The 140245-nt window shown below is 48.7% G+C and overlaps 7 protein-coding genes across 9 annotated transcripts; 3 read left to right on the top strand and 4 right to left on the bottom strand.

Annotated features, from left to right (window-relative positions):
* Positions 1 to 38884: 38884 nt before the first annotated feature.
* On the bottom strand, positions 38885 to 41549 carry LOC136057115 (guanylate-binding protein 1-like). The gene is made up of 4 exons (XM_065749684.1): positions 41481 to 41549; positions 39750 to 39962; positions 39573 to 39675; positions 38885 to 39129 (listed from the first exon to the last, which is right to left on the bottom strand). Exons 1-4 carry the CDS (start codon positions 41547 to 41549, stop codon positions 38885 to 38887), a joined length of 630 nt encoding a protein of 209 aa, XP_065605756.1.
* A 191-nt stretch (positions 41550 to 41740) lies between these two features.
* Positions 41741 to 46620, bottom strand: LOC136057144 (guanylate-binding protein 1-like). Its single transcript, XM_065749710.1, has 9 exons — positions 46308 to 46620; positions 46097 to 46224; positions 45901 to 46010; positions 44943 to 45160; positions 44625 to 44867; positions 43276 to 43550; positions 42753 to 42965; positions 42576 to 42678; positions 41741 to 42132 (listed from the first exon to the last, which is right to left on the bottom strand). The coding sequence occupies exons 1-9, from the start codon at positions 46498 to 46500 to the stop codon at positions 41741 to 41743; spliced, it is 1875 nt and encodes a 624-aa protein (XP_065605782.1). The 5' UTR covers positions 46501 to 46620.
* A 7419-nt stretch (positions 46621 to 54039) lies between these two features.
* On the top strand, positions 54040 to 56616 carry LOC136057114 (PHD finger protein 7-like). Its single transcript, XM_065749683.1, has 9 exons — positions 54040 to 54082; positions 54249 to 54340; positions 54430 to 54525; positions 54785 to 54909; positions 55142 to 55304; positions 55396 to 55502; positions 55725 to 55838; positions 55973 to 56170; positions 56220 to 56616. The coding sequence occupies exons 1-9, from the start codon at positions 54040 to 54042 to the stop codon at positions 56614 to 56616; spliced, it is 1335 nt and encodes a 444-aa protein (XP_065605755.1).
* Positions 56617 to 60765: 4149 nt separating this feature from the next.
* LOC136057198 (guanylate-binding protein 1-like) lies at positions 60766 to 65625 on the top strand. The gene is made up of 9 exons (XM_065749839.1): positions 60766 to 61044; positions 61128 to 61255; positions 61342 to 61451; positions 62192 to 62409; positions 62485 to 62727; positions 63808 to 64082; positions 64393 to 64605; positions 64680 to 64782; positions 65225 to 65625. Exons 1-9 carry the CDS (start codon positions 60852 to 60854, stop codon positions 65614 to 65616), a joined length of 1875 nt encoding a protein of 624 aa, XP_065605911.1. The 5' UTR covers positions 60766 to 60851; the 3' UTR covers positions 65617 to 65625.
* Positions 65626 to 77195: 11570 nt separating this feature from the next.
* DCAF1 (DDB1 and CUL4 associated factor 1) lies at positions 77196 to 127152 on the top strand. 3 transcript variants are annotated; one of them, XM_065749725.1, is made up of 25 exons: positions 77196 to 77301; positions 81318 to 81435; positions 86628 to 86704; positions 87038 to 87111; positions 87953 to 88066; positions 90469 to 90606; positions 91041 to 91544; positions 92792 to 92893; positions 94724 to 94882; positions 97276 to 97455; positions 98281 to 98490; positions 99347 to 99516; positions 101182 to 101306; positions 102366 to 103626; positions 104120 to 104318; positions 105015 to 105097; positions 106303 to 106387; positions 107216 to 107449; positions 107978 to 108071; positions 108572 to 108676; positions 109462 to 109535; positions 110637 to 110741; positions 123103 to 123358; positions 125992 to 126047; positions 126860 to 127152. In XM_065749725.1, exons 2-24 carry the CDS (start codon positions 81326 to 81328, stop codon positions 126009 to 126011), a joined length of 4479 nt encoding a protein of 1492 aa, XP_065605797.1. In that variant the 5' UTR covers positions 77196 to 77301; positions 81318 to 81325; the 3' UTR covers positions 126012 to 126047; positions 126860 to 127152. The 3 variants fall into 3 exon arrangements, with proteins under 3 accessions (XP_065605797.1, XP_065605796.1, XP_065605798.1); XM_065749724.1 differs by lacking the exon at positions 125992 to 126047; XM_065749726.1 differs by lacking the exons at positions 91041 to 91544; positions 125992 to 126047.
* A 5697-nt stretch (positions 127153 to 132849) lies between these two features.
* RBM15B (RNA binding motif protein 15B) lies at positions 132850 to 135923 on the bottom strand. Its single transcript, XM_065749323.1, has one exon. The coding sequence runs from the start codon at positions 135868 to 135870 to the stop codon at positions 133108 to 133110; it is 2763 nt and encodes a 920-aa protein (XP_065605395.1). The 5' UTR covers positions 135871 to 135923; the 3' UTR covers positions 132850 to 133107.
* Positions 135924 to 136185: 262 nt separating this feature from the next.
* On the bottom strand, positions 136186 to 139856 carry MANF (mesencephalic astrocyte derived neurotrophic factor). Its single transcript, XM_065749356.1, is given in 5 exon segments — positions 136186 to 136445; positions 137041 to 137182; positions 137905 to 138032; positions 139545 to 139739; positions 139742 to 139856. Coding segments are annotated over 5 exon segments (765 nt in total). The 3' UTR covers positions 136186 to 136260.
* Positions 139857 to 140245: the final 389 nt, after the last annotated feature.

Below are 140245 nucleotides of genomic sequence, written 5' to 3'. Positions count from 1 at the left end.
CCTCCAGCCAACGAGACACAAACCAGGACTGACAGTGACAACATAAAGATCCACCTCTACACTCTTGGGTTTTCTTGCCCCTACAGCTACAGCAGCCTGGGGAGAGGAAAGCAGGATGTAATAGAGCTGGCTGGACTCCCATAGGGGCAGGTTCTTAGACCAGAGACACACTGCTCTCTTCCCAATACATGTATTTGCAAGGCCCATAGACAGAACAGCCCCTCCACCCCCTGCCCCTTTCAGGGAGGCATGTTTTCCCATAGAAGAGGGGGATTTAGGCAGGGAAAAGTTTTGGAGTCTGCCACAGCCCCAGCAGCCTGTGAGACACAGAAAGCCAAAACATCAGAAGTCTTTGTGAAACAAAACCTCTCACACTGCAGAAACATTAGATGCATCCAAACAGCACTAGGACCTTATATTTATATGACCAGAGAAGGAAGTTAGGTCAAATTCATCCAGGTGCCTCACAGAGCAGCAGCTCCCACTTAAGTACATCTCTGCTCACAGCTGGACTGCAGGCTTTCCTGTTCCACACCACACCTCTGACTGCAGAATTACTTTCAAATTACAAGTGCAAGCAATAAAATTAACTACACGAACTCCAAGCATTACATTCCTCTTGCAATTTCAATTATCGATTAAGTACAATGGCAGAAGCATAAAGCCTTGAAAACGTTAACAGTGATTATTACTTTGCTAGTGTAGGGCAGGTTTTTCTTTTTTGTGCAAAACAAATAACATTTATTTTAATTTAGGGAGCAAACCTTACACTGCCTACCCTGGGAGCTGTAATTCAGAGGCCATCCCATTGATGTGGGTGCCTAGAAGTTAGAAACCTCATTTCAGTCAAGGCAAGTTGAGAGTTCTGACAGTGAATGCAGTTCCCCAACCAGTGGAAAAGCATCATGTTTTACTGGGCTGGCTGAAAGAGCTTTGTAACAAGCTGCACTGCACTGTTTTCAGCATACTCACTGATCTGCCAGTATTTACTGCAAGGAGCCACCCATCACATACCCCAGAAGTTTGGGTGAAATGAGGTGTTGAGGGTTTATTCACAGAGAACAAGGCACTCTTCATAAACAGCCTGCTGGGCCAAAATGGATTTTGTGGTCTTGGTTTTTTTTTTTTCCTAAAAGGGTAGCCCCATTTTGTTGTTTTTATTTTAAACCCCAACAAGCAGATCAGTATCATTTGTGATCCCTGGCAAACACCCACGTTATTTCATAAGCTACACTGACAGAGTGAAAGCAACAGTAAAGGGTTCTCCATAGAAATGAGGCAGCCCAGTTGGGCACACTCCTCCCTTCAGAGCAGCAGTGGGGCCGCTTGCACTCACCTCCTGATACGGCTGTCCCAAACGCCCAACAACTTTCAGCCTGGATGCCTCCATCTCCATAATTAATGCAGAGGACACAAACGTGGGGGGAGCATGGCCGTGCTTTAGCCACATCTCCATTTATCTTCCTGGAGCAGGTTTGGAGCTACCTCAGGCAGTAAAGCTGTGCTTACCCAGGGGTGCATGCCTGCTGACAGCTCTGCAAGAGGATGGATGTGGTCAGCAGAGGGTTCTGCACTTGTTTATCTGCAGCAAGCGACTTAAAGTTGGAGCCAGGAGGATTTTCAGTCCTGCTCCACTGCATGTAAGTTGTGTAAAGCTCTGCTTGGCAGTTGCTTCTCTGGCAAAGCTGGTCTCTGAAGGTCGGCCTCCAGTACTCAGCAATTTCAGTTCCTCCAAACTACTCTAAGCTGATAAGCTGTTCTGAACACCACTTCTCAAATCACTCAAAAATATCACACTGGGTTAAGATAGGGTTCCAAAGTTGTCCCAGTGACTTCGTTTTCCATTTTCCTCACATCATTTCATTATAAATCACTTGCACAGAAATCCAGAACCTGCTCCTTCACATGCTTACACAGTGCAAATCTGACACAAACATCAGACTCTCTGCAAAGGCTGTTCCATGAGCACAGCAGCAGGGAACACAGGGCTGTGGCACATCCCCATGGACACAAGAAGCTGTACCCCAGTATAAGCCAGTGCCTCCCCTTCAAGTTCAGCACCACAGTCTGTAAGCATACCCCAAACACACCCCAGGGCCAGGAAGCTTCACAGCATCCTTGAAAGGATACCATATCCTGGGAGCAGGTGACCTGGAGGTAGGGCACTGAGCAACAGCATCTTGGTAGCAGGAGGGGCAGCACTGGCTGTGCCAACCTGGGGCACAAGGCAGGATCCGTGCTGCTGCTGCTCCAGGAGGGAGGAAAGCAGCCTGTGCCAGGACCCCACTTCCTGTGCTTTCTCTCAGGGTGGATGGCTTGGCTGTGGTTCAAAAAACCTCAGCTGTTACTTAGTGATAAACCCGTCTCAGAAAACCAGTGCTTACTTCAGGAATCAGCAACGTCAAATCTCAGGGGTAAGCTCCACCGGGCAGTAGAGCACATCACACACAGCCAGGCATACAGTAAGCGAGACAAGCAGCAAGCATTCATTCCAAAGCTGGGCACTGGATCACAGGTTGATCTGAACATGCATGCATCCCCCTCTCACCTCTCTGGATTCCACATTTTCCTATTCCACAACCTGGTTGTTGCCATTTCTGCACCTTCCCAGGGCAGTTTTGACCTTCTAGAGAGAGACAAGTAGCTTGTGGATTTAGGGTACACACAAAGACATAGCATTCAAGCCAAATCAAGTGAGGCTGATGTTCTCACGCAAATTACAGCTGCCCTGCACAGCTTGCACCTGAGTGATGGGAGGAAGGCCAAAAGCATAGGCGGGTTTCAAGAGGATGTCAGCAATTCACAGCTGTATCTCAAGGTGAAGGAAGCTCAGCCAGGACAGAGAGGCAGGAGCAGGGGGAAGGCCACAGACAGGGACCAACACCCAGTGCACACACTGACCCCATCCCCCTGGGCATCTTTTTGCATCATCAGGTTAGGACACCAGGACTGATAGTCTGACCCAGTCTGGTGAGGCACCCCTTCTAGTAAGCTGAGACCATTTCCTAATTCATCCTTAACTCAGAATGCTTTAGGTCTCTGAAGTGAAGACAGAAACACGACATGTGAACCTTTTCCTGGTGGATAAGTGAGCTACAAGACTGGCCAAAATCAAATTTAAATCATCCCAAAGAACAAAAAAGCTACTCTGTAAGTCCACCCTATAGCAGGAGATGTCAATTTGATTAGTTCCTGAGACATTAACACATTAATTAGCTCTGCTTCTTTGGGGGAAAGTCATCCCATAATTTACATATTTTGGCCATATAACAGGGAGGGGAAAAATTACGAAAACATGTGAAGCATTTGGATGTGCTCAACTACCAAAGATTTCATAATGAACACAGTCGTGACATTAGATTAGTGTTTCCCAATGCAAAGAGGATTTTGTTTAAACTAGAAGCGTAACAAGGAATTATAGCAGCTGTGCCCATCATTATTCTGCTTAGCCTGTTAATGGAATTGGTTTGCTAGAACCAAATTGGTTCAAAAGAGATTAATTAAAAACAGGTGGTCTAGCTCAGCAGCTCCTACACACCATTGAGAGAACTTTCTGTGGCCAAACTGGCTCTGCATTTCCTAACGACTTGCAGAAGTTCTGAGAATGAAACACTAAGGAAATGAAATATGGAATGCTCCTGTGCAGCAGCGCATTGCACAGCCCACCTTTGGAGAAAGAGTGGGCAACAGGCCCACGAGATGCCCTGGTGAGCTTTTCTCTGCACATCAAGAGGAATCGTGTTGGCATGAAACGTTCCCAGGGGGCTTACCAATAAGACGACAGTCAACAAGGGCTGAAACTCATGAATTAGCTGGAAAACAAGAGTTGGTTGGACGTGGAGTCTTCACATTCTGAATTTGGAATTTTGTTACCCTCTGTGTTGACCACAGAGAGACTCTGACACAAGAGCCCAACCCATGTCAGCACCATGCTGGCTACGAGCATGGTCCTTCCGTCAGCAAGGAGTTTCAATACTGCTATGCAGCAAAACATAGCAAAGTCAATTAATTCAGGGTGGGGAGGAAAAGAATCTTGGATCTAAGAATGGATTGGAAGTCTGAGAACCATGCTGAAAACCTAAGGTAAAAGTCCCCAAGGCTTACTTACAAGCAAATCCAAACATTCAGGTAAGAGTTTTTGTTGCTGTTTGCCTTTTAATCTATCCCACAGTACAGTCTCAAGCCAAATATTGTCTCGAATTGGAAGAAAAAAAAACCAAAACAACACTGAGTATTTGTGAAGGCACAAAGCTCCTTACCTGCCTCTTCCAAATCATCCTCATGGTAGACAGGAATCTTGTGCCTAAAGCAAAAGACAGCTTTGAGAACCAATGCCACGTTTTATGACGAAGTACCAGGAATATTTTGGCCTGCATGGCACTTGATATTTGGCTGAAGGCAACCCCTCAGGCAATGAAAAAAATTAGCGACGATGTGGGTCTCAGTACTCTTTGCAGACTTTTTAGTAACTCTGCCTTTGGACAGGATTGTTCAGTGACTTCTCTTACCAAGAGAAACAACACTGATGCACCTCAGGGATCAGCACAGAAAATAGGCTCCCAAAGACCACTGTCCCACAAGCAGCACCATCCCGCTGCTCTCAGTGAGGCAGAGCTGGAAGCACTTCTCACTTGGTAAACCAAGGTAGCCAAAGCTTACTCTGCAAAGCATATCGAAACCACATAGGCAAGATGGAAATCATAAAAACAGCATTTGCAAAAAAGCAGAGACACATAAGACGGGGAGGACTCGAAACAAATCTCTTTGGAGAGAGCATCAAAAACCCTTCACCGTTGTCTTCCAAACACCACTTGCTCCCAAGCACTCAGGATTACTGTAGAGCCAGACTCACCAGGCTCAAGCTCTGCCCTGTATTATATTATCTCACTTTAACACCCCGAGGAGCAGAGGGGAGAGGGGAAAAATGCACTGAACAATAGCTTTAATTGTTTCTACTTTACAGTGCTTTTCCCAAGCACTTATTAGGTCACCTCACAGCTAACTACCATGCCAATACAAAACACAAAGCAACAGCAGCATTCAGAGGGGATGAAGAAGATGGATATACATTCCTCAACCAGTTGCTGGAACCAGGTACTGTCAGGTGCCTAGGAAGTCACCCACAAAGCCACAGCTGAAATACACAACTCAGCAGTTTTCTCCATGGGTCAGCAGGGTGCTTGCTGTGGGGACAGTGGCATCACCCTGCTGCTTTTCTGTTACTGGCCAGAAACCCTAATGAGCTGCTCTCACCTGCTGTTGCCCGATTCTGAGACAAGACTCGGGATGAGAGACCGAAGTGACTTTGTGATCAAAGACAAAGCACCACCAATATCCCATGCTGTTTTTAAGGGGTGCAAACACAAAAATCCAGGGAGAAAAGTCTTCAATCGTGAGAAAAGATTCCAGTGAGCATTTTAAATACCCAAATGTTTCACACTGCCACTCTGCAGGCTCTCTCCTTGCTGCCACACCAGCAGCCCCACCACTCTCTCCTTGTTTATGCATCTTTGAGCTGCTTCTACCATTTAATCACTCTTGAATTAGCCCATAGGTGCTACATACATGTAACATGTGTGCCCATATGTGCATAGGCACTACACATGGTACGTGCTCATCTCATGCCTCACAGCTTCCCTTTTCATTATAAGACTGGATAGCAAGACAGCTGTACAACACTCCCGGCACAAGACAGGCTGAGAAATGTTCCAACCCCTTCCTTCTCTCCTTCGTTAGCTTCTCTGCAAGTATTTCTTTCAACAACAAAAAAATAATCAAAAGTCACTTTCCAATTTTTTCCCCTCCACTCATTAAAAAAAGTCTCAACTCATTTTTACAGAACAGCATGTTGAACGAGTCTGAACAGATGAACGAAACAAATGTTCTGAACTAATGTTTTAAGACAGATTTTCCCTTTGGAAGCTATTTTTAGTTGCAAGTGCTTTGATGTGCTCTGCTTAGCACCTAGATGAATGTTTACACTGACCTTTCTATATTTTCCTTGATATTCCATTGGAAAAAAAAACAAAACAGTGTTGTGTTTGTTTGTTTTCTTGCCCAGTGTCTTCCAGCAGCCTCCTTGTGCTGGGTGATTCAGAGGTTCACCTCTTCCTTGCTTGGCTTTCCTCAACTGTCCTGCAAGGTGACAACTTCACCACTGCCATCCAGCCTGGCCTGTTCCCAAAGTTCTCTTGAAATATGGCTGCTGAAAGGTCCCCTATCTCCTTTGGCACTCTAAGATTTAGGACTGAATCAGCCTTCAGATACTTGGATTTCATAATCAGCTGTTCTTAAACGAACAACAACACACCTTGATTTCCACCAGTAACTCCATCCTTTAAGAGCTATTTCTAGCATCTCTCTTACTGCACTCTATGTAAAGTCATGCTAAGTTGTTAATCTTCCCCCTCCCTTTCTGTCCACAAATCCCTCCAGCTGATGTTCTTTGAACTCCAACTCCCACCTCACCTCCAAGCAGAGGAGCTCACATGGGGCAGACACAGAGGCACCTTAGTGTGCTTTCCCTGTAGATGCTCTCATTACTGACTTATCAGCTCCCTGACCCTCTGAGCACAGCAACCCCAGTGCTCTCACAGACACAGCTGCCTCTAGGCACAGTAGGACACAGTATGGGAAGGGCTCTGCTCCACCAGACGATCCAATCCATTTCCATGCTGTTGCAGAAGACACCTGTCAACCACATCTGCTCCTCCTGAGCCAACAAGGAAGCAAGAAACGCTTCTGCTCCTGGACTGCAGAGCCTGAGACCTCCAGTGTTCTCCCAGAGAAATCTGGGGATGCCCCAAGTTAGGAAAGGAGGTGGAAGAAAGGGAGAAGAAAGCCCAAACACCCTTAGCAAGGAGAGCCTTGGCACTGCTGGAGCCCAGGGAGAAGAGCCCCGCAACTAAACACCTGGCAGCAGAGGCTTTAACATTACTCTTTGGAGATGCTGAGAAGGTACAGACTCAAGCACTAGCCCTGCTGAAACCCCATGGGTTTCTCCCTTTGTTTACAACGCTGTCACTTAGTGTTACGTCCACAGATGGCACCTTCACTCACGGAGGGAGTGCTCAACAGAAGCCAGTGGATCTTGTTACAAGAGATGCAAGCAGAGCATGAAACTCGGAGGCTATTAATGTTTTCTTAACGTGTGAATCGAGTTGAAAAGGGAGCAGGAGAAAAAATTAAAAGCTCGCATGGATAGAGATGGTGCCTCCCCTGCCCCTTCCCATGGGACTCAAACTTCTGGGGTGGTTGGTAGCTGGGGGTGAGAGGGGACACCCTCCTCAGCTTTCCCTTTGCTGTTATCGCTGCAGAAAGTTCAAGTAACACCAGGGAAAAAAAAAAAGAGAGTGATGCTACAAAACCACTCTGGCTGCTCTCCCATCTGGCCTTCTTCTATCACTCAGAAGCAGAAAGTCACACAAACACAGGATCTTTGCCCCCCACGATAGTGAGGCTAGAGATCAAAGGCAGCCCTTAGGGTACAGGATCTATCTGTTGTAGGAAAGATTACAGCGTTACAGACCTCTGGCTTCAGTTTGAGAAAGATCAGAGTATGAAATAACTTGTTCTTACAGGGTCAGTTAAACACTCGGAGTATTGCTGTCTTGTTGCTTGTTTCAGTGAACCTGCAGAAACTCACATCTGAGCATCCTTCATAAGGTACCAAGACAAGAAAAGCCCCCAGACCAGACCCTCAAGCGCGACGCTTTAGGCTTCGCAGGGTGACTCAGGATGCCAAAGGAAATCAAAGAACCAACTCACCTTTTCACATTCCCCTATTTTTAAGCAGGTTACTTTTCATCTGGAGAAATAAGTGACCCAACACTACTCCCCATAGGGCCACTGGAGCATAACCATACAAACCACGGCTACGGAGGGGAAGGCTGGCAGGGGGGCAGAGCTGCTGGGGTGGGAACATTTGTAGATCCAAATCACAGCCCAGCAGTGCAAAGCTCTGCTCTGGGACGATGATCAGAGGCAGAGGTGGTGAATTGTGAACAAGCTGCTTTTAGGGGCTAATGGGAACACGAGATGGGATTTCCTGAACACCCTCAGGGCTTGTCTTTATATAAAAGCTGCATGCGTTTAATTACAATCAGTTACATTAGCTACATCAGTCGATTTAATTAAATTGCAAGGACACTCATAAGTTGATTTAACTCTGTCTCAAATGGATTTAGCAAAAGTTGGCAAGAAACTAAATCAACATAAACAGAGATTAAATCAACTGAAGAGCATCCACACAGGATTTTGCAGCAATTTAACAAAACGGATTTGAAGACTCGTTTTAAATGAAACAGGCACAAAGAAAGATGAACTTTTAGGAAGAAAAAGTGCTCAGCATCTCAATAGCCCAAAGAGGGGAGTGAAGAAGTCCCATCCTTTTTCTCTACTTCTGCACTTGACATTTGATTTTATTTTTAATATATATTTTTGGCCACATATAGTTTATTCATCATCCTTGGAAGCATCTGCAGGGCAAACACCTTATTTTGTGCTAAGAATGGAGTGATAGGAAGAAACAGTGCCAGTTTCACATGTGGAAAAGCATTAATTGGTGGAAGATCCAGCTGATCCAAGTGGCCATGGGAGCACTCTGCTCCATGCCTGGGAGAATCCAACCCAGCCTCCAACCCAGAGATGCTCAGGAACAGCAGAGCCTAGTAAGGATTTGCATGCTCATTCTCTTTGATTCAGTTGCTCAATTCAGTTCTGGATTTGCTGGTTCTGACCTCACCGTCACCAAAACCACTCTCCAACTGCACAAGTCATTTATTTTTTCACAGCTGCACTTGAGCACAAGAGAAGGTGCACTTCCACTCGCAAACCAAGTACATCTTCCATGAGATAGGAGAAGTCCTAACATCTGCAGCAAACCAGTGATTTATGACCACTTCAGTGCCACTTTCTGTGCTGCTATAAACAAAACCTGCAGCTTCATGACATTACAAGAGTGAAACGGCCACAGTTTCCTTAGTGCTACAATGACCACTCTAGTAGTACTGCAAGCAATGACACAGATGTCAAAGTTTAAAGACTGCCCTTTTTCTCCCCACCCCTTCAGCAGAAGCCTTTTGTAAGCTCTGCCCCCATTTCAGGGGAAAAAGATGCAGAGATCTCTGCTGTACACACAGGGCATGCACAGTGGTCTACTAATGCATCAGTAGTATTGCTTGCTTCGCAGCAGTCTCCTCACAGTCCTGATATCAAGGCTCTTCTGGAAAGAAGAAATTCTCTTTCGGTACAGTAGAGAAGTAGGGAAAGCCAAAGGCTCAGCAGCTGCATCTGCCAGTGGGTATTACCAGGGATCTGTGAAATGCAGTCCCAGCCATGAATGGGCTAATGGATGGAACAGTTGTGAACCTCCGCCACATCAGGTTTGACTTGATATGGCATGTCTATCAGCTGAAGCCATTTCGTTGATTTTCATGGGAGATTTACAAGGCTCTGAAGGATGAAAGCTTTTTATGGCTTTCATGAAGCTGACAGATTTCTCTTCTGTTTGGAGCAAAAGAGATCAGCCTTCCTTTTAAAGTTACATACAACAGGCAAAGAGGAAAACAAGATACTGTGCACAGAAATATGCTGCTGCCATGTGTAGCAATGCTGTTTCTCAGCATCCCTGTTGCTGCAAACGCCTCCTTCCTCAAAAATAGCAAGGGGTATTGCTGAGAACCCAAACAGGCTGGGTAGCAGCTCAGTGCAGTGTCACAAACCAGATCAAAGGAACTAAAACAGGAACAAGAGAGCAAGCATCGAGCTTCAGACATGGGACTGAGCATCCTACAGAACTGCATTTGAGAGAATCACTCCAAGTTTTCAGATATGATATAGACAATATGCAAAGCTGCAGGAGGACACATCAGCCCTGCTTCCAGGTCACCATTAACAGAAGACACGCCAACAGGTGGTGCAGAAACATGTCCTCATGTTAGACCCACTGCCGTTAGGAAATTCACACTGTGTGCTCCATATCCTGTGCTGAATTGCAGGGTGAATTTTGACTACTTCTGTAACAGCCTACCCCTCCTTGAATCTTAACAAGTGAAACAAGTGAAATAAATTCTTGCCCTTCACGTCATTTCAGAGGATAGTAAACTACACAGCTTCACCACATGAAGCTTTTTCCTTTACTAGCCTCTAACATCCCCTTTGTTGTTCCTCTATTGCCAAAACAGAAACACGTCCCCATTTGACCTTCTCTGGGCTGGTTATTATGGTATGCATTTTACCAACATCCTTTCTTATAAAAGTACTATCCAGGGTAGACTATCTTCATTTTCTTGCTTCCTAAGAAAGTTTTTCCACATCTTTAATTGTTCTTCCGTCCTTTGAATATTTCCTAATTCTACAGTGTTTTCCTCAGTGCAGTGACCATCAGCACCACCCAAACAAGACGTCCAACACAATGACATAACGTTAGCCATCTCAGCTATCACTCACCATGGGAGGTAATGCTTTGTAACCCAGAAATCTCTCATGAAATCCTGGGAACTCAGGACCAGAGGAGCAGACTGCTGCAATTAATAGCTATTTCACTCCTACAGCATCACCCAGGGGTTTTTGCTCACTGTCACAGCAAAACTGCCTGACAGGGAGATGTGCAGGCAGTCAGACCACAATCCTGGCAGATTCAATGCCCTTTCTGGCATTGGCTTTGCTCCTGGTGCCTTCCTGGGGGACTTCAATTCTCTCTCCTGCCCTCCTTGTGCAGGGAAGTGTTAGTTATCACAGCGGTACTTTTTACATCTTTCCTGAGGGGATTTTTTCATTAAGTAACCTTCTAGGATGAAAGGCAAGGAACTGTCAGCAGCACAGCCAATATAGTCATCATCCACAAGCTGGTAGCTTTGCTCTACAGAGTCCTTGGTAAGTTATTAACTCATCTTAGACAAGATGTGCAAGTGGTGAAGGACTGAGACTCACATAAAAACACTCAAAAATCCCAAGAAAAGGGAACTGAATGATTTAGAGCTACAAAACCCACAGGAGGGAGGAGGTAAAAACAGGCATGCTGTAATCTCATGTAGTTCACAAGTGGCAATATAAAAAATTCTTCAGCGTGCTGTGACCAGCTGAGTCTGAAGGCACCAATGCTGGTGATCTCTGTGATGCTGCTGCCCCTGCAGCAAGCTGTTACTGGAAAACCCATCCAGGGACAGCTTGCTTACACTATCCCTCCTCCCCCCGAGCAGTTAATCTTGCCACTAAATCAAATGCTTTGGGGTTCTCTTCCAGTCTTGCTTCCTCTATCCCCAAAGAGGCTTTTGGAGTTGTTGAAATTTTTTTCTTCTTGCTTTGAGCCAAGCTCAAAAAACATCCTTTCCCTCCTATCACCTCCACTGACCTTTAATGCTTCCAGGAAAGCTTCAGGAACACAGGGCTGGAGTGCAAGCAAAGGATAAAAACCTGATTGTCAACATATCTGTATCAGGCACAGAACACAACTGTCTGCTGAACCAGGACTCTGGGCATCACATCACAACACCAACCCCTGCTCAGGGCCATAGATACCAAGATGCTTCCCTGAACATGTCCACCACGGAGCCACAGGCTTAGAAATACCATAGCCCAGCCCAACCACAAGCCTCTTCTATAGGAGTCAGGAGCAGCACTGAGTTGGGCAACTTATCTTGTCCTACAGGGCTCAGACTGGGACAGTGGTATCTCTCTATAGGGAGACTTGGTTAAAGCTGGCAAAGAAGCCAACACAGCTCTGCTAGGCTCCTACTGACCATGCAGTGTAGCACACACTAATGCTGAGATCAGTCCATTTTGGGAGAGACTTCCATGGAAGAACACATAAGAACAAATCTCCTACCCTTACATAGTCTCATATGCTTGCAAGAGAAAAGTCTCCCTCTGCCTCCCAGCTTATCCCAAGCAATGAACTCCTCAACTCTCTCTCACCTCTTTAACACGCACAGTTCCCTAAGGCATAGAGGCAACCAACATACTGACTTCCCATTTCAAGGTGGATTAAAGCTATGGGTTATAAGCTATTAAAAAAAGGAGAAAACATCCAGCTCGCTTTCAGTGCTACAACATGCATTTGTTAACAGGGAAAGAGGTCATGCTATCTATCTGACCAAGAAGGCTCTGCATCAGGGATCTATGCTATGGGTGACAAGCCTGGGGATACCCAGATCAGCTCCAGCGAGGCACAAAGAAAATGAGTACGTGACATAGCTATTTACCAGGCATCACTTCTGCCTTCCTGCTGGCAAGACGAGCTATACAGAAAGGTTCAGTCCTTAGGAAGAACACAGAGGTATCCCCCAGCTCATGGACATGTTCTCCTTTAGTGAGGTCCTCTCTGCACATGCCCTCCTCACTTGACAGAGCCCAAGCACACACACCACTCTGGAGGAAGCCCAGCAAAGCACCTGGAATTCCTTAAGAGCTATAGGAAAGAACAGCAAGCGTTGGAGCAACCACCAGACAAACTACTGTCCCTCTCCTGCCCACCACATACCATTATGGGTTTAGATGAATTCATTTCAGGAGGATGGTTGGACTAGATGATCTTATAGGTCCTTTCCAACCTTATGAACTTATGAACTTATGAACTTATTTGCTGTCACAAACCAGCTGACTAAACACAACACTGGCATGAACTACAGCAAAGCTCCTAGCACAGCAGCACCCTGCCTGCACCCTCAGGGGTGAATTACACCCGAGAGATGTGATACATATCTACATGCCATAGAACCATCAGGGCTGAGACCACTAAAGTCAGCCAGTCCAACCATCAAGCCATGCCTGCGACTGCTCCAGAGCAGTGTTTAACAGGAACAGCAGCCATCCTACTGACAGCTGCATGCACATTACTTGCCGTTACTGCCAAACCTGACGGATCCACTAGAGACCACACTAATCAATTTTTATTTCTAATTAAATTGATGCCTGCAGTACGTTGGAGAAAATACAGGCAGAAGGGACTACCTACATTAAGATGTTCTGGTGGTAGGCAGCATAGGAGGATTTACATCACATGGATGGTGTTTGGGGTAAGCCAAAGGTGAGAGGCCATCTGCTAGTCAGCCAAGAGAAGCTGCAGCTTGGGGTGCCACATCTTCCTCTCATTCATTTCCTCCTGCTCTTAGGTACCTTCACAGGGCTCCCACTTCGAAAGTTAAGCCTCTGAGACTTGGTAAGTAAGGCTCAGATTTAACTGACTGACACGTCTGTATTACTCACCAATGCTCACTAAGGGTCAACTCAAATTTCACTTTTACTGAATCTGCAGCTCGATTTTCCCCTGCCTGGAGATCAGCAAAGGGCTGTCCCTGACTAGGGACACCCACCCTCTCCATCTGCCTTAGCACAAGAGCCCAGGGCTCTGCAGAGGGCCCACTCCATTATACCCATCACTCTCACCGCCCATCTGCAGAACTGGGCTCTGCCATGCTGTCTCTATCAAGGAGACACGCTTCACCAGGCTGCACTGAGCACCCTGCTGGGGTGGGAGGAGGCATCTGGAGCCACCAATTTCCTTGCTAATCCAAGCAGGAATTACTTAGTTGACAACACCTCCAGTATAATGATGAATAAGGCAAAGTTAAGCAAACCAACCCCATCTCACAGCATTTCCATTTGGAGCTTGCCAACTGAGAGATTCTCCAACTGTCTGCTTAAAATGAAGTGTTAGGGAAAAATAAAGGAAGCTGAGAAGTAAATATTGCTGACAGCGAACAAGACCTGCCAGTGCTGGAGCAAACATGCAACTGATGAGCTGAAAGCAAGCCATGTGCAAGGTCTCAAAACTGACAAAAAAAAAACAAACAAAGGGGAAGCATTACTGGAGGGGTGGGAGAACACTGAGGTCCAGGCTGGCTGTACACTTGGAGACCAATTAAGATAAAACAAGGGTTCAGCAGAGGAGAAGCCATAAATGAAAGAAGAAAACTCCCCACAAGAGAGGTCCATAAAGATCTTGAAAGAGGTGAGCCACCAGCACTCACTCAAATCCTAGCAGGGGATTTAAGCAGTTGGCTGCAAACTCCCAGTACAGAAAGACTGCGCAGGTTTTTGGTGCTAAATTCATTTTGTTCCCTACTCCAACAATCCAAAGAAATGCCACATGCAAGCAAAAAATCATGACAACTAAAGCTGTTGCTGAGCTGCTTGCAAGGATTTATTCCAAGCTTTGCAGGACAGCTAATTTCAGTGCTCAGGTGTGAGCTCCTCTTTTGCTTGTTGGCAATGCAAGAATTTGTGCTGCTAGAAGCTGCATCCACTGCAGAGGTGGCACTCAGGAGTAGTTTGGAGCTGCTTTACTATTCTTTCTTCTTGGGTTTTTGGTGGGATCTCTGTTTTGCTTGGGACGGTGTATGCATATAGACCTCTGCTGCCCACAGAAGTGCTTTAACCTGAGCAAACACCAGGGTTTACACCCCACTATCACTTACTGAAAGAGAAGAGCAGCAGCCTCAAAGACAACTCGAGAGACTGAGAACGCAGAACAGACACTTTCTATATGTAATCTGCAGGACTGCAACTCAAATAATGCAGTTTGTTAGATCTAAAACACGCCAAGATGACTACAGAGAAAGTCCCTCTTGTGCTGTGTTGTAGAGATTGGTATTCCAGTGGGTTTAAAGTGGGAACTCAGTGGTGTCAACAGGCTTCTAGGTGAGATGAAACAGAGGAGCCCTTCGGGAACATTGCTTCCCATTGCATTTCAGCTCCACACCTAACCACAAGCTCTCAAAATACTTGAGAGCAAATACCACTAAGGCCATGGAAATCAGCTAGAGAAAGCAGGCTGCTAATACTAACAGGAAGAGCTCATCTATCACTGCTGGAGTAACCCCATGCAACAGGGACTTTGCAGTGAGCCAAGGGAGAAGTTGGGAAGGTATTTGCAGAAATGCCCAGGAAGTTTTAAATACCAAGGCAGTACTGAATTATAGCCCAAACATTACAATCCCAATCAAGTATCTCAAACCCTGACTTGCTCAGGTTGCCAGGATGGGAAAAGCTGAAGGCCAGACACAGAGCTCCTACACCTCTGAGATATGCAACACAGCAGCTTTGCATGGAGCTGGTGAGCAGCAACAGACACTGGCTGCCAAAATTGTAAAGAACTAGTGGCCAAATACCCCAGCACTCTCTTCTCTCCCTCTCATGTCCACAGAGACAGCAGCACAGCAGAGACAGAAGGACCTAGTATTGCCTTGCACATTGCCATTGCCCTCCATTTAATTACAGAGCAGCCAATAAATTTGCTACTGATGGCAGTAAGATTGCCTATACATCAGGCACAGCAGACAAGGAGACAGTCCTTCATCCAAGTGACAGCCATCTCCTGCAAATGCAGCTGTCCGCAGGCAAGGGTTGTAACAGACACATTCATATGCAGCAAGAGAAACCCCACTACTGATTCTTACTTCCAGGTGTGCAATACTGAGACAGCTTCAGGAAACCTGTCCTTGTGGAGCTCAGCTGCTGTTGGGGTGGGAATTTCTTCAATAAGTCCAACCACATTCAATAGCTACTGCATCTTCCTGGGAAGAAATAAAGCTGATTTTTCCCCCCTCCCCCCCCCCCCCCAAGGGATGTTGGCTGAGAAATATTCCCTTTCAAAAAAAAATTTTTCATAATATAACATATATTTTGCAATTAAAGAAAAATAGATAGTGAAGGCCAAGTTACTCCCATATAAATGGATTTTAAATGTGCATTTTTGTGTGTGTACTGTTCTGCTGTGTGTTGATACAAGTACAGCTAGCAGCGTTTAGGATTAAATGTTCTCCTAGCAAAATAGTTGGTGGTGCAGGGAAGGGAACTGGTCCTTTATACCATCACAAGGAAAATAAAGGAAATACTAAGATTTTCTGTAACGATTTGTTTCACTATAAGAAAAACATTATTAGGAAAAAAAAAAACAGCCATGCCAAGAACAAAGTGCTACATTAGTCCCACTTCTTGATTTGGGGCAGCAGATATCATGTTTCTAAAATAAGAAGCATTGAGCGTTTGACTGACAGGCTAACTCCCAGGTCTGAATGACTCCTTGGGGCCCTCAGAACTGGAATCATGAGGATGGGAATCCCAGGAGGGGAGGACAGAAGCACAGACAGCTCAGTTTTTACATTTAAAACTTTAAAGGGTCAGATAAACACAGCTTCAAGATTTTGCTCCACTGGACTGATGCATAACTGAAAAACAAGCACTCTCACCTTTCAGCAACCCCACTCACCTTTACTTTTTTCTGCCTTTGAAGTATCAAAGAAAATCGAGGCAAAAAGACCTGGAAACCTTGATTCACGCTTGTGGATAGAATTTGGCCCATGTATCTTAAAGTCTTCTGCCCATTGCTCTTCCCATGAAGTCATATGAATCAGCACATTTTCCTGAAGGCATCTCTAGATATGTTGAAGCACATACCATACTATGGATGTCATAGCAGACGACACCCCGGTGTCACTTGGAAACACATGCATATTCTCCTTCCCTTCATTGCATCATCAGTGAAAGCATTGACGTGTATCAGACCCATGACAGATGTGAACCTCAACCTGTCTGGTTTTCCACTGACAACAAGCCAGCAATAAACTGGAAAGCTGTTCAGCTTTCCAGCCACCACATAACAGAGAATCATAAAGGTTGGAAATGACTGCTAAGAGCATCACCTGACACCAAAACTGCCCACTCTGTCCCTCAGTGCTACATCTGCTCTTTCCTTAATCACACCCACAGATGCTGACTCCACCACTCCCCGGGCAGCCTGTGTCAGGGCTTTACCATGTTTTCTGAGAAGAAATCCATCCTAATATCCAACCTGAACATCCCCTGGTGTGACTTGAGGCCGTTCCCTTCGCTCAACCCACATTTATACAGCTTGCCTTGCCTAACTTCTCAAAGGAGATGAAAAATTAATACGAAAGTGAGCTCGTGCTGAGGGAGAGCGTTCCTGGTAATTTATGAGCTCAGTTTTACTCTTAGAGAATTGGCCGATATTTAATATATAACCTTATCTTAGCACCTCCACAGCAGAGCTTCATAAAAACACTGAAAGATAACATTCGTAAAATTTTGAATACATAAATTACAGGCCCATAATGGGATGTTATAGTCTCCAGTTCACATGAAAAAGAAGAGTAGCAATAAATTAGAAAAAAAATACAAGCTCCATAAGAATACCTCTGTGCTAGATCTTACTTGATATACCTAGAATAAATTTCCATTTTAGACAGAAGCAGATCTGTTTACTTATTTGCCTGAAAAACGGATTCAACAATAGATTGATCTACAGCCTGATATATTGTTTCTCTATGTGCCTTGCCATATGGCAAGGGGAACATAGTCAATTTTAACTCCAAGGCCAACATACACAGCACCAACACACTGGAAGATGCACCATGGGTGCTTTGCTAAGAGCAGGGATAGCCACTTCACACAAGGATCCTTGAGATCATTCAGCTCTGTTAGGAACCCCATTTCTCATCTCTGCTCTCAAAGGCCACGGGCTCCAAAGCCATGACTCCACAGCTCACAGAGAAATTAGTCATCTTGAAATGCAAATAGTTTTAAAGCAACTAAGTAGTTCAAACTATTGTAGAAATAGCATGTAGAAAGGAAAAGTCATTATTCTATAGTGATCAGAGGTGTCGAGGTGCTTCAGAGAGCAGGCAGAAAGGCACAATCCCTCTAGACCTTGCAATCCAATTAACTTAATTAACCATGTTATTTCCCTAGTTCCTGGTAACTCCTTAAATCAATGAGCTAAGACTTAATGGTGAAGTACATAAATAGGAGCTTTATTGATCATACCTGCACACAACAACACTGACTGAATTCCCAAAGTCACAGCTTGGCATAAAACCTATAAAAGATGTTTTGGTTGCTGGCTTCCCCCTTGATTATCTCTAAGTCCCGTGCAGGCATCAAAGACAGGAAAGAAGAGGTACAGAGTGTGGCACAGGGGCAGAACAGAAGGGCACAGGCTTGGCACAGCCACAAACAATTCACCTATGGTCAGTTGAAGGAACGCAGATCTCAAGCTGGACACAACTGCTTGGAGAGATAGCAGAAAGTAAACAGTACTGAACATAAACAAGCTGCAGAGTAACACAGAGACCCACAGGGAAAGGCCAAACATGTGAAAGTGCACTAGCAAATAAAAGTGACCCTGAGCACATCCTGAAGCGGGGAAAAGAAATCTGTACAAACATCTCATCCCTCCAAACAAGACCACACACACATAACTATTTTAACCACATTATTATTCTTTTTTGGTAACAATTCTATCTGGTCTAATCACAATCAGACTTACAGCCTGAATTACGTTGTCTATGTATTTTTGGCTTTAACCTGTGTGTCCTTCCTCTTCGCCCATAGACAAGTGCCTGCGCACACCAGCAGCCACACACTGCAGAACACAGCAGGCACGAGGCTCCCCCTTAATTCCCTTTCACCAGCTCTAGACCAGGATGATCCATTATTGACTCCTGATGACACTGGGAGGAGGTTGCTCATTTTCGAATAGGTCAGTGACTCATCATTTTAATTCACTTCCCTCCACTAAAAATCAATGATCTCCTGAAATAGGATTATCTGGGATGATTGGGGTTTTTGTATCTCTCTCACAGAGAAGGCAGACCCCAGAGGTCCCTGTCAGTGCTGGGTCATGTCCTTCAGCCAAGAAGAAGGGCTCAGTTAGTAGGAAGCAGCCACCAACCGGGAAGAAGACATCTTTCCACAAAGGGATTCTGCAACATTGGGAACATCAGGCACATCTTTGTGTCTGTTTCCTCTTCCAGACAGATGGCAATATCACACCAGGCAAGCTGCACTGTGCCTGACCACAGTGAGCCACCTCTACTCATTTGGCTGAGTAAATGAGTTCTCCTCCTCCCCCTGCCCATCCTTAAATCATTATCTATTGTTTCAGCAAGTACAGCAACACCCCCACTATAGCAGGGAACAGCTCTTGCCCAGTTATAAGTGATCTGGTACCTATATAGGGGCTATGGAAAGCAGCACTGCCCCTGGACTCACTTCACTCTGGATTTAGATGCACATCAAAATGACTGCACACATTCATACACATGGGAAATCTGTCTGTTTTAGAAGGCTATCAGCACCTGCCCCTAACACAAAGGCTGCTTTGTCAGCAGTTTTCCCCTACACCCTGCTGCAAACATCCCTGTTTCCACATGCGGGGCTGAGAAACCTGAGCACAAGGGAACTCCCAGCTGCACACCACACAGGAGGATGAGCTCCTGCAGCCAGCTGCATGCAGCTGGATTTCTGCAAGCAGCTCACAGCCAGGATGAAGCCAACAGATGAAAGAAGCACCTCACTCCACTGTTGCACTTCACACCACGAGGGCACTCAGCTCACAGTCAGACATCACAGCATGGTTTTGCAGGAGGGAAGAGGTAGGTAAAGAAGAACAGCACCTTGAGAACTTAGTGCTCACCAGAGAATTCAGGGGCAAGGCAAGGAATCACAGCCAGGAATCTGCATCCCCTGCTGGGCAGCCCCTGGAGGCAGCAAGGGAGGAAGCAGATGGGTGACAGAAGATGGCATTATGTGGCCCAAAGCCATCTGCTCTCCATTATTTAGAGGCAGAAACCGGATCACAGTGTTGCCTGTCATTGAACTGCTCCTGAACAGCACAGGATCCTTGGCAAGAGGCAGCTGGCTGGCAGGGCAGCCAGAGCAGCACAGGGCTCACAGAGTGTGCCACAGGCATGTGGGGATGCTGCTTGGCCCTGCTACAAATGAGGGACACTACTGCCAGCAAGCCTTACCTTACTGCAAGCCCCAGAGAGCAAGTCTCAGCCCAGCTTGCAAATTCTTGTTTCCAATCCCCAGCCCACTTATTAAAAAACTCCCCCACCTTATGAGCTCAGTAACAGCACGGACAAGAAACAGTAAAACAGAACATGCTAGAAAAAAGAAAAACCAACAATCACAACAGCTAGTCCAAATAAAATAACCCAGGAGCTACCTCCACAAGCAACCAAACACCCTTCACAGATGGTAGAGGAGGAAAAGCAGAATAAACACAATTTAAAAAGCAAGAGCAACAGATGAGCTCTGTGCTATGTTTGAAGGGGCCCTCCAGAGGCTGGAGAAGCAGCAGGACTGATGAGGGACAATTGCGACATTCCTCAAACACTGCAGATCTATTGCAGAGCAGAAATGTACCCTACATCATTTTTGTCCTTTTCCAAGGTTGTAGCACAGCTGCCATAATTCCAGATGTAAAGGTACTGAGCAGAGAAAGATGGCCATGAAGCTACATTCAGTAACTGCACTTTCGTAACTGCTTTGAACAGAGCATCACAACCTCCACTGTAGTCAGTACTCATCTCTTCCAATTGTGAAGACTGGGACATGCTGAGGTCAGCAGTCCTGTTAATTTCAACTGACAGACAAAGCCCCACTGCTCCAAGAAATCAAGTAATAACTTGGTTCAAAGCAACCCACAGGGCCAAAGAGCCCAGCAGCTCCACCTCCAGCCAAACCCATGGAGGAACACAGCAGCTATTTAATGCAACAGGGAGTTCAGCTGGGATACAAAGGGCACAGCCCATGGAACACACTGAAAGTAGCAAAGCACCACCAGTAAGCAGGAGCACAGCATCAGCACCTCAAAGCTCAGCTAGAGCCCTGCAGCCAGCCTGAGCCTACTTCTGTGTGAAGCCATCCAGAAGCCAGCCTGCAGACCCACATGGGGACCCAGGTGGGTTATTCACAGGCACCTCCCAGCCCACAAAGAAGGAGCCTAGAGAACTTGTGGATCCTGTGTGAAAGGACAGTTTTAGCCTTTCTATTAGCCCAAAGCTGTTTGCAAGTGTTATTTAACAGCAACAATAAAAGAATGCGGTGTTCTAGTCTTACTCGCTCTTCAGCTACTCGTATTGATTTCTGCATTGCAGAGTTAAAGCAGCTCTTGCCTTGCTGTTAAGCAGCTCTGCCACTGGACCTCTGCTGGCTTTTCCTGGGGGCTGAGCATCACAGTTTCTTATTCCTCTCCACCCCTCATTCCTTCTAATCAACGTGGAAGCACTTCCTGATGGAAGGAAAAGCATCACACAGTTCCCAAGGGAGAAGGGGACTGACTGCACTGCAGCCCCACACCACAAGAAAGGGAAGATTGAAGATTAATACAGAGCACCAAGGAAAGCTGCTACAAATATTTACTAACTCATCCTCCCACCTCTTTGCTAAATCTGTCCCGTTGTGACAGCCCCCATCACATTTCCCTGAATTCCTGGTCATGCTAAATGCAGTGGATTAGGGCAAGCTGTTTTCATAACTGAGTCCCCACACCTGGAAACACCTTCAGAAAACACTCAGAAAGGTCCGAGTCTGCATCATCAAAGCACAATGGGACCAAGCAAGAAGAGAGCAGCTCAGCATCACCAATTCCTGTAAAGCTGTCAGGCTGCAGTTTGCCTCATCTTATTTTTCTGCTTATTTCTTCACTTCTTGTTTGTTGCTAAAGCTTCAAGGCCTCTGCTGCAAGGGGATGCAAATGAATAATAACCCACACACACCCCTTCAAGTCTACGGGGGGGATTGTGCAGCAACAGTTCATCAGCAAAGTGGAGCCAATGGCACAGTATTCAGCACAATCCCTTGTGCTGGATACTGTGTGGTCACCTACACTCTGCTTCAAGAACAGATTTCTTTTTAGATTTAAATGAAAGACAGGAAAGGGGGGAAAAAAATCCAGAGTTTAAAACTGAATTTATTGAGCAGCCTCAGCAAGAGGTTTCCACCCATCAGAAGAAAGCAGCATGACTAGCAGGGTCACTGATACCTCCACTGCAACACACAGACAAGACACAGACCTGACTACATCCTGACACGCAGAGCTTCCTGTAGCTCCTTCTCTTTAAACCCAGAGCAGTCTCAATACAAAATACCCAAAGCCATCAGAGAGAAGTTTGTCTGAATGAACTGATTTCCCAGAGGAAAGAGAGTGCTCAGTGGAATCAGCAAGTTCTGGCAGAGCCAAAAAATAACTCCGGCTCTAAAGTAGAAGCCAGTAATTACTAGATGCCAAGTTCATCTAACATGAACAAGGGGGGGAAGGGGAGAATTATGACCTCCCTGCTACTACAGTTTATTTGGGTTATTTTATCCAAATTTCTTCATCTTCCAAATGGAAAGAGGGAAAAAAAAAGGAAGAACAGAGGAAAGGCAATTCATTCCCTTGACAAATGAAGGTGCTGAAAAAAAAATCATCCTACTTGAATTTTATATGAAAAGCTTCATTACTTTTCCTCTCAATGAAACAAGCCCATAGGAAGATCAAGTGCAACCAGACAGAACACAGACCCTGCCATGGGGAGTGTGCACTCACCTGGGCCAAGGGCTACAGAAAAGAGAAGCTACCATCTCCTACAGAGGCCATCATCATGGGATTTATTTTTTGGACAAAATGCTCATGCTCTTATTCCACTTACACAAACATCAATCCACAGACTGGTTCCTGGGGCACAGAGACCCTAACACAGTGTAACTGCATTTGGCCCAATGAATGCAGTCAGGAGCAGCACTGATACACAAGCTGTCCTCACCAGAATGTGCTGCAGATGTTGGTTCTGGGAAAGGAGACAAGTGCGAAGGACAGTGAGGCTTTTTTTTGTGTGTGCCCTAGATGTTACGCAGGCCACTCAGGCCAAGATCACTGCTCTCAACTGCAGGAATCAGGTCTGGCTTTAAAAATAAAAAGAAAGAAAAAGAAACCTGTTTAATGCGATGTATAGCTGCAAAAAATGCCTGCTTAGCCAACTTAGGGCTCACCTACAAAGCTATGAGCTAGTATTCTTCTATTAGAGTTACATATCTGTAAACTTGTTACTACTCCAAATAAGCGACTTTATTCCGTTATGATGCGTCAATTAATGAATAAAATAGTCATCTTTATACTAAACCAGCCCATCCAAAGGCAGGTCTGCAGTTTAACCCCAAGAAGATGGCCTGCTGTAGAGCACACGTACTGGGGAAGAACCCTCCTTTGGCTGTCCAGCCAGCAAGAGTCCAGCTGCAGGTACAGCTGAGCAGCTTCCTAGTGCCCCTATGTACTTCGAAGAGATTAAACAGCAGAGAGCTGGAAAAAAAACAACCACAGCCTGATGCCTAGTCCCAAAGCCATTCTGCAGAACCCTAATGTCTTTGTCTCTGCTCATCTCCAACAGCTGAAGCACAGGATCACCTACAGCAGTATGGATCCAGCACCCTGTGACAGTGTGACAGCCAGCAAGCACAGCAGCTACTTCTCCCTCATCTGGTGGGCACCTAAATCCACATCAACATATTAATGAATAAAGAAGAGTCCATCAAAGTCTAACAGGATTTGCTCTGGCTGTCCCATCAGTTTGATGAATGAACATTATCCCTTAAGCATTACCACCACAGCCTTCAAGTGATCCTAATTCCCCACTGTACTCTACTCAAGGGTCAAAACTTCTCTTCTTGCATCTTATTTGAAAGCACTGGCCTGTTGAACCACAGCAAAAGAGCTGCCCATAAATTCTTGAACACCATGCATCAGTCCTCATCTCTAATGGATCTCAGATGCACGCTGTACAAGCATCACATGCAGGAAAACCTTAACACACCGCATTCAGCACAGAAGTAACGGCCCTTCAAAGTACAATTACACGCTGACAGCTATGGAACTGAACTTCATTGCTGAAAATTGAGGCCATGTTATTGTAGGCTTGGACAAAAGGACTCAGTATAAAAGCTCAACAGACTCAAGCCAGCACTGACTAATGTGTCTACGAAGCCTCAACAACCTCAGGAACTCCCTTCTGAGTGACAGGGTTACTGCGGATGTGTGTAGCACACCTGATTTTAAGCAGCAGAGTATTCCAGCTGATCTCGAATTATGCATACTGAATTTTGCATGATTAAAACATTTATGGGTAAGCGAACAAGAGGTGATTCACATGATTTTTGCACTGAGCCCACTGGAGTTACTCCACACATTACACATGTATCTTCAGAACAGCACAGCAGCGGGAAAGATCTCATTTTCTGCTAATTGGGCAAAAATACACAATTTTCATCTTCTTATTGGGACATTTCTCCTTGATGCTTACGATTAAGTACAAAAAGGAATCCTCCTCCAGCCATAACCATAGTCCCACAGCCCTGGAGCTAAGCACCCCAGTATACCACCCTGCGCACAGAATACAAAGGCTGATCTTACAGCCCAGCCACTGCAGCCCTCCCTAAGGCAGAGGGCCGTGATATTTTCACCTTCCCACTATGAACATTTAAATAGCTCTGCCAAAGCCACAGAACACCACCCTCCTGCTAAACGCTCCCCGGGGCCACACTCCTGCCAAGCTGCTCCCGGAACAAAGCCAGGCAGGCAACACTGGGAGATTTTGCAACTGGTTTCACTGCATCACCTTCAGCCCACCACGCAGCCTGCACTGCACTGAACCCCCTTTCCCCACACGCTATGGGACACAGCCCGTGGTGCCACGGCTGCACAGAAGCACTGTGCCCCTATATGCTCTTACAACTGTTTCCAAGGTAACCAGCACAGAGCCATATACAAGGGAAAGAAGAAAAACAGCAGCAACACAATCCTGCAATACTTCCACTTTCTGGAGCAGGTCTGAGTTGCTGTCTCCCCCCCTTTCCCTTCCAGCTGCCCCATGATTCACACGACGGTCAGAAACTTGCTTCAGAACATCGGGCTTTCTTAAGGAGATGCACAGGTTTTAAAAGGAAGGATAAGGCATCATATCAGGGTTCTAAAGGTACCAGTCAAATTTTCTGGTTTTACTGAGGAAAACCACCCGGGGGAGGAACAGAATTGGTATCAACAAGCTAAATTTACACCCAAATCCTGTATTCCTTCCCAGCCGAAGTACAAAAGCTTGTCAGGTTCAGCAGAGGGTGTCTGCCCACCACCATGACCCACGTTACACAAGTCTGTGCAGCTACATCACATCTACTTTTATCAGTGCAGATAAAAGCATCACTCCTGCTCAGTCTGCAGCTAGATAGCTTATCCTTTCTAGACAATCAGGTTCCATATCCACTCAGATATGCCAAAATCCCCAGAGATTCTCCCACCTGCCCACATCTCCCAAAGCAGAAAACAGCCTGTGTTGCTTTTGCTACTGAAAGCTTGGGAGCAGCCAGGGTACGGTACCCCCAGCCTTAAAGAGAAGGTGCACAACCCACGCACAACCCTCACCTGATGAGGAACAAAGATGAATTAGAGAATGCAGCATTGCTGTGCCCTGGTCAGCACTCACCCCCTTCCCTTTGCTGGATGAAAGATTTAACGCAGAGCACACAAGGAAAAATCACTGGGGGTGGTGTTTTCAAACAGCAGTCATCCTTCAGTACAGCTCATGTACATCCTGTGTTTTCCTATGTGACTTACCACAGCTGACCTTTTCAATACCAACTGTGATTAATGAAGCTTCCAACCCAGCACTGAATGGCTACAAATTGCAAGAGATGCTCATCACATTAACACGCAGTAAATACTGCAGTCCTCAACAAACACACGGATGGGCCAGGGGGCATTCATGGGGAGAAGTTCCCTGTTTGAAGCAGAATTATCACATCTGCATAGCCAGGGAGATGCCAGCAAGGCAGACCAACTTGTTTCAAGTAAGAAAAATCAGAAGTCGTATCTCTTCAGAGACTGGCTGGAGGTTGGCTTGCAAAACCTGGAACACTGCAGAGATGCCCTGGCAGCGTTAGGCATAGCACGATGCAAAACTTTCTCTAGAGTCCAGTTAAAGCCCATACTGTGCTTGTCAGTGCTGCAGTGCTACGGCAGCATCTTCTGCATCCCCAGCAAAGGGATGAACTATGTACTGCATACAAGCATCAAACTGGTTGCCGTGGGGGAAAGCAGAAAGTTCCCTGCAAATACAGCACAGCTTCTTCCTTACACAGTGCACCACCTTCAGTCTGTGAGATTTATCCCCTTCAGAAAAACCTCTCTGATTAACACTGACTTCCAACCGTGCAAGCCACCCGAAGAAATAAACACACTGTCACCAGGGAAAGTATCTGACATCCCGGAAGGGATGATGCAAGGTGGAGACCAGTACGCCAGAGACATGCTGCAGTGCTGGGACTCAGGTCAGAGCAAGTGAAGATGAGGAAATGCATTACACAGATCCCAGAGATGAGAGCTAGTGCATACAAAAAAGTAACGTGACAAACCCTACACAGCAGTACATCAGGGCTCCCTGCTACACCTGTTCTTTAGAGCCCCCGGTCCAGCAGCACAAGACCATCCCTGTGAGCTGCATCAGGGCAGCGTTACACAGCACTGCACCAGGGCTGAATTCACGCCGGCACGTCTCAGCGTACAGAGCAGGGGATGGATTTTCTCTCCTATTGGACGAGACTTCCGACTTCTAACAGCGCTGTGCCTGGAAGCCGAGATCCCAAAGGGGGCAAATATCAGAAATAAACAGCGTTCTCCCAAAGCAGCAGGAGGGAGGAAGCAGCATCAGGAAGACAGAGCGGCTGAACGACTCAGCCCCGACCCCACACAAGGCTGCTCGGGGAGACGGCAGTCACCGACCCTGGACGGTGTGCTGAGGGACACGGTTTAGTGAGAACTATTGGTGATGGGTGGATGGTTGGACTGGGTGATCCTGTGGGTCTCCTCCAACCCTGGATTCTATGCCTGATTGCACGATTCTGAGGCGCCGAGCAGCACAGTCTCTCTCTCTCTGTGCTTACTAACCAGCAAGAGCAGAGAATTGCCCGATCCGTGCATGACTTACACCGAGCGGTGCAACAGCACTGCTTCAGATCTTTGCTAAGTCCACCTAGCAAGGCAAGGCCTGGGAAAGCAGGCGGGGAAAGGATGCAAAAGAAAAAAAACTCGCAGCAGCGCTCAATTAAAGCTGAGGCTCAGCTTGCTCCCGTCCCCCGCACCTCTGTCTCAGGACAGCACAACACAACCGCGGCTTTCCGAGGATGAAACTTTCCTCCTCACTCTTCCACTCCGGAGCATCTGTGCGGGGTTTTGCCCTATCCCAGCCGCAGGTCCGACACTCTTTTCACACCGCACTCCGCAGCACGTAACTGAAATCATTCAACGCCACCGCGAGCAATAGTAAGCGGCACAATAGGAACGGGATTACCGCCGCAAACCCCTTAATCCCCATTTTGGAGTTGGGCGCTGGGAGGAATCACCAGCTGAAGGCAGCAGCACCGAGAGCCCCAGAAAGTTGGAGCTCACGATAGCCCCAAGCAGAGCCGGGTAACGGGGCGGCCGGCTGCGCTCCGGATTTCTTTCACCGCTCGGAGAAAGATAAACGGAGACCGAGCACCAGGGCTCACCCACACCCGGAGACGGGAGGACAGATCGGCTGCTGAGTTTAACGGCAATCGGAGCCCCCACAGCTTCGACCCCCCCCCCTTAAAGAACGTTAATAAAAGCAAAAGGCGGAGGAGGCGAACGAGCGCATCCCTCAGCTCTCCTTCCCCCGGCCGCTCTCACCGTCCTCTTGCATCCGCTGCAGGCACAGGGCGAGGCTCTTCCTCCAGCCCGGCATGGCGGTGGGGAGCGCTGCCACCCCCCGGGGCAGCAGCACGGCTCAGGGGGCCCCGGGGGAGGAGGGGGAGGTGGGGGTGGACAGGAGGAGCGACGCTACGAGCACTCCGGGCTCCCCGGCGCTTTATGGCCGGGCGGGGCGAGCGGAGGGGCCGGGCCGGGAGCCACGGGAACCGCCCCCGCCTGCGCGCAGCAGCGCGACCGAGGGGCGATGGGGTGTCCGGGAGGATGCTCAGCGTGTTTAACGTTATCGCTTTCCCTTTTTCGTTTCCTTTTGCGGCAGACGCCCTGCCCTGGCACGGGTTGCGTGTGTTTGTGGCCGAGTGGGGCTCTGCTGGCAGGCAGGGGAGCTGCGCGGTGCTCGAACTGCTGGGTTTCGTCTTTGTCGCGGCTTTGCGCGAGCAGGTGAAGTCCAAGAGGAGGGCTGGATAGCGCCTTTGTCGTTTCTTCGTATTCTAGAGGTTTCGGTGCTTTTATGCAAACACAAAGGAGATGTTTATTGCGTGTGCCAGGGTCGGCATGTTTTTAATTTCCTGGGAGCAACATATCTCTACAATGACCAGCTGCTTCTTTTTGTTCTTCATCGGGCCTTTCATTATCTGGCGGGTAGGTCTCCGCATCTCTGCCTTCCTTTGTGAGAGCGATAACATTATGTACAACAGCTGCTGTAAATGAAAATATTACAGACCAAGTTGTCTTTGGGATGGCATGAGCTAATTCCAGGGTCAGGATACAGCTGGTCCGGGCATGGCTGCTGCAGTGCTGAAGGAATACATGCATCAGGAGATATCTATATGGACCCCAGCTTAATTTTAAGAGCAGCTTTTCCATCCTGTTGCTATAGGATAGGCAACAGCCCTGCCCCCAGCTCATGTTTGCAGTTTCAATTACTAGTAGCCAGGTCTGCAGGGTACCTGCTAGGCAGTGGAGCTCATACACCTTTCTTCTGCCTGGTGAAAGCTGAAGTGCCACAGCCCAGGGGTACCTGGGAGAGATCCTGCTCAAAACACCCTCCTACAGCTCCACGTATGTTTTGGGAAAAAACAGCTTCAGCAGAAAGACTTATCCAAGTCAGTGACTGCAGCAGAGTCTGAGGGGATGGAAATTCTAATAGAGGTACTTGAGTTAAACAGCCACTGTTAGATCAGCTGAATATCTTATTCCTCTTCTTACAGGTTCTTGAAAAGCAATGTAGGATCACGACTGGAGAGGATCTGCTTTGAAGTTGCCACTATTACTGTGTTCTCCTTGCAGGGTCATGCTCAGGTATTCACATCCCCACAATAATAGCTCTTTGTTTAAGCATAAGAGTGCAGCACAGCAGAAAGCACAGTGGCATGTCATGCCTGAGCACTGCATGGGAGATTCCCATCACATCCTTCTCTCCATGTTACCCACTAGCTTAAAAGACAGTGATTGGAGTGATGGCACCTGCAGTCATCTGGAGAAATCACTTCCAGGAGCTTTCCTCAGCAGTATCGGCAGCAGAAACAGAGAGTTTAGCCCCTGCCCATCTTCTGCTAGCAGCACAGAATCAAGAAATCCCTTCCTTATGCAAAAATTCACAAAAATATATTTTTGACCACGTTTGTAATTAGAGTACAAGTAGGGACTGACTCCCCCACTCAGCCAGAACTTCTCAAAGAGATCCTTTCATTAAACTAAATGTGACGTTTTTCTGCAGATCACTTCCTCAGGAGGAAATATAGCCCTCTGCAATTTGATCACAAATGTGCGTGGTACCTTTTGGGACTAGCAGCAAATCACAACTCCGTAGCTGGATTTGATCAGGGCACATCACACTAACTCACAGGAGGTTTGTGACACGCACGAAATATTCCAGCTGACAACAAAACTCCAAAAGAGTTTTTTAAGAGAAGAGGGAGGAGCCGATACTTGTTCAGGAGATGAAACACAGAAGGCAGGGCCAAGTGCTGCTGGGTTCTTCTTCTGACTCATCTGCCTGCACAGGCCCACCACCTGCCTTTCTGGGCCTTCATGTCCTCAGCTGTAATTTATAATTGCTTGATGATGTCCAGGTTCTGTGTATTAGAAAAGGGTTCCCAGAAAAGTAATCATTACTGATCTAACATTGCTCTCACTCACTGCTCTGAGTGAGGAAAAATGGGACATATGAAGGTGTTCTTGTTGTTAAGGTCAAATTGACTTTTTCTGTGTCTAGAAGTTAGTCTGATTTACCGCTTGCACTGGCTGCTCTCATAAAAATTTTTCTGCCTTAATGTCTTTAGACTGGGAGGAGGATGACAACCCAGCATCCAATGTTGTCTGTGAGTTCTCTGGCTTCGTCTGGACCACGTGTGACTTCATGCTGCAGCTGCAGGCTGGTGGAAAGACCACAAGTGAGGAAGAGTACTTGGAGAACGTGCTGCAGCTGCAGTCCAGTATGGCCACCAGCGTGGGTCCCCACGTGTCACCATGTGTATCTGCAGTTGTTGGGACTGTGCCAACCAGTGGCAGTGCAGGTAACAACAGTGGGACCAGGTGATGCACGCTGGTGTGTGACAGAAGCCTTTGAGAATGGGAGGCACGTGGGGGACACCATAGCTGGTAGTGGTCGTGTTCTGCTTGCATACCTTATTGCCATCATATACATAGGAATCTGGCATATCTCTCTGATGCATCACAGCATCAGAGAGGAGACTCAGACTAGGACAAGCAGAGGATCCCTCTCAATGCAAGAGCAACTTCCAGAGACCAGCAGACAGGGAGCGCAGCTGATGGCAGACATGGTCTGCCCATGACCTGTGATTTTTGTCTCCATTCCCTACTAATATTTGGGTTAAAAAAAAAGAGTACTGCTATCTTATGCTTCCAGACCACTGTCAAAGCAGCCCCTCAGGATGCTTGTCACTTTCCCTCTCAAGTACTGCAGGGTGGCAAGATAGTGAGACCCTGCAGCTGGCACACCTCCCCCTCCTCTTGCTTAGGCGTGTTCTTCAGCAAGCTGTTAGGTCACTGCAACACTTCCCCCACCCTTGCAGCTCCACTCAGAGCTTGCTAAGACTTGGAGGTACTGCTAGACCTTTTCTTAGGAGAGATCATTTCCTCCAGGATTCCTCAGCCTTTTTTTGAGTAGATTCCACTTCACAGCATGCTACAAAGCCACTGAAAGGGATCTGCCACGACAAACAAACCAAGTGCTTTTAGTCTCACAAGCCCATCTCCTGCAGCAGCCAGTGTCACATTCACCTCAAATAAGTCATCATCAACCAACAGGAGCTCCTCAAAGCTGCTCATGTGGCCCGGCACCACATCTATCCGGTGACACTTTAGAGCTACCTTTAAATCTTGCACATCTTTTCCTAACGGGTTTTCTGCAACTCTTTGTTTCATCAGTTAACAGAGGGCCGGATGGACTACAATGGCACCTGAATTATGCAAAGCAGTGGAGGAACACTCAGTGTTACACGTTAGACCATGACAACTTCAGGAAAGGAGATGCCTTGAGATTTAAAAGGAAGCTTGCACAGCAAAACTCCTGGCCTAAGCTATGCAGCAGACAGACCTTAAATGAAGCCTCCAAGTCATCTGAAAATTTTACTTCTGCAAAGTTCTAAGGTCAGACTCTGAGCTAAGTGTTTTGCCAATGTATCACACAATGGAGAGCAAGCACTGGCTGAGGTGTGCATGAAAAATGCTTTGTAGGAGAACAGCCAGGATGCATCCTGCCATATCCTGCCTCGTTCAGGGAAACAGATGCAAGCAAGAACAGAGGCAACAGGCTGAGGCTCTAACCAAACATCCACAGCGAAGCCCCAAAGACAGAAATCATCTATTCCCAGTGAGGACAGTACTCCTCAGAGCTGGTCATGGCAATTGCTCTGAAATATATCCACCTACTGCTCCAAAGCTGCTTTTTCAGGCATTTCTGCCTGGAAATGTGCCTCCTCCATTGACAAGCAGACCTGCTTGAGAACTGCGTGATGGGCTGCTAGCAGGCAGGATGCAAAGGAACAATAAATGAGAGCACAAGATGGCAGAAAACTGCTTACTCAGGGAACTGGGTTGCACGATCTAACTTGTCCCCCAAGTTAGGCAGCACAAGCAGAAGCACAGGTTGCAGACATTTTATGTCTCCTGTCTTCAGAGCCATTCTCCCCTACCAGCAACCAGTCAAGGTGTTCCTGCAGGTTCTGGAATGTCAGGTAGGGAATAAACACACACAGGAGCTCTTCAGAAAACTCCGCCTTCAAGATTTAAGGTGTTTCAGTCTAGACATGTGCCTGCACAGGTTTGTGTTGACACAGGAACTGTAAAGTTCTGTCAATCTGTGTCTCTTGGCATGCAGCTGAGGAATTTGCTGACCAGCATGTTGGTGTCATGAATGAAACAAGAACCAAATACAGCGCAAACAAATGAAGCAGTTAACAGAGTATTCTTAAGTCTTCAGCCTGCTAATGAGTACTCTGCCAGCCTGTTCTGGCAATGAGTATGGGCTGGGACATTGCTGAGGCCAGTATCATACAAACACGGCATAGGACAGGATTTAGTTCTTTTCCCAAGTACTCCAATAATAACAAAACCAGAAAGGAGACTATATCAGCAGCTGTAGCAGCTCAGACAGATCTGAAGCTAGCCCAGCATTGTCTCCATGAGAACGGCGAAAAAACTTTGTCTTCAAACTTCTGTAATAAAGAAAAATGCCTTGCCAGCCTCCTCCAGGCTATCACTGTAGAGACCTTTCCTCCACATGGACCTCCTCAGCTCTCTCACTTCAAGGTTGGTTCGTCTCAGTTGTTCCTTGTACAGGAGAGCTTCCAGACTCGTGCCTGTTGCTCTTGCCCTTCCTCAAAATTCTGGTGCAACCAGAACACACTAATCAAGATGACTGTCAACCACAGATCAGATTCATTCTGTGGCATAGTCATTTTCCTTCTCCAGCAACCCTTTGCTAACAATCTCTTACTTCCTATCTGCTTTTTTTTTTTCTCCTAACTTACTGAAGTGTTCATCTCCCTCCAGTCTCACTGCTCTGCAGCAGAAATCAGCCCAGAACCTGTTACTTTAAGCATAAAACTGGGGCTCTTTCCCTTTCAATACACTGATTTGTAACAGTAGCAAACTTTGTCACTTCACACTCCTTTCCTTTTAACACTTCCCAAGGCTTTGCGGAACAGCACTGCTTGCGACGTGTTTGTGGGACCATCGTGATTTCCCTTTATGACTGTGAGAATCACTGGCTTTTCCTATCCCTGCATCCCATTTCCGCTCATCTGTGAAACAACCATTCCACTTCTTTGGGACTAGGAGTTTCACAAAGAAGTGGTGAGAGACGTTTTGAAAGCCCAACAGATGTGAAGATGCACAGAGGTGGGATCAAAGAAGCAGATTTGGATTGGCACAAGAGAGCAGCTTCAGCAAAGCAGCTGTATCAGCAGCCAGCATGGGGAGGGGGTGCAGGAAAGAGATCAGAAGAGCACGAGTCAGCCAGGGAGAGGAGAGCCACAGAGGTTTATGAGCTCCCCAGAAGACAACATATTGAACCATAAAAGTTGCTCATGCTCAATAAATGCTATTTTCCAGAGCAATCTGACTGCGACTGGTCTTTCTATCAAGAGGTCCAGTCAAGGGAGAAGATTGGAAGGGAGCTACAAAGAGAGAGACCAACCCAGCAAACTATCAGTTCTGTGCTTGCACTTCATTCGTCACCAGGCAAAGGAGTTAGCAGTACTGACAACCAAAACGCCTGGGCGGATGGCACGTGGGCAGGAGTGCCTGTGGCCAAGTAAGATAACCCCTCACACCTCAGTTCACAAGAACCTTAGCTCATCAAGCACACAGGACCACGGGCTGTTTCTAGCAGCCACAAGCTCACATTAGAGCTGGCACTACCAAGTATAGCCCGGGGAATGGGACCCCAGCGGCTCCACAGCACTGCCCACCCAGCACCAGCCATGCCTGCCACTGTGCAACACTTGGACCTGCCCTGAACCCAAGTGACTTGCCTCTGCTGAAAGATTTCAGTGCAAAGGAACTTTTTCTCATCCAAAGCTACGAGGTGAAGGAGAAAAGAAAGAGAAGGAAATAGACACAGCACTGCAATCTTGTGCTTCTTTTCCTTGGGAGACTCCTAACAAGAAAAGTACCAACAGTTCCACTGCCTGAGAAGCATACGGTCTTCGATGTACAAGTAGCAGCCTTGCATTTAGTTGACAGGCAGCACTGAAGACATTCGATTCACCAGCTAAAACCTGTGCATTTTGCACTTCTCTGCGAGCAGAGAGGGAATGGGATTGAAAAGGGGAATGTGTTCTCGCCGGTTATGGCAGAAATGTTGCCTCGAAACCTTTCATGTAGGTTTTACATGCAGGGGACTGACACAGCATCACTGCCACCTAGTGAGTAAGAAGTCCCATACCTGTAAGCAGCTGCAGGCTGGTTCCCATCAGCACTGGAGAAGACACGACGCAGATTGTCATTCAGCAGCCTGCTGTTAACAGTCCCCTGTGAAAAAAAAAAATAAAAAAAAATAAGAAGCTTAAGGAGTCAGAAGTTGACACATGAACTTCAAGTACAAGCAAGAAAGTTTGCAGACCAGTGCAGGGGAAGACAAAGCTTCAAGCAATTATTTACCTTCTCATTCACTTCACTAACAGCCCTACAGCCCAGCAACACAGATCGAGTGCATCCCTGCAATGAGGGAGGCTAACAGGGGTCCCCCAGAGTGAGACTACCTCTTCAGAAACCCTGCTGTACTACTTCCTTCTAATTTCTGTAATTGCTGTACTACTTCCTTCTAATTTCTAAGTTCATTCTAATTTTGAAGTGGGAGTCCAATTCAAAAGCAAAACCAAACCCCCATAATCAAAAATAATACCGGTCTTACAATTCCTGATGTCTGGTTACAACAGGAACATTTTAGGAAGCTACATCCCTTAACTGGGCTAGAGAAGATACCAAGACAGGAAGGCTTGCAGACACAGGTCATCTAGACTATGTCACAGCTCTTTCTAATCCTGTACACCTCACACCAGCTTTCACTGTGCACAGCTAACCCTTGTGTCACAAAGCTCTGGGTGCAACAAAGCCCTCCAATACCGGATCTGTGACCTTACAAGCACGATTCTGACAGACTGGTCAGTTCATGAGAAAACGGACTGCTTAGCAAGCACCAACATTTCCAAGGAAAAGATGAACACGAGAACTTGAGAAGCTGTCTACCCCGAGTCAGGTGGGACCACGTTCTCCAGCCTTGCATCTGTGGTGAGTGCTGAACAAAGGGCACTGTGACCCGAGCCGCCGGTGGAGTCCTTTGTACAGCAGGAAAGGCCCTCCCCCAAAACCTCACTTCAGCTCAGAGATTCGCTCAGTTTCAGCCTCGGTATACCTCTTATCAGCAAGATAACTGCAACTGGAATGTAGGTGATCTCAGGTGAGGCCAGGGCCATTCACCTCGATCCACAGCAGTCCTGCTCATGCAAAGCATGTTCAGTCCATACCTGCAACCTTGGACTTGTTTGGCTCAGTGCACAGTCCATAGGTCTTCCTTGAGAGAGCCATCCCAGCACCCTGTGAGGGCATTCTTCACAGGCACCAGCTCCAGAGCGGAGGTAAGAAGGAAACACTGAACAGAACTCAGCCTGAACGAGGCTGCGGGGAGGAAGAAGTGAGCTGTCGCCGACGGTGCCTGGCTGGTGGTGCTGGAAATGCTGCTCTCCCGCGACGGAGAGCCTTGGGATGACCCCAGTTCTTTCTGGTTGGTGGTGCTGGAATCTGTAAGGGAGGCAGGAAGGGGAGCAGGATGGGACTCTGCCTGGGGCTGGGATGGGCTTCGGCTCTGCAGGGCCAAAAGGACGTGAGCAAGGCTGCCGTGAGCATGCGGGCACACGGCTGTTTGCCTCTTACCCGTGTCCTCCCCAGCACAGACGTTGCACTCCCAGGTGGAGGTGCTGTCGTCCACGTTGGAGCAGTGCCGATGGGTGCCCTGCGCAGCGCAGGAGCTGCACAGGAGCAGCTCCCAGGGCCTGGGGAAGCAAACGGGTTGTGGCCGTGAGCACTAAGTGACCTGAGCCAGGGAGCACCCGGCACAGCTCTGCTGCTCAGGTCGTGCTCCCCAAGCCCGAACGCAGAGCCCCAGAGGGCTGCTCTGGTAATTCACCCCGATATCTCGAACGACTCCCTGCCACGTGGGTAACCGCACTCACTGGCATCGCAGCGCAGCATGTGGCTCTCTTGTTGTGATGCATATGCATCATCGTTCTCCCATGTTGGTCTCCTGTTAGAAAAGGGAGGGAATGTCATAAGCACCCGCTGTGCCTGGACTTGAAGTAATCCATGGCATCCCTCCACCTCCACCCGGTCTTCAGCTCCAGCTTCCAAATGATGCTGAGGCCCGTGTTCATGGCAGCAATGGGACAGGCCTGCTGGGGCTGACAGTCCCCAGACACGCACATCTCTTGTGTCCTCACATGTTGGGAAGTGGCTGGAAGACACCTACCGGACTGGGATTCGGATCCCCAGGATGCGCATGTCTTTGAAAAAACTGACCCTGTCTCTGCAGAGGGGACACTTGAAGGAATAAATCCCAGCACACAGGGCCTGTTTCTGCAGGAGAAACACAAGCAGCGTGAGCATGAGCGGGGCCCAGTGCTGCTAAGGTCTGTCCGTGCACGCAGAGGGAGGGGAGGGCACTCACCTGGACACAGGCCCGGTGGAACCAGGCCTGTTGGCAGCACGGGCACACCATGGTGCCGTATGAGATGCTGTCCTGAGGGCACGACTGAGGGGCACGAGTGTGTGTGTGTGTGTGTGTGTGAGTGCTCCAGAAGATGGGGCAGAAGCAGAGTAAGCCCTCTGACCCTATGGGTGGCTCGCAGGTAAAGCTACCAGACATACCACCAGATAGCCCCCTAGGTTTAATGTTTTCCCTCTAGACGAGGAAAGAGTAAGGTGAAAACGGTGCATTACTGTATGGAGGTACAGGCTCTAAATGTTTATGTGAATGAAAAACAACCTTTCAATCTGGAAGAGGGTGAGTATGCTAAATTATGGGTAGAATCCAATACTTGGACCTTTATGTTCACCCTAAAGGACAGAGTAGTTAGAAAAAGGAATACAACAGAGGAGGGCATTATATACTATCCCCCCCACCCCCACCTTAAGCTCTCCCTGAACGGAATCCAGTAGCTCCTCCAGAACAAGCTGAATCTGAATCAGGAGATGAACCTGATTCTGAACCCCTAGACTTCCCTAGGGGTAGAATCAGTAGAAGGCAAACTAGGCAGGAGAGCGGTCAGGGAAGAAACCTTCTCCCCTTAAGAGAAATACCTGTAGCTACTGGGGGACCAAACCCACGAGTCAGATATGTTTCAGTTCCCTTAAATTCAGGAGATGTGAGGGAATTTAAAAAGGAGATGGGGAATTTGCTAGAGGATCCTTTAGGGGTCTCCATGAGGCTAGATCAATTTTGGGTCCCAGCCTTTATACCTGGGATGAAATACAGGCAATTTTGGGTGTACGATTAACAGCAGAAGAGAGGGATATGATTAGGAGGGCAGGTATATGGATTTGGGATCAGCAACACCAGGCTGGCCCAGGAGCAGATATAAAGTGGCCCCTACAGCAGCCCAGTTGGGATAATCAGAACCAGGAACATCGTACCCACACGGCCGATTTGCGAGTTACTATTATTCAAGGGATTAGAGAATCTGTCCCTTGGGGACAGAATATCAATAAGGCTCTTAGCGAGCAACAGGAAAAAGATGAAACTCATACCAGGTGGTTAGAGAGACTACGCAAAAAGTTACAGTGATAGTCAGGATTAGACCCTGCTAGCTCTCCTGAAAGCACAGTTTGTGGCTCGGTCCTGGACAGATATTCGAAGGAAACCAAAGAAGTTGGAGGACTGGCAGGAGAGAGGAGATTCAGAAGAGGCAAGCTAGAGTTCTGATGGCCGCGGTAAGAGGACAGAAGGGGGCGTTCCAGGCAAAGAGAAGAGAGAATATTCCTCGGGCAGGGGACGCGCTTCAGTCTAACCAGACGAGCCCCAGAGATATGAAGACAGTAGAATTCTTCTACTGTCAGAAAAAGAGACACATGAAGACTGTAGAAAGGGAATCCAGGACGAGAAAATGTTTAAGGAGGACTGAGGGGGTCAGGGGCTCTATGTGCTGGGGACCCAGAAAGGAAGTGAGCCCTTGATAAAATTGAAATTGGGTCCTCAGTGTCAGGAAATGGAATTTTTGGTACAAGTAATTGGAGCAAAAGGGGAACCTTTTAAGGTACTCGTCATAAAGCAGGTAGAAATAGAATCACCTTGCACTTATGGAATTGGGTCCTTTATATTGGTACCCGAAGCAGAATATAATTTGCTGGGAAATTTGACTGTGGAGTTAGGAATACATTTGGAAGTAAAAGACAGAGAATTAGCTGTCAAACTATGTACTCTAACGATAGAAGATGAGGCTAGAATTAACCCAGAAGTTTGGTATACTTCAGAATCGGTAGGGAAGTTAGACATAGAGCCCTTTGAAGTGACTGTAAAGGACCCAGGGATCCCGGTTAAGATAAAACAATACCCAGTTTCACAGGAAGGTAAATTAGGGCTACAACCTGAAATAGAGAGATTAATATCTAAAGGGCTATTAGAGCCCTATATGTCTCCCTGTAGAAAAACCTGATGGCACATACAGATTGGTCCATGTCTTAAGGAAAATGAATAAGAGAGCAATTACCCGTTTCCCAGTAGTGGCAAACCCCTATACCCTGCTCAGTCAATTGAACCCAGATTCTAAGTAGTATAGTGTAATTGATTTAAAGGATGCTTTTTGGACCTGCCCCCTGAAGGCAGAATGCAGGGACTACTTTGCCTTAGAGTGGGAAGATCCAAAGACCATAGAAAACAACAACTCAGATGGACAGTGCTTCCACAGGGATTCACAGAATCTCCTAACTTGTTTGGACAAGCCCTTGAGCAATTACTAAAAACTTATGAACCAAATCCACAGGTAACGTTAGTACAATATGTAGATGACCTGCTATTAGCTGGAACAGACGAGGAGACAGTTAGACAGGAGAGCATAAAATTATTAAATTTCTTAGCTTCAAAGGGGCTGAAAGTTTCAAGAGCGAAATTACAGAAGAGGAAGTGAAATATATTGGACATTGGTTAAGCAACGGAAATAAGAAATTAGACCCAGAACAGGTAAATGGGATTTTATCTGTAAAAGACCCAAAAAGCAAGAGGCAGGTGAGGCAGATTTTAGGGCTGCTAGGACCCTGTCAACAATGGATTGAGAATTATAGTAGTAAGGTAAAGTTTTCCACCAGAAACTAGTAAAAGGCCTAGGCTAAGGCCTAAGGCCTACGTGCATGTGATACGGACTCTGGTCAGTCACAGTCCTTGACAGAGTCAGCAAGGAGAGCTGCCTCGCTGTGCTCCCGTAGCTTCACGTCCAGCACCCGCTGCAGCTCCCGCTGCGTGCTCGCCGCCTCCGCCTGCATCTTGGCCTCCAGTGCTTGCAGGTTCTGCTCGTAGCTGCTCCGCTCATCTGCCAGCAGCGCCTCCAGCTGCCGTTCGCGCTCCGCCGTCGCCTTCTGCTGCTGCTCCAGGAGCTGCGCCTGCTGCTTCTGGTCTGGGGCCAAAGGGACAGGCTGAGGGGTACGCAGAAGCTGAGCCTTCTGCTTAGAAAACACGGCGCGCGTGGGATGGACTGAAGGGACAGGGTAAGGGGATGTGGGGAGGTGGTGAAGGGACAACGGGACAGTGTGCAGGGAAAAGGGGATGGGGTGAGGGGTCTTTAGGGAGGAAGAAGGGGCAATTGGAGGTGTCTCCAGGGTATTCTGGGACACCCCAAGAGGCGTAGGCACGCTGTGAAATATCCCTAATGGAGTACGAGGATTCCCAAAGTACGTGGGGATGCCATCAGCTGTCTCCCGGGGGACCTGGCCTATGGAACACGGGAGTGCTGTGAGATGTCCCCAAGGAACAGCACAAGGTGTCTCTTTTCCCTGGGTGAAACGGGGATGGAAGGGAGGAGGGGGGGGAGAAGAGATGACGCTGGGATGTGCTGCTCACCCTCCAGCTGCTTCTCGGCCTCGCTCAGTGCGTTGTCTGCCTTCAGCACTGCCTCCGCCTCTGCCCGGCGCCCCGCCAGGAACTCGTCCAGCACTTCCTCGGCCTGCGTATCCCCACACGAGTGAGGCACGGCCCCCTCCTCCTTGCCCTAAACCCCCTACCTGGAGCTGCTCCCACCTTGGGGCCCTTGCCCTCTGCTTCCCGGTAGCCCTCCAACAGCTGCTGCCGCTCGGCCTCGTAGGCGTGGTAGCCCCCGGGCTGTGCGTAGGTCCCACGGGCCAGGTTGGTGTCCAGTGGCCTTGCCAGCTCAGCCAGCAGCGCCCTGCAGCGTTGCTGTGATGCTGCCTCATTCTCCTCCTGCAGGCGGCTGTACTCCGTGCTGACCTGTTCCTGGGTGGGATGGGGTCAGAGTCATGGTGGTGTTGGGGGGAGTGCCACAGGAACAGGGACGTGGGGACGGAGAGCACTGGGGCAGTGGGGATGAAATCGTGGGGGCAAGGCTGTGAGAATGAGGGCAGCCTTATAGGAGTGGGCACCGGGCTGTGTGGGCAGGTCAGTGGAGACAGAGGGCCACGGGGCTGGCTAGTGCTGTAGCAATGGGGACAAGGTCGTGGGAATGGGGACAGCCTAGCAGGGATAGGAGCAAGGCTGTGGGGGCAGGGACAGTGCTGTGGCACGAAGGTGCGGGCTGGCCGTGCACCATGAGACCATGAGACCATGAGACCATGAGGGTAGGGAGGCCCTTCAGAGGGATCTGGATAGGCTGAACAGCTGGGCTGAGCTCAATGGGATGAGGTTCAATAAGACTAAGTGCTGGGTCCTGCACTTTGGCCACAATAACCCCATGCAATGCTATAGGCTTGGTGCAGAATGGCTTGAAGAATGTAGAGAGGAAAAGGACCTGGGGGTGTTGGTTGATGCTCGGCTCAACATGAGCCGGCAGTGTGCCCAGGTGGCCAAGAAGGCCAACAGCATCCTGGCCTGTATTAGAAATAGTGCAGCCAGCAGGAGCAGGGAGGTGATCATCCCCCTGTACTCAGCTCTGGTACGGCCGCACCTCGAGTACTGTGTTCAGTTTTGGGCCCCTCACTACAAGAAGGACATTGAGGCCCTGGAGCGTGTTCAGAGGAGGGCAACAAAACTGGAGAGGGGTCTGGAGCACAAGTCTTATGAGGAGCGGCTGAGGGAGCTGGGATTGTTTAGTCTGGAGAAGAGGAGGCTCAGAGGAGACCTTATTGCACTCTACCACTTCCTGAAGGGGGGTTGTGGTGAGGAGGGGGTGGGCCTCTTCTCCCTGATAAATAATGACAGGACGAGAGGGAATGGCCACAAGTTGCACCGGGGGAGATTTAGATTAGACCTGAGGAAGCATTTTTTTTCTGAAAGAGTGGTCAGGCACTGGGATGGCCTGCCTAGGGAGGTGGGTGAGGCACCATCCCTAGCGCTGTTCAAGAAGCGTTTAGATGAGGTGCTAAGGGATTTGATTTAGTAGTTGGGTAGGGACAGTGATAGGAGGATGGTTGGACTAGATGATCTTGTAGGTCCTTTCCAACCTAATGAACCGATGAACCTAGGAAGCCAGGGTCAGGATCAGGAACTAATATTCGGGCCGAGTTCTTGGGCCTGGTTCCCCATCCTTGGGCTCCGGGCCCAGCTTCCAGGACCGGTCCTCCTTTCTCAGCCCGGTTGCCCGCTCCCCGTCCGCGGTGTCGGTTCCCGGACTCCAGGTCCGGTCTCCGGGTCTCAGCCCCCAGCCCGGTTCTCGTTCCCGAGCGCAGGTTCCGAGCCCTGGACCCGACCCTCGGGCCTCGGTGCCCAAACCCAGCCGCGCTCCCAGCCGCCTCTGGCACTCCGAGCCCCTCCCCCACCTCGCTGCCACCCTCACGCGCGTCACGCCCGAAACGGAACGGAACGGAACGAACGGAGCGACCCCAGCGCCGCCCGGGAGGAGCCGGAAGTCCCGCGCTCTCGCGACATCGCCCCACCCAATCCCGTGCCGCGAGGTTTCGCTCCGCCCCTCCTTCCTTCCCCACGTCCGGTCGCACGGGTTATGACGTCACGGCGCCGGAAGCGCCGCTGCAGAGGAGCGAGGGAAGCGGGGCTGGGGGAGGAGCGCTTTATTTGGCCGCCGAACGGAGGCGGGCGGAGGCTCAGCGGGGTGTGGCAGCCTACACCGCCGTGCCCCGGAGCACTCTGGTCAGCCTTACCACGCGGGCGAAATCGCAGGCGGCGCGCACGGCGTCGCAGGCGTTGGCCGCCAGCTCCTGCTTGCTGCTGTTGTTCATCTCCCGCCGCAGCGCCGCCAGCTCCTGCTCCATCAGCGCCGCCCGCTCGCCGAAGCCGCGCTGCAGCAGTTCGCTGTGCTCCCGTAGCTTCGCGTCCAGCACCCGCTGCAGCTCCCGCTGTGTGCTTGCCGCCTCCGCCTGCATCTTGGCCTCCAGTGCTTGCAGGTTCTGCTCGTAGCTGCTCCGCTCATCTGCCAGCAGTGCCTCCAGCTGCCGTTCGCGCTCCGCCGTCGCCTTCTGCTGCTGCTCCAGGAGCTGCGCCTGCTGCTTCTGGTCTGGGGCCAAAGGGACAGGCTGAGGGGTACGCAGAAGCTGAGCCTTCTGCTTAGAAAACACGGCGCACGTGGGATGGACTGAAGGGACAGGGTAAGGGGATGTGGGGAGGTGGTGAAGGGACAACGGGACAGTGTGCAGGGAAAAGGGGATGGGGTGAGGGGTCCTTAGGGAGGAAGAAGGGGCAATTGGAGGTGTCTCCAGGGTATTCTGGGACACCCCAAGAGGCGTAGGCACGCTGTGAAATATCCCTAATGGAGTACGAGGATTCCCAAAGTACGTGGGGATGCCATCAGCTGTCTCCCGGGGGACCTGGCCTATGGAACACGGGAGTGCTGTGAGATGTCCCCAAGGAACAGCACAAGGTGTCTCTTTTCCCTGGGTGAAACGGGGATGGAAGGGGGGAAGGGGGGGAGAAGAGATGACGCTGGGATGTGCTGCTCACCCTCCAGCTGCTTCTCGGCCTCGCTCAGTGCGTTGTCTGCCTTCAGCACTGCCTCCGCCTCTGCCCGGCGCCCCGCCAGGAACTCGTCCAGCACTTCCTCGGCCTGCGTATCCCCACACGAGTGAGGCACGGCCCCCTCCTCCTTGCCCTAAACCCCCTACCTGGAGCTGCTCCCACCTTGGGGCCCTTGCCCTCTGCTTCCCGGTAGCCCTCCAACAGCTTCTGCCGCTCGGCCTCGTAGGCGTGGTAGCCCCCGGGCTGTGCGTAGGTCCCACGGGCCAGGTTGGTGTCCAGTGGCCTTGCCAGCTCAGCCAGCAGCGCCCTGCAGCGTCGCTGTGATGCTGCCTCATTCTCCTCCTGCAGGCGGCTGTACTCCGTGCTGACCTGTTCCTGGGTGGGATGGGGTCAGAGTCATGGTGGTGTTGGGGGGAGTGCCACAGGAACAGGGACGTGGGGACGGAGAGCACTGGGGCAGTGGGGATGAAATCGTGGGGGCAAGGCTGTGAGAATGAGGGCAGCCTTATAGGAGTGGGCACCGGGCTGTGTGGGCAGGTCAGTGGAGACAGAGGGCCACGGGGCTGGCTAGTGCTGTAGCAATGGGGACAAGGTCGTGGGAATGGGGACAGCCTAGCAGGGATAGGAGCAAGGCTGTGGGGGCAGGGACAGTGCTGTGGCACGAAGGGGCGGGCTGGCCGTGCACCATGAGACGCCGCTGGTACTCCTGGTCGCGGTCCCGGAAGCTGCGACGCTGGAAGACAGCGAGTGCCTCACGCAGGTGCTCCCCATGCGAGGCCGAGAGCTGTGCAGACTCTGTGGGCAGTGACAGCCCCCGCATGCCCCTGGCGTAGGCCTCCAGCGCTGCCGTCACCGCACCTGCGTTCTCCTTGGCCATCATCGCTGCTGCTGCTCCCTCCAGGCAGGGCAGACGCCCGCTGTTGATGGCCTCCACATAGCTGCGCAGCAGTGTGCACAGGGCTGTGGAGAAACGGCACGGTGACGCTTCCCTCGTGGTTGGCACCTTGCTGCTGTGCTGCTATTGCCGTCCTCTGGTCCCTGTGCTTTTTGTCCCTTTGCCACCCTGTCATCGCCCCATGGTCAGCTTCGTGTTCTTCCCCCCCGCCCTCCAAGTTGTCCCCTGTGTTGCAGTTGCCATCCTGTTGTCACCCTGTCATTTCCATCGTCTCACAGCTGCTTTTTGCAGTCTCCTGTTTTGCCACTGTCACCCTGTTGTTATGCCATCGGTGCTTCACTGCCCCCTTGTAGGAAAACAGTAGGACAGTAGGGCCTCATGCCTCAGTAATTGGTTACGTATCAGATGATTCAGTAACCAAGCATTGCCTTAGTCTCATGGGAAGATGACAATTACCATTGTACATAAGATGATTTAACTATATCCTTCCATCTGTGTTCCTTAGCATATGTATTCTTTTGATCTCTGTACTGTCGCGTACCCTCTGCCCTCTACATATGATTGATGAGCCCGGTTGTATCTTCCTAGTTAAAATTAGACTACTGCATGACATATACAAACCTGTAAGTCACTGGAATAAATTTGAAGCTGCTTTGCTCGCATTGAGTGGTTGTGCTTCCCTACACTTATAGGCAGGTACTCTGGTCAGGTGTGTTGCAACACCCCTCTGTTGCAGCATCGCTACCGTCACTCAGCTGTCACCCTGTTGTTCCCAAAGTCATCATGTCCTGTGTCACCACTGTCATCTCTCCGTTCTGTTTCACCATTGTCGCACTGCTGTACTGTGCTGCCATCGTGACCCTTTGTCATCATTCTGCCATCCCCAGTGTTATCACTCTGTTATGGTCGCCATGGTCATTGTCCCCCTGCTGTTGTGTCACCACCGTCGCCCCCAGTTTGCCGTGGTCGTTGTGCTCCCTTGGTCCTCGTGTCGTCCCTTATGATGCCCTTGCTATTGTCACCCGCTCATCAGTCTGTCCTCGCGCTGTTGTCCCGCGTTGACACTGCACTTGTCCTGCTGTTGTCTTCTGTGTCACCCCGTGTCCCCTTCTCCTCCTTTCCATCCTCCCCTTACTTACCACGCCCTGTCACTGCTCCGCCGTCAGGCAGCACCTTGGGCCAGGTGGAGCCCAGCACGTAGTCGCAGAACCTGGCCGCCTGTTGGAGGAAACGTGGGGCCAACGCAGCCTCGGGCAGCTCCTCCAGGCTCCCGTGCTCCTCTGTGGCCAGCGGTGGTGGCAGCACGAAGCACTTCCGTGTGGGGAAGTAGTTGCGGAGGCACAGCCGCGTCCCGTTGTAGTTCTGCACCTTGCGGCCGTGCCCTGTGGCGGGCAGACAGCTGTTGGTGCTGCCGCCCGTTGGTGCCGCCCTAATGACCCCAGTGGGGCAGCACTCACCGTGCTTGAGCTGCAGCGCCTGCTCCAGGTACTCATCCTCGCTGATGGGCCGCTCACCCACGCGCAGCTCCAGCGTGAAGTCCCGCACCACCCACACGAAGCCGGGGAAGAAGCGCGTGAACTCAGTGTCCTCAGCCTCATCTTCTTTTTCAGTGCTGTCGCTGCTGTCCTTGTCCCCGTCCCGCACCCGGATCAGCTCTGACAGACGCGTCACCAGCCTGGCCCCGCTCAGGAGCACAACGTTCCCCAGATCCCGTGTCCCCTCCAAAAATCCTCTCTATGCCCCGAATATTTCTGTCCTTCTCTCTATTTTACGGCCCCCGTCCGCCATTGTACCCAGCTGCACCCTGAATAGTGCACCCCCTCTTAGACCCGGGATCACCCTTAAATCCCTCCGTTTCACCTGAAGTGCACTGCCCCCACCAAATGCCACGTCCCCCCGAGTCTTGAGTAACCCCAGTTCCCCAGTTTTGCCTGGCATCCCCCAGTGTCGTTCCAAGTCCTGCGGTAACCAAATCCGCCAACTTCATCCTAAGTGCCGCGTTGCCCTAAATCCTACGACTTCTCCAAATCCTGCTGTTTCATCTCAAGTTCCACAGTTTCAGCCCAAGTCTCGGGTTGCTTGATGTTAGTTCTTTCTTTGCCCCAAATCTGTCTCACCCCAGCTCCCGCACTGCGCAGTCCTCCCACTTTTCCCCCAGATCACGCTCTTGTGTTGCCAGAATCTCCCGGTTTTGCCCCAGGTCCTGCAACGCTCATCCCCTGTAGCTGTGCCCCAGGTTCCCTACAGCCCCAAGCACTCAGTTTCACCCCGGATCCCTCAGCCTCAACCCAACCTCCCGTTGTCCCGGTCCCATAGCTACAGCCCCCATCTGGTCTTGCCCAAGACCCCATGGCCCCAGATCCCCAAGTTTCACCGCAAGCCCTCCCCACACCCAGCCCGATCCCTGCAGGATACTCCAGGTGCTCCAGTGCCTTTTGGTCGATGGTGCCTATGCTGTTGTACACCAGGGTGCTGGACAGCAGCAGCGCCAGCGTGAAGATCCAGGCGTCGTTGTGGCTGTCACCCTGTGCCCACAGCAGCGTTCGGGGTGTTCTGGAGGACTCTGGGGAGAGGTGTGGGGCCACCCTTCCCGCCCGGCCCCCGCACTCACCTTGTTGGGGTCTCCCAGTCCCTCGGTGTCCAGCAGCACCAAGGTCACGCCGGGCCGGCGCGGGTGGGGCAGGCACCACATCCAGATGCCCTTGGTCTGTGCCTGCACCGTGGGGCCCAGCGGGAAGCCTGCAGGTGACGAGCCATCACAGATCGGCAACGGTACCCTGAGATGCCCCCGAATAAGCGAATGGCTCTGCCCCCCAGCTCACCGGTGCGCTTCTGTGCCAGCCGGTTCATCAGGAAGGACTTCCCGGTGCGGTAGGGCCCGGCGATGGCCACCACCACCAGGGGCTCAGCCACCCCCTGCAGCACCGCCAGCGCCGCGGGGTCGAGGGACAGCGCACCGTCCTTGTTGTTCACCAGGCAGAGCGGGGCCGGCATCGGCAGCACCGGAGCGTCCATGCTCGTGCTACTTGTCTGCGTCAGCGCCGCTGGAACCGAAAGAGAAAGTGAACCCAGCTCTCCCTCTGCCGTTTGGCTTCCTTCCCCCGGACGCCGCTCCCTTCCCTGAAATCGCGATGCCTGCACGGGGGCCTGGCCTGTCTGTAGGGGCAGCCCGCACAGCTACTGCATGTCACAGCCGTTTGGAGACAGCACCTATCGTGCTGCCAACCACTCTTTTGCAGTGAGGGCTCCTGCGTGGCGGGGAGCGGTGTTTGTGCAGCAGCAGAGCGCCGCGGTGCAGCCACAGTGCGCTGCTACCACCACACAGTGCCATGCTACGGCTGTGGGGATGGAAGGTTGCTTCTGCATAAGAACAAGACACTTCATTTCACCATCTCTGCAGCCGCCTGGCCTCACAGAAATTAGAAATAAAGATTGTAAATTGATTAGCAGTATACGGGTATAGCTGGTAGCAATTTATGTCTAGCCACGGTGAATGGTTGTGTAATGTTTTGCTGCGTGACGTGCCCAGGGAAGTGAGGGCAAGCTGGAACTTGCCTGTCTGAAGGGGCGTCAGGGAGACCTGGCACCCCCCGGTGCTCTTTGTTTAACAAGAGAAACGTCCCTGGGACAGAAGGGAAGCGGCCTTGGAGAGAGCCACCACGTAAATACGTTAAGAAGAGTTCTGAGACATCGTGGGAACGACGACGACGACTGGCTGGTGGCAAGACAGAGTGAGAATCAGGATGTACTCTACAAATGTAAACCTTCCCCGGTGCAAGGTAGAGTACGAATTAACAAGTGTAATTAACAGCTGTAAACCTGGTAACAGAGACGCTGTTGTATACCAGGGTTCTGGAGAGCAGCAGCACCAGTGTGAAGATGCAGGCGTTGCAGTGGGTGTCATCCTGCACACATACCTGGGTTACTGGGGGCTCCGGTCCTACGGGGCTCTGGGCACCCCGCTGCCCCTGTACCCACCTTGTTGGGGTCTCCCAGGTGTCCAGCAGCACCGAGATCACGCCGGGCCGGTGCAGCTGGGGCAGGCACCTCATCCAGATGCCCTTGGTCTGTGCACCGTGGGGCCTGGTGGGATGCCCGTGGGAAGAGAGCTGTCAGAAAAACCCCAGAACGTCCCCCAAACGGTTGGGGCTTCTCCCTCGCTTCACCAGCGTGCTTCTGTGCCAGCCGGTTCGTCAGGAAGGACTTCCCGGTGCAGTACAGCCCGGAGACGGCCACCAAGGGCCGCGTGACACCACGCAGTGTCAGTGCCGTGGGGTCGAGGGGCAGCGCACCGTCCTTGCTGTTCACCAGGCGGAGCCGGGCCGGCATCGGCAGCACCGCAGCGTCCATGCTCGTGCTGCCACCTGCTGCGATTGCAGAGCGGACACCGCAGTCTGTAGTAACGCCGCGTCCCCGTCCTCCTCCCGTCCCACATCCTGCTGCTGTTTGCTAGCTGTTTTTTCCTCTTCCTTTCCCGGAACACTGCTGGCTTCCCCGAACTCAAGGCGCCTGGACCGTGCCAGTGGATTCACTGCAGGGACTGCGGGTGGAGGAAAGAGTGCTGCAGCAGTTTGCTGACAGCGCCTGACACCTGCCTGACCGCTGTGGGCAGGAACAGCACGGCCAGGGCGCCAGGAGGCCAGCGTCTGCTGGATGCAGTTCTCCTCCTCCCGAAGCCGCTCCATCTACAGCTGCAGCACCGCTGCCTCGTGCCTGAAGCGCTCTCGCATCAGCTCCCCCTGCTCCTGCGGGACCACTACAGTTACCACTCCACGGTAACTGTACACAGAACCTCCATGGCGCAGCTGCAGCACGACAGCACAGCCACACAACAGCACGGCACAGCAACACCACAACACCTTTTTACAACCACTTCTCACCTGTAGTCTCGCACAGCACCTCCATGGTGCACCCAACACGTGCTTGTGCTCATGCAGGCTATAGCGATCTTAAGCTTGCTAATGCTCATTGACGAGTAGCCCTGTGGTTTGGTTAGGAAACAGGAAGAATCCGTGCCCTCGTGCCAAGGAGCTAACAGTGATATTCTCAGCTCCGTATGCCAGGCACGTAAGGAAGTTCTGCTTGAATTCGCTTGTACTGTGAATGCGAGTATTGTGCTATCAAGGCAAGGAGGCAACTGAGCACGTGTGAAGTCACAGTGAGAAAGAGTACTGGCTTCATCCAGAGAGTGTCCGGACCACCACCGCAAGAATCTCCTGGTACGGAGTTCTTCGTTCTTAAGCATGGCTTTTGTTAGCAGTGAGAGATCAGAGCAAAATACAGAGCAGGGCGAGGAAAGCCTGGCATAAGATAAAACAGGTCCAACAGCTTCAAGAAATACCGCCCTCCTGTATCCAGAGAAACGTACAGAATGATCTTAAACACCATAGGTTGGTGATAGGCATCAGATGGAAAAATGGATTTGCCAATGTGTTGCATAGGCTGTGAGCCTGGAGAACTTGGCCAGTAGGGGAAAGGAGAGCAACTAAAGGTATACGAGGAGAAGTGGTGCGCTGATGAAGTGCGTTTTCTCCTTGGCCACAGGTGGATGCGCCCGCTATTGCAATAGCGAGCAAAAAACCTTTGCTGCTTCAGCGAGATCTTGGTCTGATCAAAACTGCTTCTGAGCTTCTCTCGCGCTAGGGAAAGTGAGGGGAGCGTGGGGACGGAGGGGGGAACATGGGGATATGGGGCACACAGACCCCGTTCCCTCCCACCTGGGGCTGCAGCAGAGCTGTGGGTCTCACTTTCAATTCCGCGCGGTCTGGGTGAAAGCCGGGCGGCGATTGGTTGCGGTGCTGCCCACGGGTGGAACGCGCGCTGATATTGTGTGTGTGGCGGTGCCTCGGGGCCCCTCCTGATGTGGGCAGAGTCCCACGGGCTGTGGGGCTTACGGGTGGTTTGAAGCAACTGGGATTCATAGATTCATGGATACATTAGGTTGGAAAGGACCTACAGGATCATCTAGGCCAACCATCCTCCTGTCACCGTCCCTACCCACTAAGCTACTAAACCAAATCCCTTAGCACCTCATCTAAACGCTCCTTGAACAGCGCTTAGATGAGGTGCTAAGGGATTTGGTAAGTGGGAGTGGTTTGGAGATGTTTTCGGGGCACTAGGGGCACTGTAAGGGTAATTCTGGGAGAATCTGGGACAAATCTGGGGCACTTGAGAGGGAGTTTGTCAAAGTTAAGAGGCAGTCTGGGGCAGTCAGGGAACCGGGAGCAGCGTATGGTCCTCAGAAGGGCAAAGATAGAACCAGGGTCCATCTGCACAGCCCCCTCAGCTCTGAAAAAGGTGGGCAAGTGGGTACTGCACACTATAGAGACCTCCCGGGCTAGCGGAGGACGTGATTATGTGCGCCTAGGCTAAGGCCTAAGGCCTACGTGCATGTGATACGGACTCTGGTCAGTCACAGTCCTTGACAGAGTCGGCAAGAAGAGAGAGCTGCCTACGCAGAAAAAGGGCTGTACTAGCAGAAGAGCAAGAAGTTACAGTTTAGGGTGGGCGAAAAAACTGTTTGCTGCCAACGAATCAGAGAGGAACCTCAGGTGCGTGATTGCCTCACGCTGACCCCTTACTATCCAATCGATTATGGAGGCGTTACGCGTGATTCGCGCCTGCAACCGATCAGGAGTACGCTTTGTATTATTTAGGAGTTTATTATTTTAGAGTTTTATTATTTTATATATTTGATGTCATGGTTTTATGATTTTTGGTACTGGTATTCCACGTCATAACATCACGTAGTGCGTTTAGGGTTAAAGAGTTAATGCTCCAGCTCCGTGGATCATCGATAGTTCCAGGTGTACCTGTCTCAGAAGAGAAGAACTCCATTCCCCAGAGCACTGTGCGATGCTTTGCATTTTTACGTGTTTACGCTCAGAGGGAAAGATAAAAACTGTCTGCGGTCACGGGACACTCTCTTTCCTTTGGGATCCACTCAGCAGTGGGTGCTCGCTGCCGTCCACCTTCAGCGTTAGCGTAAGGCCTTCGGTTTATCGGACACTCTCTCGCTCATTTTATTTGATTTATTAGCTTCCATTCAAATTATACTGTATTATATTGTGTTATTTTGCTTTCTGATATCCTATTGAGTAAATTAGATTACCTCCTCAGATCGTTGCTGCTGTTTTGTTTCTAGGCCCATCTCCCTTTCCCCCTTCTCCTTTCCTGGGGCATGGGTCCGTGGACAAACCTGCCCGTAAAAAATTGATAATTTTATATTATTATTTTATTATTTAACAGTTATTTTTTCAAATACATTGTCACTGTTATCCCTTTCATAAAGTTCCAGAGTCTGTTCATTTTCTGCTGACATGATGTTGGAGACGAGAGCGGCTTCGTGTCCGGGCCTGCCCTCTCAGTCTGTGCCTCGAGGACTCCGATGTCCCCTGGGTGGCCACGTCTGGGGCAGCGTTACGGCAGCGCCGACGGATTCGTCGGAGCCCATTAGAGCCCGCTGCGGCACAGACGTTGCACTCCCAGGTGGAGGTGCTGTCGTCCACGTTGGAGCAGTGCCGATGGGTGCCCTGCGCAGCGCAGGAGCTGCACAGGAGCAGCTCCCAGGGCCTGGGGAAGCAAACGGGTTGTGGCCGTGAGCACTAAGTGACCTGAGCCAGGGAGCACCCGGCACAGCTCTGCTGCTCAGGTCGTGCTCCCCAAGCCCGAACGCAGAGCCCCAGAGGGCTGCTCTGGTAACTCACCCCACTGTCTGTGCCTGCTCCCTGCCACGCGGGTAACGGGTAACGGTACTCACTGGCATCACAGTGCCTGTGCCTCTCTTGTTATGCATACGCATCATCATCTTCCCATGTTGGTCTCCTGTCAGAGGAGTAATTGCTCTTTCAGGACTACAACTAATCCATGGCACCCCTTCTCCTCCACCCTGTCCCCTATTCCAGCTTCCAAATGATGCTGAGGCCCGTGTTCATGGCAGCAATGGGACAGGCCTGCTGGGGCTGACAGTCCCCAGACACGCACATCTCTTGTGTCCTCACATGTTGGGAAGTGGCTGGAAGACACCTACCGGACTGGGATTCGGATCCCCAGGATGCGCATGTCTTTGAAAAAACTGACCCTGTCTCTGCAGAGGGGACACTTGAAGGAATAAATCCCAGCACACAGGGCCTGTTTCTGCAGGAGAAACACAAGCAGCGTGAGCATGAGCGGGGCCCAGTGCTGCTAAGGTCTGTCCGTGCACGCAGAGGGAGGGGAGGGCACTCACCTGCACACAGGCCCGGTGGAACCAGGCCTGTTGGCAGCATGGGCACACCATGGTGCCGTATGAGATGCTGTCCCCCATAGGGTCCATGCACATGATGCAGGTGCTGTCTGGCACCGGCACTGCCTGCACCTCCTGCAGCGGGCGGTGCTCCCAGCAGAAGGATCTGTGAGAAGATGGGAGGGATGGGCAAGGTGAAAAGTGCTGCGAGGAGGGCAGAGGAACAGGAAGGAGCCCCAGCCCCAGCCCCTGGCCCTGGCCCTGGCTCTGGCCCTGGCCCTGGCTCTGGCCCTGGCTCTGGCCCTGGCTCTGGCCCTGGCCCTGGCTCTGGCTCTGGCTCTGGCTCTGGCCCTGGCCCTGGCCCTGGCTCTGTCTCTGTCTCTGGCCCTGGCCCTGGCTCTGGCTCTGGCCCTGGCCCTGGCTCTGGCTCTGGCTCTGGCCCTGGCTCTGGCAGGCTGCTGGAAGGTGTCATGGTGCCTTCCTCACTTCTTTCGCTGGTGCGGGCAGCAGGGGTTGGAGGCTCAGAGATGAGGCCTGGCAGCCCTTACCTGAACGCATCAAAGTACTGCGTGACACATTCACCCTCCCAGGCACAGGGGAGATGGAAGCTGCGGTCGCAGCCTGTATGTGCACAGGTAATGGAGGCCCCCATCTTGCCACAGACAATGCAGTTCTGGAAAGAACAGAGCAGCCCCCATCAGCGGCAGGCTCTGGGCCTAGGCATCTAGCCCCCATTATTAGGCAGGGCCTATAATGCAGACACGGCTGGCTGGGTCGCACTCAGCAGAGCTGCCTGGTAAACAGGCGTCATCTGCAAGAGAGGGACTTCGTCCTGGAGCTGGTTGGAAAGGCTGGGATTGCTTTCTTGGCACCAGGTTAAGATCACCAATCCTCTCCAGGCACAAAGATCCCTGTTCCTGTCTGATCCTCACCGTCTCCTCTGTCTGCTCAACTGTGCGTATGAGATCTTGTTTCACAAAACTGTAGCTCTTGTCCACTTCTCGTTGACACAGACCATTGGCAAACAGCTGTAAAAGAGGAAAGAGCATGATATTGTAAGGGCAGAAAGAACGGAACCAATCATTGTAGAAAGATGGCATGAGCTGCAAGGGAACTCACCGCACAATACGCATGGAAATAGGATCCGTTTAGCTCCTGCATTGGCCCAAGGATGTCTGAGTCCTCATCCACCTTGCCACACAGCATGCATGCTGGAGAGGAGAGAGCAACAGCAGTGAGCACCTTGCGAGGCCAGGTGCCCCTGGGGCCAGAGGCCATGGAGGCCTGCCCCCACTTCCCATCTCCGCAGCAGGCAGAACCCCAGCAGCCCTGTGCCCGGGGAGTGGGGAGCTGCGTGTAGGGATATGTTGCTCTCACCCTGCTCCCTCGAGCCGGCGGCCTGCTGCATCCCTGTGGCCATGGTGTGGTCAATGGTAAGCACTCGCAGAGTCCCTGTCCCAGCAGCGCTGGGCTTTCTCCTCTGCACGCTCCTGTGCCAAGCCTACGGGAGAAGCGGGACGAGGGTGAGATCACAGCTCAGTCCTATGGGCGCTTGGATCCCCTCCTCCCTGGGCAGCCCCAGGCAGCCCCTTCCTCCTGCCCTCCACACACCTCACCAGCTCACACTGAGCTCCCCAGCCTTTTATCTGCTCCCCACCCCACGCATCACAATGGCCACTCCCTGCCACCCTTTGTGACATCACGCCTCACAGGGGGTGAGGGGCCCTGGGCACCCAAGCAGGAGGGTAGTGCAGCCAGGGCAGAGTGAGGGGCCCGGTGCCGGACCCAGCCCCGATGAACCCGGCGTGTTTGTGCTGCTGAAGGCACTGGGCCACCCATCCACCATCCTGACACCACCGCAATGCTTCCAGGCCTGAGGCTCCATCAAAATCCCCATCACGTGTTTCTGTGTTTCCGTGTTTCCGTGACCTGCTCGAGGCTTTATTTGTTAGCTTGTTTGATGCTCATTATCTCCTGTTAAAATTAGTCGCTCGACAAAAATCACAGAATCCTTTGGGTTGCTGAAGACCTCCAGAGATCACTGAGTGCCACTGTCGACCCCCCTGCACCTGCTCACTGCCCACGTCCCTCAGTGCCACATCCCCACCATTCTTGTACACCTCCAGGGGCACTCGCAAACCTCAGCTCCCCAGGCAGCCTGTGACAGTGCCCGAGCACTCTTCCAGCCAAGATGTTCTTCCTAATATCAAATGGGAAATGATCTCACCCTCGTCCCGCTTCTCCCGTAGGCTTGGCACAGGAGCGTGCAGAGGAGAAAGCCCAGCGCTGCTGGGACAGGGACTCTGCGAGTGCTTACCATTGACCACACCATGGCCACAGGGATGCAGCAGGCCGCCGGCTCGAGGGAGCAGGGTGAGAGCAACGTATCCCTACACGCAGCTCCCCACTCCCCGGGCACGGGGCTGCTGGGGTTCTGCCTGCTGCGGAGATGGGAAGTGGGGGCAGGCCTCCATGGCCTCGGGCCCCAGGGGCACCTGGCCTCGCAAGGTGCTCACTGCTGTTGCTCTCTCCTCTCCAGCATGCATGCTGTGTGGCAAGGTGGATGAGGACTCAGACATCCTTGGGCCAATGCAGGAGCTAAACGGATCCTATTTCCATGCGTATTGTGCGGTGAGTTCCCTTGCAGCTCATGCCATCTTTCTACAATGATTGGTTCCATTCTTTCTGCCCTTACAATATCATGCTCTTTCCTCTTACAGATGTTTGCCAATGGTCTGTGTCAACGAGAAGTGGACAAGAGCTACAGTTTTGTGAAACAAGATCTCATACGCACAGTTGAGCAGACAGAGGAGACGGTGAGGATCAGACAGGAACAGGGATCTTTGTGCCTGGAGAGGATTGGTGATCTTAACCTGGTGCCAAGAAAGCAATCCCAGCCTTTCCAACCAGCTCCAGGACGAAGTCCCTCTCTTGCAGATGACGCCTGTTTACCAGGCAGCTCTGCTGAGTGCGACCCAGCCAGCCGTGTCTGCATTATAGGCCCTGCCTAATAATGGGGGCTAGATGCCTAGGCCCAGAGCCTGCCGCTGATGGGGGCTGCTCTGTTCTTTCCAGAACTGCATTGTCTGTGGCAAGATGGGGGCCTCCATTACCTGTGCACATACAGGCTGCGACCGCAGCTTCCATCTCCCCTGTGCCTGGGAGGGTGAATGTGTCACCCAGTACTTCGATGCGTTCAGGTAAGGGCTGCCAGGCCTCATCTCTGAGCCTCCAACCCCTGCTGCCCGCACCAGCGAAAGAAGCGAGGAAGGCACCATGACACCTTCCAGCAGCCTGCCAGAGCCAGGGCCAGGGCCAGGGCCAGGGCCAGGGCCAGAGCCAGGGCCAGGGGCTGGGGCTGGGGCTCCTTCCTGTTCCTCTGCCCTCCTTGCAGCACTTCTCACCTTGCCCATCCCTCCCATCTTCTCACAGGTCCTTCTGCTGGGAGCACCGCCCGCTGCAGGAGGTGCAGGCAGTGCCGGTGCCAGAAAGCACCTGCATCATGTGCATGGACCCTGTGGGGGACAGCATCTCATACAGCACCATGGTGTGCCCATGCTGCCAACAGGCCTGGTTCCACCGGGCCTGTGTGCAGGTGAGTGCCCTCCCCTCCCTCTGCGTGCACGGACAGACCTTAGCAGCACTGGGCCCCGCTCATGCTCACGCTGCTTGTGTTTCTCCTGCAGAAACAGGCCCTGTGTGCTGGGATTTATTCCTTCAAGTGTCCCCTCTGCAGAGACAGGGTCAGTTTTTTCAAAGACATGCGCATCCTGGGGATCCGAATCCCAGTCCGGTAGGTGTCTTCCAGCCACTTCCCAACATGCGAGGACACAAGAGATGTGCGTGTCTGGGGACTGTCAGCCCCAGCAGGCCTGTCCCATTGCTGCCATGAACATGGGCCTCAGCATCATTTGGAAGCTGGAGCTGAAGACCGGGTGGAGGTGGAGGGATGCCATGGATTACTTCAAGTCCAGGCACAGCGGGTGCTTATGACATTCCCTCCCTTTTCTAACAGGGGACCAATATGGGAGAACGATGATGCATATGCATCAGAACACGAGAGGCACAGGCGCTGCGATTCCAGTGAGTGCCATTTCCGAGGTGGCAGGGAGCAGGCACAGACAGTGGGGTGAATTACCAGAGCAGCCCTCTGGGGCTCTGCGTTCGGGCTTGGGGAGCACGACCTGAGCAGCAGAGCTGTGCCGGGTGCTCCCTGGCTCAGGTCACTTAGTGCTCACGGCCACAACCCGTTTGCTTCCCCAGGCCCTGGGAGCTGCTCCTGTGCAGCTCCTGCGCTGCGCAGGGCACCCATCGGCACTGCTCCAACGTGGACGACAGCACCTCCACCTGGGAGTGCAACGTCTGTGCCGCAGCGGGCTCTAATGGGCTCCGACGACTCCGTCGGCGCTGCCGTAACGCTGCCCCAGACGTGGCCACCCAGGGGACATCGGAGTCCTCGAGGCACAGACTGAGAGGGCAGGCCCGGACACGAAGCCGCTCTCCGTTGCAGTGCCGGGCCCCAGATTCCCCAGGCCGGGCCCGAAGACGCCGCGGGAGCAGGCACGCAGCAACCCCGCGTGCTGAGAGCTGCACCCACAGCTGCAGCCAACGGGCAGCACCAGGGTCCTGCCGCGGCTCCGCAGCGGCTGAAGCAAGCCGGTGCACACAGCCAGGGAGGGCCCGGGCTCGAAGCTGCTCTCGTCTCCGACATCATGATGCAGAGTCCTGCCGGCCTTGTTCACACCACGGGAGCCGGACCAGTAGGACAGAGCCAGCCCGGAACATCACAGCCGGCCCTGGCGATGCTGCAGGACAGCCGTGTGCTGTCAGCAGAAAATGAACAGACGGTGGAACTTTATGAAAGGGATAACAGTGACAATGTATTTGAAAAAATAACTGTTAAATAATAAAATAATAATATAAAATTATCAATGGTTTACGAGCAGGTTTGTCCACGGACCCATGCCCCAGGAAAGGGGAAGGGGGAAAGGGAGATGGGCCTAGAAACAAAACAGCAGCAACGATCTGAGGAGGTAATCTAATTTACTCAATAGGATATCGGAAAGCAAAATAACACAATATAATACAGTATAATTGGAATGGAAGCTAATAAATCAAATAAAATGAGCGAGAGAGTGTCCCATAAACCGAAGGCCTTACGCTAACGCTGAAGGCGGACGGCAGCGAGCACCCACTGCTGAGTGGATCCCAAAGGAAAGAGAGTGTCCCGTGACCGCAGACAGTTTTTATCTTTCCCTCTGAGCGTAAACACGTAAAAATGCAAAGCATCGCACAGTGCTCTGGGGAATGGAGTTCTTCTCTTCTGAGACAGGTACACCCAGAACTGTCGATCCACAGATCCACGGAGCTGGAGCATTAACTCTTTAACCCTAAACGCACTACGTGATGTTATGACGTGGAATACCAGTACCAAAAATCATAAAACCATGACATCAAATATATAAAATAATAAAACTCTAAAATAATAAACTCCTAAATAATACAAAGCGTACTCCTGATCGGTTGCAGGCGCGAATCACGCGTAACGCCTCCATAATCGATTGGATAGTAAGGGGTCAGCGTGAGGCAATCACGCACCTGAGGTTCTTCTCTGATTCGTTGGCAGCAAACAGTTTTTTCGCTCACCCTAAACTGTAACTTCTTGCTCTTCTGCTAGTACAGCCCTTTTTCTGCGTAGGCAGCTCTCTCTTCTTGCCGACTCTGTCAAGGACTGTGACTGACCAGAGTCCGTATCACATGCACGTAGGCCTTAGGCCTTAGCCTAGGCGCACATAATCATGTCCTCCGCTAGCCCGGGAGGTCTCTATAGTGTGCAGTACCCACTTGCCCACCCGCCCACTGGGATTTCAGTGCTGAGGGCTGTGCAGATGGACCCTGGTTCTATCTTTGCCCTTCTGAGGACCATACGCTGCTCCCGGTTCCCTGACTGCCCCAGACTGCCTCTTAACTTTGACAAACTCCCTCTCAAGTGCCCCAGATTTGTCCCAGATTCTCCCAGAATTACCCTTACAGTGCCCCTAGTGCCCCGAAAACATCTCCAAACCACTCCCACTTACCAAATCCCTTAGCACCTCATCTAAGCGCTGTTCAAGGAGCGTTTAGATGAGGTGCTAAGGGATTTGGTTTAGTAGCTTAGTGGGTAGGGACGGTGACAGGAGGATGGTTGGCCTAGATGATCCTGTAGGTCCTTTCCAACCTAATGTATCCATGAATCTATGAATCCCAGTTGCTTCAAACCACCCGTAAGCCCCACAGCCCGTGGGACTCTGCCCACATCAGGAGGGGCCCCGAGGCACCGCCACACACACAATATCAGCGCGCGTTCCACCCGTGGGCAGCACCGCAACCAATCGCCGCCCGGCTTTCACCCAGACCGCGCGGAATTGAAAGTGAGACCCACAGCTCTGCTGCAGCCCCAGGTGGGAGGGAACGGGGTCTGTGTGCCCCATATCCCCATGTTCCCCCCTCCGTCCCCACGCTCCCCTCACTTTCCCTAGCGCGAGAGAAGCTCAGAAGCAGTTTTGATCAGACCAAGATCTCGCTGAAGCAGCAAAGGTTTTTTGCTCGCTATTGCAATAGCGGGCGCATCCACCTGTGGCCAAGGAGAAAACGCACTTCATCAGCGCACCACTTCTCCTCGTATACCTTTAGTTGCTCTCCTTTCCCCTACTGGCCAAGTTCTCCAGGCTCACAGCCTATGCAACACATTGGCAAATCCATTTTTCCATCTGATGCCTATCACCAACCTATGGTGTTTAAGACCATTCTGTACGTTTCTCTGGATACAGGAGGGCGGTATTTCTTGAAGCTGTTGTACCTGTTTTATCTTATGCCAGGCTTTCCTCGCCCTGCTCTGTATTTTGCTCTGATCTCTCACTGCTAACAAAAGCCATGCTTAAGAACGAAGAACTCCGTACCAGGAGATTCTTGCGGTGGTGGTCCGGACACTCTCTGGATGAAGCCAGTACTCTTTCTCACTGTGACTTCACACGTGCTCAGTTGCCTCCTTGCCTTGATAGCACAATACTCGCATTCACAGTACAAGCGAATTCAAGCAGAACTTCCTTACGTGCCTGGCATACGGAGCTGAGAATATCACTGTTAGCTCCTTGGCACGAGGGCACGGATTCTTCCTGTTTCCTAACCAAACCACAGAGCTACTCGTCAATGAGCATTAGCAAGCTTAAGATCGCTATAGCCTGCATGAGCACAAGCACGTGTTGGGTGCACCATGGAGGTGCTGTGCGAGACTACAGGTGAGAAGTGGTTGTAAAAAGGTGTTGTGGTGCTGCTGTGCCGTGCTGTTGTGTGGCTGTGCTGTCGTGCTGCAGCTGCGCCATGGGGGTTCTGTGTACAGTTACCGTGGAGTGGTAACTGTAGTGGTCCCGCAGGAGCAGGGGGAGCTGATGCGAGAGCGCTTCAGGCACGAGGCAGCGGTGCTGCAGCTGTAGATGGAGCGGCTTCGGGAGGAGGAGAACTGCATCCAGCAGACGCTGGCCTCCTGGCGCCCTGGCCGTGCTGTTCCTGCCCACAGCGGTCAGGCAGGTGTCAGGCGCTGTCAGCAAACTGCTGCAGCACTCTTTCCTCCACCCGCAGTCCCTGCAGTGAATCCACTGGCACGGTCCAGGCGCCTTGAGTTCGGGGAAGCCAGCAGTGTTCCGGGAAAGGAAGAGGAAAAAACAGCTAGCAAACAGCAGCAGGATGTGGGACGGGAGGAGGACGGGGACGCGGCGTTACTACAGACTGCGGTGTCCGCTCTGCAATCGCAGCAGGTGGCAGCACGAGCATGGACGCTGCGGTGCTGCCGATGCCGGCCCGGCTCCGCCTGGTGAACAGCAAGGACGGTGCGCTGCCCCTCGACCCCACGGCACTGACACTGCGTGGTGTCACGCGGCCCTTGGTGGCCGTCTCCGGGCTGTACTGCACCGGGAAGTCCTTCCTGACGAACCGGCTGGCACAGAAGCACGCTGGTGAAGCGAGGGAGAAGCCCCAACCGTTTGGGGGACGTTCTGGGGTTTTTCTGACAGCTCTCTTCCCACGGGCATCCCACCAGGCCCCACGGTGCAGAGACCAAGGGCATCTGGATGAGGTGCCTGCCCCAGCTGCACCGGCCCGGCGTGATCTCGGTGCTGCTGGACACCTGGGAGACCCCAACAAGGTGGGTACAGGGGCAGTGGGGTGCCCAGAGCCCCGTAGGACCGGAGCCCCCAGTAACCCAGGTATGTGTGCAGGATGACACCCACTGCAACGCCTGCATCTTCACACTGGTGCTGCTGCTCTCCAGAACCCTGGTATACAACAGCGTCTCTGTTACCAGGTTTACAGCTGTTAATTACACTTGTTAATTCGTACTCTACCTTGCACCGGGGAAGGTTTACATTTGTAGAGTACATCCTGATTCTCACTCTGTCTTGCCACCAGCCAGTCGTCGTCGTCGTTCCCACGATGTCTCAGAACTCTTCTTAACGTATTTACGTGGTGGCTCTCTCCAAGGCCGCTTCCCTTCTGTCCCAGGGACGTTTCTCTTGTTAAACAAAGAGCACCGGGGGGTGCCAGGTCTCCCTGACGCCCCTTCAGACAGGCAAGTTCCAGCTTGCCCTCACTTCCCTGGGCACGTCACGCAGCAAAACATTACACAACCATTCACCGTGGCTAGACATAAATTGCTACCAGCTATACCCGTATACTGCTAATCAATTTACAATCTTTATTTCTAATTTCTGTGAGGCCAGGCGGCTGCAGAGATGGTGAAATGAAGTGTCTTGTTCTTATGCAGAAGCAACCTTCCATCCCCACAGCCGTAGCATGGCACTGTGTGGTGGTAGCAGCGCACTGTGGCTGCACCGCGGCGCTCTGCTGCTGCACAAACACCGCTCCCCGCCACGCAGGAGCCCCCACTGCAAAAGAGTGGTTGGCAGCACGATAGGTGCTGTCTCCAAACGGCTGTGACATGCAGTAGCTGTGCGGGCTGCCCCTACAGACAGGCCAGGCCCCCGTGCAGGCATCGCGATTTCAGGGAAGGGAGCGGCGTCCCGGGGAAGGAAGCCAAACGGCAGAGGGAGAGCTGGGTTCACTTTCTCTTTCGGTTCCAGCGGCGCTGACGCAGACAAGTAGCACGAGCATGGACGCTCCGGTGCTGCCGATGCCGGCCCCGCTCTGCCTGGTGAACAACAAGGACGGTGCGCTGTCCCTCGACCCCGCGGCGCTGGCGGTGCTGCAGGGGGTGGCTGAGCCCCTGGTGGTGGTGGCCATCGCCGGGCCCTACCGCACCGGGAAGTCCTTCCTGATGAACCGGCTGGCACAGAAGCGCACCGGTGAGCTGGGGGGCAGAGCCATTCGCTTATTCGGGGGCATCTCAGGGTACCGTTGCCGATCTGTGATGGCTCGTCACCTGCAGGCTTCCCGCTGGGCCCCACGGTGCAGGCACAGACCAAGGGCATCTGGATGTGGTGCCTGCCCCACCCGCGCCGGCCTGGCGTGACCTTGGTGCTGCTGGACACCGAGGGACTGGGAGACCCCAACAAGGTGAGTGCGGGGGCCGGGCGGGAAGGGTGGCCCCACACCTCTCCCCAGAGTCCTCCAGAACACCCCGAACGCTGCTGTGGGCACAGGGTGACAGCCACAACGACGCCTGGATCTTCACGCTGGCGCTGCTGCTGTCCAGCACCCTGGTGTACAACAGCATAGGCACCATCGACCAAAAGGCACTGGAGCACCTGGAGTATCCTGCAGGGATCGGGCTGGGTGTGGGGAGGGCTTGCGGTGAAACTTGGGGATCTGGGGCCATGGGGTCTTGGGCAAGACCAGATGGGGGCTGTAGCTATGGGACCGGGACAACGGGAGGTTGGGTTGAGGCTGAGGGATCCGGGGTGAAACCGAGTGCTTGGGGCTGTAGGGAGCCTGGGGCACAGCTACAGGGGATGAGCGTTGCAGGACCTGGGGCAAAACCGGGAGATTCTGGCAACACAAGAGCGTGATCTGGGGGAAAAGTGGGAGGACTGCGCAGTGCGGGAGCTGGGGTGAGACAGATTTGGGGCAAAGAAAGAACTAACATCAAGCAACCCGAGACTTGGGCTGAAACTGTGGAACTTGAGATGAAACAGCAGGATTTGGAGAAGTCGTAGGATTTAGGGCAACGTGGCACTTAGGATGAAGTTGGCGGATTTGGTTACCGCAGGACTTGGAACGACACTGGGGGATGCCAGGCAAAACTGGGGAACTGGGGTTACTCAAGACTCGGGGGGACGTGGCATTTGGTGGGGGCAGTGCACTTCAGGTGAAACGGAGGGATTTAAGGGTGATCCCGGGTCTAAGAGGGGGTGCACTATTCAGGGTGCAGCTGGGTACAATGGCGGACGGGGGCCGTAAAATAGAGAGAAGGACAGAAATATTCGGGGGATAGAGAGGATTTTTGGAGGGGACACGGGATCTGGGGAACGTTGTGCTCCTGAGCGGGGCCAGGCTGGTGACGCGGCTGTCAGAGCTGATCCGGGTGCGGGACGGGGACAAGGACAGCAGCGACAGCACTGAAAAAGAAGATGAGGCTGAGGACACTGAGTTCACGCGCTTCTTCCCCGGCTTCGTGTGGGTGGTGCGGGACTTCACGCTGGAGCTGCGCGTGGGTGAGCGGCCCATCAGCGAGGATGAGTACCTGGAGCAGGCGCTGCAGCTCAAGCACGGTGAGTGCTGCCCCACTGGGGTCATTAGGGCGGCACCAACGGGCGGCAGCACCAACAGCTGTCTGCCCGCCACAGGGCACGGCCGCAAGGTGCAGAACTACAACGGGACGCGGCTGTGCCTCCGCAACTACTTCCCCACACGGAAGTGCTTCGTGCTGCCACCACCGCTGGCCACAGAGGAGCACGGGAGCCTGGAGGAGCTGCCCGAGGCTGCGTTGGCCCCACGTTTCCTCCAACAGGCGGCCAGGTTCTGCGACTACGTGCTGGGCTCCACCTGGCCCAAGGTGCTGCCTGACGGCGGAGCAGTGACAGGGCGTGGTAAGTAAGGGGAGGATGGAAAGGAGGAGAAGGGGACACGGGGTGACACAGAAGACAACAGCAGGACAAGTGCAGTGTCAACGCGGGACAACAGTGCGAGAACAGACTGATGAGCGGGTGACAATAGCAAGGGCATCATAAGGGACGACACGAGGACCAAGGGAGCACAACGACCACGGCAAACTGGGGGCGACGGTGGTGACACAACAGCAGGGGGACAATGACCATGGCGACATGAGACAACAGAGTGATAACACTGGGGATGGCAGAATGATGACAAAGGGTCACGATGGCAACACAGTACAGCAGTGCGACAATGGTGAAACAGAACGGAGAGATGACAGTGGTGACACAGGACATGATGACTTTGGGAACAACAGGGTGACAGCTGAGTGACGGTAGCGATGCTGCAACAGAGGGGTGTTGCAACACACCTGACCAGAGTACCTGCCTATAAGTGTAGGGAAGCACAACCACTCAATGCGAGCGAAGCAGCTTCAAATTTATTCCAGTGACTTACAGGTTTGTATATGTCATGCAGTAGTCTAATTTTAACTAGGAAGATACAACCGGGCTCATCAATCATATGTAGAGGGCAGAGGGTACGCGACAGTACAGAGATCAAAAGAATACATATGCTAAGGAACACACATGGAAGGATATAGTTAAATCATCTTATGTACAATGGTAATTGTCATCATCCCATGAGACTAAGGCAATGCTTGGTTACTGAATCATCTGATACGTAACCAATTACTGAGGCATGAGGCCCTACTGTCCTACTGTTTTCCTACAAGGGGGCAGTGAAGCACCGATGGCATAACAACAGGGTGACAGTGGCAAAACAGGAGACTGCAAAAAAAGCAGCTGTGAGACGATGGAAATGACAGGGTGACAACAGGATGGCAACTGCAACACAGGGGACAACTTGGAGGGCGGGGGGGAAGAACACGAAGCTGACCATGGGGCGATGACAGGGTGGCAAAGGGACAAAAAGCACAGGCACCAGAGGACGGCAATAGCAGCACAGCAGCAAGGTGCCAACCACGAGGGAAGCGTCACCGTGCCGTTTCTCCACAGCCCTGTGCACGCTGCTGTGCAGCTATGTGGAGGCCATCAACAGCGGGCGTCTGCCCTGCCTGGAGGGAGCAGCAGCAGCGATGATGGCCAAGGAGAACGCAGCTGCGGTGACGGCAGCGCTGGAGGCCTACGCCAGGGGCATGCGGGGGCTGTCACTGCCCACAGAGTCTGCACAGCTCTCGGCCTCGCATGGGGAGCACCTGCGTGAGGCACTCGCTGTCTTCCAGCGTCGCAGCTTCCGGGACCGCGACCAGGAGTACCAGCGGCGTCTCATGGTGCACGGCCAGCCCGCCCCTTCGTGCCACAGCACTGTCCCTGCCCCCACAGCCTTGCTCCTATCCCTGCTAGGCTGCCCCCATTCCCACGACCTTGTCCCCATTGCTACAGCACTAGCCAGCCCCGTGGCCCTCTGTCTCCACTGACCTGCCCACACAGCCCGGTGCCCACTCCTATAAGGCTGCCCTCATTCTCACAGCCTTGCCCCCACGATTTAATCCCCACTGCCCCAGTGCTCTCCGTTCCCACGTCCCTGTTCCTGTGGCACTCCCCCCAACACCACCATGACTCTGACCCCATCCCACCCAGGAACAGGTCAGCACGGAGTACAGCCGCCTGCAGGAGGAGAATGAGGCAGCATCACAGCGACGCTGCAGGGCGCTGCTGGCTGAGCTGGCAAGGCCACTGGACACCAACCTGGCCCGTGGGACCTACGCACAGCCCGGGGGCTACCACGCCTACGAGGCCGAGCGGCAGCAGCTGTTGGAGGGCTACCAGGAAGCAGAGGGCAAGGGCCCCAAGGTGGGAGCAGCTCCAGGTAGGGGGTTTAGGGCAAGGAGGAGGGGGCTGTGCCTCACTCGTGTGGGGATACGCAGGCCGAGGAAGTGCTGGACGAGTTCCTGGCGGGGCGCCGGGCAGAGGCGGAGGCAGTGCTGAAGGCAGACAACGCACTGAGTGAGGCCGAGAAGCAGCTGGAGGGTGAGCAGCACATCCCAGCGTCATCTCTTCTCCCCCCCTCCCCTCCTCCATCCCCGTGTCGCCTAGGGAAAAGAGACACCTTGTGCTGTTCCTTGGGGACATCTCACAGCACTCCCGTGTTCCATAGGCCAGGTCCCCCGGGAGACAGCTGATGGCATCCCCACGTACTTTGGGAATCCTCGTACTCCATTAGGGATATTTCACAGCGTGCCTACACCTCTTGGGGTGTCCCAGAATACCCTGGAGACTCCTCCAATTGCCCCTTCTTCCTCCCTAAGGACCCCTCACCCCATCCCCTTTTCCCTGCACACTGTCCCGTTGTCCCTTCACCACCTCCCCACATCCCCTTACCCTGTCCCTTCAGTCCATCCCACGCGCGCCGTGTTTTCTAAGCAGAAGGCTCAGCTTCTGCGTACCCCTCAGCCTGTCCCTTTGGCCCCAGACCAGAAGCAGCAGGCGCAGCTCCTGGAGCAGCAGCAGAAGGCGACGGCGGAGCGCGAACGGCAGCTGGAGGCGCTGCTGGCAGATGAGCGGAGCAGCTACGAGCAGAACCTGCAAGCACTGGAGGCCAAGATGCAGGCAGAGGCGGCGAGCACGCAGCGGGAGCTGCAGCGGGTGCTGGACGCGAAGCTACGGGAGCACAGCGAACTGCTGCAGCGCGGCTTCGGCGAGCGGGCGGCGTTGATGGAGCAGGAGCTGGCGGCGCTGCGGCGGGAGATGAACAACAGCAGCAAGCAGGAGCTGGCGGCCAACGCCTGCGACGCCGTGCGCGCCGCCTGCGACCTCGCCAGCGTGGTAAGGCTGACCAGAGCGCTCCGGGGCACGGCGGTGTAGGCTGCCGCGCCCCGCTGAGCCTCCGCCCGCCTCCGTTCGGCGGCCAAATAAAGCGCTCCTCCCCCAGCCCCGCTTCCCTCGCTCCTCTGCAGCGGCGCTTCCGGCGCCGTGACGTCATAACCCGTGCGACCGGACGTGGGGAAGGAAGGAGGGGCGGAGCGAAACCTCGCGGCACGGGATTGGGTGGGGCGATGTCGCGAGAGCGCGGGACTTCCGGCTCCTCCCGGGCGGCGCTGGGGTCGCTCCGTTCGTTCCGTTCCGTTCCGTTTCGGGCGTGACGCGCGTGAGGGTGGCAGCGAGGTGGGGGAGGGGCTCGGAGTGCCAGAGGCAGCTGGGAGCGCGGCTGGGTTTGGGCACCGAGGCCCGAGGGTCGGGTCCAGGGCTCGGAGCCTGCGCTCGGGAACGAGAACCGGGCTGGGGGCTGAGACCCGGAGACCGGACCTGGAGTCCGGGAACCGACACTGCGGACGGGGAGCGGGCAACCGGGCTGAGAAAGGAGGACCGGTCCTGGAAGCTGGGCCCGGAGCCCAAGGATGGGGAACCAGGCCCAAGACCTCGGCCCGAATATTAGTTCCTGATCCTGACCCTGGCTTCCTAGGTTCATCGGTTCATTAGGTTGGAAAGGACCTACAAGATCATCTAGTCCAACCATCCTCCTATCACTGTCCCTACCCAACTACTAAATCAAATCCCTTAGCACCTCATCTAAACGCTTCTTGAACAGCGCTAGGGATGGTGCCTCACCCACCTCCCTAGGCAGGCCATCCCAGTGCCTGACCACTCTTTCAGAAAAAAAATGTTTCCTCAGGTCTAATCTAAATCTTCCCCGGCGCAACTTGTGGCCATTTCCTCTCGTCCTGTCGTTATTTATCAGGGAGAAGAGGCCCACCCCCTCCTCACCACAACCCCCCTTCAGGAAGTGGTAGAGTGCAATAAGGTCTCCTCTGAGCCTCCTCTTCTCCAGACTAAACAATCCCAGCTCCCTCAGCCGCTCCTCATAAGACTTGTGCTCCAGACCCCTCCCCAGTTTTGTTGCCCTTCTCTGAACACGCTCCAGGGCCTCAATGTCCTTCTTGTAGTGAGGGGCCCAAAACTGAACACAGTACTCGAGGTGCGGCCGTACCAGAGCTGAGTACAGGGGGATGATCACCTCCCTGCTCCTGCTGGCTGCACTATTTCTAATACAGGCCAGGATGCCGTTGGCCTTCGTGGCCACCTGGGCACACTGCCGGCTCATGTTAAGCCGAGCATCAACCAACACCCCCAGGTCCTTTTCCTCTCTACATTCTTCAAGCCATTCTGCCCCAAGCCTATAGCACTGCATGGGGTTATTGTGGCCAAAGTGCAGGACCCGGCACATGGTCTTATTGAACCTCATCCCATTGAGCTCAGCCCAGCTGTTCAGCCTATCCAAATCCCTCTGAAGGGCCTCCCTACCCTCAGGCAGTTTGACACATCCTCCCAACTTTGTGTCATCTGCAAACTTACTGAGGGTACACTCAATTCCCTCGTCTAGGTCATCAATAAAGATATTAAACGAGATGGGCCCCAAAACTGACCCTTGGGGGACACCACTCGTAACAGGACACCAGCTGGACTTAACTCCATTAACCACTACCCTCTGGGCACGGCCCTCCAGCCAGTTCTCCACCCAGAGAAGAGTGAACCTGTGCACACCATGGGCTGCCAGTTTCCTCAGGAGAATACTGTGGGAGACCGTGTCGAAGGCCTTGCTGAAGTCCAGGTAGACTACATCAACAGCCTTCCCCTCATCTACCTGTCTGGTCACCCAGTCATAGAAGGAGATGAGGTTGGACAAGCACGACCTGCCCTTTGTGAACCCGTGCTGGCTGGGTCTGATCCCCTTGTTGCCATGCACGTGTCGTGTGATCTCCCTCAAGATCATCTGCTCCATAACTTTCCCTGATACCGAGGTCAGGCTGACAGGCCTGTAGTTCCCCGGGTCTTCCTTACGGCCTTTCTTGTAGACGGGAGTCACATCGGCAAGCCTCCAATTTTGTGGGACCTCTCCAGATAACCAGGAATGCTGATAGATGGCAGAAAGTGGCTCGGCAATCACCTCTGCCTGTCCTAAAACCTTCTTGGGAAAGAGCCGGCACATTAAATGATGTATGAGTAGGTAAATAATTAGCAACAGTTCGGAGATGGAGGAGAATTGCAGTCCCTCACTGGTTGTTTCTGGTTTTACGTGGCAGGACTTGAGTGGGCTATTTTGAGAGTCCTCCCCGTTTCTGTTGATGGTCTTGTGCTCTGACTACGTAATTCTGACTGCTGGATGTGGAAACTTGTGCAAATCTGAGAGTCCATAGCTAAGGAAACTAAAGGAGTGAATCACTCAGGGAACTGCCTTTTTTGTTGTTTTTTTTCCGTTTCCAACTGAACAGTCAGGGCAGACCTTGCAATTAGGAGAAGAAAGACAAATTAGTGCCCCAATCGGGGATATAAGGAGTAAACTGTTATCTGAAAGGACGCTCCACCCCAGAGGGATGCTGCCATCTCCGGAATAACTTGCATCTCATTAAAATTCAGGTGGTCTCTCCTTACATTCTATCCCATTTCATTACCCACAGCCCCCTTCCTGGGATGTGTCTTGGGTGAACTTCAGCCAGTTAAGCTGCTGGAAGTGAGAGCCCTTGTCTTTCAGGGTCTTCTTGAGATGAGACAGAAGACTTCAGAGTTGCTAAGAGAAGCAGCAGGTATCACCACTGTCATTTTAACCGAAGCCTGCTCGTTTCCTTCAGTTCTTTGTGAGGATTTCGGCTACAGCAGAAGTCAAAACGGTTTGTTGGCATCCTGACTATTAAATCCCACAGCAGGTCTCATGCACACAGACTTCATTCAGACCTCTTGGTCTAACTTCATTCACAGGTGAAGTCAGATGCCCCATCATGTGAGTCCCACACTCAGCTGCCAGACATAGCTTTGCTCCGGCAGGCACATAATCTTGATTGTAAGCGTTCTTCACCTTCCACTACAAACCAAAGATCTTCATCCTGAACCATTCAAGTGGTGGGCCTGCCAGGACCTCCAGAGGGAAGGATAAGATATGCCTCTGAAATTCTTAGATGAAGCAAAGGATTGATTACTTAGCCAGTCTTTACATACCACTAGGCACAGTTTTAACCTACCTACATTTGAACAGTCTTAAAAAACACTTCACGGATTCCACAGCAGTACCAAGCACTGGAGCGATCACAGCCCTAGAGGCACTCTGTGGCACAGGGGCACCACGGGCACCCCGCCAGGTGGGCCGGGCACAGCGGGATCGCTCCGCCCTTACTGCTGAATGCGCCCAGAGGAGACGAGACCTCCAGGGCCGCAGCCCGTCCGCGCACGGTACCGAAAGGACCCCGAAGGCTTCGTCCCTTGGGCGAGCTCATCCCGCCAGCACTGCGCGGCGGGGCTGCGCTACGCGGCTGCGGGAGCCACAAACTCCAACCCGAAGCCTGGGAGCACCGCACACCGCAGCGGTGCCGCCCCGGACGGGCTCGGCCGCCCCGCACGCCGCCGGTTCCCGGTTCCGCACGGCTGCTGGGGACGCGGGGCTCGAGGCGGCGCTCCGCCCGCCCGTTTCTGCTCCGTCAGACGGCGGCACCGCGAGACGCCAGACCCTGCGGAGCCCCAGGCCCTGCCCCACCGCTCCCCTCGGGGCCTGCCCCCACTCCGTCCCCCCGCTGCAGGCCGCAGCCGGGGCCTCCCTCACCGCCGCCCCGGGGTGGGGAAAAGGAAGCGGCGGATCCCGGCTCCGCCCGCGCGGCGCTCACTGAAGGTCGAAACAATCCGCCTTCCCGTTATAGAAGAGCTGGGGGAGGGACATACGCCTCTAAAGGAGAGAAGGAAACTTGTTTGTCCCATCCGTTCCGTGCGTAGGACCCCCGCGCAGATACCAGCACCAGCAGTTAAGCCCTAAGACAGAGCCCAGGGCCCAGGCTGGTGCTGCACCAAGAACGACACTCAGTGTGGCAGAGGTAAATCCTATGACGAGGCAAGCACCAGATGTGCACCAAAGCAGGAGACGACAGTCCTCCCAGACCTTCCTCCCAGTCCGTGTCACTGGGGAAACCTGGATCCTTTGAAAACTCTTCAGCTTTCACCTATCTACTCTAACCTGTAGCGCAGCAGAGCTTACCCAGGGACGTGGTCCTTTCTGTTTGCCAAGCTCCCTGCCAGCAGTAGGCTGGTGTTGCTCTGAAGCCTCTGAGCCTTCCAAACCCAGCTCTGAGGCTCCCAGATCGGGCTTGGCTCTCAGATGAGACTCTTCAGACTCTGGAGTGAGGCTTCGAGACCTGAGACTAGGGTTTGACACTGCAAAGGATGTTTCTGATCTGAAATGAGGCTCTGGGCCCTCCAGCCCAGGCTCTGAGCCCTCAAAGGAAAAAGTGAAAAAGGGGGGGTTCAGGGGAACTGTGTACCCTGAGGTGAGGCTGAATGCCTCTGTGCTGTGGAAAGGAATCTATTCTGAGGGCTGAAACTCTCAATGTGGCGGGCCCAAAGGCTCATGGCAGCTCACAAAGCCTACTCTTGCCGTCTAAACTTCTGATTTTTAAAGACTCCAAGCATCATCTTGGGGATAAAAAGGGTACCGCGCTTCTTGTCATGGTCCTCAAAGCCCTTTTGGTTTTGTTCCCAGACGTTCATTTATTGGAGTCCAGCTGCGTTTAAGGGCCCAGTTCAACCTCATTGTTTTGGGGTTCTAAATTCTGTTTCGCAGTGAACGTTCATCTTAGCACACCTTAGCTATGCCACAGCTGCAGGTAAACACATGCCTCAGAGATGGCAGTTCAGTGTGCAGAGAGGAGCTGCTGTTTAGGTGGTGGCAGTATCCGCCAGGTTTTAGGACTGCCCCGCAGCTGTAACTTGCAGTATTATTGCAAGGCAGCTACATTATTGAGCTGTGAATGATGCACACTGACTAGTAATCCTTTAAATGCTCAGCATCAAATCTGCTGTTTTCTTTTTATAATAAGTCTGCTGAGACTTTGCGTCCAGGAGCGGTGTAAGTTTTAGAAATGTGCCTTTCTCAGCCTGGCACAGGGAGCACCCAGCTGGGGTAGGGATGTGGGGCCGCCCACCACCCACGGAGCAAAGCCCCTCTGCAGTTGCTCACAACTCACTGTGAGGCAGTGGCATTTTTCTCCGTTGTGGTTTGGCACCTGATGGAATCCCTTAAAATTCAGTGATTTTCCCTTGCTCTCCAGTCCCATCTTCACGCATTCATGTTTTGTTTGTGCAAATAAATGTATGAAGCTTTGTTCGTGCTATATTCCCTTCTCACAGACTAGGACTATGAAGCAGGAAGGGAGAAGACAACATCATCTTCATGAAGGGATGAATGAAAGAAGGAGGGAAGGAGACCTGGGGCTTGGGCCACTGTCCTGGCCCAGCACTGTGGGGTCAGCAGCAGAACTAGTACTCTCTGAAGTCACCCAGGATCAGGGGAATCTTGGGCTGTGGCTGTTAACATCTTGTGCTGGGGCTGCCTGCATCTCCAAGGTACGCAGGCTGAGTGGTGCTCTGAGACATCCCCATCCCACTGGGAGCATTTCTGGGGCCATGGGGTCAGGGCAGCACAAAGAGAAGTATTGCCTGAGGAAGTCCTTCCTTTTGGCTGAAGAAACATGGGCTGCTTCGTGGAAGAGGGAAACTTGGGTCAAGTGTCTTGGTTAAATCCTAGCTGAAGCTCCAGCAGCCCGTGTCTGTGCAGCTTTACATTATCTCCCTTCAGCTGATAATTTCTCAGACTTTTAAGTCTGTTAAATGCTTTTCACTGCTTCAGGGCTTCTTTCTAAGTGCAGCTGAGTTCAGGCACGAGCCAAGCCATCTATGTTCAGACTTAACAGTGGCCTGGGTCCACGTGTGTCATTAGCAGTCTCAGGCATGCCCTGCACACGTGGCTGCTTGGATCCGAGACCCTGTAGAGCTCTGAGAGCTGTAGAGACTGCCGCTGTAAAGTACAGGTGAGGATTATCAGATAGTGGAGATGATCACGTAGCTATTACCCTTGGTGGATGCCACTTTCTACATGCTTACTGCCCCTCCGTTGTGTTGTCGCTTGTATATCTGGTGTGCAGGTCCATATAGTCACAAATGCATGTAGTCATCCCCTTGGGCCTTCCACCCTTGGCTGCTCCTACCCATGTGGGAAGAAGTTTGATCTTCTGCAAGAAACTTCTCGGTGCACTTTGCTCAGCCTCCTCTGCTACAGGCAAAGCCAAACACTAGTTGTCTGCACACAGGAGCAAGCTCAGCTCTCAGAGGAAGCACTAATTGTAGCCCCGGAGCAGTTCCCAGCTCTGCTGCCCTCTGCATCTCCTCTGCACACCCCTTCCATGAGCTGAGCTCCCTGACTGAGCTCCTGTCGCTTGGAAACAGCAACAGGTCAGGCAGAACTTGAGTGGACTTTTTTTTTTAATGAATTTTTGCATTTTATTTCTCCACGCAGCTGTTGGACGGTTCTTTTCTGTGCGTGTGTGCACACTAGTGCCTCTTTTCCAAACACATGAGCCCGACGTGATTGTTTGTACATTTGTGCTTTTTTTTTTGCTTTCTTCCCCGTTCTCCCAAGTGGATGTCGGTCTGGTGCGGTGATCCTGGAGTGCCACCTGGTGACTGGGCTGCCTCCTGTTGTACAACATCTGGGGCGGGCACTGAGCACGCCCATTTTGCCCACATCACCTGAACCGCTGATAATAGAATTATAATACAATATAATTGTCACCACAATTGCCGATAATCTCTGTTGGTGTCCAAAGCCTCTCCGCTGAGCTCAGTCTGTCCAGGCAGGGGGATCCCACTGCTTTTCCCTGCTTCCTCCCACTTTCTGTCTCTTTTATCCCATTTACGGCAGAGAAGATGGGCAGAGCATTTGTTTCATAGATTCATAGATACATTAGGTTGGAAAGAACCTACCAGATCATCTAGGCCAACCATCCTCCTATCACCATCCCTACCCACTGAACTACTAAATCAAATCCCTTAGCACCTCATCTAAATGCTTCTTGAACAGCACTAGGGATGCTGCCTCTACCACCTCCCTAGGCAGGCCATCCCAGTGCCTGACCACTCTTTTAGAGATTTTCTGACGTGCTGCTTTCCAGCTTCCATATCCATGGCCATAATCTATTCCTTCAAGCAATATTTTTTGCACAGCACGAACATTCTTATACAGATGGCAAACAAATGTTGTTGGGGAGACTGGACAGTGTGTTAAGACCCTGTGAATATCACTGCAGATACAGACTGCTACATTTCTACATAAAACAGTCCCTGAACTGCCACTTCAAGGCTGGAAATGAGATAGGTGGTACCAGGTCTGGAGCTGAGACTGCTTGAGAGAGTATTGTACTTGCTGCTCACTCACTGTGTGCCCATGGGCACGGCAGGTCAGGGTGGAAGGGAAGAGAGCACTCGGCAGAGGAGCACATCACAGCCAAACCAACCTCCACTGCCATCCTGTGGTACGTTCTCCACTCCTAGGTGCAGCCACCCACCCCATCCCTAACATCCTTTATGGCACGGAAGTTGCAGAGGAACACCCTGTTGCTTACAAGCATCTTCACTGAGCAGTGTTGGGAATACAAGAAAGTATACTTAGAGCAGAAGCTGTGGAGCAGAATTAACAGCATGAGAAAGGAAGGCTGAGAACCATGGGCACTTCCAGATGAAAAGGAAAACCGTTCAAGTAAACTGTGGGATGGCAGACCCTAAATGGAGGAAGAGTGCATGGCTTGGAACAACTCATGGAGCTGACCTTCAGCAGAGAGTCTGCAGAACTACTACAATATCACAATCAAAAGTTACCTCCTCTGGGATGTGTTTTGCAGAACTGTTAACTGCTGTGAGTGTTTTTAGAGTTGTTTTTCTTGAGGCTCTCTACCAATGGTTGTGTGCTATTTTCTATACGCCCCTGTAGGGTGAATAACCCCAAAGAATGGTACTCAGAGGGAATAGTGCAGAGGATGACATATTTCCGTAAGGCTTTATATGGATGGTATACAGACTACTGGTAAAAAAAGAGTGGCTCACCTTTTCCAATGATCAGGGCTCACCAGTGGCTCACTAAGGAAGGATCTCCAAAAAGAGATCCTTCCCTGGTGGTGGTCAGCCCTTAAATGAGGTCTGGGAGAGGTGGACCCAGACTCCACCCCTTCCACTCACACAGGTATATCACCTCCACCTGTGCCCCTCTGGCTGACTCAGTGCTTGCCTCAGGTGATCAATCAGTGGTTCAGGCCCTGATTCAACAGTTCCCATACAGCCCCTGTCTTAAACACTATAAGGATAAGACTGTCGGGGTAATAAATGAAGCTTGATCACTCATATTGAGTCCTGTCATGCTTCCCCACCCGAGAGCAATCGACTTGGACCCAGGTTCCACGACAGAGCAGGGCCAACCCTCCCAAAAATTCATTTCCTGACACTGTGCAAATCCGTGGGTGCTGCCAGGGAATGACACGAGTGCTGCATGTGGTTGCAGCAGCAGCATGGTGTGGACAAATCCTGAGGTTAGTACGCACCTCTGTGAGTCATGCAACAAACATATGCTGCAGAGGTTGGTGGCTGCCAGGTTGGTAACTGCTGTCTCAGTTGTGCTATGAGAGAGACTGAATTACAAGTGGGAACTTGTCAATGAGCAAACTGAATCTGACAAGCAGATAGGAATGCTTACTGAAAGGTGAAGTGTAGGAAGTCAGTGAATTTTGGCATTGTGGATCTATGTTGGAGGTCAAAGTAAGCAATTAGCTCTCCTGGAAGCCTGAAATATTTGTCCTTTGCTTGTTGGGCAGCTGCTGGTGAGGAGTTTCTCCAAACACTGGAACCTTCCTGACCACAAACTTACTTCTCAAAGGTCTGTAAAGGTGAAGCTGCTGTCTGAAGGCTGGGGCTCTCTGCCAGCAGCTGCAAGCAGATGCAGCATCCCAGCCACACATTTCCTCTCTCAGTTGTACACGAGGCATCCTCTGGAAACACAGCCTGGGTCTTCCTGGCTTCTCTCACCAGGGTCATTCCTCCTCTGATTCAGCAATCGTTTGTCCTTAGGTCTAGAAGTTTATTAGAACACGATGAATTGCTTTTATCCTCTCCTTGTAAACTGCTGATCTTATCTCAGTATTGTAAGGTGATCTGGGGTGTGATGGTAATCACAGTTAAAGAAGTGATTACTTCACTCCAGTTTTGATTCAGCCTTAAGTCATCGTGACTGTCAGTTGATCGGAGCAATCGACTGTTGTCTCTGGCTGGGGAGCCCATCTGGGTAAAAAAAGCAGAGGGGGAAAGTTGTCTTCACCTCCTTGCACACTGCAGAGCTCTCTCTCTTTGCCTTGTCAGCCACAAGATCCAACGGGACAAGAGATACAAGCTTCCTGCTGGCCTCTTGGTTTTATTGCTTGGCAGCCCACAGCAATGCTTTTTCTTGGATTGTGATGTTAAAGCAAAGCATTGGTATGAGGAGGGGTTTCAATCCCCTTCAGCACTCTGGGGGTTTCTGTTGCCCCTTGGCCCATGAGCACCCACAATTTTCACTGCTGCAGTCCTTACCAAGTTCACTACCTGGGAGCTGAACAAAGCCTCACAAATATTGGGGGGTAGCAGAATGTGCACTGTGCTCTGAAGAGCCAGGGTGTGGGGGAGTCCCACAGAGATCTCCTGAGGGCTGGAAGCTGTGAAGTTGGAGGCCTGAGTGCTCCAGGCCTGCTGCAAACGCACAGTGTGCGACGGAGGCAGAGCTCCCTCGTTGGACATGAGCATAGCTCACAGGTGTCAGAGGAAGAGGTTGGATGGAGTAAGAGAGCTCCCAGAGCTCGGAGGGAGGGTGGGAAGCGTTGATCTGCCTGATGGTAGGAAGACCGGACAGAAAGATCAGGATAGGCTGGATTGATGGACTGAGGCCAATTGGATGAGGTCCAGGAAGACCAAGGGCCGGGTCCTGCTCTTTGGTTACAGCAACCTCAGGCAATCCTACAGGCTGGGGGCACGCTGCATGCTGGAAAAGGATCTGGGACAGCCAGTTGACAAGGGGGTTGAACGTGAGCCAGCAGTGTGCCCAGGTATCCATGAAGGCCAAGGGAATCCCGGCTTGCATCACAAACAGTGCAGTCAGCAGCAGAAGCTGTACTTGGCACTGGGGTGGCTGTGCCTCGAGTACCGTGTTCACTACAAGAATGACACTGAGGCACTGGAACGTGTCCAAAGAAGAGCAGTGAAGCCTGGAAGGGTGTGGAGCATGAATCTTCTGTGGAGCAGCCGAGGAAACTGGGATTGTTTAGTCCAGAGCTGAAGAGGAGGGCTGGAGGGACTTTATTGCTCTCTAGCAACTCCCTGAAAGGAGGTTGTAGCAAGATGGGGGTTCTAAATCATATCAGAGAATGGTTTGGGTTAGAAGGGACCTAAAAGATCATCTAGTTTCAACCCCCCTGCCACGGACAGGGGTGCTGACCACCAGATCAAGCTGCCCAGGATCCCACCCAATCTGGCCTTGAACACATCCAAAGATGGAGCATCCAGAACCTCTCTAGGCAGCCCCTTCCACTGCTTCACCACCTTTGGAGTAGAACATTTATTCCTAACATCTGACCTAAATCTCTCCTCTTTTAGTTTAAAGCCATTCCCCCTTGTCTTATCACTTTCAGGCCATATAAAAACTCGGTTCCCCTCCTGCTTATGAGCTTCTTTCCAGTACTGGAAGGCTGCAATGAGGTCTCCCTGGAGCCTCCTCCAAGTTAAACAAGCCCTGCTGCCTCTCCATTTCTTCATGGCGAGGTGCTGCAGCCCTCTGATCATCTTTGTGGTCCTCCTCTGGACCCCGTCCAACAGCCCTGCATCCCTCCTGCAGCAGGGGCTCCAGGGGCTGGCCTCTTCTCCCAAGTAACAGCGGTAGGAGAAGAGGAAACGGCCTCAAGTCGCCCCAGGGGAGGTTCGCATTGGATATTAGTAGAAATTTCTTCTGTGAAAGAGGGGCCAAGCCTCGGGGACACGGCTCTGAGTGACACGGTGAGTGGGCAGGCGGGGCTGGGTCAGTGACAAGGCTTAATGATCTCAGCGGACTGTTTTAAACATAACGATTCTACGATTGCATGATGTGGGAAGGGAGCAGGCTCCGGGGGCCCGGGATGCTCCGAGAAGCACTCCAGCTCCACTTCGAGCTGCCCCGGACGCGGCCCCGGGCAGGGAGGCGTGCACCGCTGCCCATAGCGCCGATCCCATGTCACCGCGCAGCGGCAGAGAAGCAGAAGGAGGTGGCGTAGCTCCGGGGAGAGAGCGGGAGCCGAGCCCCGGCACGCGGCCCACACGAGCGGGATGCGCCCGCGCTATGAGCGCCGCAGGGGTCGCCTGCCACAGCGATTGCGCCGCGCTGGGAAGCCGAGAACTACAACTCTCAGGCTCCTCTTCGGCGCCGCTTCCGGACGTGCGCATGCGCAGTGTTGTGATCTCCGCGCGAACTGCGTTTCCCGGAAGGCCGAGCGCGCTGCCTTAGCGACCTCCCTTCCCCCACCCCCCCCCCCCCCCTCGCGCCGCCGCCGCCTCGCGCTTTGTGACGCGGCCCGCGGCGTGGTGACGCGCAAAGTGTGTGCCCGCCATAGCGATCGCGGCCGCCGCGGGGTGCGCGGGGCCGGGGTGGCGACGGCGGGTGCGGCGACGGCGGCGACCCAGCGGGGCATCGGGCAGGTACGGGGCGCCGGGCGGGCCGGACCGGGTCGGGCCGGGCGGGCGGGGGTCGCCTCGGACCCTGAGGGAGCGGCGGGCGGTCGAGCGGGTGGGTGTTCTCTGTAACGGCGGGGCCGTGGGCGCCGCGCCGTTCCCCGTGGCCTGTCCGCTCCCGGGGTCTCCGCCCGCCGACGCTTTCGTGCCCGTTGCTGGGAGGGGGAACGCGGCCTGGTACCAGCCGGGGGGGGGAGGGGGAGAGGAGGGGGGGGCTGACTGCCATCTGTGCCCGCGTGCCCCGGCGGTTTGGACCGTGCGAGAGGAGGGGCCGGGAAACAGTAACTTCAACGTCTCCGACTTAAAAACGTTCTTCTCACTGTTCAAAGCAAACGAAAGGGAGAAGAAAAGCTCCGCCGTTATTTCCTTAATCTTTTTTCTTTGTCTGTTTATTTACAAAGTAGTGCATAAAGCGACGCGAGGAACGCGTTGTGTAACAGCAGGTGGGCGCTGTGCGAGGTGTGAAACTGGGAAGGGGTACGAGTAAGGGTTCACCCTCCGCCTCGCTCGGGTACAACAGTGCCTCCCGTTCCCCGGTGTGGGCTCTGGGAGCTGCGGCTGTGCTCCATCCCAGGGCTGGCAGCGTGCTGTGCTCCTCGTACAGCTTGGGCCTGCTTGGTGGGGGCTCAACAGGTGTAGGCTGCTAGCTGACATGCATCTCTTTTGTTAAACAGTAACTGGTGAACTGATGGTTGTTACTATTTCCTTTTTTCTTCCCCCGTAAAGAATTTCTCACACTGGGGCGTAACTATAGGAAGAGCATACAGATTTGCTGCTCTGCTTGCTGAGCGTTTCATCAGGTTCTGATTCCTAAGTTCCTAGTTTTCTCATTTGGGGTTATTTTATTACATTATACTTCTCACCTCTTTTCTCAGTTGTATTTAATATCCTGTTTGGAAATAATGTGAAACTTGATTACTCTAGAGAAGTCAGTGTGTGTTTGTTAACATTTTCAGTTTACTCTCTGTCTGGGTATGCAGATCCTCTTGAGTATTATTTTTTGCCTATAAAACGTATAAATGTAAATGTGCAGTTCTTTCTACAGCATTGATGAGAACTGTTTTTTTTTTTTTTTTCCCATAAGTTAAGACCTTTGTTTTTGTGTGTCCCTTTTGTTTTCCATTTAAATTAAGATGTAAATTTGTAAGCTTGTTTCCCAAGTAACCGAACTTTCTGTGGACTTTCAGTTTCCATGAATAGATCTCTTTTTTACCTGACAGGTTCCACGGTTTAAAATGCTTATCTATATGGAAGTCACCATGTTCAGGGCCTCATAATCCCAGTAAGTAGTGTCAGGAAAAATGAAGTGTTCCTACCAATATCTTGTTAGATATTGTAACTGAAATCTGTTGTAGGGCATGATTTTCAAAGCTTATTTAAAAAGAAAAGAGTAATGGATTCGAATCCGTGATGAGAGAGATGCTCCCTGTTCTGCTAGTTCCTGGAGGGCAGCGTAAGGTTGCATGTGTTCACCAGCCTCTCCGAGGGAGATCCCTGCAGGCCTTCCCATCCAGCAGGGCAGGCTTATTTGTGACATTTGCAGTTCAGCTCATCCCATTTCTGGTCTCGGCCTCTTCACTGTGATTTAAGGCGAAATACGGGGGAAAAAAAAGGAGCAAGCACAGCGGGAGCTGCTTTTATTCTTGTCTTTGAAAAGGCTTTTGGCTGCCATAACTTTCCATCCCTGTTTATTTTGCTGTCACAGTGTATTCACGTGGGAACTGCAACAGTGGGTGCTGCTGGTGTTGGGTATTTTGTTGCAGTTTCTTTGAATGCCTTTGGGAGGCACATCCAAGGCTGTGCACTTGTTAAGAAGGTGGCATCCTCATGGTTTAACTTTGTTGCAGGGGTACTGTATGAGCGTTAGTTCTGGAGACCCATGATGTGCTTTAGGGGAGGTCATCTTAGGGAGCTCTGTGCTTTTCCTTTTTTTCTTTTTTCCTTTTGGTTATGGTATGAAGTGAGCACTTCTGTGGTCTTCCTGCCTGGGACTTCGTTGACCTCTTGCTGGTGTTGCTATAGCAGTGTTTCTCATTTTCTAGCTGGAATAATCAAATATTTGTCAGGGGAAATAAGCTGTCCTGCAGGAGAGCCTGCCTAGGCCTTGCACAAGCTCTGGGGGTCGTGAGGCATTTTGTGTGTGTGTGTGTGTGTGTCCTTTGGGTGTGAAACAAAGGTGCGGATGTTGCAAATGATTGAATGCAGTTGCCATTACAGCACTTGCATTTGGAGGCTCAAAGTAGATTTTTATAGCCATACAAATGTTGTTTTTTGGTGCTACTGAGGAGCTGAGAAATGCTGGTGGCAAGTGGTGCTGAGTTAATGGAAAAAGGCATGGGCCTTTGTGAGTTGGGAACAGCTTTCCTTTTCAGAGGTGTTTCGTTGTGTGTGTATAATCTTGGGGTGCTTTGTTGCTTGCATTAAGTTGGTGCTTTTTCCAAAGCCACAAGTTCTGTGATAAATGAACAGTAAAAATGCTCTAGATAAAATCATAATTACCTCTCACGTAGAGAACATCCGCTTATGCAATGCTTGGGCTTTTGATTTTTTTGTTAGCATGCTCTGCTTGTACGTAGTGCTTATCAAAGTGGAGTTCTTTGGACCAGGCATCTCTCATTGGGTGCATTTTTCCATGGTCTCTGGGTAGCTGCAGCTCCTGTCCATTTTGGCTGGGTGACATCTGCTTGCTGATCCTAAGTGACCGGTCACCAGCATTCCTGCAGACAGGCCAGTGGGGAGCTAAGGCTGCAGGATTGCTCATCCACTCTCTGAGCAGGGGAAGGCTGTCAGTGAGTCAGGAGTAGCCAGCACTCGGTTATGCATTCGGACTTGTTCTTTCAGAATGAGCCTGGGCTGCAAATGCTTATGTAAATAGGTAAAACTGTGGCCGTCTTAGTGCTCTCTCCTTTAACTGATTTCTGAACCGATGTTACAGGAGCTTGTGTGTGCAGAACTGCCTTAAACGTGACATATTTGCCTTTAACGTGGTTTTAGGAGGCTCTTACTCTGGGTTGTTTATGACAAATGGGTATTTAATCTTGCAACAGATGGATGTTGGTTGTGTTATGGCTAATGAAATGCTGTAGATGCTTTAGGGCATGGCATTGCTTTGAGACAGATTGTGTTCTAGTTTGATCTGTTAATATTTCTAGTAGGTTTTTATCACACTGACAAAAATTGATGCCTGGAAATTTAGGGTCTTAAGCAGAACCTGGAGAGTGCCCTCTGTGAAATGTTCCTGTGACAAGTCACTCAGTGCTGTAGGGAGCCTGCTTTTGAGGATGGAGAGTTAAGTCATCTGTCAGTTGTTATATTGCAAATGAAAACTGATACAGCTGAGCCAGCACTCCAGTGCTCCGTCCTGTGCACGCTCTTCCTTCTTCGTGGAGCAGCTGCCTGTTGCAGTATGTGACCTGCTCCACTCACTGGCTGCCGGCAGCCGCTCTCATCTGCCTCCTCAGCAGCACTAAGCAGGGTGATGCTTGGTTCTTTCTCTGCATCTGGGGGTGTTAAACTGGAGTAATGATGCTGGTGGTAATCTTGCTGCCCTGGCTTTATTGTTTTGTGAGCAGTTCTTGAGCGGTGGCAGAGGGCTAACTCAGGTCTGCGTGGAACTGAGGGAGCGTTCGGAACAGCTCCGGTGCTGAGCGCGTGTGCCTAGGTGTGCCTGCTTCCCCTCGTGCTCAGGGCTGTTGTGTACCAGTTAAGACTTGTGTTCTGAGTATGCGTGCATTCCTTTATCCTTCAGGCGAAGGACCAAGCGAATGCTTCAGTTGCTGAAGTGAAGTGCAGCAGTATTTTGGCCCTTACTCTTCACTTCCTTGTTTCTTGTTGCTGAATATGCATTTGCTTCTTCCAAGTGGATTTTAATCTTTGATTTGGATTGCTCCAGTGAATGTTGTCAAACTGTGTGGGATGCCTTGCTTACCTTCCTGCTTTGTATTTATTTATTTATTTTTGTTTGCTTCTTACCTTTGCCTTAGGCTAAGCCATGACTTCAGGATCTGGGCATGTGGACTCCAAGGCTGAGCTCACTACCTTGCTTGAGCAATGGGAGAAAGAACATGGCAGTGGGCAAGACATGGTTCCCATTCTCACCAGGTGAGTTCTACGAAATAAATTCCTAAATCAAGATATCAGAAGTTACTTGAGAGCAGTTTTTACTGTGCTTCTGGTGGAAGGTTTTCACATAACTCGTTAACGGTTGGTAATTAAATTTTCTTCAGCCTGAAATTTGAGCTGTGAGCATAGTATTTAAACACGTTCAAGTTTTGTAAGCATTTTATATTGTGAAGATCTTATACAGCCTTGCCTCTGAAACATGAATTTAATACTCTGAAGTAGTAGAAGCTGATGGAATCATTAAACAGGTGAAATAACTTTGGTTTGTTCTCGTGAAACGTGTTGATCAAAACAGAAAACTGTGAGAATGTGGTTCCATGAGAGTGGTGGTGTGGGGTTTGTGATTGCTCTGATGCTGGTTGGTTTGTGTGAAGGTTAGAGAGACTCATTGGATGGAGAGAGCCTTACGAGAACATTTTACTGCAACTCATGCAGCGTGCTTAAAGGGAAGTTTTAGGAGTTCAGTTCTGTTTAACTAGGTGTTGATAAGCTGTCATTTTATTGTATGCATGAGGGAAATACGCCCTGGAATGTTTAGTCCAAAAGTGTATGTGCTAGCAACACCATTCATTATAGGAAGCCCTCTACTACAAGAGGAGCATTCAAACTGTCAATTGTATTTGTGGTTTCCCAAGCCAGACCTTGTGTAATCTCACAATAAGAGTCACAGAAATTCCACACAGTTCTTCCTCACACCTCTGCTGTCAGCTGTGTAGTCTACCTGCTGTGTACCCAAAGGGCTTACTGTGCTTACTGGTGTGTTAAGGGCAGCCCAGGTTTCTGTACCATGCTGCGCTGCATTGTTAGGTCAGGCACCTCAGTGCACAAATCCTGAGCTGGCACTGGAGAGAAATAACAGAAATGTGATCAGTGGTTCTGTGTCTGGGTGGAGGCTGGTCACAAGTGGTGTCCCCAAAGAGTCTGCCTCAGGTCCTGTGTTCTTCAGCACTGCCGTCAATGACAAAGATGCTGGAATCAAGAGCACCCTCAGCACAATTGTGGACAGCACCAAGCTGAGTGGTGCAGTTGATGCATGGGGGGGGGGGGGGGGGGGAAGCCATCCAGAGGGACCTGGACAGGCTGGGGAAGTGGGCCTGTATGAACCTAATGATGTTGAACGAGGTCAAGTGCAAGGTGTTACACCTGGGCTGGGGCAATCCCAGGTACTTATACAGACTGGGGGAAGAACTACTGGAGAGCAGCCCTGTGGAGAAAGGACTTTGGGGTCCTGGTGTATAAGAAGCTGGACATGAGCCAGCAGCAGGCGCTTGAAGCCCGGAAGGTCATCTATATCCTGGGCTGCCTTAAAAAAGGGGTGGCCAGCACGGAGAAGGAGGTGATTGTCCACCTCTACTCAGCTCTTGTGAGGCCCCATCTGCAGTACTGCATCCAGACCTGGGGCATGCAGCACAGGAAAGACACAGAGCTCTTGGAACAGGTTCAGAGGAGGGGTGCTAAGATGATCAGAGGGCTGGAGCACCTCTCCTTTGAGGAAAGGTTGAAGGAACTGGGCTTGTTTCTCTTGGAGGAGGTTCTGGGGAGACCTCATTGTGGCCTTCCAATACTTGAAGGAAGAGTGTAAACAGGAGGGGAAATGACTGTTTACATGGGTTGATAATGATAGGACAAGAAGGAATGGTTTTAAACTAAGCCAGGGGAGATTCAGGTTAGATGATAGGTGGAAGAAGTTTTTCAGAGAGTGGTGATGCGCTGGAACAGGTTGCCCAGAGAGGTTGTGGACACCCCATCCCAGGAGGCGTTCAAGGCGAGGCTGGATGTGGCTCTGGACAGCTTGCTCTAGTGGCTGTGACACTGCACGTGGCAGGGGGGTTGAAACAAGATGATATTTGAGGTGCCTTTCAGCTCAGGCTATGAGTCTGTGGAATCTGCTGGACCTTCTTTATGCAGATCCATGTCACGCCTTACCTTGCAGGCACAACTTCTTGCTTTTTGTACTGCTCCTTAAAAATAACAGCACAGAAGAGAGAGGTGAGCAATGAAAAGCCAAAACTAAACATTTAAAAATGAAGGATGGTAAGAGCTTGGGTATCTTGGCTGTGGTGGAGGTAAATGGATCTACTTAAGGTAGACAGCAAGATCCACCCTTGGCTCTAGCAGAAGCTGCATTTAAAGTGCTTCAGGGAGAAATAGTGGGAGCTGTATGTCTGTTTGGAATACCAGGTTTTAGATAGGTTAAAAAGACTGCTGGAAGATGTGCTAGGAATCCTCCCCAACTGGAGCTTGTGTTAGCTGATGTCTGGAGACAGGCATGCTCTTGTGTATTGGTTTAGGCTTACAGCAGAGGAAGCTGTGGTCATGCTTGTTGGTGAGTGATGTTTTTTTACTTCCTTCTGCCTTCTGAGTTACTTGGAAGAAAACTTCCCTGTGTGCATGGGTGCCTGTTAAAATGTGTGAGGCAGCAGAGGTGAGGGCGCAGTAGTGAATGTTCAGACAATAGCTGGAGCACTGTGTTGTGGCCTCAACTCCACAGACCAAATATGGGATTTGGTGTGTTGCAGCGTGGTATTGTAGAGCATCCTGTCTGTAGTCTGTTGTAAAGGACATTCTTTATGTTATGCCTTTTGCATCAGTGGTAGTGTTGCAACTTGAATGTGCACCACAACCCCTTCTTTGCCTTCTAAGTGAGCTAGGTTTCTGGCAAGTGAAAGTGCAAATATGAGCAGGTTTCAAAGGTGATCTGCAAAGACAGTTGTAAACAGTCTGGGGGGGGGAGGAGGGTGGAGAAAGGTATTCTTCCCCCCCATTTGGACTCTGTCCCTCATGTACAATCTAGGTCTTGCTTGCAAACTCAAGTGGGTGGGAAACCAGATTGTTATTGAGTGAATAAGGGAAATGTTGAAACCTGCATAAAAGCTCAGTGTTTCTGTGGTTGTTTTGTTTTTGCTTGTGTTGGTAAAGCCTTTTGTGTCGTGTGCCTATGTTAAGAGGTGGGAATGAGCTTTGGTCATTTGTCAGTTTTTGGTTGAAATGATAGGAGAGTGGTTAAGCTATAGATTTATCCAAGGCACTTCATGGTTATTCTTCGTATGCTTTCAGTCAAATCAATATTTTAAATATTTTATTCATATTTTTGTTGTTTTCTTTTCAAAGCCAATTTTAAAGAGACAGTGCTTTATTATTATTATTTTGGTCGAAAGATTGTGCCTAATTGTCCCAAAATAAAATAAACACAACCACCCAAATCCTATAATCAGTGACTCGTGTGCCTGTTTCGTCTAGGCTGTGATAATGTTGTCATCCCTGGCACCACTCAGCAGCTTCAGCTGGCGTACTGCTGTTTGGCTGCCTCCCTAAACAGGGTGGGCTGATGAGAATCTCAGCTCTCTTTCCTTGCTGCTTGTCAGTCCTTCCTGGCACACACTTGATATGCCACCAGTTATCACCTAAAAAGACCTAGCAGATCTAGGGTTCAGGTTCTCAACTCCCCATTTGTCCCGGTTCTGTCAGCTGGTGCCTCGCGAACTATTAGTTCCCATGGGAAAAAGGGGAGCTGGCAGTGGATGTTTAAGTAGTTAGCCTTTGCCAGAAAGCCAGAAGAGCTTGAGCTGTGCCACCTGTTAGCAAGGGATGCAATTTGCATCTCTTCACATTCAGGCTTACCAAAAGGAAATACTAAAACCCTGCAGGATAAACTGTTTGATATGACAATTCTCTTTCAGCAGAGGTGAGTGGGGAAGTACTTTACTTGTTCCCAATAAGCTAATTTTGTGTTCATACAATCTAGGCAGGCTTTATGATGTCACCTTCTGTCCCACTGGCTAGTCAGTGTAGTTTGCAGAGGCAGGTTGAAGTTAGTTTTTTTGCCTGTGTTTGACCTTGACAACACAGGGTATTTTCTGGAATGTAGCAGTAATGGAGCAGAAGTCAGTGACATTCTGTAAGGGAAATGTTTGCAGGGGTTGCTGCAGCCTTCTAGCAGTTCTCCCTCTTTTCTAATGAACTCTACATGCCTCCCTAGCCTGGAGATATTAAGAGCTTGATTCAGAATGCTGCTCTGCCTGTAGATTCTGCACTGTACTTCAGGCCTCAGCAGGGGGGAGGGGATCAGGTTGTATACCAAGGAAATGGGATTAATCTGCTCATGTTTTTTGAATGCTGCTCTTTATTTCCCCTCAAATTTCATATGTTTCTGCTGTACCACTTCTTGGAGAAAGGTAGTAGATTACTGTGGGATTATTTATTGCTTCAACATGAGGTACTACTACGCTTCTTGATTTTCCTTAATAAGTAATAAAATAATAATGAATTCTATTATTCCCCTGCTATTTATAATATTGTGGCAACGTATGCTGTTATGTACTTCATATATTCAGTATGTATTTTATATATATATATATATATGTAATTAGTGTATTATTCCCTTATTGTTTGTTCCAAGTGAATTATTGTACAGGACTTCTTGTGTCTGCTGAGACTACTTCATAGCTTAGAGAAAAGGCATAACTTCAGAACAACTTCTGTTACTTTTCTGATTAAAAGGATCATTTAATGTATTTTGAAGGTCTCTGAATAGGGAGCTTGCTGAGTTTCTCCTTGTACTATCCTTTGCTCCAGCTGACATGCTAAAAAGATGAGCTTGGAGCTGAAGGAATGAGCTAAATAGAGATTATATGGTACGTTACTAAATAAACTTATTAATTTTCAATAGTGATATATAAGTAAATAACAAAAAATAGCATTGTTAGTCTGTGAAGAGACATCTGCCAAAACTGAATAGGAAAGTGGGCAGAGTCATTTATTTAGTGCTTACCCCAGCCCAGAAGAGGAACCGTAATGGTGATGGGTACTATCTAAATTCTCATTTCTTGTAATTCTCTACAATAGATGTTGTAGACATCACCAGGACTCTAACTTGAGTAAATGAACAGTACTGACTCCTTCAGAGCATCATGCTTGCATGTCACTGGGATGCTGATAAGGTCTCAGCATGTTTTGGAGGGCTGGTGCGGAATGAGATTCCAGAGGCAGTGTTTTTTATTCACCCTTCTGGAGGGTGGACAGTCTGAAATCCCCAGGTAGTGCTGAACGCCATTCAAAAGAAAGCTGATAAGCTGTTTGCTAGCACTTTGACAAAAAGGCCAACGTGAGGAGCTGAGTACTGGGGCAGCACAGAGTGGTTTGTGCTTATTTTTATGTCGTTCTTTCTGTAGGATATCTGAGTTGATTGAGAAGGAGACTGAAGAATACCGCAAAGGGGATCCAGACCCTTTTGATGACCGACACCCAGGTAAGACATTCTGAATGGTTTTGACAGCCCTGCATCAGCTGATATTTGATGGCTCATATTTAAAAGTAAGCAAAATCTAGCATGAATCTGTCCACCCCCGATCGGGTTCTGGTGCAATTCGTATACATTTTAAGTAGGTAATCACAACTAGAGGAAACACGAACTTGATCTATAATTCATATGACTAGTGCAATTCTGTTTCTGAGAAAGGTACAGCTAACTACATTATTCCACAGTCAGTCTGAAGTTAGTAATGTAGTATTGATCTTGAAGTGCTGTAGATCTTGAAGTGCTGTAGGTACGTAGATAAGTCTCTTCCTGTTTCTTATATAGGTCGAGCAGACCCTGAGTGTATGCTTGGTCACTTACTGAGGATACTTTTCAAGAATGATGATTTCATGAATGCGGTAGGTTTGTCCCAGGGACTGTACCTGTCAGGTTTTCTTGACACTTTCATATTTTTGTACACTCTGTGTTATAGACCTCAGTACTTCTGCTTGTTTAATATTAATTTTACTGGTGGTGGGACTATTTCTTCCATAACAGCAGCTTTTAAATTGTATTTACTTGTGGCTTGTTTATTGCTGCTAGAGCAACTCCAGGGGTAGTTCATGGGCTATTCAAGAGTACTGAATACGTGTGTTAAATATTGAATTCTTCTCAGCTTTTATCAGAAAGTGCAGGTCCTCTAGTAAAAGTCTAAAGGTTAATTAATTTCTGTAGTGGAAATTAATACCATTAATTCCAGTGCCTTGTCTCTGAATACTTGGGAATGCTGGAGTGCCTATATGAGCAGAGTGTATCTGCTCTAGGAGGCTCAGGCAGAGCATTTGGAGACAAGATTCTGGCTTTCCTCTTGCACTGCTCTACCCACACATGAGTTAATAGTTGTAATTTGTTGCCCTCATCTCAGTGCACCACCTGTACCAGCACATGTTGCTGTAAGGTTTCTCCCAGATTGCTTACGTGGAGCTTTGTCTTAAACTGCAGTTGATAATCAAACAAAAATGCTGTTAAGGAAATGCAGCATTTCTTGTTCATTTGATTTTAAATATATATTTCTTCAGCTATTACTCTTGCATGTTTCCATTATTATTGAGCTGTAATTATTTTAAGCATTTGACTTTACAAGTCAGTTCAAGAAAAGTATCTAATTGATGACCATCAGATCAGAGTGGGGTTCTGTTTCTCAAAGAAGTTATTACAACTCCTGCGTTTCAAACTAATGCTTTTCCTGATCTTCTCTAGCTAGTGAATGCTTATGTGATGACAAGCAGAGAACCTCCATTAAACACTGCTGCCTGCAGACTTCTTCTGGATATCATGCCAGGACTGGAAACTGCTGTTGTCTTTCAGGAAAAGGTATTGTGTATACTAAGACTTAGTTCATAAGCTTGGTGTATTAAGTACTCCAGCAGTTCATCCTGCAGGAGAAACCAGTAAAAGGCAACGTTTAAATCCTGTCTCTGGGACACAAACTATTCAGCCTTAGTAAAGGTTTGGGGCTTTTTGATTTGGGCTCGTTCAGCTGATCAGATCTTGAGTATTCCTCATCTTGTAGGTTATAAGAGGATTGATTTAAACAGGGGAACTGGAATTCTGTGTGGTACGTTCAGCCTATCTGTGGGATGGATGCCATGCAGAGAGATCTAGATGGGTTTGTGCAGTGGGCCTGGAAGAACCTCATGAGATTCAATAAAGCCAAGTGCAAGGTGTGGCACCTTGGTCAGTACAATCTGAGGATGTAAGGATGGAGCAGCTCTGTGCTGATGAGACCTCACGAGGAATACTTCATCCGTGTGGGGAGTCCTCAGGACAGAAGAGAGCACGTCCAGAGGAGGGCCTCAAAAGCGGTCTGAGGGATGGAACACCTTCCCTGTGAGGACCAACAGAGAACTGGAGTTGTTCAACCTGGAGAAGTGAAGGTTCTGGGGGGACCTGCCAGCAGTCTGTCAGTATCTAAAGGAGGGCTGTAAGAAAGAAGGGGACAGACTCCTTAGCGGAGCCCGTTGTGATCGGACAAGAGGAAGCTGTTTCAAAGTGAGAGAGGGGAGATTTAAAAAATAAAGATAAAACAGTTTCTTACAGTAAGGATTATGAAGCACTGAAAAAGCTGCCCAGAGAGGTGGTGAATGCCCCGTCCCTGGAGACATTAAAGAATAGAGCTCTGAGCAACCTGATGTAGCTCTAGGTGTTCCTGTTCATTCTAGGGGAATTGGAATACATGGGCTTTAAAGGTTCCCTTGAGTTCAAATGAACTTAAACTAATGTTTTGGGAGATGTTCTACTTTAAGCTGTTATTTTATAGGTCCATGAGTGGAGCAGGCGGTATAAGCCTTGCTGTAAGCCTCTCACCTAACTACAGCAGTGATAGTATTATTCAATCTAAATGATGAGCAAGTCATACTTTAAGCAATCTAAAGCCCGTATGCTTCATGGGGATTCTCTAGAACTGTTATGGACAGCTGAATTCAGCTTCTGTTATGCTGGCAAGTGTGGTTTGTAAAGGAATGCAGAAAGGGTTGAAAGTGAGGAGAAAGCAGATTTTGTTCCTGAGCCCCACTCTCTTCATCTTTAAAAAAAATTAATGTAGTATTTTTTCTGAAGTCTGGAGGTCAGGTGGTGCTTTATATGCACTCATGTTTCCCTTGAGTTCCTTTACTATTGGAAACAGAGATATGGGCCATAAAGCATGGTAAAAGAAAGGAATAGTGCACATCCTTTCTGAAGTATTGAGTAGAATATGATATATGTGCAATCTGCCTAAAATCTGAGGCTTTGAGTCTTTGATGCAGAGGAAGTTAAAAGCAAAGTAATAAGCTCCCTGCTTGTGAAGGGTGTAGTTTTCTTGGGACACAAAGTCCCTATGTAAATAGAAAACTTTTAAGCCCTTAAGTGCCAAACTTAGCTTAATTTCTTTTGGCTAGAGAATATATGAAATTCCTTCCTGGTCCCTAAGGTTTTCTTTTTGTAGGGGCTTTATGAAGATATTTGCTGTTGGAAGAATGTGTTGTTCTGGTCCTACAGACGCCCTCTAGCGCCCAGTGGACTTCACATCTCATTTTCTAATGTAGCAACACATTAAATAATAATTACAGTTTTATTATTTAACATATGATAGACAACTCCCTAAAAAATCTGTAAGCTGGAGGTTTATTGAAACGTGTATCTGTTCATTATTATTAACTCATCTTTTACTGTGTTGTACCTTCATCTCCAGTTACGTGAAAGATCTTGTCATGCTGCTGATGTTATGATGTTTCAAAATCCAATAATGATCTGGAGGAGAAAAATGGAACCTTTTGTTCTAACATGTGGTCTTTTAATTAACTGTTTTAATTAACGCTTGTTCAGCCTTGTTAAGGAAAATTGCCTGGCAAGCTGTGCTCTACTATTAAAATATTACCAATATTTAGCACTGTGGTTTTCGTATATGTGGATTGGTATAATTGCATGCATTTCTCCCCTCCCCAATCAATATACATTTATAACTATTGAGGATTGTTCTTTTGATTGGTGAGTAGTCATTAATGTAAAGAGTTCCTCTGGCACCAGGAAGCTTGTTTGTTTAAGCAACTTTTCAACTGCTAAGCTGTTAGAGAAATGTAAGTAATTTTTGACTTTGTTTTTTTGTTTTTTACTTAGTGTAAATTCAACACCATTTCTTTGAAATCTGCCTAATTGCTGGAGATCTCTTTTAGTAAGACTGACAGGAAGAAAGATGCTTAACTCTTGGAATTGCTTTCTTGTGTCCTGCATTCTAGGAAGGCATAGTTGAAAATCTCTTTAAATGGGCACGAGAAGCTGATCAGCCACTAAGGACATATGCGACGGGGCTTTTAGGAGGAGCTATGGAAAACCAGGACATTGCTGCGAATTACAGGGATGAGAACTCACAATTGGTAATGTTCTCTCGATGCATGCTTTCGCTTACAGGACAGATCTCTTTTTCTTTCCTTTTTGAGTGTGTGGCAGCACTACATGTATGTGTTAATGTATAGGTTTCACAGTGGCTATAGAGATATATCTTCTCAGTAGCTCATACTTTCCATTTTTTCCTGATTGAATTTGCTGAGGCTGAGGTATGCAGCGTGATTCATCTGTTATGTTGGTTGTGCTCAACATTTTTTTAAGAGTAAAAGCTGTCGCAAAAAAAGGGGTTGGGGTTTTTTCTTTGCTTTGAAATCGTTATTTCTCTGGGGAAATGTGTACTTCAGCATGCCTGGTATTCTGTGCAATAGACTTCTTAATATGGTCAGAGCAGAACTGTGGCCAGAGTGGGCTGTATGACCAAGGCAGGAGGTGTGTTCTGATGCATGCTGCTTTTATGAAACAGGTGGCTTTGGTGCTTCGACGGCTGCGGGAGGTACAGGTTACTGAAATGACCACCAAACAAGAAAACAAGCGTCCCAGTCCTCGTAAGGTGCCATCAGATTCCCTGCTGCCTTTAGATGAAGAGGCTGTGGATATGGATTATGGGGAGATGGCGGTGGATGGAGAACAAGAAGAAGCGGCTGGGGATATGGAGATCTCCTTTCACCTTGATTCCAGTCACAAGACCAGTAGCAGAGTCAACTCTGCTACAAAGCTAGATGAGGGGGGACTACGAAAGAGCAAATCAGGGAAACAGCATGAAAGAGATGGCTTCCGAAAGGCCAAGCAAAAGCTGGGCTTCTCTGCTTCAGAACCAGAGCGGATGTTTGTTGAGCTGTCCAACAGCAGCTGGTCAGACATGTCCCCGTGGGTGATTGGCACTAATTACACACTTTACCCTTTGACTCCTGCCATAGAACAGAGGCTCATTCTTCAATACCTGACTCCCTTAGGGGAATACCAAGAGGTGAGCATAGACGTGAGTGACGAAGTCTTCACATCAAAAATAACAATCAATTCTTCCAATTCAGGTGGGAGGACTCTGTGAATTCTCCTGACAAAGCTGTCGGTGGTGTTGTGGGGAAAAGTTTTGAGAGCTATTTCATCCCTCTCCGGTATTTCCTGATAAGATTAAGATCAGTAACTTCTCTTGAGTTGTTGGCTTTCAAATCGTTGAAGTCATTGCTTTGAACGGTACCTAGCAGGTAATACTGGAACCTGAACCTAGCAGTTGTATGGTGCAGTAGTTGGAGCACGGTGCTGGGAATCTTCTTCCTGGTTCCTGTGAAGTGTTAGTGATTATTTACGTGATGCAGAGTAAGTCACTTTGTTTGAGATGCATGCATTTTTTCTGTTTGCTCCTGGGAAGTTAATAGTCTCTGTCATTAGCTAAGTTGGAGGGAACAGTGAACTTGAAATTCTTTCTTGCAATGGTCTTTATGACTCCTACAGTGCATCTGACAGGACATGGCAGAGTAGATGCAGTTGCTTTGTGAGAGCTGTTGTTTCTTACAATAGTTGGGCTGTATCAGATTAACTAAAGAGTGTTTCCTGTTCCCTTTTTTTTTTAACTACAAACTTCAGTTCAGCATAGGTCTGCAGCCCGCCCTCGTCTGTTTAGTCATTTTCAGGTGGTTTAACTGAATTTGAGGTGCAACAAAGCAACACAGTTTTGCTTTGTGTTATTTGTTGTGTGTGTGTGTGTGCCTTGCTTCTGTGAGAATCAAAGAAACCATGATCCCTCGAATACCCTGCATGCTGACTGGATCACTTCTTATCCCAGCAATAGCAGGATAGAAAAATGGGAATTAGCGCTGTAAAGCCGCTGCACAAAGAATTACGCAGAAGGTTTTGGATTGTTGCCCTGCTCTCCTGTTTTTTCTGTTTGGTTGTTGGGTAGCTGTCTTTGCACAGATGGAAAGTGGAGCCTATCACCTGGGTGGTATCTGTATGGACTTACCATAGCTGCACTTGAAGGAGTGCCTTAAGATTTCCTGTGGCAGCTGTCATGCACCTTGCTGCAGCCACCAGGTGTGTGACAAGAGGTCTGTTAACCTTTATTGCTTCCTATGGATGGAGCTGGTTACCGCTGACCTCTCATAACAGGTATCTGCCAATAGGGGGAAACGTGGGGGGTTGAGAGAGCAAAAGCCAAACCAGACCTTCAGTTTCCTGTGAAACATTCAGCTAGCCTCCCGACGTTATTTTTCACAGCTATTACCCATCTTCATGCAACTCGGATCGAGGGAGCTGATGATGTACTACATTGACTTGAAGCGAACCAACGATGTGCTGCTTACTTTTGAAGCCCTTAAGGTAAATTACTTTTGTAATGCAAAACTGTGCTGTAAACAGGGGAAAAGCATGGAGTGTGTTTGCATGCAAACATCATCAAAGGCAAATGCTTGCCTCGCTTAGGCCTGCATATATTGGAGGGTCCCCTGTGTCCCCCTGTGTTTTTGTGTTTATGATTCTTAGGTATTTAAAACAGAAAAAGTTGTGGGCAAAGCACCATTGGTTTCCTCTGCCATTCAGAGGTGTCTGGAGATGGTGAAAATTCCTTTTTGTGTCAAAAGCTCACACTGCCACTGCCCTTAGATGGGATTCATGTTATTGCCAGAGGTGTTTGTGAGGAAGCATAAGCAACCTGATCCCAGAAGCTCCAGCATGACATCCCTGACCCTAATGTTTGAAGTGCAGTAGCTGTGTGTGAGCAGTCACTTAATTATCCCCACACATGGAAAAAATACAGAACAAGCTTCCTTAATTGAAACCTGCAGTGCAGAAGTTAGTTCTTCTGTGCCTTCCTTCCCTCTTTCACAGTAACTTCTCTGACTTCAGTCTTCCAATGTCATCTTTCTATTTCACTGACATTTGTCTGCAAATTTATTTCCAAGCAGGAGCATTCCTTCAAAAGGTGTAGGTTACCTCAGCTGCGAGTGGGATGGGGGTTGCAGTGATTCTTCCCATCTCCTCCTAAGGTGTTGGTAATACAGAAAAGCATGGTAACTTTTAGTGCAGTCTGCAGTTTTACCAGTAGCTTATAATGTCCATTTTGTAAAATTCCCCTTGCCAGCTGTATGGCACGTGTAAATGTGAATGCAGATCTGAATATTTTACAGTGCTGCAGAAGGTGAGTGACTCAGGGAGAATGGGAAGAATTAAAGTGGATAATTTCTGAGCTACTCTGTTTTTCTTGTATTTATTTTTCAAGATGTGTCAAACAAAGAGATAACTGTCTTGATTTGCTCGTTGTTTATCTTTGTATGCTTATTTCTTGAGTATTTACAAACCAATCTTATGTGGAGCATCTGGTAACATTCCTATCTGTGACTGATAACGTGCTGAATGTTACACATGGCTCTTGAGATAGTATTTGTTTTTATCCAAGAAGCATTTCTAATTCTGTGTGGTTAAAGGGAACTTCTCAGACTAGAAAGAGGAACCTATGCAGTTCTGACTACCGACATGGATGAGATACACAAGGAACTGCTCAGAAAGCAAACAAAAAAAGCAAAAAAAAAAAAAAAAAAAAGCCACCCCAGATTTCCTTTTGGATCAGCTCAGCATTATTTCATTACTGTAACGAATACTAGCCCTGATAAAAGGGGAAGGGCACCAGTGCAGAGTGGGGAAGAAGGGAAAGACTTAGACAGCATAGGTTTGTGATGGGTTATACTCAGTAAGCAAGCAAGAATTAATCATTTCTAGTGATCTGAGGTTGGAGAAGCCTGTCCCCAAAATCTGCAATAGAAAAAAGTGGCCAGCTGTCTGCTGCTTTCTAGCAGGACTGGTGATATCTTAACACTGTACAATGTCAATTGTTGTCTCAGGAATACACCAGCAAGAAATACTCTGGTGGGAAAAAAAAACAAAACACACACACAAAGAAGCACAGCATTACTGTTTTCTTCAGGCATTAGTTGAACTTATTAGTTTTATAACGTTTCTATGGCTTTAAAGGCCATAGAAAGGTTTGATGTGGGCCAGATATGATATTGTGCAGTTAAATATAACAGAAGGAGGAATTAAGGTGCATAAAGCATAGAGTGCTTGTTTTCTACCATCTGTTTTTCTGCAGCAGGAAGGGAGGAATTGGTGATAGTCTGAAGAAATCTGTTATAGTCTGCTTTCTTCTTTCTTTAGCATTTGGCATCATTGCTGCTGCACAACAAGTTTGCAACAGAGTTTGTTGCTCATGGAGGCGTGCAAAAGCTGTTGGAGATTCCTCGTCCTTCTATGGCAGCCACAGGAGTCTCCATGTGCTTGTATTATTTGTCTTACAATCAAGATGCGATGGAAAGGGTAAGATGCATTCTTTAGGGAAACTGGTGTAACTGTAGTGATTTCAGGGGACTTGGTCTTTCTACTTTGTTCAAACGTGAATTAAACATCTCTGAAGTTAACAGCAAATTTGTATAAGAGTTTGTGGTATTTGCAGAGGCAACAGAAAGTGTAGTCATAATAATGTATTTGAGTGTTTTGTTTCAAGGGTGTGAGTTTCAGTTCCCAGGAATGTAACTGAAGACCTCTGTGTTTTTAGCATTGTCTTTTTACTTCCTTTCACCCATTTCACCCTGTTCTCTTCTCTAAATAGAAGGAAAAACTCCTTTCCCACCTGCCCCAATGTTCTCATATGCATGGCATTGTTTTTGCATCCACAGGCCAGGTGTGGACAGCTCAGTGTTCTACAGTGCCTTGATAAGCTTCCAGACAGCAGTGCAATTCCTTTGGTATTAGCGTGTAGCAGAAGACTGATGCATTATGCAGGAAACCAAGTTAAAGGACATTGAGTTCTCTTTGGCCTGAGCTTATAAATGTTAAAGCAGCTGATAAAGAAGGCTAGTTCTTCACCTCAGATGTTAATGTATTTTAAAAATGCATCATAAAAGGCTCCCCCTGTCAGTTAATTAGTGCTCTTCTAGTGAGAATCTTTTCTGATAGGTTGGTGGGTCAGACTTCCATTAAGCTTCTCTTTCCCGGGTACTTGAAACAGTGATTCTATTCCAGTTTTCCATACTGGCAGCAGCACTTATGTGCTGAGCCAGATCCAGCAATTGATCCAGTTTATTCTGTAGTTACAGCTGTGCCAAGGGAAGGGGAGGGGAAGAAAAAAAGGTGAACTTCCAGCTTGTAAGCGTTAGTTGCTGGCACATGGGAGGATCCTGCTCTGAGGTTCATTCAAAGCAACTACAAAATTATATCCTTAAGCCTTCTAAATCTGTCCTCCCTTATGAGTGATGACTGTTCTGATTCCTGGCCTGTCCTTGGAATAGTCTGTCTGATTTTGTTTTTTTTCTTTAATTCAGTTGTAGACTGGACCTTTTAAAGTAGTAACTCTACATTTCTGCTTATTTTGAGTTTTGGATGCTGTCTTGAGCATTTAGATTTGACGTGCTTAACACTCTTAAGCACATATATACTTGGCAGGCAGTGGTTAAGGGCCTATATGTAGGGATTCTGCTGGCATTTCAGTGAGCTCAAAAACCTCTTGGTAACTATGATTGACAGGTCTGTCTATATGTCACATCTGTGAAGGCAAGAAAGGCAAGAGGAGTATAATATATTCTTTCTTTTTGCACATTTATCAGAAAATGGGCCCTTGCTGTATATGACTTGCTTTATGTTTCTCTGAACTTAAAAAAAAAAAAAAAAAAAAAAAAAGAGTGCAGTTTTACTTATTTTTCTGGTTGCACTTGTTGGTTGCATGATTGTTCACAAGGAGAACCCAAAGCTCTGGCAGGATGCTGCATGGGCATTGCTTCCCCTTGATGTCCTTCAGGCATGTCTTAAAATTAGGTAGCTGTATGTGGTGGTGATGTCTTACCTGCCACATGTTATTCCCAGTATCTACAAATACTTGGTAGAACACATGTTATTTCCTCTCTTGCTTTTGGGTATTTCAGATCACAGTCCCTTAGCACTTAGTGTGTGCCAAGCCTCAGATTTTCAGGTGGAGGTAAAGCTGGAACTGGTTACTCGATCTCCTCTCAGTATGTTCAATGCAGACAGGGAAGAGATGGAAAAAAAAATTCTACTAACGTGGCATAAAAGCAGCTAGTGCTCCAGCTCCCTGCATGGTCCTTGTTAGCACTGGCCTTGACAGAAGGTTAGAAGCTAACAAACGATGTAAAGGATGTCCAAGTGCAACTCTGAGCATATTGGTTGTACGTCTCAGAGAGGGCCTGAGGAAAGAGACCAGTAAGTTGTCTACCTCAAGAGAAAGACAGGCTTTAGATTAGCATTTGATGGTCCTTATTGTTCCTGTGGACTTTGATACCAGAGTTTACTAGAACTTCAAGATAGCTTGTGATGCTGTTGGATTCAGGAGAAGTTTTGTTTCTTATCTAAAAATGTCTTTCTTCTCTGGCTCTGTTGAAACAAGCTCTTTGTATGGTTTGAAGCAAGATGCAGAGGGACTATCTGAAATTTTACAGTGTGAAGACTGCTGTATTTACCATGTTTATATCAGGGAATGGACCAGTTGCTAGTCCTGTGTTTCCACGTGAGGATCTCACTGATGCCTTGTTTCACTGGTCTGGAAATGGGGCTTTTATCTCACATCTCAGATATCAGTTACTCTCAGCTATACTGGGGACAGTTGTACCTTCTTTGTTTCAAAGAACTGCCATTCTCCTCAGACTAATTCTCAACAGACTGTCTGATACCCTTCTCAAGAAAATTCTTTTGCTTTTTAGGTGTGTATGCACCCCCATAATGTGCTTTCAGATGTGGTGAACTATACCTTATGGCTAATGGAGTGCTCCCATGCCTCAGGCTGCTGTCATGCTACCATGTTCTTCTCCATTTGCTTTTCTTTCCGTGCTGTCCTGGAACTCTTTGACAGGCACGATGGCCTTCGTCGTCTGGTTAATCTGGTAAGGCTTGTACTTTTGTGTGCTGAATGGGGTCAAAACCATTTACCTGCTGCAAATTACTAAACCGTGGAGAGTTCTGGTTGGTTTTCTACCTATTTGTTTGGTTTTTTTTCTTCCTTATTTCCTGAAAGATAAGGAAGGTGAGGTGAGTTTTCTGAGTAACAGACAGGAGGATTCTTTTTCTTCTTGTAAATAACAGGATTGCTGTCCAGAGGCTTGCTGCTTCTTGTTAGCTTTTTGGTGCAGCTCCTGGGTTAAGCAGCACTCACTCTACCAGTGGTGGCTTAGTGTGTAGAGTTCAGATGTTTCTCAGCATTCCATATGCACGTGTAATGTTGTGCACCCTTCTGGATGCAAATACATCCAACCTTGTTCTGGGAGAGGTATAGTTGTGTTTGTAATCACAGTACCTTATGGATACAAACACACACTGTTTCTGTACAAAAGCTGGTACCTTTGCATGGCATGTGCAGTCCTGGTAGCTGGGGTTGGTACAAACTCAGAGACCTTGCCACTGCAGGGTGCAAGCTGTGCAGTCTAATTCCTAATAATACTACAGCACTTCTGAAGTACCTTCTGGATTTTTTTTCTGCATTTCTAGTGGAATTGGGGAATGGTTCTTATTTGACTTAATATTTATCCAAGCAAATTGCTATCTGAACAGAAAAAGCTTTCATCGGCAGTCTTGAGAGAGTTTGCTTATGTGTTTTTGGTATAAAAGTCAGTTTGGTTTTGATACTGAGCTGAGAATTGTAGGTGGCATTTTTTTCTGAAGTGCGAACTAATGAAACTTTTTTTTCTTTCCACCCAATTTTCTTTCTGAAGATAAGTACCCTTGAAATCTTAAACTTGGAAGACCAGGGAGCTCTCTTGAGTGACGATGAGATCTTTGCCAGTCGCCAGACTGGGAAACACACCTGCATGGCCTTGCGGAGATACTTTGAAGCTCACCTTGCTATCAAACTTGAGCAGGTGAAGCAGTCACTCCAGCGCACTGAAGGTGGTGTTCTGGTCCATCCACAGCCCCCATACAAGGTGAGCAGCATTCTGCAACCTCTCAACATCGACAATGTCTGTACTATAGAAAAAATAGATTGAAAATGCTGGCAATGAGTTTAATTGGTAATGACAAGTGATACTATTTGGACACCATAGTTTTTTTTGGGAATGAATGGAGCAATACTGTTGTTGGCCAGTTTGGTTTTATCTCCCTTCTCCCTGCAAAATCTGTGTTATTTTCTTATTTATTTATTTATTTATTTATTTATAATTTTGTGGCTTATTGTTCTGAGATATTACATTCATTACTGGTTTCTGGCTTCATTTACAATGGTTTTCCATTGAAATGGAAATATTGAAATGAATATTCCCATTCCATGAGAATATTTTTTCACTTTTGCATAAGTCACTTGTTTTTCAGTGATTCACGTGTATAAGTTGTTCGATTAGAAGAATATTTTCTGAGCTGAAATGCAAGCTTGTTTGGAATGCCATTTCTTCAGTATGTTTTGCAGTCACAACTTAAACGTGAATATTTTTCAGACCTTCTAATACTTTAGTATAAGATTCTTTTGAGTGATAATCTGGTAACTACTAGATTAGGATCTTAAAAGCAGAGTAGAATTTTAGTACAACTTAAACTGGTCTGGAACTGCTTTCTAGGACTGCAAAGAAACAAGGTGTATTATTAAGTTTATTACTGGATATTATCGTGACAATTTCTGGATTTTTTTCTGTACTGTAGAATAAAATAAAGTAAATAATTTGCAAGAATAGTTTCAACTTTGACGTGACTGCAATTTTCAGTTTAAATCACAGCAGTGAAGGACTTGATCAACAAGTTTGTACCCCTTGTGTTCTCTTTCTAATGCTTCCAACTCCTTCCTGGCAGGCCTGTTCCTACACCCATGAGCAGATTGTAGAGATGATGGAATTCCTGATTGAGTATGGACCAGCACAGCTCTACTGGGAGCCAGCAGAGGTTTTCCTTAAATTGTCTTGTGTTCAGCTCATGCTTCAGCTCATTTCAATAGCATGTAACTGGAAGACATACTATGCAAGGTGAGCTGTTTGCTGTAGTACTCTATTTCTTTACTAAACTAAGTTGTGACTTTTGGGCAGGATGGCCATTGAGTTTCCAGATTCCCTCCTTCTCTTAGTGTGTCTAAGGCAGGTAGTAGGGGCCTGCGCTGTGGTTACAGTTTGCACAGTGCTTATAAAGGCACACTGGAAAGCAGAACTGAAAACCTGAGGTTGAGAGAGACATGCCATGAGAATCCTGAAGAACTAAGGTGCCTCATGCCTTTGATTTTGGAGAAAACAGCATCATAGTGCAACTTAGCCACAGTTCTGTGCTACTTTTGTTCACCTTTTTGTTATAGAAGGGTTTTAGAAAACCTTTGAAGTAGAAGGTGAAACCAAGACGCATCTTAATCCTGGGGAAGGGGTGGAATGTTTGGATGAAGTAAGCATAGTTTATGCATGAGAAGACATTGTGTATCACCTTTGCTCATTTATTGATACTTGAAATTTACTGAGCAGTTAGAATATTGCAAAGGAGTTGTGAATATGCAAGGAGCCAGTATGTGAAAGAGGAAAAAGTCGCAAGATGAACTCAAGCAGCAAGCAGTAACAATGTCACTAGATGATACACTACCAGCTCTTAAACTCAGTACGTTTGTAGAGGGGCTTACCTTGTGACGCTACTTCTAAATCTCTCCTGTCTGAGGCACTGTGGTACTATCTTTTTGTGGCCCTGCTCCCCCACACCTCCCCAGAAATTTGCAGCATTCTTGCTCTTACAAAAGAACGAACTGCACCAGAGTCTGCTATAGGTACAATTAGGATTCTTTCCCCAGTTCACAGGGAGGATGGGTGCAGTGTTCCAGCCTCTGTTTATCCTAATGAGCATCTGGTCTCAAGAGTGTTGGTGTAGTCTTCTCTAGAGATGCATTCACTGATGAGTCACTGTCTGCTGTGGCTCATTATCAACTGTATTCTTGTCGCCAGAACTCCCTCCTCCTCATTTCTGCTATGAACAGGAGCTCCTCACATAGCTTAGCTTGAAAGCCTTTGAAATCTGTTCTGCTTCTTCAGTCCCCTGCCTCTCTCTCCCTCTCCCTCTCTCTCTCTCTCTCTCTCTCTCTCAGGTTGCATTCTCCTGGGTGCTTTCTGTTCTCCTGTTTCTTATTCTCTGCAGCTGTTTCCTAATTGTAGCCTGAGTTAACTCCTACCTTTCCATACAGGGTTACTAACCATCGGCCCTTTTTTTTCCTTTTTCCATTGTTCTGCTCTTCTACCTCTTGTTCAACAGCCCTTCTCATATTCCACAGATCTGTCTCTCTCTTATTCTGGTGCCAAAGTTGATGCCTTTATCCATGTCATGTTTCTCAGTCTTATTGCTAAACCGCTCCCCTTCACAGTAGGAAAAAAAAAACCTACTTCAACTAAGATGTCAAGTTAGGTTAGATCAAGAAGCTTAGCTTAGAATGCTTTTGTAGATAAGTCTAGTTCATACTCTTGTAATTTTGAAATTACATTTTTTGTGGGAGCCTGGAGGCAGGATGAGATGTTTGACAAACTGCAGGTGATAGTGTGTTCTTCTGTGAGAATCGGACCCTTTAAGAGCAGCACATAGATCAGAAAGCATTATCAAAAACATCAGATGTGATAAAGTGATTTGTTGGATAAGAGTACACTTCTAAGAAGTTTTTGTGTTGCTTTCAGGAATGACACAGTACGTTATGCTTTGGATGTGCTAGCCATCCTGACTGTGGTTCCTAAAATCCAATTGCAGCTGGCAGAACCTGTGGATGTGTTAGATGAAGCTGGATCTACTGTTTCCACTGTGGGTAAGCTAAATGTAGTCATAATTAATTACACCCTTATCAATTGTCTTCTACTATGGATTTTTTGTTTGTTTCTACAGTGAGGAAAAGGGTTAAAATAATGGGAGAGTCATCATTAGGGATGCAGGTAACTGTGAGAGTGGGCTGCAGTCAGAATTGTCATGATTAGTGCTATGGATGTATTTCAGATTTGAAGGCATGATCTTTGACTCACGCTTATTTTTAAAAGCTTAATTTGCATGCATCTGTATTTAATATGGGACTGTTAGATTCCCTCAGCTTACCAGAAATTTAGGTCTCCTTGGGAATATTGGAGTAGAGCTATTGCTATAGATTTGAGTTATGCTCTAATTGGCTACCTGCAGATTCTGTATGCAGGTGGATGAAGCTTACCTGCGTCAGGTCTAAGGCTATGTATTAAAGAGATTTTTATTTCCTTTTCCTTTTTTTTTTTTTTTTTAAGTTCTTTAAGGAGAAAAAAAAAGTTATGCAATTGATGTTAAGTTTTTTAAGCAAGAGACAATTGCTTCCATACATTTTTTTTTTCTGGACAAAATCCCTATTTCTTGAAAGAAGCTTTAATCTTCTGAAGTGCACATGAAATGTGTAGATTAATTTCATCTAGGAAGCTATGACATTACTTATAATTTCCCCTTCATAACAAAGTCTCCTTTCTTCCCCTCCTTGTTTATGTTGTTAATATCTTCTGCAAGAGTTGCTTTTTACAATAAGAACTAGAGGCATGCCTGTGTATCTTCTGTGACAGGTGTCTCAAAGATGGCAATCCTGTGCCATGCCTGAGATCTTTCAGAGGAAAGATCTGCTCCTCACTTGCTGATGAGGAAGTGGAGGAGCATGAGAGTGTGTGTGTGTGTATATATTTTTTTGTCAAGGAGGTAGGAGACTGTCTTATGCTAGTTAGAAAAAAATGAACTTCAGAAATCTCTAGAATGAAGAGGAATTAGGTATTTTTCTCAGGTTTGTGAAAGACCCCCTTATTTAATTGATTAAACTGTAAGATACAGAGAGAGTATTTAAGGATTTATTTATTTCCCTCACTAGGTATTAGTATCATCCTTGGAGTTGCTGAGGGTGAGTTTTTCATCCATGATGCTGAGATTCAGAAATCAGCCCTTCAGATCATCATCAATTGTGTGTGCGGCCCAGATAATCGAATCTCCACTATTGGCAAATTCATCTCTGGAACTCCTCGGCGAAAGCTTCCTCAGGCCCCTAAGAGCAGTGAGCACACACTAGCTAAGATGTGGAATGTGGTGCAGTCCAACAATGGCATCAAAGTGCTGCTGTCATTGCTGTCTATAAAGATGCCAATCACAGACGCTGATCAGATTCGAGCATTAGCCTGCAAAGCCTTGGTGGGGCTCTCACGCAGCAGTACGGTCCGGCAGATTATCAGCAAGCTCCCCCTCTTCAGCAGCTGTCAAATTCAGCAGCTGATGAAAGAGCCAGTGCTTCAGGACAAACGCAGTGAGCACGTGAAGTTCTGCAAATATGCCGCTGAGCTGATAGAGCGTGTCTCTGGGAAGCCATTGCTGATTGGCACGGATGTCTCCCTTGCTCGGTTGCAGAAAGCTGATGTGGTGGCCCAGTCAAGGATCACATTTCCTGAGAAGGAGCTGCTGCTTCTGATTCGGAACCATCTCATCTCTAAGGGCCTCGGAGAAACTGCATCTGTCCTTACTAAAGAGGCCGACCTGCCCATGACTGCAGCATCTCATTCATCTGCCTTCACCCCCGTTGCAGCTGCTGCCTCTCCTGTGGCCCTGCCACGCACTCCTCGCATAGCGAATGGCATCTCAGCCCGTTTGAGTGGCCACGCTTCTGTAGGCTCTGCTGCCACAGCTGTCCATGCTCAGTCAAGGCCACCTGCATCTCAAGGTCCACTTGCCCTTCCAAGCCCTTCTTATGCCACCAACTCTCCTCTGATTGGCAGAATTAGCTTTGTCAGGGAGAGGCCATCTTCCTGCAATGGCAGAAAAATCAGAGTATTGCGACAAAAGTCGGACCATGGCGCCTACAGCCAGAGCCCAGCTATCAAAAAGCAGCTGGATAGACACCTTCCTTCCCCACCCACGCTGGACAGTATAATCACGGAGTACCTTAGGGAGCAGCATGCCCGCTGCAAAAACCCTGTTGCTACCTGTCCCCCTTTCTCTCTCTTTACTCCCCACCAGTGTCCTGAGCCAAAACAGAGGCGCCAAGCGCCAACTAACTTTACCTCACGGCTGACCCGCAGGGCAGCCTTTCCGAAGTACGGAGGGGTGGATGGTGGCTGCTTTGATAGACATCTTATATTTAGCAGGTAAGGAAGCAAAACGCTTCTTGCTCCCTCTCAGAATGTGCCTTGTGCTGAAAAGCCTTTCCTGAATTCAGGCTGTGGAATCCCACAGTGAGGCCTCCTTGGACAGACAAGTGTTTAAATTCAGCAGTGGCAAATGGCAGAGCTTTGCAAGACTATTTTAGAAGCTCTGTTTCTCTCATACTAAGGGTCAGTACTAAGGATACAAAAGACTATTTTCAGTGATACTAATAATTTTCAACATTGGTTGATGAAGCTCACACTTATTTGTTCTCCTTTGGAAGATACGTACTGCTAGTTTTACAGGAGAGAGTAGCATAGCCGTCTCATTTGACCAGTAGTCTTAAAATTGACATTTAGTTTGTCTTAGAAGGAAAGTGTAACTTTAGCTTATGTGATTAGTGAGGACTGGTATTAGTATCATCACTTCACTCAGTATTTCTTTTTTGTTTTTCTGCTGTCTTTCGGGTAACTCTTGTTTTTCTGCCTCCTCTAGGTTCCGTCCAATTTCTGTGTTCCGGGAAGCAAATGAGGATGAGAGTGGCTTTACCTGCTGTGCGTTTTCTGCACGTGAACGATTCTTAATGCTGGGTACTTGCACAGGGCAGTTGAAACTGTACAATGTGTTCAGTGGACAGGAAGAGGCAAGTTACAACTGCCATAACTCTGCTATCACGCACCTTGAACCATCAAGGGTGAGTAATTGGAGACCTGTGCTGAGTTCTGAAGTTCTCATAGACTGAAGCCTGGTATATTTGGGGCACATCTGGATATGTAAACCTCAAGTGCATCTACTGGCTGGCTTTTAGTGTCTGTGATGAAAGTCCTAGTAGTAGTTACATACTGCCTTTATGAGTACGTAATTTATTTTCTTCCCAAGATAATATATTCGAGAAGATGCTAGGGCTGTGTATCTTCTTAAATGATGGATTTACATGTCTGTGACTGGTAAAGTGTTTAAAGTGACTTAAGAGTGTGAGATATATTCTAGCATTCTATCAAACTGGAAAAAAAATAAATCTCACAGGGAGTAATTCTAGGAATAAATAGAAGGTAATCAACTTAAAGCAGAAAATGTGCCACTCAGAGGTCAGAGGAGTTCAGGCAGAGATAATCCTGCTTTTATTTGCTATTAACATCATAACATCAACAGATCATTCCCACTGTTATCTGTAACACTTTGCTTCATCTATCTAGCATGACCAGCTCTTGGTATAATGTTGAATACTGAGACATTACCCCCATAGGAGCAGTTTAGTGAGCACAAAACTTGCTGTAGTTCCGAAGTTAATCTTGTAAGTCTAAATTAATGTGTACAAGTAAAACAATAACCTCTGTTTTCCCTGGCGTTCTTTTCCTTCCTTCTCTTCCACTCCTATCTGGAAATATAGGATGGATCCTTATTGCTGACTTCTGCTACGTGGAGCCAACCTCTGTCTGCACTGTGGGGGATGAAGTCTGTCTTTGATATGAAGTAAGTGTATTCTGATCTCTGGGTGGTGTTTCATTAGAAATGTTCAGTATAGGCAGAATCCCTAAGGGCAAGCTTCCATGAAGGAACACAGGGTGGCACAGCTCCCTCAGTGTCTGTGATGAAAACATGAGAAAAGTAACACATTTTATTTTTAGCATCTTCCCTGTTTTATTGAGTACAGACATCTTTGAAAATTCTGCTTACCTGAAGAGTCATCTAATGCAAGATAGATTAGTAAAATGATCCTTGTTCCTGAAGGTAGAAAATTGTTTGGTTTTGGTATTCTGATATTAGTAAGACTGTCGCCTTGACAGTCTTTTTGTAGCCTATTACAGAATGTTATAACATGTTGATTTTGCATAATGGAACTTTTGGACCTGGATATCCCGAAGAAAATATGTCAAATTGAGCTTAATATTTACAATTGCTCTGATTGAAAGTGGAGGAGGCTCTTTGTCCTTTAAAAGGTTAGACTATCATCTGCCTTGGTTGAAAGCAGCAGTTTTGCTGTGACCTGTGTAAGTCAGCTATAGAGAGCATTCTTCAGATAAAAAGTTCAACATACCATCGCGTGCATAAGCATTTGACTGTTCCTGTTGCAGTTTGCTGGTCACTCCTGCAAATAGTGATACATTTATGGTGCCAGTCCTGTTGCAGTAGTAATTTTATTACACGTTTCCATGTGGAAACTTGTAATTGTGGCTTTCCAGTACTTGGAGTGAGCCTGCAAGCAGGAAGGGGACTGACTTTTTTTGCATGGTCTGATAGTGATAGGACAAGAGGGAGTGGCTTTAAACTGAATGAGGAGAGGTCTAGGTTAGATGTTTTACTTGGTAGGCAGTGAGGTGCTGGAACAGGTTGCCCAGAGAGGTTTGTGGATGCCCCATCTCTGGATGTGAGTCCATGTTGGATGGGATCCTGGGCAGCCTGATCTAGAGACTGGCAACCCTGCTTGCTGTAGTGGGTTGGAACTAGATGATCTTTTAAGTCTCTTCCAACTTAAGGCATTCTGAGATTCATTCTGTGATTCTATTGACGTGCTGCTTGTGTTTCTTAGCAGATCTGTGTTTGCAAAATACTTCCCTGTAAATGCCAGTAGAGCATTTCAGTATTGTCATATGCCACGGTCAATGGCAGAGGAAAGTCTTTTCACCCCAGTAGTTTGAATCTGCATTTCCTGACATCTCTACTGACTGTATCTACAGGCATTCCTTCCCAGATGACCAATATGTGGAGTTCAGCAAGCACTCTCAAGACAGAGTCATTGGCACAAAAGGAGACATTGCCCATGTAAGTACCAGTAAAAGTCACAGTTGTGAAGCTGTGGGAAGAGTTTAATTCTTCACAGAATGTTTATTAGCTGGTCTGAGTACTGTGAGGCTCTATGTGTGAGCTACAGGATGAGCTTTGAAAATAACAAATAACTTCTTTTGTTTGAGGTTATAAACGTGACATAAATATTTTGTGTGTAAGCAAACTATCCATTCCTGCCCCTTCCTTTTAACTGAATAATCTGGAAGTCAGATCAGTTTGTGTATTGTGTTTATCTGCTAAACAGATTGTTTTCCTATACTAGAGAATGGTTTCTTTACTAAGTTTTAAGAAGAGCTGAGCTCTACAGTGTTACAGATTAAACTGATCTGAGATTGTCCACGTTAAAGCCCTTTTCATCTTCCAGGTCTTCCTTAAAGTGCTTTCTGTTGTTTGTTTGTTTTTTTGACCTGACCCACCAGCCCCTTGTGCTTTGGACTTTTAATATTCCTAAATACTATCTACTCTGAAAAGCAGTTGTGTTTCTGAAACAGGCTCAGACAAAGCAGTACATTTGTCTGCAGCTTCATGCCTCACTTTTCGTAATGGGGTTATACTGACAGCATTGGAGTATGCTGGCAAGCCTGCTGTATGTTAAGTGCTGGCCAAAACATGTTGACACTAGGTTCCAGATGTGAAAAACTGTTCAACACTGACAGAGGAATGCTTATCTTAAGGATAGTTGAAATGATAAAGCCAAATGCAGCTGGGGTGATTCTAGAAGCCATCTAAAACATGGGATTGTGGTAAGGTGCAGGTACAATTACAAATTGTGACTAATGTTTCTCTTTCTTTTTAATCTAAAAGATCTATGATATTCAGACTGGCAACAAGCTATTGACTCTGTTTAACCCAGATCTTGCCAACAACTACAAGAAGAACTGTGCCACATTTAACCCCACTGATGACCTTGTCCTAAATGATGGTGTCCTCTGGGATGTCAGATCAGCACAAGCCATCCACAAGTTTGATAAGTTCAACATGACCATCAGTGGTGTTTTCCATCCCAATGGGTTAGAGGTTATAGTCAACACAGAAATTGTATCCTTCAGCCACAGTGATAATGTGTTGAAACCTAAATGATTTATTTGAAAAACAAACAGCTGTTTGCTGAAGTTCTGTATATTTTTTATTATTAAATATATTTTTATCATATATTTTTTTATTTGATGTGTTATAAATTATGTTTACTAGCAACAGCTTTTGTCTGGGAATCAAGTAAATGAGACTCTCAGGCAACCACTTAGTTTAAATCTGGACTATACTTCTGATTTTGGACTAGTGGAAATACTTGAGGGTTTTTTTTCTAATGCGCTTGGTTTTACCCTTACTCTTTTCTATTCACTTACCATGAAACTTCTATGTAACATCTGGTGAGTGGGAATGATGTCTTCAGTAAAAGCTTTTTGATTTTGAAGGTAGTGCTAGGATCTGAAACTAGTTCTATTATATTTACAAGAGAGTAGCAGTGAGGTTTCTTGAAAGCAATTAATTACCTTTTCAGCACTGCACTGAAAAGGAAACAGGCACTTTCAATGATCTGTTGCTCCTTAGCCTGTATTTCTTCAGTGGGACCTCCGAACTTTCCATTTATTACACACAGTTCCTGCACTGGATCAGTGTCGTGTGGTCTTCAACTATACAGGCACAGTTATGTATGGAGGTAGGATTTCTTCATCTTAATTTCTGTCTTTGGACATCTCTGATAGTAATAAGTGTATACTTGTTCAGTGAAATTGGAAGCTTCAGAGTCTGTCTACTGCAAAGCTTACTGGTACATGTGAACTATTTAGTGGTTGGTTTTTGTTGGCTTTTTTTTCACCAGAAAGCTTACGTTGCATGTATTGCTGACAAAGACAATTTTCTCTAACATCAGCAATATCACTACTCACTTGAGAGATTAAAAAAGGAAATCAACCTTTTGAAAAAGGAAATGTATGTAATAGCAGACCTGATTATACTTGGCAATGTAATTTTATCCTCCATATTAAGCTTCAGTGATGTGCAGTAGTAATAAATGCAGCTCTGGAAGAATAGCTATTAAATTAGTCTTGCAAAGCTATTAAATATAAAAGAGAATTCTTGTCAGAGTTTGATGTTAAGTTGATTAAGGATGGTGACAAATGGAAGGTGGGTTTGTGGAATAATGTTTCTTTGTATCAGCTATGTTGCAGGCAGATGATGAAGATGAACTTCTGGAAGAGAGAATGAGAAGCCCCTTTGGCTCTTCTTTCAGGACGTTCAATGCGACTGATTATAAACCTATAGGTAAATGGGCAAATAGCTTGATCTGGAGGTTTGAAGGTTTGCTGGAAGTTCTGTTCTGTAACATTTACTACTTCTTCCCCTTTGCATGTGTAGCTAAACAAATTTTGCTGTAACCTATTCTGATGGAAGAATAGATGTTGTGTTTAATGCTGAAACAGGTCCAAGTATATTATGTGTGGCTTCATTACTTGCTGCCATTCAGAATTTCTGGCTTTATTTTTCCTTCCTTTTTGCAAGTAGGGCATAATCTTGAGATAGTAGGTCACTTGGCCAAGATGCCATTGCTCTAATTTCAGGAAGGATCTTTTTTGTTCTCACCATTTTACTTTTCCCTTCAGCATTTTCCCATGCTGGTAGTCCAAAATTTTGCCAGTTTGGCTTCTAGCTTGCAAAGCTTCTGCAGTTATACTGCAGCTATTATAGCCATTACTGTTGTAAATGTGGATGTGACTTATGCTATTGAAAGGAGATAGGTGGCAGTCAGGGGACTGAGCTGTGTCTTGGATGATTATCTGTTGCTTGTTGTGCTTAGGGAAGTACATAAATGTATTATCAAGGGAGGAACTACAATGGAGATCAGGTCAAGAACTTCCCAGGCAATTTTTTTATACTCTTCATGATTATTACAGGTTGAGTTAGTTGCAAATATTAATTTCATTTTTACTTCAGCTGTTGCTTCATGTCCCAATGTTTTGTTACCTGCTTTTAGACATAGATAAATAGGTCTTTTCTTCCAACGAGCACTAATATGCAGTTAACTGAGTTCATTTTGCCATGTTTTCCAGCTACCATAGATGTAAAGCGGAATATCTTTGACTTGTGCACAGACAGCAAGGATTGCTATCTGGCTGTCATTGAGGTAAAGGAGCTATGTTTCTGGTTTCCATATCTGTAGTCTTATTTTCTTTTTAAAACCTTCAATTAAAAGGTACCGTTAAATTCACGTGCTAACTGGTGATGGTGGTTTGAAGATGTTCACCTCTTGTTTTCCACCAACAGTTCAACTTAAAAGCTGTCTTGTTTTTCTGCCTCTGAATCCTTAACTTTCAAATGCATTTGCCTTCTTTCTTAAAATACTTCCTACTTAAAATAAATGCTATATAGCATCCTTGCTCCTCAGAAAGATAAATACATTTTATTTTTTTGCTATTTACGTCAATAGTTTCCAATAAAAATTGGCACTACATCAAATGCCTGGAAAATGCTAGATGCTTTTGACACCCCATGAAGCTTTTCTGTGGATTTCTCTTTATCTATTCATTATTCACTATTTTTCCTAGCAAAATCCCAGAAGCTAAGGATATGTAGCAAAAATTACTGAGTCAAACTTCTGGTTTGTTGTTGGGAATGTCACATTAAACTAATGAATCTAGTTCTTTAATATGCTGTCAGTACGCCGTTTATAACCTGGCTGGGAATAAATAGTGACTAATTTAAAATCTTGTCATCTTAATACTTCGTGTATTGCTGGTCATTACAGACTGAAAATGCAAGAATTTAACAGTTAAACAAGATCGGTGAGGCCAATGTAAGAGTGTTTCTCTTCTGTAAGAGTTTTTGGGAATGTTACTTAAGGACATGATGGGGGATCAGACTGCTGTCTTCTGGGACTCTTGCTGTTTGTCAACTTCTAACCACTTGTCATGGTTCAGTGTTCACAGCAAGGAGACAAATATGAAAGGAAATGTGCAGCTAGGTGAGAGCTAACCCAGAGTGTGTTCGGTATCCAGAGAAGGTTTTAAGTCTGTTCATAAGAGCGTAACTCATGGATGACAGAAGCAGAAAGCAGATACTATATCACTTCTGGGTTAGTTTTTGAAATGGAAAAGTATCAGTTCTTTGTGCTAATTGTATAGCTGCTAGTACGTGGGAGGGCAGGCATGAGACCACATAGGTTATTAAATATGAATGCAATACTTAATTCCTGGAGCTAACTGCTATGTGGGCATTTCCTCTTCAGAATCAAGGCAGCATGGATTCCATGAACATGGATACAGTTTGCAGACTGTATGAAGTGGGCAGGCAGCGTTTGGCAGAAGATGAAGAGGATGAAGAAGAAGATCAGGTGAGAAATACAGCATTAACCTCCTTGCTCAATAGTAGCTGTTACCTGTCTACATGTGAGAGGCCACAGGTGTTTATTTATTACCCATAAACATGAGATGCCTCGTGCTCACTTAATGTGATGCAGATAACCTTTACTTTCAGTGTAAACTAAGTTTACCAGTACACAGGATCTGTGTTCAGTCGTTTTGAGTGCTAGAGACTCTTTTGATAATTTACAGTTTATTTTCTAATTTGCTTAAATGTTCTAATCCTGATCAGAAACTTTGCTGTTTGTCTTGCTTGTTATTTAAAGTACTTTGACATCTGGGAGAGACGATAGTGATTTGAGGTTTTCCTTTTCTTCAATTTAAGTATAACTGGGTCTTGCAACAGGATATAACTTGTCATCAGTTTCCGAGGGGGACCTTTGACTAATGCAGTGGAACTGCACTGTACTTCTACACAGCAGAATGTTTTACAGAGATTAAATAAAGCTCTAGGTTTACATTGGATGTGTTGCTTTTCCTTCTCAAGTCAACCATTTTGAACTCTGACAACATGACCAGAGAGCTAAGAACTTCAATAAGTGTTCCTCTGGGGGCTGTTGGTAGAACACAAAGCAGCATGGAATACAGAGCAATACAAGGAGAGTCAAAGGCAAACTTGTAGCTCTTTTGGAAGCAGGTGTGGTGGTTTTTTAATGGGTTTGGGGTTTTTTTTGCTGTTGTTTGTTTGATTGTTGCTGTTGTCTGCATTCTAATATCATTTTTTTGTATTTCCTATGTGAAAAGCTGACACTTCATATTTTTCCAATAAGAACCTTTAAAAAAAGGAAATATCAAAACATTAGCTTCTGTGTGGAAAATTTGCTTTCTCATACTCTGTCTCTGAATCATGTTGCTAGGCTTAGACTTTTACTGCCTGGTTCAGAAGACTGGAAAATAGATCCATGGAAAGAGTAATTTACTTTTTTTTTCAACTAGTTACTTTTTAGCATTTCACTGTTGTTCTTAAGATAAAGCAGTGGTTTACATACACAACTTACCTTTGTGTCCTCTGCATGCTACAAATTTGCAGTTGAAGTCTTAGGGTTCTTTGGAAATTGTGGGTCACTGTTACTTTCCCTACATGTTTCAGTTTAGCAGCTGTATTCAGCTAAAGAACTTTTAGGTTCGGTGAAGGGTAGAAGTTGGTGTGAAGCAGTACGCAGGGGAAAACATTACTGTTCCTCCTGAAGCGTTTCTACAGTCTAGCCATTCAGTGCCTGCCTTGTTTAAACATTAGGTTCTATTTTTGTCTCTACTTGCACTGTTTTTGTCTGTGTAAAGTGCATTTTAGTAAGCTTGTTCACATTTTATTTGTAAAATCTCAAAAAGTACCTTTTTGCTACAACAAAAGTAAATTTTGCATTGTACAGTGATCATCTATTAGCTGTTAAGATACTGTTTATGATAGCACTGGTTAGTGTTGACTTAGATGAAGATCTCTATTTGTGGTGAGATGCAGTCTGAGTGCTATTGATTCCAGGCTGTAACATTAAGTTACCAAACAAAGGTAAGATGTCATCCATAAACATGTCTGGGGAAGCTTCCTGTTCCACTGATAGAGATGGGCCCCATGCATAGTTTAAACATGCTAGAAGCTTTTCAGATAAGTTTATGGCAGTATTCAAGCAAAGCTGCTTCTGGGGTCAATTTGCAAGGTAAAAGTGATTAGTTGGTACTTACATAATGGCTCTTTTTTGTAGTCTTTGTTTCTGGAGTGTATAATTTCTCCTGGACAGGATCTGTTTCTTACAAATGATCAGAATCTAATTTCCTTGGTAAGAGAGATTTGACTTCAGAATAACATCATGTACGCTTCCAAATTCCATTAAATCTGTTTGTATTTAACAGAACAAACTGTAAACCTTGCTCTCTGTTCTGTTGCTGTGCATTGCTGTCCCTTCAGGCTTGTTCAAGCCTTATGACTGACTCAGGCTTACAAAATACAGCTTTTGTCTCCGTAGAGACATCCAGCTCTGAGCAGGATGTAGAAAATTTCCAGAATAAATGCAGTATCTCTGGCTCTCTTCTCTGTTAAAGACAACCAGAGTAACTCCCTTCTGTATGAAAAGAGGTTTTCTGTATGTACGTACACAGGTGGAGGAGTATACTAATTTCTTAGTTACTTGTCTGTGATCTAGACTTTGAAATATTGGAAATACACTTTCAAACTTGTTGGGACTTGTCACAGATATTCTAAAACACCTTCTAGCTTTCTGATCTTTTTTGTGTAAGTGGTGTGGGGGAAAATGAATGTGAATCAGCATTACTGTGGTATCTCTCTGGCCAAGAGTTTCAGAGCAGGTATTCATCTGTTTGGCCCCTGTATCTTTACAATTAGTTTATGCAGTTATATTTCTGTGTATGTCCTACATTGGCCCTTGAGAACAGTAATTTACCTGTGTGGAAAGCAATAAGTATTTTAACAGAAGCTTGTTAGTTTGTGTAAGCCCTGTTTGGATGTCATGTGATGCAGAAGTAAGCCAATTTAAAAATCTGTGTTTGAGGAAAGTTTACCATAAAAATTGTGGACAAAAGCATCTGTCTGATGTTTTGACAAGTGTCAGCTAATAGGTCTGAATTTTCAAAAAGCAAAGAGTCCTTGAAAATAAGCTACATACTCCTGCTATCTTTAAAATCCTTCTTTTATTTGAGAAGCAAAACAATATAGTGCTCCCCCTTTCTGTTAAACCTTGCTGAACCAACTGATCTGTTATGTAAATTACCCTCTAATTAAATGGTCAGACTGATTTGGCTGCCTTGTTTGATACAGTTGTGGTAAATATTTCTGGTTTTGTTTGAAGTACTTGAGAAGAGCATCGCTGCTGTTATGTCAGCTGGATGGTTATGTATTAGATCTTAGGGAAGCTGCCTCTTCCTAGTTCTGAGCATTGTCAGACCTTGTTAAGCAGAGTGAATGCTGTGTGGCTGTTGGTGCAGTCACTGAGGGAAGGTGAAGAGGTAACATGTTTAACAGCAGCTAGTTTGTGAGCTTTTTTGGTTGGATGTTATACTCTTCTAGAAAAATACTAGTCTTCCTGCGTTGAGCTTTCTTTAGCTTTTTTGTGTTATTTCACTGTTAGATGAGTACTGAAAGGGATCCATCAGTGACTGACATGCAAGGATTTGCATGTTCAGTCTGTGGGGAAAGTAGGCCGAGCTCCTCGTTACTCAGTCACCTCTTCCACCTGCATTTGCTGCTGCTTTGATTACACTCAGAATTAAGCTTCACAAAAATAAGGTGAACTTCTAAGCTGCTTATATAGATGCTATAACATTTTTTGGTTAGCTTGTTTGAGTCTTTATTTCCATTTCTTGGCTGGTTGGTCTCTGCTGTCTGCTATAGTGAGGCAGAGCAGGAGTTTCCAAGGACGTGGTGCAAAGGAAAGCATGTGCACTGATGTGGCCTGGAAGTGGTATGTGGTGGTTGCTGTGCTGTAGAAATTGAGACCAGAAAAGCAAAAACAAGTGAATTTGCTGACCAGAATGCAGTCAAAACTGGGAAATTTAAGTCTGGTTGGTGCAATCTTCTGAGTGGGTTACAGGATTTTTAGACTGTGTTCTTATACCTGTTTAGTTTAGATTTTGTTTTGCGGTTTTTTTCCTTGTGTTAGTTCAAGACCTCCCTTTCTCTGTAGTGTATAATGTGAATGATGTTGTATCTGTGAGGCCCAAATATTGTTCTCAGTTATTCTTGTTTCTAGAGAGATGTATGGCTTCAGCAGAGATTGCTGCACTTAGCTGTCCCTGTCCTATAAAGTACGTTCTGCCTTTTTTTTTGCCAGAACTGAAGAACTTAATAATCCTGCAGAGTTTCTGGGCTATCTGAAAGGTGATGGTAGGTGTGTAATTTGTCTTTTTTATGATGGTTAGGAGAATTCTAGGTGATGTGAAATAAAAGTTTTGGAGTTAAGTACTTGAAAGAATTGGTGTTCTAACATCTTGTTTAGTCAACTCAGAGAAATGCTTCTCAACTTTCTTTGTATGGTCCCGACTTATTTTAGGATTCTCTTCATACCTACCTGGAACAACAATTCCTTTGTATTGTTGTTTTGATGCAGGTTTGTTCTTCTGTGGATCCATATTTGTGGGGATGGAGTGGGGAACTCTAATCCGTTTGGTACCTTGTGCCAAACCACTAACGTGATCTGGTGTTTTTCAGCAATGGCTGGATGATGACTTGCACGTTCCTCAAAGCATTCAGTGGCTCTAAAGTTAGATTATCATTAGATGCATAGGGTCCTGTTATGATGAGACCATTCCATAGGCAAAACGTGTTGCTCAGAGTCCCCACCGAATGTGCTGATCCAACAGAAAAATTTGTTTAAATGAAAAAACATCCATGACAGATGCACAAGTAGTTGTTGTTAGATAGACTTAACCTACTTACATAGCCGAAGAGAATAACTACTTTTTATTTCTTTACTACATGCTGTGTGCTGTCTCCTGTATTAAGTCTGCACATATCTACTTCTACATGAAGGATATGGTAAGAGTCCTTGCTTGTTCATATAGTAACTGCTGTACATTTCCAGGCTTCTGTGTTTTTGGCTCTGTGACCTCCTAAGTGGCTATGAAGAAGTAGAAATTCTAACACTGAAGTAGCCGAGGAGGCAGAATAGGTGCAGAAATAAACTATGAAGGAGATGGATACTTAAAATAATTGAATGGGATGATAGTAGAAAGTGAGTTTGGGCTTGCTAGCTTTGGGGAAAGAGAGAAACAAAGTTATTCAGAAGACAAAATTCCTTGAGTGCTTGACCACCGTCCCCCACCCATGCCCAGAAGGACTGTTTGGCTGTACAGCTTGCTGCCCATTGTTCTGAGAGTGTGAAGAAGTGGATGGGGAAGGAAATCGGATAGATTTGTGTTGCTACCGGTTGGCCAGACGCGATACAGCATAAGGCTCTATATCCCCTCCGCTCTGGACATCCCCAGCCCAGGGACGAGCGGTCACACACAGTGTCCAGCGCCGAGTGCCAGTTCAATGCTGTGCAACGAAGCCTCTTGTACCCATACACCCGAAGCGCCCGCTCCACCCCGCGGTCCCGTGGCACCCGATCACACCCGAGTTCCTCCCTCCCACGAGCCCTCCTCAAGGCCCCTGCGAGCCTCGGAAACCCACGGCCCTGCCTTGCAACCCTACAATTTGGATAGAAGGCTCTAAGTGATTGGAAAACAGATGTTGTCAGTCCTGAGAAGTGCGTAGCAAATGATGAGACACTACTAACGTGGATGCTTTGGAAACCAAAAACAATTGTCAGAACATATGACAAGAGGATCATCTGTAGAGAAAGATAAATTACTAAAAAATAGACTTATTTCTCTGGAGTGAAAAATACTCTTCAGTGAACTGGTATTTGAACAAAAAACATTCTTTTTTAGGAGAACAGATTCTGATACTTTGTAAGAAGCTAGATTACTAGAAACTGATTTGCTTTTTTTTTTCTAGGAGTAACATCAAGAAAGAGGATGAAAGAGAAGAAAAAATAAGCTCGTAGGTGCAAAAGGAAAGAAATGATTGTATATATGCTTATTAAAAAAACCTGGAAAGTGATATTAAAAAAAAAACAAAAAACCAGACTGGAGAAAGGCAGTGATTTATATTAGCAGATGTTTATTAGCAGGCAGTTAGACTCACAGAACTATAAGTAATCAGGGGCAGATGGAACATGAGCTGAAAGATTTGAAAACATGACAAAAGCTTCACTGATAGACCACTTTGTAGGCAGAGGAAAAGAGCCTCTCAAATGAAAATAAGAATGGAGTAATACCATTCAGCAGGATTCAGATGGAGAGTTGCAATAGGGAATGTATTTTCAGAGGAGGGGACTTGCTGGAAAGCATCTGCGAAGGAGTACTGTTGGATGTGGTGACAAGAGGTGAGCGTGGGGCTGGAGTAGTAGCAGCTGTGAGCTCATGACAGCTGAACAGTTTGTATAACAGTAGCAAAGAAAGCTGGGCAGAGGTCTGTTAATGTTAATATTTGCTTTGGACTGAAGCAGAGGAAGAAAAGAATGAGTTGAGAAATCTCAAATTCTGTTCATCTTAACTAGAATACTTTGAATTCAAGAAATGTAAGAAAGCAGTATTAAAAGTCTTATGGCTGCTTATAAAGTAAGCTGATGTATTTGTTTCTGTTGTAGCTCTTTTCACTCTGTGTGAAATAAGCAACATTTGGAAATTGTACAGAAAACATTCTGGGTACTTAGTTTACAGCTCTAGAAAGTTGTGTTGTTAATGTGTTGGTGTAGTGTTTTAGTGAACTATGGATTGAATGGAAGAAAACTCTAATTCTTATTTATTTGAAGCTCTGTTTCAGTGTCATTATGTTAGTAGATGCTCACTTCAATTCAGGGAACGATAAGGAGGTACATAATGGGGATTCGGTGGTAATTTATTAAGCATGCATCCACTGAATACATATGCAGCATTATTGGCAGACCAGGGCCTGACACTTTCATCGTGTCCAATGTCCTTGGGATGTTGGAGACCTACAAGGTGTTACAGAATTTGTACATATTGTCTCAGGGAAGAGAAAATTCTGATCAACCATAGTTCTGCAAATGCAGGGACACCTGAGATTAGTTTTCAATGTGTTGTGGTGAGCATATGTTCTGTCTACTGAGTAGAAATAGTTTCTCCAAATTCACCAATAATGCTGAGAATTTATGTATCAGTCTGCTTGTGTATCAAGGGAATTGTTTATATTTTGGAAAATGAGCTCTCAGGAAGTTCAGAAAATGTTAACTTTCATAGTGTTCTGTGCTTCTTTACATACTAGTCTATTATTTTTAATCATCTTCTGGCAACGTTTTTTCCTTGAAAGCAGTAAGGAGAACGTTGAACAACTTCTGGAGAACTTGGAAGCTTTTCTCCTGAGAGCTGTTTATCTGAGAAGGTTTGCAAAGCCACTTCTAGTGGTGCCACAACCTGTGGTCCTCATATGTAAAATATAATTAGGGATAAGGTTGTCTCTGTTCCTTCTGCTAGCCAGAGACTTGCAGTGTTAGTTTGAAATGTTCAGGTTTATTGATACGCAGTGCTGTAAGCCGTGCTTCCAGAAAGCACTTAGTATGTGCAGTGAGAGGATGTTAAACTGTAGTACAGAAATATGTTGTTTCACACATGACAGTGGGGGAAAGAAGAGGAAGAAGGCCTCCTTGGCTCCTTTTCAATTTCCTATTCCTTTTTTGGGGGGAAGGAAAACAAAAACAACCCAATTAAGAGAAGGGAGAGTTAACAGATTTACTACAAACAGTAAAAGAATGTACGATAATGACAAAGTAGTAGTTACAGGTAAGAAATCAAACTCATGGGAGAGAAGGATTTTCCAGCTGTGCTTCTAAATGCACTGACTAGAAGAGAGCAATTCACTCCCATCACCCATAATCAGGAGTACTGAAAGCTCCTGGGAACCATAGTCTGTCCTTTCTCAGTGTACCTTTCTCTTGAAGAGGAAGAACTCATACAAGACTGCTGGAAGCACAGGACCAGGAAGTGCAGCTACACAGGCCTCTGTGCTGTGGCACCTGACAGCTTGATGTGTGATGTCATCATGTGAAATACTGATAAAACCAGGATGCCAGTTAACATGTATTTTGCATCAGTGTTTAAAGAAGAAAAAGATGGAGTTTTTCCTGAGCCTTCTGTTGAGAGATGAACGCCAGTGAGTATGTTAAGTATCAATAATCTGTACTACCCAGAAACACGAATTAGTTTTTATTTTATGCAAAATGAATGGGTGAAGGAGAACAGTAAGAAAATCTGCGATGGAGATGAAGGTCTATAAAGTGCAAATGAAATTGCATACAAACTTGAATAATATCCAAGTAAATACATAGAGCTTGAACCAGACCTAAAGTAATTTACTGAGCTATGAGCTGGAAGTAAATACTGTCAACAAGCATTTCTTGCTACAGAGCTGCTGCTCCCATTTATGCCTTTCCTTTAGAGGATGTCTTGTAGCTATAAAGAATCTAGCTGAATCTACTGGGCTTTCTGAATGTGTACATAAACTTGATAGTAGGATTAAATTGCAAGTAGTTTGCTTTGAGGTATCTTGAGATATCCTTTGCAATGTAACTGAGCTGTCTGATTCTGTAAGATGCCTAGCTTTTCTTGTACATCTCCGTAAATCTGCCTGCATTGCAGGTAAGTTCAAGAACTGATGTGAATCACTGCTATACCATCTTACATCATGTTTGAAGTAGTTGAAGAGGCAAAGACTGTGTTAAGTGATTTATTTGATAGTGTGTGAGTGAATTAGTGAATTCTGGTGAGCCAGTGAGTGTTGAGAGATCTAAGTGGCATGATGTGCTTCTGGATTGAGCTGTAGTGCAGTCTTGCCCTATAAGAACTGGTAGTTCCTGGATTGTTTATACTTGTAAAACGCACGTAACTAATGACATTATACATAATGAGATATGTTCTTAAGACTTTGAGTTAAACAGATACAAACCCTTTGTTTAGTTATCTTTTTAGCTTAATTTCATCTCTTAATGTTTTTTTCAAATGAACTGTAATTCAATCAGACAATTTTTAAGTTAAGCTGGGGCTTTGTCCCTTTGGAGACGTTCTACGTATCCGTGGATACCTATTCTGTACCAAAGGTGAATCATTTCTCTTTTTATCCCCCTGTAATTCTTCTGTTGCTGGAGGTCTTTTGTTCACTTTACATTGTCAGCTTTGTATTTATTGTCTTATTTTTGATGTCTTTGTGTTTTGTGAGAGTGAAGACATCACTGCAAGTATTCATGTAGAGAAGTAGGGCCAGGTAAGCTTTTTGTATATGAAATAATGTGGGTGTTCATTAAATTATCATTCCTTGATTATAATTGCTATTCTTTCATTATGAAGAATGGAAAGAGTTGGCTGTCCAGGTACATGGATACTGTAGTGACTTCTGCACTGCAGCTTTTACGTGGTGACATTTCTATATGCTGGCCACTAAGAAGAGTATTGCTGATATGGTACTGTGAAAATCCTGGTATTTATAATTGATTGTGAAATTGTGAAATTATTCCAATACTGTGAAAATCCTGGTATTTATAATTGAAAATCCTGGTATTTATAATTTATACTGAAAAATCCTGGTATTTATAATTGCTGTTTTACATGTGCAGGTATGCATTTTTTTAGATATTTATATATACACACACACACGTGTATTACCTATATAATATACATTCAATGTGTGTATTACATATTCTATTGGTATTAGGTTTTATATATGTAATAATGAATTTGACTCTCATTAGTGATCACTGGATACTGTAGTTTAAACTCTTCCACTCTTTACATCCAACTGTCAAGGTAAAGCTCCCTTAAGTTATTCTTACATTAAGTATTTCCAAGAAGTGGATGCACCAGAATCATTGTAACTAAAACGTGTAGTGGAGCTGGTCTCCATCATGTCCCTCTGACGTTGCCTCTGCTCGTAAAAGGGAGTGTTAGAGCTTCCTTTCTCCATTGTAGCCTCAGGTTGGGAGTGCTAAGTAAGCCTTCTGGGTCCTGGTGTGTCTGTATTGTAATAACAGGTCACCTGGCAGCAGAGCAGTCCCACAAATGTCAGGCAGTGAGTCAGTGCTGCTAGCGAGGTAAAAGACCGTAAGATGGTCAGCTTGATTCTGCAATACTCCACTTACACCATCTGGAAAGGTAAAGATAACTGGCAGGTCTTAAGTGGTGCCTGTTGGAGGGGAAAGAGAATGGTCTCTAAAGAAGCAGAGAAGGTTGTGAGGGCTACAGAAACGTTTCAAATTCTAAACTCTGGCTTTTACAAAGAACCCAAACAGAGGGATATCTTCAGGCATCTAGAGGAGTTAGCGATGGCTAAAACAGTTCCTTGATCTTGTGGTGGTGTTTTCTGACTGTTTTCGTTTGTTTTAGTAATGTGGAGTATGATCTTTGTGTGCCATGGATCAGTTTTGTCTTCACTGTTGAGTACAGGTCCTTGCTTTGCACGGGCACGTGTGCTGATTCTTTCTAGCAGCAGCTGTACTGTTGCCCAAGGCTCTTGGGAACTACTGGTGAGATAGCATGCTTTGAAGCTTTCTCCATCACAAATTCAGACAGGACAGTTATTCCAAAACATACCTGTTCTTCCTTGTGACACTACATGAGTTTTTTTCACTGTTTCTTGCTGGTATACATGTATGAGTCAGTGGTGAAAACATACCATTTTTTCTTCTGCGTGTGGATCCTGTATGTGAGGCGGTTATCTGAAGCTGCAGCCTCGATATCCATCAGTAGACTGAATGTCATTTGCAGATGATAGTGAAGCAGTACAAGGATAGGTCTTCCTTGGCTGTATGTCCTGCAGCTTGGGTTTGGGTGCAGAAGGTCAGTGTGCTTTGCTGAGGGATGTCTTGCCACGTGCAAGCCTTATCTTCCAGCCTGGAGAATCACCATGCATCTGCGGGTTTGTGCTTGGAGATTGCTGGGAAACTAATTCAGGATTATTCTGCCCATTACTTAGCAGAAGCATTATGGCTTCCTGGCTCCTCTTTGTGTCTGTTAAAACATGACTAAGTGCAGGTTCACTCCTCTTGAGCGGTGATCTGTGGCATTCAGATTAGAAATAACCTGTAGTGAGCACGTTATGTAGGACTCTCTGTCACGTGCAGATGTGACTTCCTGTAGTGTGGCTTTTGCATTATTTTCTGGTTCTGCTTTACCTAGGATGGGTATAGTTATGATCTGATTTTTATTGTTATTAGGTGGTTTTTGAATGAGTGTGGATGGATTTTGATCATGTGCTTCAGATTAAGTAATTTAAACTGGGAAGAAAAAAGCATTGATTTCAGTTGTCAAGATTCTATTCCTATTTGTATTTTCGTAAGGAATTTTTCCTCGGTGGTTGGTATGATCCTTCAGAGTTGATTTGCACCTGAATATATCCTTTCTTGGTAAATGTCTAACCAAAAGAAACCTTCAATGTCATACGAATGTTACTTCATTCTGTAGTTAAGTTATGATATAGCTATGTGTGTCTTGCCTTGAGCAGCAGTGTTGATACAATACTTTTTCAGAATCCTTCAGGCTTCAATTTCACAAGCTTTAAATGAATTCCATAGACAGCATAGTTTTTTCTTAATACCTACAGTTTTGTGTCTCCATCTCTAGATGCTGAAATCCTTGGCTTGTTTTTTCCAGAGAGACTTGGCTGCCTTTTGCAAGGGGAGACAATAGAACTTGCTCAGGTTTTTTGGTGTTCCTTGTTTCTTTTGCCTTTGACAGATGCTGGATTTGTGTGGTGGTATTTTTTTTTCTATAGCACTGACTGAAGAAAATGTAGGTTGAGTGGTGGGTGTGAAAGTAAGGGCTTTGCTTTTTCTCTTTTCTTTATGGATCTGAGAATGCAGCAGTTAAAGCAATAGTGCGAGCAAGCTGGAAGACCAAATTAACTCTTGTAGTAGATTGTTAATTATCTGTCATAGCTGCTTCAAAGTTTTCAAAATGTGCTCTCTCCCCAAGCAAAGGGGCAGTTAAGACTTGAGAGCTGCCTTCCTGCTACACGAGAGCATCCCATTAGAGAAAAGACTTTGAGGGGATGCGTGTGTGTATTTGAAGCCTTTCCTTAAGTCTTGGAGGCTTCCTGGAGCTCAGCCTGTGATGGCACTCAACCTCTCATTTGTCTGGAAGAATGATAGGTTGGTAATGGCTTCTTCCTGCTCAGCGTTATCAGCTAGCTATGAATTTCTGGGTTTGGCCTGTACAATCATAAATTCAGTTCCTTTACTGAATGTAAATTCCTACAATTTAGAAGTAAGGAAAAGAAAGATCGTGGCCTGCAGATTAATGGCTAAGATGAACATTTTGAACTGCTTTGGACAAGTCTAGTGTCTTCAGCTGAGTGGTTCAGGAATCGGTGTGGACTGATCGTATCTTTTGCTACACTTTGCATCTCATCTAAATCAGGATGGAGACTGAACATCCATGCTGCATGCTATTTGATGGAAATGAAACGTTTTTAGCCAGTTGAAAGTAAAGCACTTTGCACAAGACTAGCAACAAAGCCATGGATTAATGGGTATTACTGCTTGTCCTTCTCAAGACTGCATTATGGTGATGTTTTGATGGGCACTATTGGAGAGGAGCTCTACCCAGTGGTATCAGTGTTGCACCAGCCTTTTGCAGGTGAAAATCTACAAGCCTGCTAATGATCCAGCATGTTCAGTATTCTGTACTTGTAAAGAAAAGGTTTACATGCAATAATGGGTTATGTCTGGATGTGGGGAGAAGTAGAAACTATAGATATGCTTTTGTTCAATTGTTCTTACTCCATTTTGCGTTTGTTTTAATGTCCACAATGGACTGTTTTTGTCTTTGTAGGAGGAAGAAGAGCAAGAGGAAGAAGATGATGATGAAGATGATGATGATACAGATGACCTTGATGAACTAGATACAGACCAGCTGCTAGAGGCTGAGTTGGAGGAGGATGAGAACAATGAGAATGCTGGTGAGGATGGAGAAAACGACTTTTCACCCTCTGATGATGAGGAGCTTGCCAACCTCCTGGAAGAGGGTGATGAGGGTGAAGATGAAGACTCTGATGCTGATGAGGAAGTTGAGCTGATTCTTGGAGATAGTAAGTACCTGTACCAGCTTGGTAACCACAGGTGGCCTTGTCTTCTATTTAATGTCATGACAAACATGCAGATGTAACTGGATTGATGTAGCTGACTTTCTCCCTCACTGGTACGTAAGACACAGTACATCGTACTCGTTCACCCATAGCCTCTCATAGCCAATCTATCAGTAAAAACAGAAGGCATTTCCTTTCTTCGGGAGCTCCCAGGTGTGTGTGTGTGTGTGTGTGTGTGTGTGTGTGTGAACTCTTAAAGGCAGGCCAAGAAACAATAAGTGAAGAAACCTTATCTTATTGCTTGCTTGTCCTGCCCTTTGGGGGGACTCTGGTTGAACCTGTTGCTTCACTTGAATTCTCTACCTCATTTGTGCCTGTAAGGATAGCAGAGCCTTTTTGCTCCTTGGCACTGTTATTTCTCTTCTACAGTTGCTTAAATTGCAAAGTCAACATGTCATTTCTGACTTTGTTTCCTTTTTTCTGTTGCTAACATAACTTTGAGATAAAGTTGAAATTGTTCTCTTTTCCTGGCATAGAGACTTGAGAAGTTAACATAGACTGGAAGTGTAAGAAAGAAAGGTCTAAACTCTTTATCTAGCATTTCAGTTTGGAAAAAGGCTTACAAGAAAAAGAAGGTAAGATGTAGCATCAGGCTTGGGATTTGTGCCATCAGATACTGTTCTTTTTTTTTCTCTCTCTCACCAAGGGTAAATCTTTTGAAGTTCCAAGCTTTGAAATGGGGATAAAATAGTTCCCTTAGCTTAAGAGGCTGACAGGGATAAGTAGTTAGTGTGAGGTGATAAGGGAATCACATGGTAGGTATAGTACATGGGATCATATTGGACACTTATATAGCTCAAATTCATTAATAAAGTTATGCACTCAACATTTTCGGGTTGCATGTAACTTCTGCCTGTCCCATTAGGTGGCATGCCAACGCTGCTATGAGAGCTCCACTTCAGTTTTGGCAGAGGATGCAGGGCTCGGTGTTGTTAAGAGAGCTCCTAAAATGTTTGTACTTGAATTGTCCAGGGGGCAGAGCAGAGCAGCAGTTCAGGGAAGTAATTTCAATAGCTATTCCCATAATGAAACTGAGTGCTACCTAACAGTTACTTCAGGTGTGCTTTACACAGCACTGCAGATTACAAAATAGCCACACGTGTACGTTGTTAATGGATAGAGCCACTGGGGATTTGGTACTGCAGCAGAGCTCCCTGATTTTCTCTAGTATGGTTGAATCTCCATAACAAACAGTGGGTGTGCTTCAAAATAAATAATTCAAAGAACAGCTGAAATGGGAGTGAGTGGCTTTGTTTTCTCATGCCTTAGAAGAGATTGCTTCCTTTTCAGCAACAATCTATAGAGCAACTCTTAAGTATAAATTTGTCTTGCTTTTCCACTGCTGTTGGTTTGGGGTGGGTTGGTCTGTTTATCTTGCCAAAGCAATTTCTTTCTCCATGCACATCTTTCAGAAGCTTGTTCTGGGGATAGTGGGGTATCTTTTTTGAAATGGACACGGGGTATTTATATGATAGGTGAGAATTCCATGTTCTTCCATGTCCAGGAGAGAAATCACCTTGGAATGTGCTGAATTCAAGTATCTGTGATGATGACTTGCACCAGCATGGCTGACTTTGTTTCATCAGTTTCTTCTAAAATGGCAATTCCCAGACAGGTCTTAAGTTTCTTCCAAGCAGTTAACTGGAATCAGATTTACCTCTACTTTTGAGCTCCACATCTGTAAAGGTTATGTGTTGGACTGGAGAATAAGGAGCTAGGAAGTCCCTTTTCAAAGCTTTCCTCTAGTGCTCTATTGTTAGATAAAAACAACATTTTCAGCTGCTCTTCTTCTCCAGAGCTTCTGAGTTGTTTTCTTCCTTGGACTTCTTTCCCTTACTGTGTGAGTGTGGCTACTCTTATTAGCTCTCCTTTTGTTGCTGTAACTGCTCTGGGAGCAGCAATGACCCCTCAGTTCATGGTCAGCATGGTGGAAGGTGAAACACTAGAGCTGGTCACAGCAGAAAGCAGCTGGTAGTATTCTTGCTCTGCTTCTTAGCAGTACAGGTTCCTGGGCACTCTGTACCTTTCCTGGAACTTCTTCAGGCGTTTTAGAAGCAATTACTCCTCCTCCTGTTCTTCGTGGGGAAATACCACATGCTGGAATGAGTCTGGCTCCAGTGTTGTTGTTGTAGGTGTGTTGAAGACCCAGGGAATAGAAGCCAGAAAGATCAGCTGATTTTTTCAAGTAATTTTGAATCAAAAGGGCAAGCTTCCTGTGAAGTCCTGTGGTAAGCCTAGGGAAGGAGTGTGCAGGATACTCCAGCAGTCAGCTGTCTGTACAGACAGATGTGAAGTGGGATAACTGTATCTTCAACTTGAGCATTCCGTTTTTCTCTTCCTTCTTGGCACCTTCTTCAGAGAACGGGGGGTGGGGGTGGGAGGGTTGAAGGGGTTTGTGCCTTCTGCTGCTTCCCTGTGATTTTTTTTTTCTTAAGGAAATCATCTGAGGAGGTTAATGTTCCAGAAGGCCTTGCTTACCTTAACAGGCATTTTATAGATCCAGTGTAGCTGAAATGGCTAAAAAGAAGTTTTGTCTTTTTTAAGTTTTTGTTTTTTTAACTATTTTTAACACCTAGTTAACTGCAGCATCCAATGAATTCACATAAGACAAAGAACCATCATCATCTCCAAGGTAAGGCAGGAGGTTTCCTCGCTGCCAGAGCTGCTACTCTTCCCTCCTGTACAACTGATGGAGGAGTGATTTTCTGTTTTAAGCTAAAAAACAAGCGTGTGTGTGACTGCTTTTGGCAAATCCTCTCATGCTCTTATCTTGTACCACAAGGAAGAAAACCAGTAAAGGAGCAATGTTCAGAAATAGTTTATGGGTCACTGTTAATGGGTGTCGTGTAGTTAAGTGTCTAAAGGAAGGTGCTAGTTTTGAGTGCAGAGAGAACTTCTTCTGTGGGGAGGTCTCCCACTGTTTTGTGCTGCTGGGGACCATCAGCCCAGTAAGAACCTAACACTGAAGAAGTCTGGGTCCAGCTTGCTGCACTTGAATTAGCCCCTTGGACATTTCACAGAGGCCACGTTTCACCACATTGGATTGCTGGAACTGTCAAGCTTGTTTTCAAATAACTGTGAGAAATGATATGGGGTGGGCACAGCACTATGGTTTTTAGTTGGGAACACCACATTGTGCAGGTAACTTCCTGCTGGCATTTTTCTATCTTGCCATGGGAAGATACTGCCAGCTGAAAGGAACTGCACTTGGTAGAGCTGCTGCTGTCCTCCCTCTGCTTTAACAGGGAGGAAGAAGCTCTGGTGCAGATCTGCTAACTGCTTTTGGTTAATTTTAAATGCATTAACAGTGCTAGCTGCCTTCCTTGTTGCTGAAGTGCTGTTGGTCCCAAGCAGCTGGTGGCCACCTCTTCTGAGTCACTGCCTTGTCTAGCTGCCCTGCTGACTGTCCACTCACTGAACATAACCTGTGTGTCTCCTTTTCAGCTGACAGCTCTGATAACTCTGACTTGGAAGATGACATAATCTTGACTCTGAACGAGTGAGGAGCGAGTGCTAGGTGGGGTGTTGCCAGGAGACACTGCCTTGCCAGCAGAAGACCAGAGACCAAATTGGAAATGGATTCTGAGCACCCCAACCCTTTTACTCCTGGGAAAGTCTGAGGAATTCCAGCTCATCTGCTGTGTTGGTTTGAGTCAGTTTGAGGCTTGGAGCAAAGTCTGAAGCTCTACAATAAAGAGACCTGACATTAGGCCTCTTTTCTCTCTGCCTTTTTTTTCCTCTTCAAGGAAACTTCTGAAGATATTTCACAATATATTTTCTTTGTATAAAGTTCTTTCCTAAAGAACAGAAATAGTTTTATATAAAAAAAAAAAAAAGCAGGTGTTCTAGTGAAGAGGGAATGAACTGATGAACTTTGTATTCCTGTAGTACCTTATTACCACGGGGTAGGTTTGGGGGAGACAAATTGTTTAAAATTTAAAGAGAGGCATTTTTATGCAACTACTAAATAAAATATGAGTATTGTTGTTTCTAAAATTGTTGAGGAATGAGAATATTTTTATTTTAAATATGATTTTATTTTTTAAAAACAGCAGGTGTTACCACCTGCAAGGTCTCTGTTTCAGATGAAGTGATCCTCCAGGGGAGAGTCCTGGGGGATGTTTGGTAACTGAATGAACTGGCTGTGTAAAGCAGAGATTCTTGCTGTGATACCAGCTCTCTGGAAGGCTGATAAAAAGCCTGGCTTGCCCTAATTAGAACCTAGTGTTTCTGAGGACATGGGAATCTGGGATTAAAGTTTGAGCCCTCTTTCTCCCGTTCTACCCTTTGTGGTTACAGTTTTTTAATCTTTTTTTTTTTTCTTCCATTTTTGCCCTCTGTGTGGAAACTGCAAATTGAAGGCCTTTTTTCTTTAATGTAAAGTGTATTTATTAAAAAATCAAATACAAGTCCTGTCTCCGTTTATGGCCATGAGCTGTTGCTATGCATTCCTCTGCCACCCATACAGAAGCAGTGCTCTTCCTATCAGCAGAGCGTGGCCCTGTGCAGGAGAGCAGCTAGGTGAAGCTGCTGTCCCAGCTGCAATAAAGGGCAGAGTAAACGAGCTGAGATTTCAGAGGGTGCAGGCTCCACCTACTGCTCTTGTCTGCAAGGACTCCCAGACCTGCAGGACATCTTGCTCAGGGGTTCAAATTTGCTGTGTCAACTTGCCTGCCAGCCTTGAATTTTGTGCAGGGCTTTCAGGCAGCACAGCACTGTGTTTTCACTGTGTGTCTGAGCAGGGAGTGCTGCTGGTGTCCTTTGAAGGTGCACCAGAATGTTCAGTCTGCAGCTCAGTTGCAGGAAGGGCAGGGAGTTCAGTGCCATGCTGCTGTGTGTCAGAAAGGTGGGACTCCTCATTCACGTGTGGTTTGGCATGGTGCAGGTTGCCTAGTGGCTGTACTGCTGGAAGGCAAATGAGTACTCCTGCTCAAACATGACAATGGACCCTGCCCTTTGTAGAGGGGGAAAAAATCACTTGTGTGCTGCACAGTTAAATCAAACACTCAACTATGGCTTAGTGCTGTGAGTTGGAACTGAAAGGTAAGTGTGCTTTTCACTTGCTTGGACAAGGCCACTTAAATGCATTCTTTACTCTCTGAGCACCCAGGCATATCCACTCCTTACACTTTTTCTGATTGGCCACTTTCAGAGTAGAGTTTGAGGCAGAGCAGGGAGCTGGAGGATTCTCACTCCTTGACACTACACCAAGTGGTCCACAACAAACGGTGCTCATTTCAACTAAGGCTGAAGGATTCATTGTTTGAAGAGGAAAAACCTCCTTTTCAACCAAGAGAAAGGACAGCTTTTCTTCCTTCCAGCACTCATCTGCTTAATGCACTCACCCAGGAGTGCTTGTTAATAATTGAGAAGATAGGGTTCTGCTGCAGCTTTTAACAGATAATTGCAATCCCCAGCACCTATACAGATGAACACGTTGCGATTACTGCAGTGTTTGAGACCAGCCATTGGAGGAAAGCTCTGACTAGAGAGGGCTTTTGAAAACTGGACCTGCTGTCCTCCAGCTGTGGAAGTCAGCCTCTAGCTTATCAAGACACACCTTACACATCTTTACTTTAAAAATGCCCTGCTCCAGAGGAGAGGGGAAAAAAGAATATAAAGTTCTGTGGAGAGGAGGTGTGCCAGCTGTCCATATTGTGCTGGCATTATAATGTAACTGTAACCATCTGCATCTGTTGCTACCTTGGAGCAATTTGCCAACTATTTTTATGAGACAGAAATGAAATGTCTAGCAGGGAGAGCTGCTATTTATAAATCTTGCCTTGAAACAGGACCACTGTAAGTACATATGCAATCCACCCCTTCCCCAACCATCCCCTCCCCCATCCAACTGTAGTGAATAGAGCCAAAAGGAGAGCAGGTTTGAGGCCTAACAACTGCAGCTGGAGTGGCAGAGCTTGGCTCACTGCCCCCACATCAGCCCTGAGCCCTGGGCTGGGCTGCACTTGGCCTTGCTCTGTGTATATCCTGCTTCTGTAAGGCAAGGTTGAGCCTCGGCCTGTGCTGTCACACACTCTGACCCAGCCCTGGGCTCAGCCCCCCTCTGCTGCACAGCGTAGTTGAACACGCACCCACAACGCAGCGGCTGGAGTGCTGGGGCAAGAAGCTTAAAGCTTGGCCCTGATACTTCAGGATAAAAGAAAGACAGCAGTCCATTGATGGTAGAAGTAGTGGTGTAGCCAGGGTGTTTGCTGAGTAGGTGTTGAAAAGAAGATGCCATTCACTCTGAACACTAATGCTCGTGGACCACCCTCCCTTCCCCTATCCCCCTTTGCCTGTTGCGTTCCCTTGCTGCACAAGCACACAGCCTTGACACACTCCTGCCTCTGAGAAAACCCAACCACCACTCAGCACTACGCACCACTTGGTTCTGGGGTGCTTCCCTGCCACCTGTTTGCCCCCCAGAGCCGTTTCTGGATTCACACTGTGGTTCTTTGTTGTACCCTTCTTCAGGCCTGCTTTCCTCATCTGCGGGTTGAGTGCATGGGTGAGGGGATGAGATCAGCTGAGGATGTTCCCACAGGTACTGCTGAGCCCACAGGGCCTGTGGCCTCCACGCAGCCCAACTTTCATGCAGTGGCTGTGGCTCACCGGTGTCTTGAGGGCTGGCATGCTCGAGTCGTTGAGCTGGAGAGCTGGTGCTCTCACACCACACTGAGTAATTTGTTTGTAGGAGGGAGAGTTGTTGGTCAGCCTCTCGTGTATACGAGCTTGCACCAGTCAGACGCTTCAACAGAGAGAAATCCCCACATGGAAACGTTTCACCCAACCCAAAGCTTGTATTCACTGAAATCACAGAATCGTAGGAGGTGGAAGGAACCTCCACCGCACTGCTAGAGCAGGTTCCCTGCAGCAGGTCATGGAGGAAAGCATCCAGGTTGAGTCTTGACTATTTCCAGAGGAGGAGACTCCACAACCCCCTTGGGCAGCCTGTTCCAGTGCTCTGTCACCTTTTGCCCCTCCCCCCCCCAACACCCCCCAAAACAAACAAACAAAAACAACAACAACAAACACAGCTTTTCCTTATATTATATGGAACTTTGTATGTTCCAGTTGGTGCCCATTGCTCCTCGTCCTGTCATTTGGGTGCTGCTGGAAAGAGCCTGACCCCACCTGCTTGACCTCTCCCACGCTTCTCAGCCTACCTCCAGGCCGACCAGCCCTGGGGCAGTCTTTCATCACAAGGGTGATGCTCCGGGCCCTTAACCATCTTTGTTGCCCTCCTCTGGACTCTCTCCACCAGTTCCCTGTCTGGAGCCAGGGCAGAGCAGAGGGGAAGGATTCGCTCACCCTGCTGGCCACATTCTTTGTAGCGCAGCCCCGGGTACCATTGGCCTTCTTGGCCACCAGGGCACGCTGCTGGCTCGTGGCCAACCTCCTGCCTGCCAGGACCCCCAGGTTCTTCTCTGCAGAGCTCCTCTGCAGCAGCTCAGCCTCTCCCAAGGTGTAGGACCCTGTCCTTGCCCTTGTTGAACCTCATAAAGTTCCCCTCTGCCCAATTTGTAAAACAACCCCAAACCTACGCTATCATTTACTTGTCTCCAAAGGAAAAGGGAAGATTGGGTATCTGCAGTGGTTCCCCGGCTCTGTTATCAGAGACTTGCAGCTTTCACCATTCCAGAAGCCATCAGGTACTTGTTGGGGCCCCACTGCACGCTGCGCTGTGATGGTGAGGGCATGGCCACCACATAGGGTGCTCTCTGACAAAAAGCTCTAGTCACGCTGACTCTGGCCATAAGGGACATTTAATAGCACTCGGTTTCAGATAGCACTTAGTGGTTACACTTACTGACATTTGGCAGTCTCCGTTACAAAGCCTTGGGGGCTAGGTCACAAGGTGAAAAGTCAGCGTCCCTGTAACCATGTAACAGCAGGAGCAGGCCAGCTACCGCTGTGTTGAAGACTGATGAGCACAGGGGGGACCCTTGTTGCTGCTCTCAGGCCCTCAGGACAGTTAGATTTTCAGGGGTACAGACACTCAAAGGAAATATCCCCTCGTGAGCACGCTAACTCATTAGTTTTGCTTTCATAATTATCACAGTATTAAATGTTAAAAAAAAATAAGAACAAACCCAACCCAATGACTGTAATTGTCGGTACCAAAACTGCTAAATTAAGCTGATGATGTCCCTACTGTGAAACTGCAGGGTTGACAATGAAACACAAAGAGAAGTGTCACTGAGCTGGGCTACTCCAGGCTGTGCAGGGATAACCACCGCTGTCAGCTGAGAGCACAGCCCTGAAGAGGCTGTGGCAGCTCCGAGGCCGCCGTGAGGAGCACTGACGTTCTGGCTCTCCCAGGATTTTGTTCACTTGCTTACCTCCAGCACTTGAGCAACCAACCAAAACCAAAACCAAAACCAAGCAATCCCTGCAAATCTAAAGGAAAAGTTCAAGATGTGGTGTTTTTCACGCCACACAATTCCCCCTAACCTCCTAAAATCTACAGGCATGATTTTAAAAAGTAATAAAAGATCCCCAAGCTGAGTAGTGCAGATTTTATCTCCAATTTGAAATGGTTACATCCTTAAGTCACTGAGAAAGCAGCCCTGCCAACGAGCTGGCGCTCTGCAGTAACGGTGTCGTGCCACAGACAGCGAGGCGAAGGACCTCAGCTTAAACTGCTTTCGCCCCGCAGACAGATGCTGCTAACACGCGGTGCTTCCGGATGACAGCCAGACTTGGTTATATTTTTGCAGGCTTGCAAATGAGTTTTAAGTTAAGAGAAAACAAACAAACAAACAAACAAAAAAACCTTTGCAGTTTATCTTGCAATGAAGGATTTCAGATAGCGCAACACGACGGCTCCACGAAAGGGCGCCTACAGAAGGACCTGGAGCCCTTTATTTGCTCGCCTGCATCTAACACAGCCCAAGAGGGTGTCCCCTTCCATGATTATTTTTTCTTCTCCTGATTTCTTTCTCTTTTTACAGAAGCCAGCAGCATTGGGCCTTGGCTGTTTTGTTGAGGTGCTTTCACAGAATTGGGTACAGAATTGACTCCTTAACAGCAAACTTTTTGCCCAAGTATCAACTGTAATTATTATCATTATTGATTGTTCTTTTTTTTTTTTTTTTAATGTATGAAATAAACATTTCTACTCAGTCAGGTTTTGCTTCCTTGGAAGCACCTATCCTGAAATGGAGCTGCGACAGAAACGCATCAAGGCTTCGTTTTATGAAATAAAAAGCAAAGAGGGCAAAGGCAACAAAAACAACCAAGCCAAAAGCAAGACCAACCTTTCGGTCCTTCAGAGGGCACAAATACCCCTTCCCCTCCCACCTGGCAGGACAGCAGAGACTGCAGGGCTGCAGCTCAGGGGCTGAGCCCGTGCTGGGCACTCCGCCTCCGGGCAGCACAGGGCACCAGCCCTCCCAGGCCCTAAGAACCAGGATAGCGCACAAGTTTAGAAATCCATCAGTGAACAAGGCTTTACTGACAACTTTTTCATACAGTTAAAAAATAAAAATACAGAACAACAGCGGACAGTGTCACATATTAAAAACGAATGAAATGGGCTCTATTTAAATGGTATTAAAATTAATTAGAAACTAAAGATCTTAGCACTTCGGTTGAGGTGTTCTCAGCCTCCACCAAAATGATTGGCCTTTAAAAACAACGGGGTTGTGTGACACACAAAGAAAACGTGGAATCTGAAAAGACAGTGTGGGCTAGGCAGTGTCTTTGACTATAACTATCACCATATGTTCTTCTTCCAACTTCCCCAATGTCCTTAGTGCTGACTGGAGGTACTGCTGAGAGAATTCACAAGGAGGGAACGCGTAAAGCATGCCTGTGCTGTCTCTGCCCTTCGCTCCTCCCACGGGCAGGCTGATAACCCCAGCAGCCTGCTTCTGTTTCAAGTAGGAGACCAGATTCCTGAGCAGCCGTCGCTGCAAGCCGGGCTCGACCACGGGGAAGGTGCCCTCGGCCCCCGCGCCGCCCGGGGCGGACTGCGTGGCCAGGAGCACGGCGTAGCCATTGGGGCTGCCTTGTTTGATACGGCGAGTCACTTCATCCAGCTTGGGCTGGTCGAGCCGAAGTCTCTGAGCGATTTTGAGCTGCGTGAGCTTCCCACCGGAAGAGTGGTCTTTGAGGAGTCCGTTGATGACACCGAGTTCTCCCTCCAGGATGTGCATAGACGTGGGGAAGCAGCTGTTTTTTAGCACGAGAAGCCCGCTCCAAGCAAGCTGCAGCGTCTGAGCGTATTCCGACAAATTCTTTAACTTTTTGGTCTCGGATTTTGGCTCCTCGTGAGTCTTTGATTCTGATTCACCAGTTCGATGATTGCGTTCGCTGTCCCTTTTTTTAGGCTGCGGAGCATCGGGTGCCTCACGGTGGGGTTTCTCCTCAGTGGCGTGACGATTGTTCTGAAGGGAGTTACTCTGTTCTTTCTCAGTTCCGGATTCTGTAGTGTGATTCTCCTTGCGAGCCCGCTCCGGGCTGCGGTCTAAAGCTGGCCCACTGGCCTTTGTCCTGCTTCTGTCCTCGTAAGGCGAGTGAGTAGTCCTCCCGCGGTCGCTGGAAAGGCTCCGTCGCTTCCGCCTCTCTTCCCACAGTTTGGGCACAGCGCGATCGCTGTCGCTGGCCCAGCGCTCCCCGCTCCGGCTGCGCACGGACCGGCTGTAGCTCTCCAAGTTGTTTCTGCGTTCAGCGTTTTTGGCAGGACTGGCCCAGTCTGCCTCGGCAAAGCTCCTGTCTCTGTCCGAGTACAGGAGATGCGGGGGAGTCCTATCTCGCACCCTCAAGTCTTGCTCTAGGCTTCTGTGTCTGCTATACCCATCAGCGAGCAGTTCGTAGTGCACAGGGAGGGGTGCAGGCTGGTACTGCTGCGGGTACCTCGTCTCTTCTGCTTTGGCAAAATCCACGCGAAGTCTCCTCTCTGGTCCGCCCAAGGGAAAGCCTCTCATCTGCGCGCAGGCGGCCTGGGCAGCATCCAAGCTTTCGTACTGGATATACGCAAAACTGTCTCCCTTCACGTAGTCAATAGTCCTGATGCTGCCGAAGCGGTCAAACTCCCTCGCCAGGGCAGCCAGGGACGTACTCGGACCGAGGCCCCCCACCCACAGCCGGGTAGTAGGGTTGGCTTTACCGTAGCCAATTTTGATAGGGTTCCTGCCAACGACGCGGCCTGACATCGCCACCTTGGCCCGATGCGCCATGTCTAAGTTCTGGAACTTGAGGAAAGCGTAAGCCCCGCCCTGGCCGCGGGCAGGGCGCTTGATCACCACTTCTTCGATGATACCGTACTTCTCGAAGGCGCGCCTCAGCTCCACCTCCGAGACGTTGTGGTCCAAGTTGCCGATGAAGAGGTTGCGGGTGGCCCTCTGATCGTCCTCCGGCATCAGGTCTTCCTCGGCCACGATGGGGTAGCTGTAGGGCCGGCCGCGCTCGTCATACAGCCCGTAGTAATCCAGGGCCCGCTCCCGCTCCCGGGAGAGCCCGATGGCGGCGGCTTCCAACGCGAAGGCGGCGGCGGCAGCGTGCGCGTGCCGGGGCCGCGGCTCCCGCAGCAGGGGGCTGGTGACGGGAGAGAGCGACCGCTGCTTGTACTGGTAGGCGCTGTGGAGGGGCGGCAGGTAGCCCAGGGGCTCCGGCGAGGGCGCGGGGGGCGGCGTGCGGCTCCTGCGGCCCCCGCGCAGGTACACCGGCTCCACCTTGAGCGGCCGGTCGTAGAGCAGCAGCTGGCGGGCCCGGGCGTGCCGGCGGGCGTCGCGGGCGTCCCCGGGGTGTCGGAAGTTGACGTAGGCGACGCGGCCGAGCTCGGGGGTGTGGGACAGCTTGACGCTGATGTCCCCGGCGCCCCCCCCCGCGAAGCGCTGGAAGAGGCGGAACAGCCCGTCCTCCAGCAGCTGGTCGGGCAGGGCCGCGCTCAGCCCGCTCACCAGCAGCGTCTTGTACTCACAGGAGCCCGGCGGCTCCCCGGCCAGCCCCGCCGAGCCCCCCAGCGGCGCCAGCAGCAGCGAGGGCGCGGCGCCCGGCGGCGGCCCGGCCAGCAGCAGCGAGGGGGCCACCACGGCGCCGGGCAGGGCCTTGGCCTTGGGCACGCCGAGCGCGCGGGACGACGACGACGACGACGACGACGAGGACGAGGGGGCGGCCTGGCCGCGGGCGCCCGACGCCGAGCCGCTCGCCGCCGGGCGGTGGTTGGAGTCGGCGCCGCCGGCGCGCTCATCGCCGCGGTGGCTGCGGGAGCCGGAGCCTCCTCCGCCGCTTCCTCCGCTTCCTCCTCCTCCTCCTCCTCCTCCTCCGCCTCCGCCGCCGCCGCCGCCGGGCGCGGACTTGTCCCGGCTGCTGCGGGAGGCGCCCGAGCTGCGGTGCGGGCCGCGCCGGCTGCTGCTGTCGCGCTCCCGCTCGCGGGGCCGTTTGGCGGCGACGGCGCGGCCTCCCCCGGCCCCGGGCGGGCTGGCGTCCCGTTCGCTGCCGCGCTTCATGGCGCCGGGGCCCGCGGCTCAGGAGACGCCTCCGGCGGCCGCCGCCATCTTGGACAAAAGGGAACGAAGGCGGCTCCGGCCGCCGCGCCGCGCGGGCTCTACGTCATCGCCGCGCGCCCCGCAGCATGGCGGCGGCGCCGGGAGGGGGAGCGGCCCCAACCCGCGCGTCATTGCGGGCGGCCAATGCGGAGGAGCGAGCGCGGCGAGGCCGGCCCCTCCCCCCGCCCCCCCCACCCCTCCGACCCGCGCGGCCGAAGGAAAAGGAGCGCGGCGTTCGCCCGCGAGAACGCGCAATCACGTGACATGGGACGCGGCCCCCGCTAGAAACCGTGGTACTTTAATGAGCCCCGTACAGCGCGCGCCGCCGCGCCGTGCCCGCGCGGCCCCTCCTCAGAGGTCGGCGCGAGCGCCCGCCGCCCTCGGCGCGTACTTGGGCATCAGTTCGTGGATCCTGCGGATGAAGTCGGATTTCTCGGCGCAGCCCTTGCACGCCTCGCCCCAGTCGTCGAGGATCCGCCGCAGCTCCTTGACGCGCAGCTTGCGCAGGTCGGCGGTGCTCAGGTCGATCTGTTTGTCTGCGGGGAGAGCACAGCCGCGCTCAGCGCCGAAGCCGAGCCCCGCAGCGCTGCAGCCGTCCTCCGCCGGAATGAACGGGCGACGGCGGCGGAAGGCGGGCAGGGAGAGAAACGAGGAGCTCCGCAGCCACGGTCCGGGGGACGGAAGGGCGGAGAGCGTGGGTCAGCACGCAGGAGCGGGCGCTCGTTCACAGCCGTCTTCTCGGGAGGAGGGCAGCAGCCCGGAGCGCGCCGTCAACGGAGGGCGGAGAGAAGCGCTGGACGCACCGCACCGGACCGGCACCGCAGCGGGAGGGAGGGAAAGCGGCGCCCACCGGCGCTGGAGGCACCGGCACAGCCCAGTGCACAGCCCAGTGCACAGCCCTAGCGGCCAACGCAGCACAGCGCTGCTGGCGCCGGGCAGGTACAGTTCTGCAGAAGCTCCGTGGTGTTGGCAGCCCACAGCCCCACCCGAGCATCCCTGTACAGGTGTCACAGCCAACAGCACAGGCTGTGCAACTAACGGCCTCCCGCCTCGCTGCAGCTTCAGCTTTTACCCACGGGGACCCGGCACGCCAGGAAGGCACGTGCATCCCCCCTTAAGCTGGCAACTCACCGTATTTTAGCTCGCAGATCTGACTGTCTTTCTTCTTGAGCTTCTCACAGATCTTTTCCACGGGGATGTGGTGACTCATGGGTTTTGACACCTCATTAATGATTTTGGTGGCTGCATCACTTGTGGCCCCAATATAATAGCACTAAAGGGGAAAAAAGAAAAGAAAAAAGCAAGGTGCAGATGCATGGAAACATTCTTCTAAAAAGGTTTTCTATCCATCTCTTTGCAGCTGACAGCTATAGAACTTTCCGAAGGACTGCCACAGGAGGGCAAAAGAAAGCCTGACCCTGAGCCAGGGGCCTCTTCCCACGCTGCTTTCCACTTTTCAGCACTGCTTTGCTGCTGGCCTGTTTTTCAAGTTGTTAACAACTTGGATCACCGAAGCTTTCTTTGTTAAAGGACAGTGACTTCCTGAGGTACTGCCCCTCGTTTTCTAGGGGTGACCCCCTGCAGTTCTCAGGAGAGCGCACCTGGATTTACTTAGGACAGTTTAGTTTCCCTGTAGTTCACAGCTGACAGCTAAAAAGTGTTAAGCACTGTTTATGTAATACTCCAAACGCAGTCTGACAGGGAAGTCCTACAGCAAATAAAAGCTTTGTAATCCCCAGCCCTTTGGTAACGGGGAGAAATAAGGTCAGCAACGAGAGGTCTGTTGACAGATAGATAGATATATTTAAAGTGAAGTTCATACAAGGTCGTGCTCCCTGTCTCCTCTTGCAACAACAAAAAATTACAGGACCAGCTGTGGCCCCAGAGCAGCCCCTGGGGAAGGACACCGTACAAACACAGAAGCACTAGTTCCCCCTCGCTTGCCAAGCGTTCTACAACTTCTCTCCTCCAGAGCCAACGCTGACGACCACTTACCAACCGGTTCTCTTTGCCTTTTGCCTCTCTGCAGGATTTCATGAGCTCCTTTTCAATACTGGCAGGTGTGAACTCAACATCGTTGTCCTTTAGACTCTGGTAGAACCTCCCCAGGAAGGTGACACACACTGGAAGGGAAGAGGGTGGAGTTACCTGTCACTGCAGGAATCACACAGCAGCTCTCAGAAGCAGGGGAACGGAATAAAGGATTTGCAGAACAGGACGTTTAGGAGCTGTTAGCAATCAGTGACTTCACAGGCGTTTCAGCACATGTGAGGCAGCAATATGCCCTGGTAGTTCTGGTGGGTTTTTGGCAATCTGAAAAAGCAGATCCCTGGAACTGTCTGGTGACTTCTGCACGCTGGACTGAGTAAGCAGCAGGATTCAGCTGTGAGGGGTGTGACACAAAACGGTGCTGTGAAAAATAAGGAAACCTGATGCCCTATTCTTGCTGCTTTGGTAAAGCCACTACAGCTTCAAAACCAGTTCTGATAAAACCAACTCATCCAGGAGGCAAATCAACTGAATAATCAGTGATATCACATTACTAATGACAGCACACACTAGAGTCTGTAATGGGACAGTTGTTTCCAAGAGGAAAAGCTGTAACACGATCACGTGCTGTGCCCACTTGGCATGTTTCTCTCCTCTTTTATCATAAAACTCTGCATCAGTTTCAAAGAGGCTGAAAGATAATGAAACTTCCACAAGCACACCAGCAGCAAGGAGGACAGAGCCAAGCCTGAACGCTGGGAGGGGCGCACACAGCTCAGTCCTTACACTCCCCCCAGGCAACAGTCGGGCAGTTTGTGCACCAGAGGAAGCACAGCACAGGGAGGCAGGCAGCTGCAGCGTCCAACAGGATCCGTGCAGCAGAGCACGATGAGTCCCCACAAGCTTGCAGACTCGGCTTTCACTCGTTCTGCTGCTCGCACGGGCACCAGCATCACCTGTGCTGCAGATCTGTGCCCCACGTTCCTGCTGCAGGAGCTGGGGGCTCCCAGGTCCCCCATTGGCCTGGCTCTCCACCACAGGCGTACACTGCGTGTGTCCCAGCGGAGAGGGCTCAGCAAACCCGCTCATCAACTTGCGTTCAACCCAACGTGAGCACAGAACCAAGGCCGGGAACGAGTGGGAGCGCTGCAGCCAACTGAGCCGGCTCCCCCCGCCTGGAGCTGGCAGTAACGACGGGCCGGGCCACTCAGGAAAACTTGGTGCGCGCACAGCGCCGGCATTTACCTCACATCACTTTGCCTCCAGCCACAGACACACACTGATGTCCACTGTGCGCTGCCTGGAAGTGAAAACCTTCGGAAAGAACAGAGACGCCGCGGGCAGTGCGGCCGCGGTCCGGCAGCGCGGGGCCCGTCCCGTCCCGAAGGAGCGCCGCGGCTGCACGGGGACTTCCGGCGGGACGGCCCCACGGCGCGGCCGGGCCGGGGCTCGGGCAGGGCGGCGCGGGGCGGGACGGGCCCCGGGCTGCGGGAGCGCTTCGGCCCGGCCGCTGCCGCCTCCTGCCCGGGCGCGGCACGCTTCCCAGCAGCCGCTCCCGGCGGCCCGTGCCCCGACGGCAGCGGGCGGGCGCGGTCTCGCGTCGCCGTGCCCCGGGGCCGCCCCTCCTCCGGCCCGGCCCCACTCACCCTCGCACTCCCCGTCGCGCAGCGCCCGGCTGCCGGCCGGCAGCACGAGCAGGGCCAGCGTCGCCCAGAGCCCGTGGGCCGCCCGCATCCCGCCTCGCTCGGCACCCGCCACGCCGGTACCGGCAACCGCCGCCCCCGCGCGCCGCCGCTTCTCCCCCCCCCCCCGCCGCCTCCCCCCATTGGCCCGCTCCCCGCCCGGCTTCCACGCCGCCTCCTCCCATTGGCCAACCCGCGGCCTCCACGGGAGAGTTGGCGGCCGCTGATTGGAGGAGGCGGCGAGCCGCGGGTTTCCCCGCCTCCTTGGGCCGCCATTCTTGTTAAGGGAATGTGTCCTCTTGGGGGCCATCTTACGGAAGGGCAGATCCTGACGCCTCGGGGCGGGGTTTGCAACCTCCGGCCCTTTCTGCTCCGCGATTTGCAGCCGCGTGGGGCTGGTTGCGCTGCTCACCGCGGGTGCGTGGGGTCAGTGGTTTGCGAGGGCTTGGTGTGGTGCTGCTGCGGGAGCCGCGTGGCTGCTCGGGTTTGAGCGAGGGAGGGTGGGCAGTTCAGTGCAGCATCGCCTCCACGTTCAGTTCTGCGCGTGGAAGTGGCAGATGTGCACGGAGAGACCTGAACGGATGGGCAGGGGTCCTTCCCAGCCCCCAGCCTTAACAACTTAACAAACTTGTGCTTGTTACGGCTGGAGGCGAAGCCGGATTACG

Source organism: Cyrtonyx montezumae, unplaced genomic scaffold (assembly GCF_038088225.1).
Source record: "Cyrtonyx montezumae isolate F1298 unplaced genomic scaffold, pur_monq_1.0 scaffold_6, whole genome shotgun sequence".
Lineage (NCBI taxonomy): Eukaryota > Metazoa > Chordata > Aves > Galliformes > Odontophoridae > Cyrtonyx > Cyrtonyx montezumae.
Note: the sequence above shows the minus strand (reverse complement) of the source record. Positions and strands in the feature narration are given on the sequence as shown.

Coding starts and splice junctions, on each gene's coding strand:
- LOC136057115 (XM_065749684.1), bottom strand. CDS start 41,549: ATGTCGCGAGAGCGCGGGACTTCCGGCTCCTCCCGGGCGGCGCTGGGG. Junction 39,963..41,480: donor CGCTCCGTTCGTTCCGTTCC/GTTCCGTTTCGG, acceptor CATCCCACCCAG/GAACAGGTCAGCACGGAGTA. Junction 39,676..39,749: donor CAGAGGGCAAGGGCCCCAAG/GTGGGAGCAGCT, acceptor GGGGATACGCAG/GCCGAGGAAGTGCTGGACGA.
- LOC136057144 (XM_065749710.1), bottom strand. CDS start 46,500: ATGGACGCTCCGGTGCTGCCGATGCCGGCCCCGCTCTGCCTGGTGAAC. Junction 45,161..45,900: donor AAGGCACTGGAGCACCTGGA/GTATCCTGCAGG, acceptor GAGCGGGGCCAG/GCTGGTGACGCGTCTGTCAG. Junction 42,133..42,575: donor GGCCGAGAAGCAGCTGGAGG/GTGAGCAGCACA, acceptor CTTTGGCCCCAG/ACCAGAAGCAGCAGGCGCAG.
- LOC136057114 (XM_065749683.1), top strand. CDS start 54,040: ATGGCCACAGGGATGCAGCAGGCCGCCGGCTCGAGGGAGCAGG. Junction 54,083..54,248: donor CGCCGGCTCGAGGGAGCAGG/GTGAGAGCAACG, acceptor TCTCCTCTCCAG/CATGCATGCTGTGTGGCAAG. Junction 54,341..54,429: donor ATTTCCATGCGTATTGTGCG/GTGAGTTCCCTT, acceptor TTCCTCTTACAG/ATGTTTGCCAATGGTCTGTG.
- LOC136057198 (XM_065749839.1), top strand. CDS start 60,852: ATGGACGCTCCGGTGCTGCCGATGCCGGCCCCGCTCTGCCTGGTGAAC. Junction 62,728..63,807: donor CGGAGCAGTGACAGGGCGTG/GTAAGTAAGGGG, acceptor GTTTCTCCACAG/CCCTGTGCACGCTGCTGTGC. Junction 64,083..64,392: donor AGTACCAGCGGCGTCTCATG/GTGCACGGCCAG, acceptor CATCCCACCCAG/GAACAGGTCAGCACGGAGTA.
- DCAF1 (XM_065749724.1), top strand. CDS start 81,326: ATGACTTCAGGATCTGGGCATGTGGACTCCAAGGCTGAGCTCACTACC. Junction 94,883..97,275: donor ATCAAGATGCGATGGAAAGG/GTAAGATGCATT, acceptor TTTGCTTTTTAG/GTGTGTATGCACCCCCATAA. Junction 123,359..126,859: donor TGAGCTGATTCTTGGAGATA/GTAAGTACCTGT, acceptor TCTCCTTTTCAG/CTGACAGCTCTGATAACTCT.
- RBM15B (XM_065749323.1), bottom strand. CDS start 135,870: ATGAAGCGCGGCAGCGAACGGGACGCCAGCCCGCCCGGGGCCGGGGGA.